This window comes from Halichoeres trimaculatus, unplaced genomic scaffold, assembly GCF_033239565.1.
Source record: "Halichoeres trimaculatus isolate MK-OKI-2021-1 unplaced genomic scaffold, fHalTri1.1 fHalTri1_scaffold_11, whole genome shotgun sequence".
Classification (NCBI taxonomy): domain Eukaryota; kingdom Metazoa; phylum Chordata; class Actinopteri; order Labriformes; family Labridae; genus Halichoeres; species Halichoeres trimaculatus.
This window is the reverse complement of record NW_027437189.1, coordinates 34,855,488-34,999,666: the sequence shown is the minus strand read 5'-3', so window position 1 is coordinate 34,999,666 and position 144,179 is coordinate 34,855,488. Positions and strand designations below refer to the sequence as shown.

At 41.3% G+C, this 144,179-nt stretch overlaps 3 protein-coding genes across 5 annotated transcripts; 2 read left to right on the top strand and 1 right to left on the bottom strand.

Moving 5' to 3' along the window:
• The first annotated feature begins 35,826 nt into the window (after positions 1–35,826).
• Positions 35,827–70,281, top strand: dennd2da (DENN/MADD domain containing 2Da). Of its 2 annotated transcripts, none has more exons than XM_074681563.1 (14): positions 35,827–36,065; positions 43,507–43,554; positions 48,002–48,094; positions 53,452–53,627; positions 56,504–56,616; positions 56,721–56,790; positions 56,903–56,980; positions 60,181–60,321; positions 63,407–63,552; positions 67,278–67,452; positions 67,534–67,584; positions 67,668–67,749; positions 69,637–69,882; positions 69,986–70,281. In XM_074681563.1, exons 1-14 carry the CDS (start codon positions 36,002–36,004, stop codon positions 70,054–70,056), a joined length of 1,554 nt encoding a protein of 517 aa, XP_074537664.1. In that variant the 5' UTR covers positions 35,827–36,001; the 3' UTR covers positions 70,057–70,281. The 2 variants fall into 2 exon arrangements, with proteins under 2 accessions (XP_074537664.1, XP_074537663.1); XM_074681562.1 differs by having other exon boundaries at positions 63,407–63,555; positions 67,281–67,452.
• Positions 70,282–72,058: 1,777 nt separating this feature from the next.
• LOC141799964 (serine/threonine-protein kinase 38) lies at positions 72,059–90,383 on the top strand. The gene is made up of 14 exons (XM_074682393.1): positions 72,059–72,161; positions 76,222–76,359; positions 79,307–79,358; positions 79,638–79,760; positions 80,466–80,549; positions 80,649–80,772; positions 81,810–81,964; positions 83,074–83,185; positions 85,407–85,468; positions 85,580–85,697; positions 85,780–85,903; positions 86,007–86,102; positions 88,083–88,177; positions 88,258–90,383. The coding sequence occupies exons 2-14, from the start codon at positions 76,229–76,231 to the stop codon at positions 88,392–88,394; spliced, it is 1,413 nt and encodes a 470-aa protein (XP_074538494.1). The 5' UTR covers positions 72,059–72,161; positions 76,222–76,228; the 3' UTR covers positions 88,395–90,383.
• Positions 90,384–93,064: 2,681 nt separating this feature from the next.
• Positions 93,065–109,753, bottom strand: LOC141799071 (mitochondrial carrier homolog 1-like). Of its 2 annotated transcripts, none has more exons than XM_074681142.1 (12): positions 109,532–109,753; positions 107,782–107,866; positions 107,599–107,705; positions 105,857–105,916; positions 105,453–105,510; positions 103,266–103,317; positions 101,798–101,857; positions 101,631–101,724; positions 101,498–101,545; positions 101,346–101,413; positions 100,342–100,417; positions 93,065–100,230 (listed from the first exon to the last, which is right to left on the bottom strand). In XM_074681142.1, exons 1-12 carry the CDS (start codon positions 109,715–109,717, stop codon positions 100,156–100,158), a joined length of 969 nt encoding a protein of 322 aa, XP_074537243.1. In that variant the 5' UTR covers positions 109,718–109,753; the 3' UTR covers positions 93,065–100,155. The 2 variants fall into 2 exon arrangements, with proteins under 2 accessions (XP_074537243.1, XP_074537242.1); XM_074681141.1 differs by having other exon boundaries at positions 105,857–105,919; positions 109,532–109,752.
• Positions 109,754–144,179: the final 34,426 nt, after the last annotated feature.

The following is a 144,179-nucleotide window of genomic DNA, read 5'->3' as shown; positions in this document are numbered from 1 at the left end:
AAAAACTGTGAAGCTTATCTGGATGACATTGTGTGTTTTTCCTCCTCTTGGTCTGAGCATGTGGAAATGCTGAGAGAAGTTTTCAGCCGTCTGATGGCTGCCTCTCTGACTCTGAATCTGGCCAAGTGTGAGTTCGGTAAAGCTTTTGTCACCTATCTAGGTAAGCAGGTCGGTCAGGGTCAGGTGAGACCTCTGACGGCTAAAGTTCAGGCCTTTCTTGACTTTCCAGAGCCAAAGACCAGGCGCCAACTCCGCAGGTTTTTTGGGTATGTGCGTTATTACTGTGGGTTTTGTGAAAACTTTGCCAGTGTTGTGTCACCGCTCACCAGTCTGTTAAGTCCAAGTGTTTTGTTTGTGTGGACTCCTGACTACCAGGAGTTATTTGAGTCCGCTAAGGCCCTTCTGTGCAGTGCTCCGGTGCTCACTGCGCCTGATTTTGCGCGTCCTTTAAAGTGGAGGTGGATGCCAGCGCTACTGGTGCGGGCGCTGGCCTCTTACAGTAGGATGAGTGTGGCATCGACCACCTTTCTGCTATTTCTCGAAGCAATTTAACAGACATCAAGTTAGCTACAGCACCATTGAAAAGGAGGCCCTTGCGTTGCTGTGGGCTCTACAGCATTTTGAAGTCTGTGTTGGGTCCAGTTCCGAGTCGGTTGTTGTGTTTTGGGATCACAATCCTCTTGTGTTTTTATCTTGGATGTGCAACAGCAACCAGCGTCTCGTGCGCTGGTCCCTGTTATTGCAGGACTTTAACATCGAGGTCCGTCACATTAAAGGGATAGGAATGTGGTTGGGAACGCTTTGTCAAGAATGGTCTCGTAGTTGATCAATCATTTCTTTTAGGGGAAGAAATGTTTGATCTAGTTTGTTTGTTTCTCTCTCTGTCCTCTGTCTCTCTGTAGTTCTACTTGCCGCTCTCCTGCAGGTGTGACCTGTGATTGGCTGAGGGGTGTGGGGACGCACCGGCTCCTGGTTGGAGGAGGACGTGACATGGTGATGAGCGATTGGCTGGAGTCGGATGACGGGGCTTTCAAAGGGGGTTCCAGTAGGTCGGACGCCGGCCCTTCTGCCTCACCACCGCCTTTCGTGTGAAGTTGTATTCGAGTGTTGCATATCTGTGTGTGTGAGATCAGAAGAGATCTGACTTTTGTCAAGTTTGGAATTTTAAAATTGCAGTCGTGGTAAGTAAAGGAGAACAGTGTTGGAAGGGGGATCATTTTTCTCCTGTTTTTACGTTCAGGGAGTCAGTCCCAGGGTTAGTATGTTTTTTTTTTTTTACTCTAGGGCTAGGTAAGGTATTTTGATTTATCAGTACAATTTTGCCTGTTTCTTTGTTCATTTACTGTTCCTCCCTGAGGTAACCTAAGTGAAAAAAAAAAAAAAACTTTAAAAAGAATTAAATATTGGTTAAGACTGCAAACTTGATTCTGTTTTCCTTTCCCCGTTTCTGTATTGAGACGCTCTGGTGGTGAGACAGGAGAGGTCACTTGTGTTATTTCCCAGTACCCCTAGACTAGGTCATAACAAAGAGAATGCCGCAACTAGAGAAAGCAAGGATTTGACTTTGGAGCTTTGAGATGCAACCCTGGACCAAAAGTACCCTGGGTTCTGTTCATTGACTTTAGCTCAATATTCAATACAACACTCCCTCAGAAGCTGGTCCAAAACTGGGCTTCGGCAGTTCAGCATGCACGTGGGCACTGGACTTTCGAAAATACAGTTCCCAACACATCAGAATGGGAGACCACACCTCATCAACATCCACCCATCAACATTCATCCTGAACACTGGAACCCCTAGGGGTGTGTCCTCAGCCCCCTCCTCTTTCTACTCTTCACCCATGACTGTTCCTCCATCCACTCCTCCAGCACAATCATCATATTTGCTGACAACACCACTGTAGTAGGACTGATATCAGATAATCCAGAGACAGCCTCCAGGGAGGAAGTTCAAGGGGCTTGAACAATAATATCACCAGAACAAAGATGAAAATCATGGACTTCAGATATAAGTGTTGAGAGCCTCCTCCCCTCCTTGTTCAGGGAGAGAAGATGAGGAGAGTGAAGCGCTTCAAGCTCCTTGTGCTTCATATCTGACCAGGCTGACCACGCCTGGTCTGCTCACACTGGTGTTGTGTGAATGATAAACAAATTGTTCAATACCCGAGAATCACTTTACTGACTCGAGAATCATGATTCTTCGCCCCAAATGACTCATTTACTGACTCAGTACAAAGCTCACGGTAGCCCAGCCCCTCACTCACATCACAGGAGAATGGCTGGTACGTAGAATGGCTCAACTCACAGTGTATACGGGTCATTAACTCACCCACAGTACATACAGATCACTAACTCACTCACAGTATGACTCAAAGCACATACGAGTCACTCGCCATCATATACGTCAATTAGGTTAAGACCATTGATTTGTTTTTCAACGGAGGGGGTGGGATCTGGTGGAGCTTCTCTATCTCTGTCTTATACCTGGCTTGTAAACAAACAATAGTACTGTAGGTGGCAGCGGTGCTGTTTTAATGAGAGATCAGCATAGACAGGAGAATAAAATGCGAGATGACAGTGGTATGGCGAGACATTGCAAGTTGGAAAAGTTTGCGAACTCAAGTGTCTGCGCCAGCGGGAGAGGAGTGAGATTATGTGCTGTGAGTCGAGCCAAGCAGTGACTCGTAACTCGCGGGGAGGAAGGGGGTGTGTGAGTGACCTGTCTGTGCTTTGGGTCAATCTGTGAGTAAGTGCGACCCGTATGTGCTAAGAGTCGAGTAATGGTGTGGCCACACCAAACGCGAATTTGCGGCACGATTACATACAAAGTCAATGCAAAGATGCGTTTGGAGCGTCCGCGGGTTTGGAGCATTCACACGTTTGGGCGGTAGACACGAATTCGCTCAAGTTCAAAATGTTGAACTTTTGATGCGAATGAAGCGTGACGCGTGAAGGCTTGCCGTGGCCGCCAATCAGCGTTTACATTCCCTCATGACGTTATCGATTTTATGACGTTGGGGGGCAACCGCCGCCTGCTCTGGCTCCAACTCCGCCAGAGGATGGAGGAGAAAACAATCTGTGTGGTGTGTCATCATCCAGAGTTGACGTGTGTACTCTACAGAGACCGGAAAAAAAGGAGCAGGCTTGGTTGAAAGTCTCTGAGGAGACAGGTTTTGAATGTAAGTTCCGTAAACATTCGTTCCCAGCTGGATTTGCCTGCACGGGTCATCACCGAGTCCAACTGTGTTTTCCTCAGTGGAGTTTTGAGCCTGATAGAGAGGAGGAAGGAGCGGGGCAGGGGCAGAGCCAGGGAAAAGATGGAAGTTCTCTGTGCTCCTCTCTTTCCTCAACCCCTTCATTATCCCCAGGGAGACCTCCAGGAACATGGGTCGGGGGGTCGGAGGTTCGGAGGATGAGATCGTAGAGAACAGCCAAGCGGGGCTGGTGGATTACCAGGAAGAGGCAGCAGGCCTTGATTGTGATCTCCAGAGCTTTCACACACTCTCCTGTCATGCTTTGGAAACCACAGCTCATTGTTTTTCAGCTGCTCTTTTGGACTTTCGGTCTTTAAATGAACGGGCTCTCTACTCCACATGCACAGTACCGCGCTTTGTTTGCCCCTCAGCTTGTCAAAATAGTCAAGTAGCGAGACTCGGGCGTTCACGCAGCGAGACTCGGGCGTTCACGCGGTGCGTGACAGGCGATTTGCGTGAATAAATTCGCGTGTTCACGTTTGGTGTGGTCGTGGCGTAACGCTACGTACGTTCGAGCTGGCCAGTGACTCATATGTGCTTTGAGTCATACTGTGAGTGAGTTAGTGATCCGTATGTACTGTGGGTGAGTTAATGACCCGTATACACTGTGAGTGGAGCCATTCTACATACCAGCCATTCTCCCGTGATGTGAGTGAGGTGCTGGGCTACCGTGAGCTTTGTACTGAGTCAGTAAATGAGTCATTTGGGGCGAAGAATCATGATTCTCGAGTCAGTAAAGGGATTCTTGGGTATTGAACAATTTGTTTATGATTCACACAACACTACACTCTGGCCACAAGCTGTTTCCCCCCTACCCTCTGAAAGCCTTTGTGGTTACACATCAGTTTTCCAATAAAATATCTAAAATGATTCATATTTCTTTTGTTAATCACTAAATTTGGACCAGCACAAAAAAAGGGGAGGTTACAAACTCCACAAGGGCTCATTGAGATGGCATTTCACTGGGCATAAAAAGAGTTACCATAAACAGGAAAAGGCATTTTGAATGTTGATAATATTTCTGCTGTGTCATTGTGGTTGTGTGGTAGAGTCAGACTGTTTTGACCTGAAACCTATCACAGATGAAGAGATATTTTCCAAATGGAACCACGAGACACTTGTTTATTTATCTAACTTGCATTCTTATTTGAACAAGGGTGCTTTTGATAGAATTATTCTTCTTTAAATCTAGTCTTCTTATTCTTCTCTAAATTCATATTAATACTCTTGAACTTCTCAAGTTAGACAGGTTACTTTTATAGCATAACACCAACTAAATAGCACAGTACCCTGTTTTGATCCATCTTGTGTTTTGAAAATGATATTTTCTGCCACTATTGCTGTGAATGCTGCAGAGCATATTATCTTCTGTTACAAAACTTTTTTTTTTTTACTTACCTGTACTCCCAAGGACAACAGCTAAGCTTTGACTTGATGTGATTAAGTCTCTGAGTCTTACTAGAGAAGCACTTGAGTACCATATTTACAAAGACATGTTCTCAAAATAGCTAAAATCAGACCACTTTCAGAATACCTAATAAAGAAAAGGACCTTCTGGAATCAAAACCATATTTATTTTGAATTAATTTATTATCTTAAATTTGGTCAGGAAAAGGAATTAAACAATGTAATATAAAACAATATTATGAACATTAAAAAAAACATTTACAAAAACTGTTGCATACTTAAACATATTTAAATTAATTATAAATTTATATTTGATTTAATATTGAATTACCAAAATCTCTTTCTCGCTCTCTCTCGCTCTCTCTCTGTGATAAAATGTTATATAACTCATTAATTACATTTCTACATCATTCCCCCTCCCCCCCTCACTCTTTCCCTTCGCCTCCACAAAGTCCTCTTCCTCCTCCTCCTCCACCTTGTCTTCCTCCTCCATCTCCTCCTGAGATACTTCCCTCAGACTTTTCAGTCTGCCACCCTCGTACTCTAATCGTAGTCTCGATGGGAGGGGTTTAGGCTCTTCATGGTATGGAGCCTCTCAAAGAGCAGCTGGAACTCTGAGGGGATTCCTCTGTTGTCCAATATCTCCCGCTCCTTGTCATGGGGACACAGATAGACACCCTCCACCTTGATGGTAAATTCACCACTGGCCACCTGAAGTTAATAAATAATCATAATTAAAGAAACTTTAAGTGTATTGAAGTCAGTGTAGTGTATAAAAGTACACAAAAAATATTTACTCACATCAACAAACGTGGCATTGGTGGAATTGAGGGAGTAACCTCCCTTTGGCTCTTTTTTTTTTTTTTTTTTGACCAGATGGCTGAGTCTCACCAACGTCCCAATGCTAAGGTGTGTGAGGTTTGCCTCTCTCCACAGGATGACATCCGTTTCATGCCCGTCCTGGATGAGCAGAAAATATATCATTTCTTTTGTTTAATGTCATCTCATGGTTGGGTCCAATAAATAAATAAACAAATGAATAAAAAGATGTCAAAGTTGGGTCTTACCTGCATAATGGTAAGTGATCGCTTGGGATACATATTCGCACTGCTCTCAAAAGCAGCCTGGAAAGGCTCCAACTGATAGAAAAGTTAAACAGTTCATATTTATTTGAATTGAAAAATAAAACACAGTAATAATGTTTGATATTCAAAAGGTGTATGTGTGTGTGTGTGTGTGTGTGTGTGTGTGTGGGGGGGGGGGGGGGGGGGGGGGGGGTAGGATATGCACAATGCTTAACAGTGCTCAACAAATTTATCAAACCACCAGCTAGTGTAAGGCACTTGCTACCCTGAATGTATCCTATGTTCTGTAATGTTTAATGAAATGCTATGTTCAAGCTCTTAAACCAAAGTTATATCTTTTATGTTTTAAGAAAATTACTGTTTTTACCCATGAATATTCATTTGTGTGTACTGTTTTACAAGAAAGCAGAAGAGTACAGCTAAGTACATTATTGTTTTTGATTACCAAACAGTTATTTTCTGTCATTTCTGAAGAGAGAAAAAACGTGTTTTGGTGGGTGTATGGTATGCTTGATTAATCTGAGACTTTTGAGAGAATTCCAGTGTTCTGGCTCAAGTGTGGGAATGAGAATTGGAATTCAGCTTGAAATTCTTCTCTTCTGTTCAAAATGGTAAAACAAAGAGAACTCACAGAGAAAAAGAGAGTTTGAGGAAAGAACTTCATGATGCAGAGTAGTTTTCTTGTTGTCTCATAAATTGTTAAGCACTGTATGGTGGGATTCTAAAGGTAATAATCAATTTAAGATGTGTGTTAATATCTACCTTACTCAAACCAAGAATCCTTGGACAGTCAAGTACTGGCTCTCCTCTGCTGCCACGTCCTTGACTCTGACCTTTTTGGAGGGGGGCTCCAGGAGGACTGCGCCTTCATTTTCTAACTGCTGGCTTACATTGAACCCATTACAGTCATAAATCTTTGTGTTTCTACTGCTTAACACTGTATCTCTCCTTCCATAATTTCCGAGACCATAATTTTTGATAATGATAAATTTGTCTTTCTTCACATAGTTTTCCAAATGATTAAAAACTATAAATTTAAACACCTTTGCACCATCGGTGACTGCAGCTTCCACATTTACATAATTGTCAATTGGTGTCAGTTGGTTGTTGGCAATCTGCCATTTTGTAACTTTTTCTTTTCTTTTAATAGCTAAAACTTTGACTTTCAACATGTTGGTGTTTAGGTTTGATGATGCCATTCTGAAAAAACAAACAAGAAAAAAAAATCCCATTAACAAAGAAAAAGGAGAACATTTTATCATGGAAAATCTGTATTGCCTCCAGGGGCCAATTCCGTCTGGAATTGAAGTCCCCACATGTATGATGTACTACAAAGACAACACAAAAAACTCAACTGCATAAATATAACTACATAACTACCATAGATAACATCATATGCATGCATGCATGCATGCCATATAGTGGAGTCACAGACTGAGGTTCTGTGACCATCGTCTGGCAAGGATGGTTTGATTTGACCTCTATGGACCCTGTACAAAAGATTTAGCCCCCATGTCCCTCTCAAAAATCACAGGATTTTTTGCTACAGGGCGAAATTCAAAATGGCGTCTGGCACCATCACTAAAAAATAACTTCTGATCTGGATGACCTAGAATCACGTATGAGGACACTTTTTCATACAAGTCAAACATGAGGATTCCAAATCTGACATCAATTTAATCATATGACCTTGATTTGACCCAGAAATTCAAGATGGCCAAGATCCAGTACAGTGAAAACTTAATTTACAGTATTTGTTGCTTATATTTTCAGTCAGTTGTACCAAGGAGGGGTTCTCTGGAGTAGGTTGTTAGTCCACTGCCAGATAGTCAGCTTGGGGGGCCTTAGGGCCTGCTGGCCTGCCCTGAACCATTCTTTGTCAGGTCCCTCTCCAGGAACCAGTTTGTCATGGAAGACCCAACCAGGAGCACAAGGCTCCAGACAGCATAGCTCTCAGGGGTCATAGGGACACACAAACACCTCCACCACAGTAAGGTGATGGTAACTGGAGAGGTTTTTGTTTGTTGTTGGTTTTTTGTGTGTTTTTTTTATTTTTTTTATTTATTTTTTTATTTTTATTTTTTTGTCTGTGTGTTTTTTTTCTGTGTTTTTTTTTTTTTTCTCTGTGTTTTTTTCTCCTTAATGGACATCGGAGCTCCATCACACCTATCAATCTGAATCAGAGCTTTCTGTGTCAATTCTTTCTGAGTTCTCAGATTCAGATGACTCCACCCCCCTCCCCTGTGCATCATCATTCTCCTCCTCATCTTTCTCACTCTCAACATCCTCATCCTCTTCAACTGGCCCTGGTTGGAAGAGCAGGCCGCGTGTGGCGTACAGGACGGCAGTGACCACCCACCAACTCCCAACCATGACCAAATGGTGAGGGGTGGTGCTTTAGTGTGGGGTGGTGCACTAGATACGCTAAGTAGTTGGTGCGGAGGCAGTGTTGGTGTAAACTGTCTGCGTCTGGAGGGAGACTAATAAAAGATTTTCTCTTCATTGTCTTCCACTTGGAAGCACGGGCTTCAGCCATGGTGTCACTCTTCTTGTCTCCATAGATCACTTGTCTTGTGAGTGCAAATAGCTGTTGCTCTACCTCCTCTTCAAGGTGAAGGCTATCGCCACACCGAGTGAGTTGCTGCTGTGCCAAAGAGCCCTTTTCCACCTTGTCATACAGTGATGCTTTTCCTTTGCCATAGAACCCTGAGTTGACATCACAGCCTGTAAAACAGTGTAGCTGGACAATGCAGTCTGCCATCTCTTCTGTCACCAGGCCACGACAGAGGACTGTCTCCTTGTTTCTCTTGATGCATAACATGCCAGGGAGGTTCTGTGAGATGACTTGGGCTGCGACGTCGACGTCAGTATCAGCTGCATCAATAACAACAGGCCCAATATAGCCTGACTTCCGTAGACCTGCATAAACAGTGAAGAGGATGGTGTCAGCTTTGGACTGCTCAATGCTGTAGTCTTCTATTGGTTGTTGTGTTGACAAATTCATGCAATGTGGGCCAACAGAGTAGACAATCTCTGCATTGGCATTCTGTGCCAGGTCGGTGAGGTGGCTGTATATTAATTTTTGCAACCGCTCCTTGTTTCTGACTCTACACAATTGCGTTTTGAAAGCCTTTGCAGATGGGAAGGGGTCATCCAATTTCATGTATGTGTTTGGTACATGTACCTTACCTTGTACCCGCAGGTCTCGCTCATCATCTTTAGTGGAGTAGGCTGCATCATAGGGATCATTCACACAGATGATATAGTGAGCACCACAGTGGCAGGCAAAGATGATGAGTGACACCTTTTGGACATAGCCCAACCACTTGTATGGGCTGCCATCCTGGGTCTGCCGATCTTCCGCTGACGGGGTTGCCATCCTCCAGGTCATGCCCATATCAACAATAGCAACATAGGGTTGTTTGATAGCCATAGTTTGGAGGGAAAGCTTCTGGATGAGCTTGCTTTCTGTGTCTTCCTATATGTGCCACACATTCCTCAACAACACGATGTTCCAGCAGTTCAGGGAGGTTGACAAGTTGACTGTCTTCAACCAGGCTGAACACTGCTTCGAGAGCCCTTCTTTCCATTTCAGCAACTCTTGCCTTGAGTTCCTTGCCGGGTTTCTCTACGCATGCATCCTTGGAAAATGTCAAACGTTTGCTCAAACTGACAGGTTCATGGACAGATTTATTCTTGCTGAACACCCAGTCCTACAAGAAGATGTTCAACTTCTCCTCTCCTGCAGAATGGGCTGATTTAAAGTCCGCAATGAGCTCATCAGAGGCAGGCATGGCTGACTGTAGAGTACAAAGGGTGGGTGAGGCTGGATTGAACTGGGATGAGTCAAACTCCTCCATGCAGGCAAGCAGGTTATGCACACACTGCTCATCCTTTCACATGCACTTCGGGCCACTTTCCACAGAACGATCTCCCACTATTGGAACGGCAGCATACTTTGCTAGCGAGTCCTTCCACGCATATACTCGTCACATCCGGTTGCTTTGCCGGTAGTTTGTTGGTATATATAAAAACATATATTTATACATATTTTCATGTGTATCAAATGCATTTTTTCATATAAATCAGTCTGATCTTATTTTTCATTTATTGTGGACAGTAATGTAATAACTAATACATTTGTATCTTGCCGAGTATAAATAGCCGACCATGGGCAGGACAATACAAGCATGGTTTAGGAGATAGCTGTCAACATTATCAGTCAGACAAGATACACATGAAATGGATCAAATCATTCAGATTGCCTTAATAATCGCTGTCGGGACCCTTTACCTCGCCGCTGAAGAGGAGGCTGCTCAGTTGAGGTGGCAGAGCCGTCTGAGGAGGGCCAGGATGCAGGGTAGGAGGGAGAGAAGACGCACCCTGCTGGCCAGTTTCGCTGCCTTTGTACGCTCATTTCATCTCATTCATCATCATTTCAAATCATTAGTCATACTTTGCGTTACATGGTGAGCTCTATTCTAGTGATAAGCATTAGTGTCTTTCATGGGAACTAATTTCAAGGCTTGATAAATATAGTAAACCTCATTAGAAACATCACATTAGACCAGACCTGGGCAAACTACGGCCCGCGGGCCACATCCGGCCCTTTGTACGTCCCTGTCCGGCCCGCGTGAGGCCAATCGTAAACATAAACATAAAACTCGTGCGGGTGCATATGTCTTAAAACTCCATCTATCACAGGCACTGAACAAGACATTTTGGATTGAATTCTCCCTCTCTTTCACTGGCTCAGTCAGTCTCCTCCACCCTCCTCTGTGTGCTATTACAAACCCGCGAGAGAGTGCCGTTGGTACACGCGCAGTGCATGTACGCGACGGCACTGTCTTCAGTACAACGATACGCGTTTCACTATTTTAGAGTCAGCCTTCTCACTATAAAATTCACGCTGCTCTTTCCTGATTGGAGAGGATGCTGCGTTAGAGCAGAGCTACGTTAGTCTAACTCACGACATGTCATGTCAAAGTTCTCCAAAAAAGAAAGGAAAAAGCTAAGGCTCTGATAAACTCTTCATCAACAAGTGCTGCACCGTTATCTGTCTCTGTCTCTGAGGTCTACTGCAGCGTCTCTGGATCAAACCAACTAAGAGAGGGGGGTGGATGGTTTCTGAGTTTTCGATATAACGCCCAAGTACGGGACTTGATTTGACTTAGTAAAATATTAGAGCTCACAGAAGCATACTTAAATTTTTGGGACTATCAGGAGAAATCACAAGCCAGGAGAACAGCTGGAGAAAGGGTTTAAAAAATGGGAGCTTCCCTCCATATTCAGGAGTGTTGGCAGTCTGCCAGCACTCTCGATCGGTAAAAGTGAGTTCATGTATGACAGATACTGACAAAGACGAAAACTTAAGACATTTTCTCTTTCATTTTAGGATTCAATAATTGTTTTGTTTTTTTCTACTTGACCTATACACCACAATTTTACATCACCTAATATAAACATTTACAGAGTGCTTTATTCTTCTGATAATCAGTTCCGACTATTCAAAATATTTAATTTAGAGCATTTTACGATGGAAGAAAGTTGGTGGCCCTCTGACACAATTCAGGTTCCTCATGTGGCCCCTGGTAAAAATTAATTGCCCACCCCTGCATTAGACAGTATGACAGTGATGGCCACCTACCAGCTTATCAGACGAAAAATGGTCAAAGATTTATTCCTAAACCTGCCACAGTAATCATACAAGATGGTTACCTTTTACGCTCAGGACAAAGATAAGCAGGGCCACCCATTTACTTTCCTGGAGAAAATAAATACACAGTGAGAAGTGGTAATCTTAAACTCGACAAGTGTTGGGATATTTTTTTTTACATCAGGGTACTTACATTAGTCATACATGTCACAATAAAATACCCAAAATAATTAAGTAGTAAATTTTTATATTTATTTTGCTTGAGTAAATAAATACTCAAAAACTGAAGTGGAAATACTTAATAAGTTAAACGAATAAGTTAGAATATGTGAATTTGAATACCAATACATAGAAATAAATAAATAACATTAAAAAAATACACAAGTTGATAATTAAGAAGACTAAGTAAAAATTAATGAACATTAAAAGGACAGTATTTGATGTCATTTTCCCCTCTATTATGACCAGGACAGAGAGCCCCTCAGACGGTACACTCAGCCCAACCAGAGCGTACCCATCCTGTCTGTTTTTTTATCAGGGGCAGACACCACACCAGCCTTCAGGCTCTCCAGGGACAGTATCAGTGGGCTACTCAGGATGCTGCCCATAGAGCAGACCCATGGATGGGGGGGTGTGATGGAGATGCTGGTGACGGTGTACAGGCTGGCCTGTGGGGCATCTTACAGAGCGGCAGGGGACATATTCAGCATCCCACTGGCCACGGTGTGTAGGATGGTCCACCGTACCATCAACAAAATGATGGACATCCTCCACCTGGTTGTCCATTTACCAAAAGAAGAGGAAATGGCAGAGGTGGGTGCCAGCTTTGCCCATCTCGCTGGCCATGAGGCATTTTGCCGTGCTGCTGGTGCCATTGACAGATGCCACATCAGGACCTGGCCACCTGAAGAGCCACAGAAACAAAGCTACATCAATCGGAAGCTCTTCCCCTCCATAATTCTTCAGGCTGTATGTGACTCCAGCTGCGTTTTTCTTGATGTGTACATTGGCAATGCAGGATCTGTTCACGAAGCCCTGGTCTTGAGAAGATCCCCATGTACCAGCGGGCCCTATATCCACCAGCTGGATATTTTCTTTTGGCTGACGGAGGATACCCTTGCCTAGAGTATCTTGTGGCCATTGTCACTCCATACCGTCAGCCTGTAGAAAGTAAGGATATGTTCTTGCTTATAAAAAATACACACACAAAATAATAATAATAAAAAAAACATAAAAAAAAAACATAAACAAAAACTGATAAAATGACGACTTTAAAAACACATTTCTCTTTGAATATTGATTACCAGGTCAGATAGAAGCTCAATTCAACAGGCTCCATGCACAAGGCCGAGACATTATTGAGCAGAGCTTTGGCCTGCTTAAGACCCGCTGGCAGGCGATTTTCCATCGGGCCCTGGAGATCCGGCCCCAGTTTGACCCCAAAGTGGTTAGTGCTTGCTGCATGCTGCACAATATTTTCATGGCAGCAGGGGACATCGTGGAGGAGGAGCAGGAAGACGGCCCAGACCAGGAGGGCATTGAGTGCCCTGAGCCCGTCAGACGTCATGTGTCTGGGAACAACCTACACAGGCGGCTTGCTGCCCAAACATCTGCTCCAGACTTTTTTTCTCCATGTCTGGAGCAGCATGATTATCTGTAGAAGGGAGTGGAGGCTACACATTGTAAATAGTTTAAATAGTTCATGTTAAGGCTACAGTGTAAATAGTTTTTTTTTTTTATATTTCATATGAAAACTACAGAGTGTAAATAGTTTTTTTTAATAGTTAATATCATTTTAAGTGGTAGAAGTATTAGTTTCAGTTGTTCTCATTAAAAATTTACATTTTACTGCATAATTCGATTTTTTTTACATACTTCTCATTTTTTATTAAAAACATGCTGATTAATTTGTTTGTTACGATCTCTTTGAATTTTTTTTAATCCAATAACTAATGTATATATTTACTGAGTTTCAATTTTCACTAAACTATTTTACAATGACAATGAATGTCTTGTATTTCTTCCTCTGACATATTCAATTCATAGGTAGATGAAAAGAAAAAGAATGAGTATAAGTCAAAATGAAACTGGAAAATTGGAAAAACAGCTATGCTTATGTATTTTTCAAACACAGTCTGACACAATTAAAACTACATAAATATCTGAATTATTGTAAAATGTAAGTAGTTTTTAAATGAATCAATGCTCGAGTAAAAAAAAATCATTTCATTTCATATTTTATTTATGAGATTTTCAAACAGCCTCAAATGCCTTTCAGCTCTCTCCTCCTCTCTCTCTCCTCCTCTCTCTCTCTCCTCTCTCTCTGACTGCTCCTTTAAAAACTCGAGCAAACAGTCTTTTCTGGCCCTCTTCTTTCCTGGCTGCCTGGTAGGAGCTTCCTGGGATGGGGTAGAGGCTGCTGTGCTGACTGAGCCACCTGTAGTGGCTGATGCAACTACCAGAGTTGGACTGATTGAGTGCTGCCCCTGGAGTGCTGCTTCCATTTCTGAATACCACTGCCAGGTGGCAGCAGTCACACTTCCAGCCTCTACCCCCTTGCCTGTTGGTGGGTCCCTGAGCTCCTGAGACAAAACACACACTTTCTAGCTGATACTGCATTTATATTCACAGTCATGTTTTACATTGATTTACTATACATGTGTTCTTGTTCTGTTTGTTTTAAAAAACAGCTCCTGCACTTCTTTGAAAGTAAAGAATCTGGTAACCATTACAAACAGAGGCAGGACTTTACCTTATACTTATCTTTTAGGTTGCACCACTTCTTCTTGGCCTGCCTAGCACTAATAAGCAGGCCAGAAGCAAAACAGAAGCATATATACATCAACCATCATAGATATAGCAATAGAACTTCTTCATGATGCCACTAAACTTATGATAAGCTTCTGTACATGAATCATTACTCACTCCCAACCAGTCTGTGCAGACACACGCCTGCATTTAAACAGGTGTTCATTAGCCGCCCGCCACTTTATCAGGGTCCAGGTCTCCTCAGTTGTCCCTGCATACAAAGACGTCCATACCATCATTATAAAAGACGAGCAAAAGCAATTATTTCACATCTACGCTGACACAGAGTACAGGGTTTATGTTGGACTGCAGTTTTAGCCTACACATACAACTTTACGCTGTATAAGCTGTACTGAAAAGTGCACAAGTATGAAGTATGAAAAGAGACCACAGGGTCGGTGCTACGGAAGCTAATGTGCCGTTTTTATCGTTATAAAATCACACAATCTGTCAGTTCATAATTTGCCAAGGATGACTTTTATACAACATTCAGGTTATAAATGCACTCTATCGAAACAAAGCATCTTATTCAACAGTTTACGCTGCAACAACGGTTACTTACAATTGTGCGCCTTGTCTTCCGCCATTTCTTCGAAGTGTGTCTGAGTTTCCGGCGAATTGCATTGTGGGATTGTAGCTGTGAAAAGTCTGCTCAAGTTATGTTTGACAGCAGGCTTGGTAAAAGGGGCGCGGCTGTTAAACCTCTGAGTTACAAACGTGACGATGCCATAGTATGAATTTGACAAAACTGAACTACAGGAGTAAAAATAGCATTTAAAGCGTTTCAGGTTTAGATTAACACAGCTGTCAGAGGAGACAATCAGCTCCCTGTTGCCAACCGTTAGTTTTCTAATTTTACGTTAGCTCACAACTATACTTTACAGATTACTTTTATCGAGGTGTGTTTGTTTTGGAATTAAATGGAGATAGGATGGAAACAAACTTTCTTTATTCAAAACAACTTTTCACTGCCTGGTATCAGCACAGTCACGTAGCGATACAAATAAAAACGTGACATTTAAAAGGTTGTAGTGAAACAACCGCCAATATGTAGCACTTTCGGCAGCCCAGTGTTCTGCTCTACCTGATTGGGAAGCTAAGAAGTATAATTTCAAAATAAAGTGTAACCTGTAAAATTGGTGCTGACAATCTCATTTTAAAGTGTGGATTACAACCAGACACATATCTAGAAGGGAGACTTTTGCAAGATCACTCAGAAATTCCCCATAGCCCCTTTAAATCACCTGGCTGCCAAGAGTGCTACATACGACAGGTGTTGTGCCAAAAGTTGTTTTTGCTAGAAACTGATTTCCGGTCCACGGGAGCACGCACAGCTGTGTGTTGATTGGTTTGGATAATGAGTGAAGGGACATGACAATGTAAAAATCAGCTTTTTTTGCTTTCCAAAAACTGATTCATGCCTCTGGTGTTGTATGTACATGGAAATTTAGCCCCAAAATGACTTAATATAGAACAGCAGGGTGACATCTGCAAGATTTGACTCCAAAGTCCCTTTATTTTTTTTCAAGGGGTAAAAAGCACTGGTTGAAGTCAAATCTTGCAAATGTCACTTTGATGTGTTATATTAAGTCATATCCTTCTATATACAATACCAGAGACATGAATCAGTTTTTTGGCAAGCAAAATAAGCTGATTTTTACATTGTAATGTCCCTTTACTTATTTTTTGTTGGTCTTGGTTGGATTCAATTCTTGCAAATGTAACTGCTGTTTTATATAGAAGTCATTTTAGGGCAAAATATTGATGTACAATCAGTACCAGAGGCATGAATCAGCTTATTTTGCTTGCCAAAAACTGATTCCTTTACACATTTTCCAAACCGTACAAAGCACTGTTTGGAATCAAATTACTCTGTTGAGGGATCTGATGTAATTTTGGTGCAGAAAAAAAGAAGCTCCCTTGGTTACGTGTGTCTTTAATAGCGCAAATACAAACCAGATTAAAATCAGCAACTAGCCCTTTGAACAGCGATATGAGGCACTGGACGTACAGGAGGCTATCAAACGCAAACACAGATAAACATCGTTAGATGATCATAAATAAACTTGTTGTTTTAGCCCGATGAACCCTGCTGTAGAGCCACAGAAGCTGCGCTTTCCAACTAGAACGGCTGTGCGCACTCCCGTGGACCAGAAATCAGTTTCTGGCAAAAATCAACTTTCAGCACAGCACCTGCAACCAAACTAGGGTACAAACTTAGATCATTTTCTCTTTTGTCACGTTTCAAACCATAGCGCTGTGTAACTGCACTGATAAATACCTCACCTCGGCACAATGTATCCAGTAAAAAATTGCCTTAAACAAAGAAAAATTTGTTTTGATCCAATCTCAGTTTGATTCTAAGAGCCTTGAATGTTTGTCATCAGACGTGAACTACACTTTGCTGATAATGAGTTCTGTGTGCATTGCTGTTTCCCTAGACCATCAAGGAAGGTATGGCTTTTATGATCCACACTCTAAATGTCATGATGGCTTACCTCATGGCCCAGGTGGAAGTGGCACTGCTGTCATGTTTATTTTCACACACTTAAGTGAACTGATTGTGAAAATTGTCAAACTGTTGGGCACTGGTCCACACACACAATTTGATCTGATGCCTGTACTTTTTTACGCGACAAATGAACCCTCAACTCCTAATGATTTGGCACGTGGACACTCTAATGTTGCTGAGGCAGATTTTTCCAGAAGGGAGGAAAATCCTAACTTTATCACAGTAACACCAAAAAAATTAACAAACATGAAAAACATTTTTCAAAAAAATCCAAGCAAAAAAAAGAAAAAAGCTAAAAAGGTGTCTTATAGCCTTGAACAAGAAAGACGCTTCAGCTGCTGCAAGCATTACAAGATCTGAAATTAGAACAATCAAAGAAAACATCAAAGAAAGAGAAAAGTATGCACAAGACCCACGTGTTGCAAGACAAAAAAAAGAAAATGCAACCAAACATTAAGCAGAAAATGCTGAAAGAAAGGTGACCAAGAACAAAACCCGCTATCAGGGAGATTTGGAATTTCAGCAGATGAAAAAGTGTTATATAAACAACCGTGACAGAGACGATGCTGTTTTCAAGGAGATGAAGAAATCCTGTGTAAACAACCAGTACAGACCAGATGCTGTTTTTAAGGAGATGATCAACCGCTATCACTTCAATGACAGTGTATGGAATTCAAGGCCATTCTTAGAAAAGAGTATGTCTTGATTATGAGATATAAAATCTAAATTATGGGATAGTTAATGAATGAATGAATTATTTTTGTTACATTATCCAGTTCAGAATATGAATTATGTGTGATGACTACAAAAACAAATGAAATAAAAAACATGTATGCACAAGACAAAAAAATAAAAATAAAAAGAGAGGGCTGATTTTAATTGAAATCATAAAACAAACTGATGAGATTCTAAACAACAATGAGATAAAAATGCCAAATTTAGATTTTACACATCAGCTAAAGATTACAAATTGAACTTCTGAAAAAGTCAGTTGTAGTCTTAAGTCCTGACTCTTTTGGGTTTGCTTTAGGAGTAGCTGTTGACATCAGGCTGTTGAAGCCTCTGAGACTTCATGTTTGATAGGACCTTAAACATAAATAAAGTAGACTTGACCTTTGACCCCACAGCATAAAGAAACAAACCTGCTCATTCAGATCTGGTTTATCTGCTAACTGTCATATGTTTGATTCAAAGCAGAATGTGGACAAACTTGTTCCTGAAGCTAATGCACAGGTTTCACTGTAATAACACACACACACACGCTTGCACACACACACACACTTGCACACACACACATGCAAAGCACAGGCTTTCACACACCCTTGTGTCGTCTGCGTCACTGTACTTTGGTTTAGCAGTGAAAGAGGAAATCCCAGCCTGAGACTGAAGTCCATCAACCGCACACTTCGACAAGCGCACTTCCTGGAACTCGTGCACTTGCTGCTCCGCTGTTACTATAAACAGTGACGCTGAAGACCTGCTGAGGAGGGACTCCAGCAATTCATCATTCATTAAGTCATTGAAAAGATAAATAACCGTGTTGTTTTAAAGTGGTAAATTATTCTTCACCTGCACAGAGGAAGCCATGGACAGGACACCTCAGCCGCCTCAGGTGAGTGTTTCTCTAACCTGATTGTTGTAATTTGTGTTAAAACACCTGTTTTATCACACCACTGTGACTTACCTGCTTTTTTCTTCAACCTGTAAACACAATCAATTCATTTCCGTGTCCCCTGTATGTCAAAAATGAAAGTGCAGAAAACAGAGGGAAAGAAACACAGAAATTAAGAAGCAGAGAGAGCCTGAGAGACTTCCTATGAATGTCACATGACTGGTGAGGAACAGAGAACTTTGATCTTAACTTCACTTTTACTTCCTGTGGTAAGGATTACGCCTTCACATCAGTTTTATGTGTGGAGAAAGGAGGAAACCTCATGGCCTGGTTAAGTTATGAAAACACTGTGTTATCCAAATCTACCAGATATTAAAACTCTGTGAACCTGACAGGTGAGAGAACAAACCTGCTGCAGCCAGACTCACATCGCCTCGCTTCTGTTACACTTCAGTCAAATGAGAGACTTTAGTGGTTGTGAGTGAGTGAGAGTTTAGAAAAAAAAAAGATAGCCATCATCATCAAGCTTTGACTGTACACAAACACTTTTTTTTCCATCAGGGTATTTCTCATGCCACACCTGTAACCAACAGGTACTCACAGAATGATTTAACCTCCACTGCAAATCAGGTTTACAAGCTAAACTCACACTCAGCTGTTTGTGAGAAAATAGTCAAAGAGGAACAATTGGTAGAGCTCAACACAGCTAATATTTTCACGTGTTGTATCAAATGTTGGCAAAAATTCTAGTGACTTCTGCTGTCTCAAAATGATCGAACCCCTTCAGGAGGAGCAGCAACAGTTTGTGCTCCAGCACTGTTTATCTGCAGACGTGATGCACAGACAGACACCAGCTTTCTTTGGAAATCTCAGCTCATTCTCACGTGCAGTGATCTTTCAGCTCACTAATATTCTCAGGTTTTCATCCATCTTCAAATCCCACCACAGATTTTCTCTAACTGTGATGACCTCTGTGACTCCTTCTTAGACCAAGCCTTTGTGGACTTTCAGATCTGCTTTGGATCACTGGCCAAAACTTCTGCCTCCTCACAGATCACACTTCCTCCCAAGATTTCCCCAGACTTTGTCCAGGCCCCTTTTACATAAAAACATTTCACCCCAAAACGTAAAAAGTGCTTTGAAAAAAAGTACATAGAGACACTGGGCTCTAATTTCGTGGCGCAGCGCAGGGGGCGCAAGCCTGGCGCACCCTGCGCAGCGTTAATTTCGTGCTGTGCACCGCCGTGCGCTGCCAATTTGACATTTTGGTAGACCGTCTGTGCAGAGACGGCTGAGACGGCTGAGACGGCTGTGACGGCGTGCCAGGGGGAGTTGACGGCGCACCAGGGGGAGGCGTCGCAGATTTATGTTGGCGCAGTGACAATTTCGTGCCAAAAAAATGCGCTGAAAGCCCGCTCAAAGGACGTTCAAAGGACAGACATCAGACACTTAAATCCAGAATATATGAAATAAATCATAAATCATATGAATAAATCAATGAATATATAGATAAATCATTTGGCATGGCTGCTGTGCGGAGGTACTGTGGACTTCATAAACCAATATTTTGAAATAAAGAGTCTGCACCTTCAGGGGACCAAAATGAGACATCTAAAAATGATGCTGAAAGGGCGTCCTTTAAACATCTCTTTGCTCAGTGGGTTTGCCAAGTCACTCTGTTCTGTGTAGACGTCCACTTGACGCCGAAAAAGCTGAAAAGGCTTTATGGGTATTCTTCATGTAATGTTTATTAGGTAGGTTTGAAAATTAAAATTATTTAAAAAAAAAAGAATGGGAATTTGTTATGTATTTAAATGACATAAATCTTAAAAGTTGGGCAAAAAATTTCTGTGAGTGTAGCTGTATGAATCAGTCATGTCATAACGTCAGCATTAGAGCTGTATTTATTATAGCCAATGGTATAAAAGTAAACAGTCATTGACTTTGGGCGTATTCAGACCTGGACTGTTTGGTCCACTTTAAACGGACCAGGGTTCGTTTCCCACGCTGGTGCGGACTTTTCATGCAGGTGTGAATAGACACAAACAAATCCTGGTGCGGACCAAACAACCAGACCCAGACCCACTTTTTGAGGTGGTCTTGGTCCGCTTCCAAACAAACTCTGGTGCAGTTCGTGGTTCTCCAGTGCAGGTCTGAATACAAACCAAGGTCCATCCGAACTAACTACAGGATACATGCGCCTTTTGGGCCTATAAAGCCACCGTAACCTAACCATCTTTGGTTCATACCTGATCCTCAGTCTTCTGTTTAGCCACGCTGTTGCTGGCATGTTGTGGGTCAGGACACGCAGAGCATAGCGTCTCCTTGCTGCGATCATTCGTCTTTACTGTTCCAAAATTGTAAACGGTGTTGTTAAGCCTGCTTTGAAGGAGCTGCTCTTGAAACTGAAAATGATTTAGCAGCTCTAATAAGAGCACAAACACATGTTTACTTCCATTTCTGGGTCTGTATTCTGTGTGCCCCCCTTTGTCAGTGCTGTCCAATGAGAGCACTGATCGTCACACTCGAGGATGTGTTTACAGAATATAGTCCATGAATGAAGTCCGCTTTTGGTCCGGACCAAACAAGTGGACCAAAGGACTTTTGTAGTCTGAATACAGCCTTACTTTTACAACTTTTCTGTGTCCGTTTGGAAAACTGTCCTCTGTCCTTCTGTTGTGCTGTTGTGGCTGTATTTCTGTTGTGTTGTGGCAAATCAGCCTACAGGCCACGTATTGAACAGATAAAAATGGACAAAAAACACTGAGTGTAACATATCCAATCCAATCTAATCCACTTTATTTATATAGCACATTTAAAAAAACATGTAAGTTCACCAAAGTGCTGCACAGTTAAAATAACATATGAGAATATAAATAAAAGAAATAAAATCAATTTAAATAACACATAGAGACAAATAAGAGTCATCAAAGAAAAAAAAAACAAAGGGTTAAGACCATAAAAGACATAAAAGGACACGGCTCACACAACAGAAATCCAAAAATAAGACAAAAAATACCTAAAAAGACAGAGTCAAGGTGCAGGTTAGAAGTCAAACGGTGCAACGCCACAGAGAGAAACAAAAGAAGAATTAAAAAGTGAATTACAGATTAAAAAAAAAAAAAATAGTAATGTAAAATGGGAGAGGAGAGAAAGCATCATGGTGTTTTATTTTTGAGTTCATTTATTCCATGTGTATTTTCACCTCTTCTATAGAGTTCAGAGGTAAAGAGGCCAACAGGAAACAGAGACGGGGGGTGTATCTCTGACGTGCAGGTCATTGGTTAGCATGGAACTTAATTTGCTGTGGTTATGTGGCATGAACCACATGGCTGTAAGGATGCTGCATCACTGCTTGATGCACTGAGCTCACACATAAGAGGTGAATGAAAGCTTTGATTACAGACAGCATAAAGAGGAGCTCTGTGCTGTGACACGGGCAGAGCCACAGCAGGGCATAAAAAATAGGATTTGATCAAGGATAAAGCGATAAGACAAAGGATCATAAAGTATGTTTCTGATGGGAAATGGTGTGGTCACTGCAGCCGCCTGCAGCCATCTGTTGTTTGAACAGGGAGGTAACCAGCAGACGACAAGTGAGAGTGAGACGAAGCTCAGCCTGAGGCCTGAAGGGTCAGTGGAGCATTTCTGTGTCATTTAGACCTCACAGCCACATGTGTTTAGTTCACATCAGATGAGTGCATCACGTCTGTAGCTGCTTTTTCATTTTTCTACCTGGGTGGTCTAAAGTTGACTCATTTCAAACTTCACACAACTCTCCAACATTTAAAGACATCTCTGCATCAGATTACAAGACTATCTTACACCACCAGCAGCTCTTTCATGACATTACACAACTTCAGTTTGATTCTGAGACAACATTTCATCATGATCCTGATCAGGGGTGTGTCAAGACTTTCTGTCTGGGGTGTCTCTGTCATTTAAGCAAGCTATAAAGCAGCTGTTTAGTTTTCTGCTCTGATTCCAGACTTGTGCACTGACAAAAGAAAAGTTTCCTTTATTGTCTTATCACATCAAAGTTTTTATTATTGTACCATCACTGCTCTCATGGTGCATTACCTTCATCACAGCATTTTGTGCAGCAGTAGCGGGACGGGCCGAGCTGTGGATTCTGACTGAGTACCGACTAATAGCTGGCCTCGGGTGGCCTGCTTTAGTCTGTTGAACATTACATCTGTTGAGCCTTCACAGGAACAAGCTGACAGTTTGTGGTTCGAGTAAAAAGCTCAGCACAGGAACTTCCCCATGACTGATGGCTGCAGGGTGCAGCTACTGTCAAAGAGACAGCTTCTGTTTGACACCTCAGAAAAAAAACATCCAAAACCTGCTGCTCCCTACTGTTTGTGTTAACAGACTAAAACCATACAGTCTGAGAATCAAATAAATGTAAAGAGGGGGTATCATACTTTTTTTGTCTTTATTCTTTCCCTCTGCTGCCCCCGTAGTATCTACATAATGCGCAGCTTAAAAAAAAATCTCTATTTTTCTCTCTCTGGTGTTTTAGAAAACCCTTGTGGGCACTTTTAACAATTTGTTAAGCTGCTGCCCACTCCCCAAGTACCCTTCACTCTCAGTGGACAGCCCTCTTGAGGCCTGTCAGAGGCAGACCTTAATGTTTGAAGCCCACCAGCGTGTCCTAAAGCAGTAAGGAGATCTTCAAGTGATAGCGACATCATTTCAGCAAGTCTGTAGGCTGTTGGCGTAGATCTGTTGTAGATTTGGTGTAGCTCTGGTACAGATTTGGTGTAGCCCTAGTGCAAATCTGGTGCAGATCTGATGAAGATCTGGTTCAGACTTGATTCAGATTTGATGTACATCTGGAGCTCTAATTTCATGGCGCAGCACAGGGGGCGCAAGCCTGGCGCACCCTGCGCAGCACTATCCGTGCGGCGCACCGCCGTGCGCTGCCAATTTGACAATTTGGTAGACTGTCTGTGCAGAGATGGGTGTGACTGTGCGCCAGGGGGAGTTGACGGCGCACCAGGGGGAGGTGTCAGCAGATTCATGTTGGCGCAGTGACAGTTTCGTGCCAAAATCAGTGCAGAAAGTGCGCTGAAAGCTCGCCAGCTCCAACCTGGTCTATCCGCAGCGCAAAGCGGAGCGCACCCCATGCAGCTGTAATTTGGTGACAGGCGCACATGTGCGCACATGTCAACAAAGCCTCAGAGGCAGGTTTCCAGAGTGTCAGGCACATTTTAATACAATAAACAATCACAACAATCACTATTTAATGTAACCGTCTGAACCAGCATATACATTTATATCTATATTAACTGTCCCGTCACATCTGATGTCAGATTAAAGCCGTTTGTCATAATGGAAAGTTAACCTGACGGCAGCTGGAAGTTTGATGCACATCTTACAATTAAACAATAAACAATAAACATATCTGCTTAAGGTCCCAAAATAAAGAATTTGAATTCCAGTACATTAAAATTACATTAAAAGACATTAAAAAAGACATTTAAAAATAAGGTGGGAATATATACAACACATTTTTAGGTACCCTGAGGCATAAGGAACACATGAAAAAAGTTTTATGGTTCTATCTTTACAAAATCTACACAGTCCTGCACCTAAGATAAGCTGATTTGATTTTTAGGACATTTTTGCTTCTGTTCACATTTTTACTCGGTGTGGACTCATTTTTCACTGCAATATGAACTTCTATACTTCTATGAGGTCAGGAGAACCAGGGCTAAAGGCTAAAATCTGTGAGGAACTATGTACAAAACACTGTATTCAAGTCTTGGATCAAAGAAAAGTGAAGTATTCTCAGTTTAACATGCTCTGAACACACAAACTGTTGCTGATTGGTGCAGAGCAGCCCCATGCTGAAACATGACACCAGGAAGATGGAAGCAAATTTTCAAAGAATTCTTTAGATTTAAATACGAGACATTTATCGATCATTCAGGGCTTTTTAATGCAGTAGAGAGTGTAAAATTACCTGTTTTTTTTTTTTTTTTTTTTTTTTTACAGAGTTGAGCTAGAGCAAACGGTTGATTTTCTGTAGATTTTCAAAAAGGACGTGTGAATAAACGAGATGTGGACGGCAGTCCCCTTGACAGCGCTCTCTCAAAGCATGTTGCTAGGTGTGATACATTCAGGAACCGTCGGAAATTTGAAAATCTGATGAGAACACCACTTTTTTCATGTAGGACAAACGGTTTGTAAATGCTAGACATTTGAAAATAAGTGTGTCTTTGAACGCCTCACGGGTTTGGGACCCAGATTAATCTGCGTTAATTTTTATGACGCGTTACTTTGCGGTGTAATTAATAAATCTAATTAACGCGTTAAAATGACAGCCCTACTGAGTATATATCTGGCTTCTCTCATTTCATTTAATTCAAAGAAAAGAGGGAGAAAAAAGACGAAGAAAAAAGAGACAAAATAAATGTATGTCACTCCAGCATTTGCATTTGTCTGTCACCCTCTCTTTCACAGCTCCAGCTGTGGCTCCAGGAGCGACATGACTGTGCCTCGTCTCTCTCTCCCCATTCTAACTCCGTCTGATGAATTTCAGCATCAGTATATTCAGATTCATAAAGATATCCCTTTGGCTCTGTGCTAAATGTAATGTCATCTTCATCAGTCGTAGTCAGACATGTTATCGTTGACTTTTTAAAGTTGTAATGACGGTGACAATGCGCCCCAGTCAGCCGGATGCACCGCGGGGCGCAGTGATACGCACTAGAAAGTAGTGCCAAGTGATAACGGAGTCTGACTTTTTTCTGGTTTGTAGTTTTGTGAAGCAAATTTATCACTCTTTTGAACACAATTTGTTTTGAGAGGAAAAACGCTTTATTTTCGTGACCCCAGCCATGTTGCCAGACTACTTTCATCTGGACCAAAACCGCACCAGATCTCTAAGTCAGCGCTGATGTACATAACTACAGATGAGGATGCCATACAGATTCATGTCAAAAAACTCAAACTATCCCTTTAAAGTAAGTATCCTAATTCAAATGAAGTACAAATTCATTACTCTTACATAAAATTTCATTGAGAGTTCAGAAAAAAAACACCATCATTTGACAGATTTTCCTTAATTATTATGATCAAACACCTTCAGTGAAGTGGCAATGCAAAGAGTTCTGCAGAAAAATACTGTTATTTGACCGCAAAGTAATTTTTGTTGTGATGGTGTTTTGTAACCGTGAGGTCACAGGTAAAACGCTTTATTTTCATGACCCTAGCCATGTTGCCGGACTACTTTCGTCTGGACCAAAACCGCAGCAGATCTCTGGTCACAGGACGCTGACAGGGGTAAGACAGTGCTGATGTACATAACTATAGATGAGGATGCCATACAGGTTCATGTCAAAAAACCCAAACTATCCATTTAATTTAAGGGTTTTTGTTTGGCCAGTGTAACATAGTAAATGCAGTCTTCATCCAAAGGGGGTGCCAGAATCAATATATCATAAAAGTGTCTCACAGTGCATTAATAGTAATCCTTTTTAACCTGGAACCGCTCCTTATGACTACACATTTGATATATTTCACATGCTCCTGCTCCTGATCTCTCTCTAACATTACAAATACACTGGACTTCATGTAGGGGGCATTATTTACTTGTTTTTGCTTCCTCTTAGCTGCTCATGTTCACTTTTAATTGATTCAAAACAAACAAGAAACTTAAAACGCATCACTTCCTGCTGTCAGGAGGAGTACAGGAGGCATTTTTCAGGAAAGACTGGTTAAAAAAAATGACCGGGAAGTGGACTGTATCTGGTTTCCATATTACTTAAGCAGAAAACAGAAAGTCTCTTTGCCTGAGCTGTCATATATGACTTCGTGTTGTCTCCTCTCACCCTGCATCTATGCATTCCTCTCTGCCTCTGGTGGTTTATATAGCCGGGGAGTTTTCCCACAGGGGATCCTCATGTCCTCTAATTTGCTTGGCTATTAATAGGGATTGTGTCTTCCCATGCAGAAGCAATAAGGTTCATCTACACAACATGCAGCAGGAGCTCCAAATCAGCGGTCACACAGGGGTCAGTAGTAGTGAGGCAGCAGTGAAGCAGCTGCAGCAGGAGTGGTGTCTGTAAACTAGGATTAGCTTGTGTTAGATACTCCAGCTCAACACTGGCACAAGTTTTAAAGGTCACACCAGACAAATAAACACACACCAGAGCAGATTGATTCCTCGCTCTTCACTCCAGCCTGAAATAGTCCGAGGGGTTACAGGGGTTAGGTGTTAGTCATGACGCAGTCTTACATAATCTGGACGATTCATCAAGACTTTGAAAAGTGTTTAAAGAAATCAAGTCAGCATATGACCCCCAAACTGACAAATGTAGGCAATCAGATCCCGCTGCAATGATCCACAGTATTTTCAAGAGAAGAAATGAGCTGCAACTGTAAAAAACATTCACTAAAGTTACACACAATGACGGCAAAGTGCTGCATAAGCTGCATCAACTCCAAACCTGCTGCAGATACCATTAAGGGTCTTTAATCTAACAAACCCAGAAAACAACAGCAAAATAAAACGCTGCATGTTTGCATATGTTTCTGACTTTAGTATAAATTCCTCCTTATCCTGGGTGATCATATATCCTGTTGACTGGAACATCCTGTTTTCAGGCTTGTGTACCGAGTTCCCACAAACATCTAAGATCTAAAACATGAAACAGCGCTGGTTTTGAGCGATCCCTGTTCCAAACCAAAACCAGGTAACATGGGTTTGTCTCTGTCAATCAATATTGACAGGCTTTTATGGTCCCACCTGCTAACAGTATAATGGAACCATAGACTTTTAAATAGATAAAGAAATAAAATAGAATGCTATCTCTCTCTGCTTGAAGTGAGGTCACCACAAAAACTGGTGGCTGGGTGCTGCATATGTCGAAAAATCCATCTCCCCAGTCTTCTCAGATGGGCTGAGGTCAAAATTAAAAAAAATACAAACACCAGGTAGAAATGTTTCTCACGTCTGTATGCTGTGGTGATATGTAGATATAATTGGGCTGTGTTGTGTTCAAGTTCTCTTTGTTATTGAAAAGTTTCTTTTTCATTAGTTTTTAGAGGTTAAAAACAAGGCTTTATGTCACGTTTAACAATGATTAAGAGCTGCTGTTTTTGAATAGTTTTTTTGGGGGGTGGTAAAATATGCCAGGAAGGAGAGCTAAGAAGAGATAAGACTTCAGGAAGTAAAAAAAACCAACTTCACTTTATTAGGTAACCTTATTAGAAAACAAACTTTGTTACAAAACAAAATATTTATGAAGTTCCACAATAAATTGTATTCTTATTAAAAGAGGGTAGACAGGTCTGTTAGTGGTGTTCAATGATTAACAATCTGACTCCAAGAGTGCCAACTGTTTACTTTCAGAGCAAAGCATTATTTTGCATTACCTGGACAGTGTACAACCTCTGCCTCAGATACTTCAAAGGTTCAAAGGTTTCTTTATTTATACCTTGCGGTAAATTTGATTTGCAGGCAGGAACTCAGCAGTCCAGACAAGACACACAGATAAACAACAATACAACAATCAAGTACAATACAAAAAATGCCAGTCGTTAAGAGCCATGAAGTCACATAAAATCTCTCCAGAAGACTCCCTCATCTTTTTGCCTTGCTATTGAGCTTTGTAATACTTATGGGCATTTACTTAATTTACTTAATTCATCATTGGTCTTTATTTCACAGCATTTTTCTTCTGTCATTTCCTTTTTCCCTTTAAAAAAGTATGACAAAATCATCACTAGTTTGGAGTGTCAAAAACTGCTCCACCAGATAAATGCAAGCCGATAAAGGACAATTGAAGCTGTATATTTTTCTGTCAGTGTAACCATGACTCATTCAGTAGTGTCATGTGCTGACTCACCTAGCCCTCTGCTGATGTGTGTCTGTAAAAGCTCCTGTGTGGTTGGGGAGGAACACCTGAGAGACACCGTGCTGACAGGGATCGTTGGGTCTCCTGGTTCTTCTTTTTGGCAGCCCCCCCTGTAGCTGTCCTTATAGTCTGTGTCAACCTCCTTAGTCTCATCTTCCTCCAAAGAGGACACAGATTGCATTTCCATGCCAGGATGCCATGTTTCATTGTGTCAGACAGGCCTAGAGACAAATAAACACACTTAGTGAGTACAGCTGACTAGAAAGGTTATTTTTACTGACAAAAACAGAAACTTAAAAAAAGTAAAAAATTATGATCTTTTCAGTTCACACATAAACTCACACTGAATTACGGATATCATTGAAGTCATGTGCATTGATGTCCCCTTCATCCAGCCCCAGTAAGGACATACTGCAAAGAAAAAGCAGACAAAAGATGTATGACATGGCACAAATGAAGAGCAAGAATAAAGAGGGTTGATATTTTTAACATGAGAAACATTTGAACACAGTATGTCAATAAACTTTAAAAACCTTTAATCCAGCTGTGGAACAGCTGCCACTCGAGCACTGCTGCCGTCCAACTCCACTATTCCTGCTGGAGAGAAATCATTATCTCTGTAAAACAGACAAGAAGTATGAGACAGACTTTTTAAATTCCTTTCATGACCACTCCGCAAACAACAGTTTATCTACAACACTCTATGCTGTTATCACACACTAGGTTAATACCTACAGTTATGTGTACTGTACCCTTATTGTAGGTTTATTATTATTATTATTATTATTATTATTATTATTATTATTATTATTATTACATCTTCATTACTATGTCATATCATCTTAGTGACTATGTTATTGATGTCCTTTACTTGTACATCTCATTTGTTCCCCATTGTGATTGATGACACCTGCAATAGTTACTGCCATCTCCTCAAAAGTTGATCACAAATGGCGGCTAAAACATGACTAATATCACGAGGACAGGAAGCATGTCTGGTTGAAAAAAGAGAGCTGATTTCCTAGGTTCTATGTGAATGTGCTCTATCTCCCTTTGGTAAACTTTGCCCACAGATTACCAACAATCTGATACTGCGTTCATGACTCAGTTTACACAGCATTACATTACTGTACCTCACTGCAAACAATGGTCAAGTGGTCAAGGTAATGTTCTTGTTCACTGAGCTCTATCTGAGGCTAAAACTCACCGTCAGGAGGAGACTCCGAGCAAACGTTTGAAACAGCTGGGGGTAGCGGCCTCTCTTCTCCGTGTTTCAGCGGTGTGGAGGTGGATGTATCTTTCTCATAGCTCTAAAAACACAGGAGACAGCGTAAAGGCTTTGTAAAGAATCCCATTCTTGTTAATGAACATCTGATGAGCTATCTGCTAACAGACTGTACAGAAGGTCTACGTAAACATAGTTACAGGCTATTAGATAGCTGCTAGCATTAGCCGTTTGTATCCTCCTTACAATAATGTACTCCATCTTTTTAGATCAGGTTAAAAATAAAGACTAAAACAGAGAAATATGGGAAATCACGGGTAAATCCTGAGTGACATACATTTATTTTGTCTCTTTTTTCTTTGTCTTTTCTCTCCCTCTTTTCTTTGAATTAAATGAAATGAGAGAACCAGATATATACTCAGTATCAGATGTTAAGGCTGTTTATTGTTTAATTGTAAGATGTGCATCAAACTTCCAGCTGTCGTCAGGTTAACTTTCCATTATGACAAACGGCTTTAATCTGACATCAGATGTGACGGGACAGTTAATATAGATATAAATGTATATGCTGGTTCAGACGGTTACATTAAATAGTGATTGCTGTGATTGTTTATTGCATTAAAATGTGCCTGACACTCTGGAAACCTGCCTCTGAGGTTTTGATGACATGTGCGCCTGTCACCAAATTACAGCTGCGGAGGGTGCGCTCCACTTTGCACCGAGGACAGACCAGGTTGGAGCTGGCGAGCTTTCAGCGCACTTTCTGCACTGTTTTTGGCACGAAATTGTCACTGCGCCAACATGAATCTGCTGACACCTTCCCCTGGTGCTCCGTCAATTCCCCCTGGTGCGCCGTCACACCCATCTCTGCGCAGCCGGTCTACCAAATTGTCAAATTGGTAGCGCACGGCGGTGCGCCGCATGAAATCAACACTGCGCAGGGTGCGTCAGGCTTGCGCCCCCTGCGCTGCACCCAAGAAATTAGAGCCCAATATCTCAAAATTGCACTCCACTTTAGGTTGGCCGTTGTTGAAAGAGGGGATGGTGATTTCTCAGCTTTGTTTCTCTAGGAATATTTCAATGTCCAAAATGCCAAATATTTTGTTTAATCAATTGTGTTTTTTCAAGAAGTGTTCATGTTTTTAAAACTAGGCATGCTTCACAAAGTTGTATTACTCTTTTCCCTCTAACTCAAGACAACGTACTGTTTTGTATCAAGAAGTGAGGATATGGAATGATCTCCAATAGATAGTACCAGTCTAACACGGAGAAGTGTTTTTAAAGCAAAATTAAAGAAATATCTAGTGTTACACAGACTTTCATGAACTTTTCAATATGTGGTTGCAGCAGGTTTTGTCATGTACAGCGTGTTTCTGCTGTTGCTCACTTTTGTCTTCATGGGTTTTTTAAAGATGCATCATTTCCACATTTGCAGCTTGTGTCTTGACGGTGGTGGGCTCTTGTTGGCCATACTCATTGAAATATCGACAAACCAACTGAAAGGCTAAACTCAGCTCTTCTTTTGAAAAATAACACATAAAGCCTCATTTTATTCTCTTTATTCTGTTTTCCCATAGAGTCCAGATCAGACTCTGTCTCCAAACTCCAGGAGGAGTTTCAGCTTCTCATCTCTCAGAATTAAAAGTAAGGCAGATTCAAACAATACAAAGGATTTAAAAATGAATCCTAAATACCTTCATCTTGGTTATATTTTCAGTTTTTTAACAACACTTTCATTTACGTTTCTACAGAAGGAAGCAACAGCATAGAGGAGGGAGGATTCACACAGCGGCGAGGGCTGAGGTCCTTCTCATCTGCGAGAGAAGGATCTAGAAAAGGTGAAAGATAAACTTCAGTGAAAGTGATTCAGCTCCTGCTGTCTGAAAAACCCCATGAGAAGAGAAATAACCTCTTACATCATGAGAAACCTGTTTTTGCTTCATGAGGAACAGAAACCCCTCACAGCTGGTATTGCACGCTATGTTGACCTCTGGTTTATTTCTGATTTTTAGAGTCAGGCCTCGATGAAAACAGAGCTGCTCTCACCTTTAAGGGAGACCTCAAGAAGACAGGTATGTGTGATCACAAGGCCTATCCTTCTAAATGAAGCCCTAAAGTCACGCTGTCTTTATCTGATCTGAATCATACACAAATACGCTCCTCAGGGGCGTATTTAGTCATTTGGGGGCCCAAGGCAAACCCAGTCAATGGGGCCCTCCATGTCCTTGTAACTCATCTTCCTCAGAGCTAGACTGGCCTTCCCTGGGTCCACTGTCTCTTTCCCAGAATCAAGGCATGAGACAGTGTTAATCTTGTACATGGTAACTTAACGCAACTAAATACATTTCCTCAAGTTCTGTTCTTTAGTTTGATTTTGAAAAAAGTGAATACATAATTTAATCCACTTTGTCCTAGATTTTAATTCTTTTATGGTCAATTGACAGCTTATTTGTCCCACAGTGGGGAATTTACAGAGTAACAGTAACAAACAAGAAAGTATGAAGTGAAAAACATTACAACAGGTAAATATTGAAAATAATAATTTAGTGAAGAAAAAATATGTAAATATCAAGCACAACATAAAAAAAGATCCAATCCAAAAAAAAGAGATTTTGTACAATAATGTTTATCACCAACTCAAAAAGTTTGATTTTGAGAAAATTATCCTGTTTCCTGGGTTAGAGAAAGTCCTTAAAATCCTAAAAGTCTGATATGTTTATCTCAGATCTCAGAGAAACATTGTTTTTATTTCCCACTTGGTTAAATGTCATTTAAAAAAAAATGGGGAAAAAAGTGTTTGTACCACTTTCTTCCTGAATCAAATTTTCAGATGTGTTGTAACATGGAATAGCCCATTGAATAAGAAGGGAGGGGGAGAACCCAAAACCATCATTAAAGATTAAGCCTTTTGATGTATTTTGAAGCAGATGAAGTAATATTTAGAAAAAAGAAATGCTGTCGATTGAAGAGAACTTCATAAATCAGTTTTTAAGAGATGCTTTGGGGGCCCCTGGGAATATTGGGGCTCCAAGCAACTGCCTGTGTTTGCCTAATTGTAGCTACGCCCCTGATAATAAATCCCTCACTGACCTCTCAGCTGATTGGAAACCAGCGAACAGGTGATGACTGAGCATATTCAACCAGGTGTAGTATGGCTTCAATGACCCACCACTCCTCAGTTTTTAAGTAGTGCTCAAACAAAGAGTGAGCAGAGCAGAGGAAGATAACAGTGTGTCCTCCTGTATGCAGACACCTTTACTCTGTTGGCAGACTCAGTCCATATCTTCAATGACCCTTGGATGGTCACAGTTAACAAGGTGGAGGTCTTTCTTCCTATTTTGGTGTGTTTATGGGCTTTCAAAAACACTCAGGTTTAACATAACCTGACTTTTTAGTCTCTTAACCCCCTCACTTCAGGATTGTAACTGCGCATTTCACCGGGCAACATCTCTTATTTCACATGTCAACTACAATCACTTCATCAGGAGCAGAAATACTTGGCCTGAGAAATCAGTTGCATAATGTCTCCTGTGTCCCTTGAGGACCTTAGGTTACAGTGGGTTCATATATGATTTGCTCCACAGAGACAAGTGCTTCAATCAGTCCCCTATCTCCCAACAAAGTGTAAAAAGTCTTTCTGTAACAGCACTAAAGATACAGCCTCCAGGCTGCACCTCAGTGGAGAAAGTACAATAACTTACAACTAGAGGTCTGTGGGGTGAATTTAATACAGTGCTGTTCATAAAGAGAAAACACGATTCACAGTCCTTCAATAAGCCTGCTCAAGAAATAAGCCATAAATAAAGGCCATTGTGAAGTTTCTTCTAGTACAGAAAACACCATTCAGTGCACTGCAGTGTGGCTTTCCAGTGGAGAAAATGGAAGTTTATTTCAAAGCAGAAATATGACATCCTTAAAGTTCAAAAGTTTTTAAACAGATTTTCACATTGATATTTCATTGGAGAAAACATTCCCTTTGATAGTTAGTATAAATATATTTGTTCTCCAGGGCAATTAGTGGAGAAAATGCAATAGCTTTGCTTTGGACAGAATTTGATTTTTTTTTTTTTAAAAAAAGCCCCTCTGAGTGCCCATCAAGTGGAATCATCTTGATGAGGGTATTTTTTTATCAGAGAAAATGCTCCTAGAAGGGGTTTTCATTCCTCCAATGGGCAAGCTTGAAGAAATGCTCTCAGAGTTATTCCAGTGGAGAAAACATGTCAAGCTGTATGGCTTTTAAGTAAAGATATAGTAGGCCTATATACATATACTGTACTTATGTTTCCTTGGGTGCAAATCTAGTGGCAAAAACACAATCAAGTGCCCTCCGGTGACTTGCTCTGTGGGAGATGATAAAGTTCCTTTTTATATGTCCTTTCAGTGGAGAAAACACGATCAAGTGTCCAAGAAATGTGACAAGCTGTCTCTCTAGCTGAGAAGCCTTGTGAAGTGCTATTCCAGTGGAGAAAACATTCCCTCTGGTATGGTTTTGGCATAAATGTATATGTTCTCTAGCATTAATAGTGGAGAAAATGCGTTAATGTTCACTGAGGTACCTTTTTATTTTTTGATAAAAGTCCCTGTGGGTGTCCTTCAGGTGGAACAATCTTATAAAGGGTGTTTCTATTGGAGGAGATGCTCCCACTAGGGGGTTATAATTCTCCAATAGACAAGCTTGAAGATTTGCACTCAGACTGTTATTTCAGTGGAGAAAACATGTCATGCAGTATAGCTTTCCAGTACAGTTATACTGTATGTATGTTCCCTTGGGATGCCTTTCTAGTAGACAAAAACCAAAGCAAGTGCCCCATAGTGTGGCCTCACCTTGTAACGGAGAAAATGTTCTGAGAATGGGCTTTTATTCAGCAGAGAAATGTGACAAGCTGTCTCTCTAGTTGAAAAGCCTTGTGAAGCGCTTCTCCTGTGGAGGAATTTGCATGTGAGGATATTTTTGCGTGTTCAGCAGAAAAAACTTTCGTCCATCTTATTAGATCTTACGTAGATCTAACGATGGATGGAAGGACAGGTCTATGTCGTCACTTCTTAGCACACACCTGAGAACCAGCACGTCGTCCTCACCCCCTTCTCCTCACCTTGTGGGGAAAACATCAGGCCTTACATGGGTTAGCATTGACCTGCTACATGCTGCTAACAGCTGATTACACATGTAAACAATGCAGCCATGGTTACATGTAGGATCTCCAGACAAACACAGGAGAAAAAGGAGTAAAAATATCACTGAAGCCACAAAAGGTTTGGTGTCCGTGACCAACAATGAACCATACAAAGTAATGATCCTCTCCAAATACAAAGATGATGAAAATGAGACAAAACATTACAAGAAACTGACAAAGAAGAGAGAGCTGCTGCATAAGGCAGCCATATCCAACAGGGCGGCGCCTAGCTATCTATCAGGAAATGCAACCTGTGTCAACATTCCTGTCGAGTTGGAAAAAGTCATTAGAGTTAGTCTGACTCAGATCTCTGACGGTGAACGGGTTCCAAGGAATGTAAGCGTCTCCTGCAGCCTCCAATCTGCAGAAGCCTGAGTCACTGCCTGCCCGCAGGCTGCTGTTTGAAAGCTGACACCGGGCGGGCGTGTACATTTACCTGATGTTGGGTTTCTGTAAACGCTGACCTTTAATACACCTGACTTTTAGTTAAACTCAGCGTAAGCAAATAATACTCAAATCTTTAGCTATCACTTTGGACAAGAACAGGGAGATTTCCCGGTTCAAAAAATGCAAGCTTCATTTCAAAGGGCAGAATTTAACATTTCAGAATCATTTGGAGGGGAATAAATGAAAGCAATGTGATGCAGCAATACTATTTTCTCTAATTTTGCATTCCTTGCACATTTTTGGTTTATCATTTTCCAGATTATCTTTTTGTCAGCTCTCTAGAGCCAGCAGTGACATCTTTCAATCACAACTTTGGTGGAACAAAAAGTAAAAAAAAAAGTTTTCTTTTATTACAAACCAAAAACTAAACAGCGTCAACCAAATTATATTTAATATTTCAGCTTCAGAAATAACCAAAACAAAATATTTTTTAAAATAATTTCTCATTGATTTCCAGATTATTGTTAAAAGCTGCCTTTTTATAACATGATTTGTTTATTAGCAATTTTTTCATTCTTGATCTAAAACTGAAAAAATCTGACAACCACATTAAAGAAATGAATTGAAGTAAAAACTACATCATTTGCCTCCAAAATTAGATAAAACAGCAATAGTCTTAAATTCAAATCTTCACATGACTCACTGCTTTGATTATTTTATCAACAACACTTTTTGAAAAAAATATTTTAACTCCTTTGGTGTATCTGACTGTGGTTCGTTCTTGTTTTGCTGCGTTCAATGGCAGCAGTGAAAGCTCCGTTTTTCAGCGCGTGTCCTGAACGCCTCACAGCAGAGCGTCGCTGTGGGAGAGAGCGAATTCAGTCTGTGCACGAGGACCGGTGGAGGTGAAAGTCAGCAGGAGCAGCAGGATGCTATGTGTTCACAGGAATGGAGCCGATAAAGTTCGGGTTTAGGACTTTTTATCTGGACCGTGTTTGTGGATTTACGCAGAGATGAGTGAAGCGGTAACAAAGAGGCGGAAAGGACACCGACTGGCGGACTTAAAGAACCGATGGAGTGAGTACCGAACCGCTGACACAGCTGCCCCCTCTGTTATTTATTTTTCTCTAAACAACAGATCAACACCTGACAACCACGCTCAAAACACATGACAACACCCTTATTAACTTTTAAACTCACCTTTCTGTTGTTGCTCTGTTTTGTATCGACTCTAGCACACCTGTCGTAGGGTCGCAGCAGGTTGTGCCCTCTTTTATATCCGGGTATCAGCCAGTACACGTTCAGAAAAACACCAGTTTATCTCCTGTCTGCCCTGTGGGCTCCCACAAACCCCCCACATGTTCATGCCTGTGTGACTTCTGTAGGTTAGCACAGCTCAGGCACACAGCTGAAGCTCAGCCAGGTGAATGTTACCACGCCGAATTGATTCATGGACTCCAGAGATTTGTTTGGTAATGCTACCAAGTCGGTACATCAGATAACCAGAGCGTTGACGTCATATTCTCATAGAACACAATGAGCTTTGGCGAATATGGGACTTTAAATGGATATAAATTAAACTATTACTTTTCCACACTTTTCCCTTCTCTTTTTCCTAGCACATATGTCCTCTCTCACTTATTAACTGTAGGTAATTTCATTAACTAGAAAATAATCTTATTCAATAAATTTGAAGGCTCTGGAGCAGATAATCTCACTATTTTTGCAGTAATATCCATGCTGAGTTTAAATGTGGACTCCACTGATCAGTTAAATAACATCAGTAAGTTGGTTAAACAAGCAACTGAGAGAGGAATATGAAATTCACTTAATTTAAAAAGACCTTTGGTGGAGTCAAACATTCCAAATAAAACAGCCTTTTCATCTGTTCGCTCAGTATTTATTTGCCTGTATGCACACAGGATATAGACTTCCTGTCTTCCGTTTTTAATCTTTTAACACCAGACAATTTGTTTGATTTATTTGGATAATTTCCATGATTTAAAATCATTCTCAGCTGAATTATTTGCTATGTCTTAAGTCATAAACATGTAGGATTACACTTTGGGATTCTGATAATTTGTTTCTGGCAGATCATTTAACTGTTCCAACAAAATAATGCATCAGATGTGACATGAATTTTGGCACTTTCTGAGGATTTTAATTGAAGGTACCTGAATAAGCTTTCACAACGTGTTTTGATTCTGCTGCAGTGTTTGGCTAATGCTAGTTTCTGTAGTATCTGATGAATTGAAGAATATAATCTAGATAACTGCATCTTCATGAGCAAAAACAAAAAAAGCTTCTCTCTCTGCAGTCACACACTTATACAAAATAAAAAGTGGATGTTAATGATTCGTTTACAAGTGTTGCGAGGTTGCTAACTGAAGTGACTTAAATGTCGACATTAAATTCACATATTAAATGAAAAAGCTTGCCTGATATTGATTTTTAATCAATGCTTTACCTTGGAGAAATATAATCTAGCTCTGGCTTTAACTGCAGTGTGCTCTTATTTTATCTGTGTTGATTGTATAAAATGATGGGATCTTGGTGTCATATACTTGCCATACTCACTTGTATTCTCCTGTGACGTGCTGGGCTATGAGGCCCATCCCTCTGGCGGCGCCAGTGATGAATTTATTAAGTTGTAAATTAATTTTGGTGGGTGTTGGAATTTAAATTGACGCTGTAATGCCTCACCTTAAATAAAGTGACATTTTAACAATGTGTTTACCTGCTGTGCACTCATCTTACCTTTGTGCCTGAATTTGGACTACTTAGACACCCCAAAAGCCGAATATTTCATAATCTCACTGCTGACAAATATATGCTGCTTTAATTGATAGACTCCAGCAGTTCGTTACTTTTTGAAATTGTTCAGATTTTGTCAGTAAAAGAGATGTTTCTCCCCTTACTTCATTAACCCTGTGCTTTAAAAGGACTGGATTATGGAACTTGTGGAGTTTGATGTCTCTTGAAGCTGAAAAAAAGAAGGTCAGAAATGTGTTTGTGTCGTAAGCTGCTTGAAACACAGGTTTTGTCACAACCTTCCATATTTGAACACCCTGAAACACAGCAAGCCTCAGGTGAGCCTCCACACGGCATATTTTTCTAAGAATGTGTCTGTTTAAATCCAAAGAAACAGAGCTAATACTGAAACCTGCCACAGTGTTTGTCTTATTGGATAAACAGATAAACAGAGGTAGTTTCTAATCTGTAAATTGCAGGTTTTCTGAATAACCCTGAAGTTGTAGTTTGGCTGAAGTGGCTGCTCCATTCCTTTCTTATAGACGTGACAGCATGTTGTCCCGACATGTTGAGCAGCCTCAGGGCACGAGCAGGCTGTTGTACAGGACTGTTATTTACACGCCGACACAGCTGAGCTGCAGAGCCACGACTGAAGAACAGCATGCAGGCGTAAGAAAAGCCGAGCAAAGTAATGGGTCTGGGAGCTCAGATGATGCACATTTTTGTGTGAGTGTTTTCTGCAGCTTTAACCCAGAAGTTGTGCAACTGAAGAGTTTGGGTGGAGAGACTCTGCTGTTGCTTCTTTCAGAGTGCAAACACCTCATCCTGGCAACAGTGTTGTGAGCTTCATTTAAGGTTGTTAGGAACCAGGCAGCAGAGCCAGAATGAAACCTGAACAATGTCCAGCAGGACTCCTTCTTTGTCTGCTCGGGGCTGCTGGATGCACATGGCTTATCTTTGTGTGCTGTGTTTCTGGAAAGAGATCTGAACAGATAAACATCGTAAGATTAATTTAACAGCACACCACTCTGTGCATGGAGCAGTCAGAGTGAAGGTTGGGGTCTCAAAGTGACTCACTGTAGAGGACAGATGTAGTTCCTGTGGCTCGTCTCTCTTTTCAAACATAGTAGAAACAGTAGACACGTTACATCCTGTTAGTGAATGATCTTCCCCTTGTGTCCCTGAGCTGATCTGTGTCGACCTTTTATTACAACTGGTTTGGCTAGTCTTTTCTTTGAGCAAACTATTATGTAACAATAATTGTGGCTTTACACAATTACAGAACTGAAGTTTGAGTTCCTTTATCATAATGATTACCTTTTTCTGTTTCTGTGTGCTGAGGTAAAAACTAAATACAAAAGAAGTTAGGACGTGTACAACAGTAAAATTTAAACAAACAGCTCTGACACTCTTTTTGGAAATCATGGACGCTGCAAATTAATGACAGGTGTTCACCCAAAAACAACCCTTAATGAGCATCTCATAGCAGTTTGGAGTTAAAACTAGTTAAAAATTCAAAGTAACATTAGATGTAAATGTTTAAATGTTTCAAATTTCTGACAGAAGGGCTAAAAGGAAAAGTTTTGCATTGTCGGAGTTTGACTCATTCGACTCTTTGAAGGGAGTTTGATGAGAAGACAGAAAACAGTCTCATGTCGTGAAGTTCTCTGCTGAGAAATAGGTCAGATCATGTCACGACCCTCTTGGAAACCACAGTCTGCAGCTCTACATGGCTGCACTGCAGGTAGATTCTGTTTCCCAGGGTCTCACATCTTTGCAAAGCCAAGCTAACATCTGTTTTGACGTCAGAGAAATCAGTCTTTCAATTCAAGCCCCAAGACTATGAATGCACAAAGTAAATTTTATGTTGGATTATTCTGAGATAGGGAAAACTGTCAACAGGATTCATCAACTGTAAAAAAAATGTTATTTCATGCTCTATCAGATTGGGTGGTATCTAAAATTAGGTTGATCAAAAGAAAGCAGGAGTACTCTTATAAAATCTGGTTCCTATCCCAACTACAAAACAAAACAAAAATAAATAAATAAATAAATAATAAACAGTTACTGTCATTCAAAACTTTGGATGCTGAAGGAACGTAATTCCAAAGCTCAAGGATTATCTCTATTCCAGCAGAGATATGAATCCTGGCTGGACTACAGAAACTAAAATTTTGAACATGTGCCAAAGAACTGGTAACAGAAGAAAAAAACTACAACAAAAACCAATAAGAACAAACAAAAAGCATAAAAGCAAACAGACAAAAAAAAAAAAAAAAAAAAAAAACGAGATATGAATCCAGGCTGGACTACAGGAACTAAAATTTTGGACATTTGTCAAAAAACTGGTAACAGAAGAAAACAAACAAACAAACAAACAAAAAACAATAAAAACAAACAAAAAACAAAAAAGCAAACGGACAAAAAAAAAAAAACATGAAAAAGCAAACAAAACCTGAAATACAAAGCAAACAAAAACAAACTAAAAACAGAAAGTGAACATCAAAACAACAACAAAAAAATACAAAGCAAACAAATAGACAACCAAAAACTAACTGACAACAAGAAAAAACAAACAAAAATGAACAAAGAATAAGAAAGTAAATAACAACCTCCAACCTTTCTTCTTCTGAGAGCTACTTTTACAAAATGAAAATGATTGAGAGCTTTTTTTTTTGTAACATTTATTTTCATACCTTAATTTACGCCAAAAAAACGGAATAAGCTTGTTTTGCCACAAAAAAGCAGCACAATTTAACAAAATGTTGGTATTCACAACTCACATTATGTTTTAAAACATCTAAAACAAACAAACAAAAAAACCCAAAATCATCTGCTTTTTCTAGTTCAACATGCATTTCTTTCTCGTGTTTTTCACATTAATAACTAAAAACCTGAATGCTGTCAACGCAAAACAATGCAATAAAAAATACACTGATATTGTTACTTATTCACATATTTCATTATCTATCCACATTTCACTGTATCACTTCACAAGCTCATTCACTTTCCCAGTTGTATGTGTGACATTAAGTCTTTTTTTAGCTAGTGAGATGACTGGCACTGCATGGAGTCAACAAATGAAGTGTATCGCAGGGTGTAGCCACTAAGGTTCACTTTTATGGAGTCATTTAAATAATCATCTGTCAGGCTTGTTCTGAACATTGATTTAATTACATTCATGTTAGAAAAGGCTGACTCACACAGGTATGTAGACACAAAAAGCAGACATTTTCAGAACTGCCCGGTGGAGATTCTTGTAGTTATCTGGTTCTACTAAGCTCCAGAAATGCTGAGAATGTTGTTGAGACTTAAGTTGCACATTATTTTGAAGGTTTATAATCTCCACTTCCATTTCTACCAGATCAATACAGAAAAGTTTAGCCATCCTTTTGGGATCTTTGTTGTGTGGACACTCCATGTTTTAGTTGTTTTGTTGTAGAATCTTTTGTTCCTGTCACAATGCAGTAAACAAATTTGATCTCATTAGTAATTCATTGTTACAAAGGCAAATAGTGCAGAAGGTTATACATTGATAGTGACAAACTTTCAATATAAATGCATCAACTCACATTATATTGCCATCAGAGTTTTGGGCTGGATTCCAGGTCTGCATCTGACAACAAGGTGGTATCCTCCTCCCTCATTCCCATAAAAGCCTCGATTTCACCCAGCAAGGAAGGAGAGCGCTGCTGTATCTTAGCCCGACTTAGCCACCTGATGTCGGTGTGGAGGAGGAGATCCCCATATTCTGCAGAGCACTCCTCCAGGATCAGCTTTGCTGTTGCTTTGCCTTAGCTCGAATGGAGTTGATGATCTTAAAAACAGTTGCCATGACATGGTCAAATCCCAAAACTTTTGCACATATAGCCTGTTGATGAATGATGCAGTGATAGTTCAGAAACTTGGGGAAAGTCTGGGTCCGCTAGCAATAAATCAATAAATCAATAAAGTGACAAACCATCATAGCAGGTGCTCCATCAGTTGTCACAGAAACCAGCTTTTCAATGAGGATCTTTTTTTCTACAAAGTAGTCCTTGACTGCATTGTAAATATCAACTCCTTTGACTGTCGTTTTCAGTGGGAGTAAGCTCAACAACTCTTCTTTGGTGGAAAAGTCATTAAATCCTACTTGGAAAGGGGTTACGGGCGACTGGTCGCTTGCAAGCAATATGTTGGAGACCCCTGCAATAGATGAACAAAAAAGCAAACAAACATAAAATAACAAACAAAAAAATCCTTTTGTGTCTTTAAGTCAAATTTCCACCAGATCTGTGTCCGGTCCGTCTCCGCTCTGCTGTGGATTGGCTCTGGGTTTCCTCACCTCTCATCACCAACCAGTGGGGTTTTCAGAGCAGGTCCAGCAAAAATGAAGCTTCATGAATCAGTTGTGGAGAGAGTCTGGATTGTCCGACCTGAAACCAAGCCAGAATGCAACAGAGCAAAGCCAGAGGAATTTAAAACCTTGACGGGAACTGAAACTTGTCAGCCGGAGACGGAGTGCAGACGGACTGGACATAGATGGGCCGTTACAATAATCCACCGTCAGCTTCAGATCTAAACATAAAACCTCCAATAAAGCAGCAGATCTGTGTGTGTGTGTGTGTGTGTGTGTGTGTATATGTGTGTGTGGACATTGTTTATAGCAGCCGACCCAGATTCATTCTGAATGTCTGTGTCCTGATTACATTGGTTTTACTTGGTCTTTATTCTAGCTGTATTACCAGATCCTGGATTAAAACGTTTTTATTAAAATCCAGGACTTTTTTTATTTACACTTCAACTTCTACACAGCTCGACCTTGATTTCAAAAAGGGAGTAGTTTGTTTGGCTGAAAGAAGTTTCTGCACATGCTGGCTCATTGTCTGACTATTTTCACTTTCTGTTTCTCTACATGAAAAGTTAAACTGACAGAGGAAACATTTGTCCTGCACAAATATGTTATTTTCATATTTGTTTTTTTAACCACATGAGCCCCAAAGTACAGACCCGTAGATTTTTTTATGTCATCAGTGATAAACTTCATGTAGTTGGAGATTCCTCAGAGCCATGAGCAGCTATAACTCACTTCCACCTCAGAGGTGAGGGAAGAAAGAGTTCAGTAAACTTCCAAACTTTCCGGACAACTCTGGACTGTCCTTTTACTTTCAGTTTCACTTTGAAGAAAACATCCACCACTAAAATTTACTTTATTCAGTTAGAGGTTAAAGTCTGGGGTTTATTAACTTCTCCTGGTGTGTCTTGTGCTTCTTTTTCCCATGTGACCTAAATGCAGCACCAGTTTGAAATCCTCCCCTCAGACTGTGATGAAAATGGATGATTCAGCAGATTATAAGCAGGTGGAGGAGTTTGTTATCAGGCAGCACAGAAGGTGGAAAAAACTTTTTCTAATGTTGCAAAACATGTAGACATCAGATGGTGAAGATAAGATTCCACTTAAATGTTATTTTTTTATTGCAGTGTCTGTGTTCTTTTTTCACAATACCTGGGAGGTCTTTCCAGCTAAAACCTTCTGACTTCATCCTTGCTCGGCAGGGATTTAGTGTTTCTCTTTCTGGATAGTCATTTCTACATGCTGCTCAGTTTACTCAGTAACTGAGCGGGAATTTCAGTACACAGGTGATAAAGGGCTGTGTTTTGATCTGTTAATGTTCTGGGAACATGCTGAGTGACTTCAAGGCAGAATTGCAGATAATAAGTGAAAACATAAAGAAATGTTTGAGCATCTGATGTTAACATTCACTGAATGTCTCTGTGTGTTCTCTAGGTGAGCAGCCCAAAGGTAACTTCATCTCTGATGTCACTGGGAAACACGGTAAGTAAAGCGGCCTGACTGATAATCCCTCTTTTCACCTCTAAACACACAACTCTTTGTGAAGTAGAGATGATCTGTGGCTGTGTCGTTGACGTCACTAAAAGGTTTAAAAACAAGTTTCCACGTCTCTGAAACACAAAAGTCATCACAGCCAGGTATAAAATTTGCTTTTCTAAACAATGTTTATATTTTAAGATGGAGGATCAGGGCCATAGTAAAAAAACCCAAAATTAAATCAAGAAGATTTTGTGATCAGATGTATTCATTCACTGTTGAAAGAATTAAAATGTGATGATGTGTGAAAGAAGTCTTATTTCCAGGCTATGAGTAAAGAAACTGAGAACTGTCTGCTTTAAGTAGACGGCAGCATCAGCTTTGGCCCAGTCTCACACACACTGTCATGATGATGAGACTCTTGACAATATGTTTTTTTTTGTTTTGGAAATAAAAGGAGATCAGATCTTCTTTTTTTGTAAATACAACACCACGCAGTAAGTTTTGAAGTATATTTTCTGGTCCTGGTCTGATACTGGTGTTAAATATTAAAGGTCCCATATTCTGCTCCTTTTCTGCAGTTTAATATGGATCATTGATGTCTTCATGAAATGGTAGCAACATGTTTTGGTCCAAAAAGCCAATAAATCAAGCACAGCAGCATTGTTTCCAGGCTCTCATAGCCCCTCTGTTCAGAACGCTCTGATTTAGTGGGCGTGGCCTTCATATGTAAATGAGACACCGTTGATACCGCCCCGCTCTTCAGTGTCACTGAGAGCGGCGCCACAAGCTCTGAGTGCACAATGTTTAGAAAACAGAGAAGCTCGTTTACCATAAGATAACATGCTAAAACAACAGGCTAACCGCAGCTTAAGTTAGCATCCTGAAGCTAACGTAGAGACAGGGGGGACACTGAGGAAAAGCTCTTCCATCTGCTCCACAGCACACAGCATTTACAATACTCACATTGTCAGGGTCAGAGGTTTGTTGGTGGATGGTTGGTAATGCGCCTGGATTCAGGACCAGTCTATTGGCTAGCCCTCTGCTGTACTGTCCAAAGTTGGAAAAGCAGTCGGCCGTGAAGTGACTAGCACACACATGCACAGTTTTACTGAGTGTAGCTGGAACATTTCCTGATCAATGAACTCTAGCTGCTTAATCTTGTCTTCTTCCGAGATGGGAAGCTTGTGCATGGAACTATGTGGTTGTTTACAGCCAAACACAGCCACACTATTCTCCACGTTGCTGGAGAGATTTCTCTCCAGATTCGAAGAGAGGAGTCGGTGGGGAGGAGGTTCGGGGGTATCTGCTCCAGTGGACCAATCAGGTCAGACCTGTTCCTGATTGGTCAAAAAAGCGACTCACTGATGTTGGCAAACCCCAGAAATTCCAAACAGCTCGTTTTAGGTCAGGATTTTACATTCACAAGCACTACTAAGTGCAGGTTTTGTCATTAAATGTCACATTTTGTGGGCTGGGAGGAAAGCCAAAGACCCACAAGTTTAACTAAAAGACTTAATAAAGTGGTTTTTGCATAATATGGGACCTTTAACCTATGTGCTGTACTGTGGGATAAGACTGGAAATGTTTTGGGTAAAAGGCAAAAATGGAATTACTAAAGTTAATATTTATTTAAACTATAGAATATGTAAATGTTTGCCAGCAATACAAAGCTTAAGTGTACAGAAATTACATTCAGTGTTTTACTTTTATACCCTGTAGACTGGTGATGCAAAAAAAAAAAAAAATTAAAATGCATCAGAGGTAACATTTTGAGTCAGCTAGCCAAGGGCACTGGTAAAAAAAATCACAGAGCTGTTTGCTTGGATCAGCACCATGGATTGGGCCCTGCCCACTGATACTTTGAGGGGCATGGATACACAGATACCTGGTACCAGAAACCGGTATCACTGAGGGGTGGGCGGTATACCAGTTTCATCACTGTCACTGGTATCATATGTTGCCATGAAACGAGTTTTGCAATACTGTAATTACTGCGGTAAAGCCACTTTTCTGCCACAGCTATTCTGTAAATAACCCTTTAAGGCCAGTAGCACCATGTCAGTGACGTGGCTTACTAGGCGGAGTAAACATTTACTGGCTTAAATGCACACCAGATGAAGCATCTGGTGTGCATGATGACGGCTACCCTGTTTTAGACACATGCTAAACATCGCTATAGATAAGTGTCTGTGGTCAAACCTCAAAACCTAAAATGTGATCTAACCAGTTTTTGAACAAAAGTAGTGGCATTAAAATAAATATTTTGACGCAAACGAAATATTGTAATTTGCTGATTATAAGCCCCTACATTTATTACACACTTTGAACCATGCAGCTAAAACAGTGGTGCAGCTACTAGGGATAGACCGAATAACGACCGGGCCGATTATTGGGGCTGATATTGCCATTTTGGGGCATATCGGCATCAGCCTTTTTTTTAAATCTGATGGCCGATATGAAACCAATTCAAAACTGTGTCCGACATAGTTTTAGCCAGAGCACACACCAACTCCACATTAACCTTTGGGACTTCCGACTGGCGACATCGGGAGTCATTAACGCCGACATGTATAACTATCTTACGAAATCTACGTTTATCCATTGCCAGCAGTTTCAAGTTTCCTTCAATGTCGCCTGCTCTGGCTCCTGGGAGGCATTGGACTATGGTGTCTGGCATCGCTAATTTCACATTTCTTACTACCGAGTCACCAATCACCAGAGTGTTAAGTTTCTTAGCAGGTGTGTTGCTAAGAGGGGCATATTTACTAGAAATGTGAACATCCCGGTTATCCGGTGTGCAGTTTTTAAGCTTGCGGCTATGTTTCCCTCTCACGGTCACCCAGCCACTACATCCCGGCTTCTCGGGATCTGCCGGGGGGGAGGCTAAGCTAAGACGGCCTGCACCGGCTACAGGGGGCTGGCTAGCATTAGCTTAATGTGGCCTAGCTTCAGTGCGGAGCTGCGTCTCCAATTCAGTAACCCACGCCTCCAGAGCTACAAATAAGCTGCATTTAATACAGTTACCTTTATCCATAAAGGAGGACGAGGAATGACTAAACATCTGACACATGGGAAAGAAATGAGCCGCAGAGGTAGAGTCAGTGAGAGAGCTGGAGCTAGAGCTACAGTGGAAAGACATCGCTAGTGCTGGGGAGCTAAAGGCTAACAGAGAAAACGGTCATCAGATCACCAAAAGAAGTGTACACCCTTGTGGAAAAAAAGGCAGAGTGCTTGGTGCAAACTACTACAGAATGATAGGATGATGAGTTTGAAAAGAGGGAAAAGTCAGTTAAAGAGAAAACTACAAAGATAGTTGAGAGTTAACAACCAAACTGTGCTGTAGACAGAGTTATAAAAACCAGAAATGACGCCACACACTCACGTGACCGCAGAGATCCAATCCAAACAGTGGAATCACACACCTGGGATGATGTGCTTCCCAAGTCTGTGGGATTAGAAATGAGAGCAGGAGGGCGATCTACAAATGTAGTTAGGAATGAAGCTTACAAGAAAAAAAAAGGGAAAGAATAACATATCACCAGATTGCAGAAAAATGAGGGTTTCTCTTACATTGGGGTGTTTTTTGGCAAAACAGTACAGTTTTTTGGTAAAATTCTCCCTTTGTCAGAAGCAGGAGAAGACAGGAATGTTATTTTTTTATTTTTCTACTGTGAAGATTTTGGAAGTTATGCTGCAATCTGTCATCAGCAGCCTCTTTCACTCTAGCTGTAGAAGTTCCGCACTCTAGGAGCTGAGGTTTCAGGGCAAAAACTGAAAAGTTTATGTAGCTTAAACAGTAAAATCTCAAAAACTGTAAAAGATATCTAAAAGTAAAGTCATAGCCATAGAGCTGAAAGATCAGTGAACATTTTAAAGTAAAAATGGTGGCTGTAGGTGGAAGTATGCTAAAGTCTTAGCATCTTAAAGTTAGTAGAAATTTTAGGAAGAGAGAGACAGAGATTCCTAGGTTGCTATTCATTCCTTATGAGAGATTTTTCACCGTTTTTAGCGAATAAGTCGGCCTAAATTTGGCTAAATGGTGAAAAAAATAACAGCACACCATTCCCGGTCAAGCCGCACCTTTTGATGTATAATTTGTGGGTTTTTTTTCAAAGACCTAGGTGGAGAAGTGAGCCAAAATTTTGTCCGGATGAAGATGAAGAAAAAGCTGAAAAAAGACGCGAACGGGAGAGCATAGCTTGCTATGGAGGAGTCTTGATCTTCCTCTTGATTTCTTGATCCAGGCTTGAAGTTTTTGTGTTGTTGGAGTAGATAAACCCTTAGTAAAAGTGTCTAAACATTCACACAGTGACATATTTCTATGTGTATCAGAGCATCAGGAGTCTAATCTGTCCAAATACAACACGCAGCTGCTCAGTGCCGAGGAGTATTTTATGGTTTTTGTGATGGTTTCAGTGTTCATCGGGATCTCATTTTGCTCCTCCTGCAGGCCTCCCCTCAGGTGAAGATGAAGGCGAACGACCGGGGGCACTCAAGAGGTTCAGCGCCATGTGGTCTTCGTTCCGCAGAGGCAGAAGAGACAGTGAGTGAGACATCCTGAAACCACATCAAACACACTCATTACAGACACTCAGAGTGTGTGTGATGACAGAGCTTCCTCTTTTTGTCACACACAGAAAGTAATCAGAACTACAGGTGAGAAAGATAACACCTTGATTTGGTGACGTGTGATTAGAGGTTATGTCTCCTGTCTTCTCCTGGCTGTCAGGCGGTCTGTAACGTTGACAGTGAATTATGGAAAAGAGGCAGGTACACTCTGGTGTTTTGAAACCAGCTGAAGGCCAACATCTAATGAACAAACGTGCGATTAACAGCTCCATGTATTTGGTCAGACTGGCAGCTTAAAATGTGACCATGTTACTGAAACAGCACCAGGGTGAAATTCATGTGATCAACGGACACGTCTGGAGGAACTGCCAGTGAGCAGAGCTGCCGCTTATGTTTACATAACATTATTGGGCTCACAATAACATTAGTTGTGAGTTACAGAGGACTGGAAGACAGTACAATTTCGGGAGAGTCTGCTGCCTTAACTAACCTTCGAAACATATCTGCTATCCAGAGTTCCTTTTCTTGGCAAAACCTTTTTTTTTTATCTATGGCTGTATTCAGACCAGAAAAGTCCTTTGGTCCACTTGTTTGGTCCGGACCAAAAGTGGACTTTATTTTTTTCGTTTGGTGCGGTTCGTATTCAGATTGTACTTTTTGCAAGTGGACTATATTCTGTAAACACATCCACGTGTGTGACGATCAGTGCTCTCATTGGACAGCACTGACAAAGGGCCGCACACAGAATACAGACCTGGAAATGGAGGTAAACGTGTGTTTGTGCTCTTATTAGAGCTGCTAAATCATTTTCAGTTTCAAGAGCAGCTCCTTCAAAGCAGGCTTAACAACACCGTTTCAAATTTTGGAACAGCGAAGATGAATGCTCGCAGCAAGGAGATGCATGCTCAGCGTGTCCTGACCCACAACATGCTAATAACAGCATGGCTAAACAGAAGATGGAGGATCAGGTATGAGGTTACGGTGGCCTTATAGGCCCAAAAGGCTCATGTATCCTGTAGTTAGTTCAGATGGACCTTGCTTTGTATTCAGACCTGCACCGGAGAACCACGAACCGCACCAGAGTTCGTTTGGAAGCGGACCGAGACCACCTCAAAAAGTGGGTCTAGGTCCGGTTGTTTGGTCCACACCAGGCTTTGTTTGTGTCTATTCACACCTGCATGAAAAGTCCGCACCAGCGTGGGAAACGAACCCTGGTCTGTTTAAAGTGGACCAAACAGTCCAGGTCTGAATACGCCCTATGTTGTGTGTGTGTGTGTGTGTGAGAGAGACAGCGCTGCATGTGCACAGCTTTCACTGCTGATTGGCTGTTACTCAAGCCATGGCTCTGCTTGTAACCAATCAGATGGTACAGTGGGTGGGACAGTGCTGGGACTGAGGAGTGACTGCAGACAGCGGTTCGGCTGCATCAGAGCCGAAAAAACACAGTTTTGAATTGGTTCATATAGGCCGTCGGATTAAAAAAAAGGCCAATATGCCCTAAAATGCTGAATATTGGCCCTGATAATTGGCCCCGCCAATAATTGGGCCATCCCTACCTCAGATATACTTGCTGTCTCTTTGTGTTGATGTTGTGCCTGTCCCTCTGTTCTGACTCTGACTGTAAACAGTGAGTCCCACAAAGGCTTCACTCTGTCCCCCTTCAGCAGTATGAAGCTGAAACACAAACTGATTCTCTTGAAGTTGTCCAGCAGAAAATAAAATCATCTGTGGGGATGTCCAGTGAAAATTGGTCCCAGTCATAAAGACTTCACAATACATGACTGTCATCTCTGTGATGTTAGCCACCTGTTTCGGGAGCAGAGTTTTGAAAGTAGACTCTGCCTCTGTTGGACTTAGTTAAAGAGACAGATCTAATGTGGGTTGTTAGCCTCCTCACTTACAGCCAGAAGGTCCCCACCTGTCAGTTAAATCAGCTCAACCTCTGACTATGTGACCTGTGATCATAATGTTTTTGAAACTGCTGTGTTTATAAATAAATAAATCTCCCCCCGTACAGCGCGCTGACAGAGGAATGATTGATTCAGAGTAAAATGAAACATATTGATTTCTGCTGTAAAGATCAGCTTTTTGAATGGGTGTGTATGCAGTTCCTGCTGTTTCTGCACACAGCCTCCAGTGGACACTTGAAGAACTGCAGTTTGCATTAGGTTCATTCCTCGCAGCTAGAAGTTGCTGATTGGTTTGGATGATGTTTGACGTGTTTTTCCTTTAAATATATGTGAAAAAAAAGAGAGCTAGATCTTCTCCTTCCTCTAGTCATGGTCAGCACTTCACAAGACCATCACATGTTCACCATTGAATGTTCCCAACCGTAACTTCCTGTAAAAGCTACACATTAGAGTTGATTATTGACCCAGCAGCACAGAGAAATGTCAACACCTAAAAGCTGTTGGGCTGTAATGTGAGCTGGATGCAGCGGCATGCACAGACTTTTTGAAGGGCAAGGGTGCAAAGAAAAAAAAAAGGCACCCATAGCACGTGCTTGCCACTGAAAAGGGCCATTGATCTTATTTCAACTAGCAAAGCGGGCAGTTTAGTGCTTATTTTGTCTCCAAGAGTGCACTAGAATAGAATAGAATAGAATAGAATAGAATAGAATAGAATAGAAAATACTTTATTTATCCCCAAAGGGAAATTCAGGAGTCACAGCAGCAATCAAGAGAACAAAAGTAAGGAAGTGTATAGAAAGTGCAAAAAGGTCCACAAGAAAATAGATGACGACAGCCCGTCCACCACTCTCCAGCCCAGCCAGTCTCCACCTCCACAGGGTCCAGGATTCACTAATGTGAAGTTTGGCTTTCAAGGGGGGCTTTAGTGCAGGTTTTGGCTCCCAAGAGGCAGTTTTGCATACATTATTCAACAATTTGGCCACAAGGGTGGGCAGTCCCCCCTCCTGACCCCCTCTGTGCAAACAACTTGCTGGATGTCATGATTCTGGATTGTGTTTAGACTGTCGACACCACCACAACTTGGACTACAAACGGTCTAAAAATTGTCTACAGACAGACACCAGAAAACATCTTTTCCAAAAGGTAGGATCTGCAGGAGTATTCGTTACTTGTTAGTAAACACAACTGGGCTCCTCCTCCTTGGCTCAGTGCCTGCAGCAGCGCACACCCACAGCCTCTGACCGTGACTATGTGAACACACTCACTAGCCCAGCAGCCACCTGTAGCATCGCGTTTCCTGGGAGAGACTTGAGAGCCGTGACCCTGACTTGGCATATTAGTACAAGCTAATCATGGGTATTTGACACATACCTGGTTAGCAGAAAGCTAACTCACGTTGCTCTGCATGCTGCTCTCCAAGTTCCTGAAAGTGAGTGAAAGTCGAGCCACGCTTCACCCTCGTTTAGGAAAAAGCTTAATCTGTTTGGGGTCTCATTTCAGAGGAGAGAGTTGAGACAGACACAGACACTGACCCATATGTATGGAGGCCCAGAGGAGATGATTGAGTAGGATTATTCCTGTAATAGTTATATTTTAATTAGGGCTGTCATTTTAACGTGTTAATTAGATTAATTAATTACACCGCAAATTAATGTGTTGTAAAAATTAACGCAGATTAATCTGGATCCAAACCCGCTGGGCGTTCAAAGACACACTTATTTTCAAATGTTTGGCATTTACAAACTGTTTGTCCTACTTGGAAAAAGTGGTGTTCTCGTCAGATTTTCAAATTTCTGACGGTCCCTGAATGTATCACACGTGATGTCAGCAACATGCTTTAAACCGGGGGGAAGCGAGAGTGATTTTTGGGGGACTGCCGTCCACATCTCATTTATTCACACGTCCTATTTGAAAAACTGCAGAAAATCAACCGTTTGCTCTGGCTCAATTCTGTAAAAAACAGATAATTCTACACTCTTTACTGCATCAAACAAGCCCTGAATGATCGATATTTATCCTGTATTTAAGTCTAAAGAATTCTTTGAAAATTTCCTTCCATCTTCCTGGTGTCATGTTTCAGCTTGGGGCTGCTCTGCACCAATGAGCAACAGTTTGTGTGTTCAGATGAAGTAAAACTGAAAATACCTCACTTTTCTTTGATCCAAGACTTGAATACAGTGTTTTGTACATAGTTCCTCGCAGTTTTTAGCCTTTAGCCCTGGCTCTCCTGACCCCATAGAAGTATAAAGTTCATATTGCAGTGAAAATTGAGTCCACAGTGAGTAAACTGTGACAGAAGCAAAAACTGTCCTAAAATTCAAATCAGCTTTTCTAAGATGCAGGAATGTGAAGATTAAAATGTGATTAATTAGATTAATTAATTACAAATCCTGTAATTAATTACATTAATTTTTTTAATCGCCTGACAGCACTACTTTTAATGTGTTTGGGGAAATTCTGTTGACTGTAGCTTTAAAGCCTCGTCTTGAATTCTATATTTCATACAGATTCTGTGAATAAAGATCTGACATGAAGTGATGTGAACACAGAAAACAGAAACCTGTGCTGGAAGTTTTCTGTGTTTATTGGAAGAATGTCGTCCTGTACTTCTTTCTTTGGTTGAACATCTCTGTGCCACTCTTTCTGTTTGTGTTTCACAGCTCCGTAGTTACTTACTTATTGTTGATGCATTCCCAACACAGCTCACACATTCTCCTGTCAACGTGTAAAACTCTGAAGAACTGTGTTTAACATTTTTAGCTTAGAGCAAAAACAGTCATTCCAGTAAAACAGTGAAGTTTCATGTTTTTACTCAAACTGTCGCTCAGCTGCCAAAAAGAATCAGCTCAGAGAAACCAGTTCTTCAGGCAGGAGCGGATAATCTTTGCATTCTCAGATCTCTTTGTGAAGCAAGTTCAGCTTAATGATTATCATGCTGAACGTGTGCCAGCCCTAGATATTTATCCATGACAGTGAGGAAACAGGTAAACACAGCGAGCTGGAAAGCAGCTGACCTGAGGACAGAAAGCTCCTGTCTGATAATTGTATATTTGAGACAAAGAGGAATCCAGCAGAGACAAGGGAGCTGGCTGAATACTAGACTCTGGACGGAGCAACAGGTCACGACTGTCTGCAAACATAAATCAGGGATACATGATTGAGATAAATGACCAAAAGAGGCACATGCTGAATTTAAGTCTCAGCCTCAGGAATATGGTTCATGTCTTTCCACAAAACCCTGAGATAAATATGAGAATTTATAGATTTAATGTTTTATTTTTTCGCTGTGTCTTTGTGTAAACTTGGTCTGCAGAGCAAAAATCTGCTTGTATGTTGGAGCTCTTGTATAAAACCATTGCCATTATCTGGGATCTGATCCTGACGCCTGTAAACCCGCTTCTCTGTTCATGTTTCTGTGCAGAGGGCAAAGACTTGGAGCCTTCAGAGCCTCCGGGCCCTGCAGTGGAGGACAACACCTCACGACAGCACAAATACGCCAGCGGTCAGTACTTCTTTGAGTATCTGGTGGTGGTCAGCCTCAAGAAGACGAAAGATGGCAGCAACTACGAACCTCAGATCACCTACCAGTTCCCAAAGGTCAGACACAGGAACACAAAGCTACACTTTGTTGATAGCACTTTTTCCTGTGCTTTTATATCAGATACAAACATTTAAAGGGGCATGGAGTGTTCATATTTTAGAATGAGCCCATCTGGTCTTAAAACATCTCATCACTAAGTGACTCTCAGCCTTTACTGCTCAAACTGGATCCTCAAGATAGCGTTGTTTATTCTGATCACTTTGTTGATGGGTGTTGATGCTGAGAGACATGTCACATATCTGAAGAAACAAGAGGCAGAAAGCTCCATGACAACCACATCACCCTCTGATAGCTCATGTTCTGTTTGACAGAGCTAGCCTTCAACAATGAAGCACTAAACCACCTCTGACTGTCAGAGAGGAACGAAAGCTCTCAAGACTTTACCATAAACAATAAACAAAGGTTGCTACGGAAACGTTCTCCAACGGTATGTGTCGCCTTGTCCTGTGGAGCAGAAAACAGTCAACTTCAGCGTCGTCCTTTAGACCCAACTTTGTCATTGATGACTCCCAGCTTGGAAACGCTACACTCATGTTTACTTTCCTTTAAGTTGCTGTCTGTCCCAGTTTCTCTTCATTTCTTCCTGATCTTTTTGGACCAAAATGTGATGATACACTCAAGTGATGCATGTTTGTGATTCTTCATCAGAAAATACCCTCAGTACCAATTCTTTCATGCAAAACAACAAATCTTCTTCTTTCGTCCTCTTTGTCTTATTTTTCTTCATTTCTCTTTCTTCTTCTTCTTCTTCTTCTTCAACAAGCTTTTTTCTGGGGGTGGGGGCGTTGATGTATTGAAGTATCAGGGTTTTTTATGTTTTAAATTTAAATCCATCATTTGGTCTTTGTTTAATCCTGGTTAGAAGAAAACTGAGATTTCTGATCCCTCTTTATTTTTTGTGAAAATATGGCTGCTGAAATAGTCAGTAGACATCACCATCATAATTTTTTTCACATGGCCTGGTGTTAAAAAAAACGCAAATTAAAAATTGCAAAAGTTATGAACATCAAAGAACTGCACTTTAAATTGAATTGGCAGCCCCAAAAAATTGTAAAGCAATCAATCTGGGCGAAGCCCCATTATTCTCTTACAACACCCCCCCCCCCCCCCCCCCCCCCCCCAAAAAAAAAAAAAAAAAGTTTTAGGGGGATTATTGTACAAATGTTTTAAGATATTTTACAGACATTTTATCTAATTTCATTTTCCATTGGGCCATTCGCCTGCTTCTCACTTCTACACACTGCACTGGAAGTGGAAAAAAATTAAGAGCTTGCTTTGGACTCCAAAGCTGGAAAACTGAACACGGTGATCCTTTTGGAGACAGGAGCCAGGCGGCTGTTATGATTGGTTAACAGGAATATTATTATTGCACCAAACATATGCACCAAAAACAGAACCTCCATCAAGATTATTCACACAGAAAATCAAGCTTTTTAAACCTCAGTATTTGTGCACTCTGACTCCAGAGTTGACAATCCTCTCAGCACTCAAAAGAGATTATAAAAATTCTGCCTACCAAGTGTGTCATTTATAATAAAGAACCACTGAGTCAGTGACTCATTTTAGATCTCATTTCAGGACACAAAGGGTAAAAATTATGGATTTATTTGGCTGTCTTGAGTACATATGGCTGTCAATCTTGTTTTGCTCAACATTTTTTACTCATCATTTCATTATCTTTGCTTTTAGATTTCTTAAAAACAGACTAAAATCTGCACATAGACATCACACACATACAGCTGTTGGCTTCATTCTGCAGAAAACACTTGCACATTTCACTCCTGACCTCTATGATTACTCCCTTAACCTCACGCTTGTTACTTGTGCCGCCTCTCGTAATGCAGGCTGTCATTGTTTTTAAGGCGGAACAAAGCTTAATTGGGAAGAGGAACTGGAAAAGCAAATAGTGAAGGAGTTCTGGGAACAGGCCATAGAGAGGATCCGTTCTACCACTTCTTGTGCTCATCTTGGACTTATTTAAGATTTTAAACAGGGTACATTTCTCCAAGTCCAGACTGTCTAAACCATATCTGGAAGTGGAAGACAAATGCGATAAATGTCATGGCTCACTTTGTCACCTTAGCCTCATGTTTCTGGGTGGGTTATTTTACTATCATGTCGACTGTTCTTGGAGTAAATCTCCTACTTTGTCCTCAGATTGCCATGTTTGGGATCCCTGATACTTCACACACACTTAACTCTACACAAAAGGACATTATAGCTGTCACATCCTTAACAGCGAGATGTTCTTTATTGTTGCATTGGAAGTCTGCTATATATCCTTCTATCCCCCGATGGCTCAAAGACGTAATATTTTAATTAAAACTTGAAATAATTGAATAAACATTGAGAGGATGCACACTGAAATTTTTCCAAAAATGGGGGGGGGGGGTATGTGTGTGTGTGGGCGGTGTGTCATTGTTCTTTATTACAGTCTACTCTGTAATTTTGATTTAATATTATTATTTTATCGTTTTTTTTGTTCTGTATGTGTATACGTGCATATGAATACATGTTTAAAAAAAGGAAAAGGTAATTCATATTTCCATGGATGGAGATGTTGTATTGTATTACCTTTTTCATGAAAAATATTTTGGACAAAAAAAAAAAAAAAAGGCGGAACAAAGTGGGCGGCATCAATGAGGGAACTAGTGAGCCAGAAAATACATGATGTGAAAATTAAACAAGTTGGAAACGTTTTTATTAAAAACCTATTCTCAGTTAAAGTCACGGTGAAACCGTGACCAGCAGTGACTTTGTCCTGATTAAAACCAGTATAGAGGTTTACAAACCACACACCTGTGGAGTGATCTTTCCTTTAAGACCATGTCAGAAAACAGGTTTGGTTATTTTAATGTTTGTTTCCTTTCAGAGAGATGGGATGGCGAGATATCAGAAAGAGGAAGAGGAGAAGACGCTGAAGGCGATCACTCTCTTCTGTTTCCCTGAAGGCATCAACTGGGCTCCTCTAACGGAGTACCACAGGTACGCCTGCTCCTCCATACCTGTTAGATCACTTTAATAACCTTTCCTCCTGTTTTCCTCTTTCCATTCGGGGAAATGTAAGTCTTTTCATTTCATGTTTTCAGCGAGACGTTCTCTTTTGTTCTGACGGAGATCGACGGCAGCAGGAGAAACGGATACTGCAGGAGGTTACTGGTCAGTGAGCAGATGAACGGGTCTGAACAGTTCTGAACAGGTTGTCGGGTTTGGGGACTGTTTTCTAAAATGTTCTGATTTCTTCTCTTTCCTTTTCTTGTCTCACCTTCAGCCTGGAGGGAGAGGAGCTCGACCTCCGGAGGCTTACTGCATCATCAGCTCGCTCGCCTGTTTTGGCCTCTTCTCCAAGGTGAGTGCATCATGAAGTTTATGCTCATGGATGTGTACTTCTTCCTGTCTGTGTATGCGTACCTTTTCTGTGCAGACAGTGGCAACAGGACATTAAAGTGATACTCCGGGATGGAACAAGTTTGGTCTTATCACAAGGTTTAGGGCAGAAATGACCCCTACAGCAGTGATTTTGTGCAGCAGAAGCCCAGAGCACACACACCAAACACCCCCTCCCTGCTCCTCTGCTGGTTTCCTCTGCACTCAGACGGGGCCATATTTTACTTGACCAAAAACACAAATAAACGGACTCCCACCAAAAAAATCTGATATCTGTCTGCATTCACGCTTTATTTAGAGAATTTTCAGCACGTTACTTTCACACGAAAACACCGCTAAATAAGGCTCTAGTTCTCATCGTGTCTCTTGGTCCTGGCTGACTACCTGCATTTGATTATATCTGGCACGCTGCGCGCGGACTGATACACTAAGCGGCGAGCGCCTCGTAGCCAGCTGTGGCTCTGCAGCGGAGGTAGCGCCATTTTACGACACGATGAGAACTAGAGCCTTATTTAGCGGTGTTTTTGTGTGAAAGTAACGCGCTGAAAATTCTCTAAATAAAGCGTGAATGCAGACCAATATCAGATTTTTTCGGTGGGAGTCCGTTTATTTGTGTTTTTGGTCAAGTAAAATATGGCCCCGTCTGAGTGCAGAGGAGCAGGGAGGGGGTGTTTGGTGCGAGCGCTCTGGGCTTCTGCTGCACAAAAACACTGCTGTAGGGGTCATTTCTGCCCTAAACCTTGTGAAAGGACCCAACTTGTTCCATCCTGGAATATCACTTTAAGGATCTATCTACCTACCTACCGACTTACGCATGTATGTATGACACCCCTATCTGATGACACGTTGGAGGGGCGGGCCTCAAACACCAATGTCTGCACAACCATGCAACAACCATTCATCAACACTCACCTGGCAGAGTGTGTTTCCAAATATAGAGTCACACCTCGGATTCACACCTCACTGACTCTTCATCTGGTCGACCTGGCTTCCATAACGGTGACTCGCCAAATTAAAAGCACATTTATAGATGTGTTTGTTTATGAGACAGCTCTATGGTAACATCAGAAGGACAATAAGTATGTTAGAGTGTTCCACCCGTCATTGTTTCCTATCAGGGGAAAGCACCCGTGTCGAGTGTGTGCTGTGTCATTGGGATAGATAAAAAGTAAGAGTCTGAATTAGACAAAAGGAGGTGAAAGGCTCACACATCCCGAAACAGATCACTTACACTCATTCAGACATCTCCACAGTTAAACACATTATGTTTCACTCTCACAGATCTTCATCAGGAGTGTTCAAGCTTTAGCTCAACGTGCAGATCTTTATTTTTCACTCCTGTCTCCAATCACACCTGTGCAGCACTAACAGATGGACAGAGCTCACTTCCTCTGGAGTTTTTGAGCAGTTCAGGGGTTTTCCTGACCTGGTCACAGCAAAAACTGAAATCTTAGCAAGAAATAGACAGAAAAATGTCTCACTTCAAGATATTAAAAGTAGTACTGTCAGGTGATTAAAAAAATGAATCTAATTAATTACAGGATTTGTAATTAATTAATCTAATTAATCGCATTTTAATCTCTTATCTGCTTAAGGTCCCAAAATAAAGAATTTGAATTCCAGTACATTAAAATTACATTACAAGACATTTAAAAAACCTTTAAAAATAAGGTGGGAATATATACAACACATTTTAAGGTACCCTAAAGCATAAGGAACACATGTAAAAAGTGTTATGGTTCAGTCTTTACAAAATCTACACAGTCCTGCACCTAAGATAAGCTGATTTGATTTTTAGGACGGTTTTTGCTTCTGTCACATTTTTACTCGGTGTGGACTCAATTTTCACTGCAATATGAACTTCTATACTTCTATGAGGTCAGGAGAACCAGGGCTAAAGGCTAAAAACTGTGAGGAACTATGTACAAAACACTTAATTCAAGTCTTGGATCAAAGAACAGTGAAGTATTCTCAGTTTTACATGCTCTGAACACACAAACTGTTGCTCATTGGTGCAGAGCAGCCCCAAGCTGAAACATGACACCAGGAAGATGGAAGCAAATTTTCAAAGAATTCTTTAGATTTAAATACAAGACATTTATCGATCATTCAGGGCTTGTTTGATGCAGTAGAGTGTAGAATTATCTGTTTTTTACAGAATTAAGCTAGAGCAAACGGTTGATTTTCTGTAGATTTTCAAAAAGGACGTGTGAATAAACGAGATGTGGACGGCAGTCCCCTTAACAGCGCTCTCTTCCCCCCCAGTTCAAAGCATGTTGCTGACTTCAGGTGTGATACATTCAGGGACCGTCGGAAATTTGAAAATCTGACGAGGACACCACTTTTCCCATGTAGGACAAACGGTTTTTAAATGCTAGACATTTGAAAATAAGTGCGTCTTTGAACGCCTCGCAGGTTTGGGATCAAGATTAATCTGTTAATTTTTATAACGCGTTAATTTGCGGTGTAATTAATTAATCTAATTAACGCGTTAAAATGACAGCCCTAATTCAAAGTTAAAAAAAAGACACCAGAAGCTATCTTTAGAGATGTACAAAGTCTGCTGATGGAGACAGAAAAATGTAATCATTAAGTTTTGTGAAAAAAAAAAAGTTATAGTAACTACTTCAACTTTTCTTTCACCATTGGCATATTTGTACTTTGTATGAGCGATTCAAGCCTAATTTTTGTCTGGTAATATCTGGAAATTCATCATTTTTTCTGGACCTGTCAGGTTAACATAGCTCATATTGGGTCAAAAGCCACTTTTTAGTCAAATGAAGACAAAAACTTGTTAAGGTTTCACTTTTTGCACTGCTGCAGCCTTAAATTCTTCATTAAGCGTTTAAAATCTGCACAAGATAATTAAACTGTACATTTAAGTTAAATTATCTTGTGTGCAAATGATAAAAATGATGACAACATTTGTTGAAATCTTCAGTAGAGATATAATTCTGGTTAAACTGGTGTTTCTTTTTTACAAATTTTAAGAACATATTTTGTACTTTTATGAAGCTTTACCCTTTTTTGTGAATTTTAACAAGTTCTGAGCATAAATGTGTGTGTTTATTTCTTTATCTAATAATTTGGAGCCTGGACAGCGTGCTCTCCTGACGGTGTGCTTTCCTGACGGCGTGTTCTCCCGTATGCGTGTGTTGGCAGATATTCGATGAGGTGGAGAAGCGGCGGCAGATCTCCATGGCTATGATCTACCCATTCATGCAGAAGCTGAGGGAGGCTTCATTCCCGGCTCCGGGGAACACAGTGGAGATTAAGAGCTTCATTCCTGAGTCGGGCACTGAGGTCAGAGCCGCTTTACTTTCACATCCTGAACCGCTGAGATCACATCGTCCTTACAAAGTCATCACTGAAATCTTTGAATCAGACTCTGTCACACACACACACACACACAAACACACACATGCAGATGTTTTCCCAGATCTAAAAATTCCTGAGAAGTTTCCCTTTCTGATCGTCTGTGTTTGTTAAAGTTATCAGCCAGTCTGAAACAATGGGAGTAGGAGGAATCCCCCTCCGCTGTAATCAGGAGGATTTGCCAGCATGGTCAGTCAGCTGGACTTGAGCCAGGCTGCTTCAAGGAAGCATGAGCAGGTTCAGTGACACGAGAGGGAGTCATTAAGGACATATCCTGGAAGTTGTTGCTGAGGAGGGGAAAACGAATCATCATGAGGGGAGAGAAAGTCCCAGCTCTGAAGAAGTGATAAGGATTTATTCAGAGGAACTGTGTCATCAGTCAGACAAAAAAATAGAGCTTACGCTGTAGGAGCCAGTGCAATAAATGCTGTTATTTCCTGCATGTGTCAGGCCACTTTTTAAAAGCTGTAAGAGGGATTCCCTTAAAAAGAAAAATATATTGTAGCATATTGGAAAATATCGTGTCATATATTAGGTAATATATTCCTATAGATGAGATTTAGTATTTATATTTTCCAATATATTGTAATATATGGAAAGCGGCAATCATTTGTATATTTTGCAATATATTGCAATATATTTCATGAATATATAATATATTGTATATGTGCCCTCTATATTATTCCATGTATATCATAATATATCAATAATATATTACAGTACATTTAAAAAAATATATTGGTACATATATTTTTCTTTCGTAAGGGTTTCTAGTAATCAAGATGGTGAATCTACCTCCAGAGGACCTAAAATCTGTGAAAATAATGAGTGAGAGCTTTAAAGCTCATGACCTTCCTCACTTACCCGGGATAGATGGCACAACACATCACGTCATCCAGCACAGACATTCAGTCCCTGTGAGGAGTTTCAAAGTGATCTTGAAAAAGTTTCCCTTCTAGGTATATTCCTGATACTAATCCACACTTTAAAATGAGATAATCAGCACCAATGTTACAGGCTACAGGTTATTCCTAATTGCTATATCTCAGCTTCCTGATTGAGCAGGACCAGATTGATTTACGGCACGTCTAAGTCTCTATGACAACACCACGTCAGTTGATGAAGTTTAGTAGAGAGAATAAAGATCTGTGTTTTTTCTCTGCTGAAAATGATTTCTGTGATTGATTTTGTAGTGATGGTGGACACAGGAGCCTAACTGTCAGACAGAAAAAGGACAGAAGAAAGATAAACAGAAGAAAGACAGAGTATGAGCTAAAGGCTAAAACATGAGCTAAATGCTAAAACATGAGCTAAAGAATAAAACACAACAAAGCTCAAAAACTGGGTTAGAGGCAAACCCCCTGGTTAAAGGTTAAAGACAAGCTAAAGGCTGAAACACTGAGTAAAGGCTAAAACATTAGCCAATTTCTAATACACAAGCTAAAACCTTAAGCATGGGCTAAGGGCTAACACACAAGCTAAATGCTAAAAAATGATCTAGAGGCTTAGATACAAGCTATGCGCTCAAACCCAGGATAAAGACTAAACATAAGGTAAAGGCTAAACATGGGCTAGAGGCAAAAGAAACCAAACTCTAAAGCATGGGCTAAAGAAACCAAACTCTAAAACAGGGGCTAAAGAAACCAAACTCTAAAGCAGGGGCTAAAGAAACCAAACTCTAAAGCAGGGGCTAAAGGCTAAAACCCAGGCTAAAGTTTAAAACACAGGCTGAACTGTGCTAATGATGATTCCAACCCACAGTTAGAGCTAAATACAGCGGGCTACTAAACTACGGTACAAGCTGACAAAGTTTGCTCGTTGTTATGTTTCAAAGCGTAGCTCTACCTAACTGTTGATAAATAGTACCTCGTGGCGTTGGATCTGGGAAACGGCAAAGAAAAGTAGAGTTAAAAAGAAGATCTGATCTCCTTTTATTTCCAAACACATACATGCCTTGTTCAGAGTCACTTCTTTGCTTAGAGAGACATGGTCCCTGGTTTCTGTGGCTTCTCTGGGCCAAAATAAAATGCACATTCAACCTGTCTAGCCTGAGAAGTTAAGATTGAAGACCAGAAAGAGTCAAACAATGGAGTGTTATCAAACACACAGATACAATAAGTGACAGCAAACTGAACTCTGAGGCAAACTGTGAAGATGTGTATAAAAATAGTAAACCATCAGTTCTTCTGTTTGAGGAATGAATGTTTGACTCATTTTCCACAACAAAAACTGGGCTGAAAGGATTCACTGATGATAAGAGCTCTTGCAAAGGTTAACTTTGTTTTCAATAACCAGACGATAACGAGAGGAAAATGCTGGTGGTGGACCCTCTGATACTTTAAATCCATGATATTTCCTCCAGTGTGTGTCTAATCTGTGAAAATACAATCAGTGCATACCTGTTACCTGCCTGTAACAGGTGTACTGTGGGTACACACACTTACCTCCCCTGTGCATCGTTCTCATGTTAGTTAATAATTTCAATCCCCGCTAGAGACAAATCCACAGCCAGCTGCTGGGAGGATGTCTGTTTTATGACCTGAAGGTGCAACATTTAATCAACATTGAAATAATTTCTATTCAGGATTTTAAATGTAGGAGGCAGCAGCAGCTAGATGAGTAACTTTACAGAAGAACAGGCTCAAACGTAGGCTGTGAAAGCCTTGAGTTAAATCCAGGCCCTTATGCAGAGACATCCTGCAGGTGGGTGTGTGAGGCTGTGTCTGAGCTTGTCCTGCATTACTTCACCTGTACCTGAGAGCAGCGATATGTCTCTTACAGGCTGACCGCCGTGTTTCAACAGCTCTCTGTTATACAACGCTTTATCTTTACTGTAGACAAAAGCACAGAGTTATCTGGAAACTTCTTCAAATGAGCATTAAAAACAAAGTAGACAGAGAGAATGAAGCACCCTCCTCCTCCTCCTCCTTCAGTAAACACAGCCTCTCAGCCAAACTCTGCTGATTGATGACTCTGGATTTGTTGTTGACATGTTTGTTCGTCTCTCCGTCAGATCATCAGTCTGACTCGGCCGCTGGACTCCTGGCTGGAACACGTGAACTTCGGCAAGCTCTTTGGCTGTCTGACGGATGAAGAGGTGCTGCTGGTGTTTGCTGCCGCCGTGCTGGAGAGGAGGATCATCTTCATCGCAGATGAACTAGGGTATGCAACTTTTTTTAAACCATAGATACATTAGAAAGGAAGCTACAGATAAAAACCAACTCTTCACTTCTGTACCTCCTGAACAAAACACTTGAAAACAGAAAAAAAGCTTTTATTTTAATGTGTCAGCTCCACCTGATGGAGGCAGAGGAGCCTCACAGGACTGAGACAGAGGATTACTGAGATAAAAACTCTGATACTTCTTTAAAGATGAGTATTGTTTGTATTCTTCCCGAAATCACATGAAAAAAATATTCAAAATCCAGATTAATATTTTGTTACCTATAGACAGTGTCTAAAGGATGAAATGATTCAGTAATTCAACAAGCTTTTAGGGTCCTCAATTTGCTGCATTACTCCTGTTTAAATCCTCAAAGACCTTAAACAGGGTTCCCACGCATCCTGGAAAACCTGGAAAACCTGGAAAATGATCAACCAGTTTTCCAGTCATGGAAAACGTATGGAAAATGAGAAAAAAACGTAAAAGGTCCGGGAAAAGCTTGAAAGGTCCTGGAAAATTATTTAGCTTTCCCCTGTCCCTCTGCGCATAGCCTAAATGTCTTTTCTCATCTGGCAAAATTGAGCTGCAGTGTTTCTCTGCCTCCAGCCGTCAAGCCGGCACAGCACCCCACGTGACGCTGCCAGCCAATCATATTTGCATGTTTCCTTAGCGCAGTCCTAAAAACAGGACTTTACATTACTGACTAAATCAAATGCATTTCGGAGAAGTGTGACTGAGAAAAAGGAAGAGCTGCAAATTCTAGCAAAAACATTGGAAAACCTGCAGGAGAGTCTGAAACAGATTCAACAACTGAACTATTTTTGGAGGAACATTTTTTTAATTGCATTGGCTTGTTTTATGTTAACATTTTTACATCGCAAGTTTATATTAAATTTTGAAGTATTTTGGCCATAATTTTTTGAAGGCAATTTGGCAATGATTTTTTTTATGCTTGGAAATGCAGGTATAAGATGTTCAAAGCAACTGCATTGAACAGAGATGAAAAAAAGGAAAAAGTTTTTGGTGATTATTAAAAAACAAACATATTCTGTAGAGAAAGTACAGGAAAGGAGGGGGGAGAAAATGAAAAGCTGAGTTGAGAATTGCTTAAACCAAAATTGTAACTTAAGTTGTTTATGTGTCACTGGAAGCTGTGGGTGTGATTGTCCTATTCTACTATAAATTTGTCATAATTTCTATGAATGTAAGAGATTATTTGAAATGTATGATAGCAGCCATAGACTGCACATCTTGTAAACAAACATCTTGTATAAAATGTATGGTCCAACCTTAGAAAAGGACACTGCAAAGTGTGCGTGTGTCTTGGGGAGGGGGGTTAAAAATGTCCTGGAAAAGTATAGGAAATGTCCTGGAAATGTCCTGGAAAATAATCTCTAGAAAAGAGCGGGAACCCTGTTAAAAAACAATGTTTGATCTCTCATAATCCTCAGGGGTAATCAGGGCCTTTTTTTCCTCTCAGGCACTCTTTTGCTCATCTTTTGGGGGCAAATTTACCACCCTTTGAGGTAAACAGAGCACATTTTTGCCCTCTTATATCCTCAAAGAGTAGTAAATTAAGAATCTGACACTGCAGAAAAAAACAAATAAAAAACAAAGCATCAAAATCAATTTTATTAGTATATTTAAGTCTGATCTCAAAATAAAAAACTCAGTTCTTATTATCTGGGGAAAAAAAACATTTAATATTTTTATTTTTCCAAAATAAGAATAGTGTCATTGTGTATTCAAATTGGCATTTGAATGGTCAAATAATTAAAAAAATGCATTTTTATTTTTTTTAATAAGGACTGAAGTTAATTGAAAGATTTGGGCCTAAAGGAAAACAAATAAAATAACCTGCTGTGTTTTTATTAGTGATGAGTAAGTACCGATACTAGGTATGGGTATCAGGCCAATACTGGCCTTATTTTTAAGTATCATTACTTATGAAGGCTACCGATACTATCAGCAACAGATACTTATGTGGAGTAAGTCCTTCTTGCCAGTGGTTGATGCTATACTGCTGTGGTTTAACACCACAGTAAATAGGTGTGGGAGACGAAAATGTTATACAGGACTTTTTGTTTAACAAAATCAAAATCGGGACTTTGTCAAAAAAAAAGGTTAATTCCTTTTTTTTTCAAATTCAAATTCTTCAATTCAATTCTTTGTTTATAAACTGGTTTGGAAAAAAGTTACCACTTTTCTCCAACAGAGGCTGAAAATGTTTCTCTCCGACTCACGTGATGTGCATTTTGTGGGATACAGTCTGTAGACGTTATCATCATCATCATCATTTAACTTTTTCACATGGTGTGGTGTTGGAAAAAGCAAACTTAAAATTGTAAATATCAAAGATTCATAGTTTAAATCAAACCAGAACCCCAAAAGTCGTAATATAATTGAATTGTGAGAATAACTGATCGTTCCAGCAAATGTGCATCAGGTCCTGCTCAGACAATATGAATGAACAAGGGAGAGTTAACAGTTCAACTGTTTTATTTTGAGTTAACAGTTGAACTGTTATATTTTGACTGAACAGTTCAACTGTTTTATTTTGCACTTTTGTGAAATTATTAAAAACTAATCAAAAACACAAAAATATAACAAGCTTCCATCCTTAGTTATGTCTTATTTTAAGATATTAAAAGACAAACATTTTAACTTAATTGTTTGTAAAGAGTAAGAAAATCTGTGAATAGGGTAAGAAAAGTGTTTTCAGTCTGTGGCTTGTCAAAAGTGTTAAAAATAGATGTTTTTGATCCTTCACTCTCTGCAGCTTTTAAACACACAAAATGATCTGAACCCAATGGTCTCCGACTATTACAACCACAGCTCTTAAAGAGATGAGGGAAGTAACTTCAATCAATCAATCAATCAATCTTTATTTATATAGCGCCAAATCATAACAAACGTTATCTCAAGACACTTTACAAAAACATTCGCAGGTCTAGACCTGTGAAGATAAGGAGACTTATCTTATCTTATCTTATCTTAATCCACCATGAGTACAGGACTTTGCAGCATTTAGCAAGTTACAATGGCAAAGAAAAACTTCCCTTTAACAGGCAGAAACCTCGGACAGAACCAGACTCATGTTAGACAGACATCTGAGGAGACTGTGTTGGGGTTAGAGAGACAGATAGAGGAGAGAGAGAAGTATGGGGGGTGACAGAGGGAGAACACACACACACACACACACACACACACACACACACACACACACACACACACACACACACACACACACACACACACACACACACACACACACAAAGGGAGCTTAAGGGAACTTATGACCAGACATTGAAGGTAGATAGGAGTGTTTTAAGTGTTGAAATAAATAACACAATGATATGTACAACAAAGGATCTTTTACCAAATTAAGTTTTCAAAAATTTCACAAAAGAAATCACACTAGCTAACAAAGCCCAATCTATATCTAACAAAGAGCCGAACACAGACGAGGTTTCAGGCAACAGGCCACAGCAGGTCAGCTGAATCTCCAGCCAACCTTTTGAGAATTTCCCACCGCCCAATCTGCGCTCCTGATTAGTGGATGTTGGAAAGCCCAATCACCTGCACCACCTGGCAGCCTGAGGAAAAGAACACCCATGCATCTAGCACGCACACACACAAACTCACAGGCACGCACAGACACACTCAACAGCCAAATACTGCCGGGGCTGTAACGCTGACATTAGCTCCGTTTGTGTTTCCTCAGCACGTTATCTCAGACCATCCACGCCGTGGCGGCACTGCTTTACCCGTTCACCTGGCAGCATACGCTTATCTCCATCGTACCTGAGATCCTGATCGATGTGGTGATGGCGCCAACGCCCTACCTGCTGGGAGTCCAGAAACGCCTGTTGGACCTGGTTACTGACCAGGGAGACGTGAGTCACCCTGAAAAAAAAAGTAGAAACCATTTTTTTTCATTTGGATGTTTCATGGTTTATCTTTTCCCTCTGAAACAGCTGCTGGTGGTTGACCTGTCCGAGGATAAGACGGAGACCTTCATCGTTTCTGTAAGTGTTCAATGAACTCATCTGTTTATGGGAGTCATCCTTTAACAGCTTACACGTCATTGGTGTTAAATGTTCTGTTTCAGATCGGCGATGAGAGCTCCATCCTGCCCCCGAAGCTTCAGGCAGAGATTCTGGAGGCGCTTAGTCTCAGACAGAAAGCCTCAAGTGAGTGACTGACGCTCAGAAATGTTTCCAGCATTTCACTTTTCTTCTGCCAATCGGTAAAATACATCATTTATGAAGGAGCGGTGTGAACTGTCAGCTAATTTCTCCATACAAAAATACTTGTTTCCTCTGTCAATTAACCTAAAAAATTAGAGAGGCAGTCATCAGTAGGGATGCTCAACATTTGCTTTCCTGTCAGTATCTGATACTCTGATACTGTCCAACTTCTAATTTCTGATACTGATATATGCAAGCTTTTTACACCAGAGCTGTAAGTTAACCACAATCTGCCATTGTGGAATGAACACATTATTCCCAATCTTATTGTGATGTCCCACTGAATGCATACATCAATACAACACAGCTTTTCGTGTGTACACACTTTCTGTGCAAAATTAGAGAACAACTTCAACTTAAGTTATGGAAAATAATACCTATGTGACACTGCCACATGTATAATTTCTATAAAGTTTTTAGAGAGAAACATTTTACAGACAATATCAAAACAAGGAAGATGCACATCTTTAGTTCAGAGAAGTAAAAAGACATAGTCCTCTTTTATTTGAATTTCAGTGAATGAGTAACTGGCCTCAACTTGGCAAATAATACAGTCGTCAAATTGTTAACTGGGCTAAATCCGCCCTCCTGTTTTATATGAGTCACAAGATAGTGCAATTAAAAACAGGAAAGACACAACAATGTACAAAAAATGTAACATAGTGACAGGGAACATCTTGGGATCCCCCGAGAAGAGCTGGACGAAGTAGCTAGGGAGAGGGAAGTCTGGGATTCCCTGCTTAGGCTGCAGCCCCTGCGACCTGACCTGGATAAGCAGCAGAAGATGGATGGATGGATAGTATCGGAGCTGATATTATCCGACATTCCTAGTTATCAGTGATTCGTAATGCTCCCATGTCCACAGTAAAGTATGTGAAGAAAACAATCAGAGGATGTTGGAAAGAAACTTTTAGCCTGTGTGTTTTTGTTTTTATAAGGAAGATTTACCATGAAGATGATTATTTCACTCCCAAAACATTATCAAATTCATAACAAATATCATCATCAAAATTACAACAAAATATGGTCATTTACTTGAGATCAGAACTGATTGGTTGTTTTCCTGGTAGAAATTACCATAAAACCCTGGTCTATCTAGGTCAGGTACCAAAACAGCTACAAATTGAGTTAATGAAGTGAGTTTGTAGGTTATTAAATGTCTTTCTCCGTCAGTTATACCTGAAACTGACACAGAACTCCACTCCCTCCTAAGTCTGTGACAGGTTCTCTGCAGCTTCTCTCAGAGCTGATGTTCACATCTTTACACGTTTCTGGACCTGAAGGGAAATAGTTAAGAATATTTTGGCATCGTATGGTTAAATATCACAGATTAATTAATCAAGGTTTAAATGAAGGATGTGTAGATTAAATGTCGTAGATCAGTTTGTCAGATCCACGCTGCTGACAGCTGCAGTGATTTCATTGCAGACATGGTTTTCTGACTATTTAACACCACTCCTGGCTGCCAAACAACATTTCTCTTGACCTCTGTTGCTATGGTGTTGTTGATCTCCAGTACAGAGAAGTCTCCTTTTTTCCATGATACATCTCTCTATGTCTTAAACCCTGTGTGTTCGGCCAGCTGAACCTTGAGTATTTGTGGGCACGTTACTTAAAGTATGACTGTTTTCAGCTGCCACATTCATCAACACCTTATCAGGCGGACACTGTGATTGGCCCTAGTACGCACGTCTCATAAACTACACATGAATGTCGCCCCAAACTAATTTCTAAACCCAGATCTGCACCAATTCCCATACTGGATTGATAGGTGAGGGCCATGTCGTGCCTGGTGTCCTGATGGTAAATGTTTTCTGTCCCCTCTCTCAGCGGTGGAGGAGCTGAACCGGGTGGTGTCAGAAGCCTTCCTGCACTTCTTTGTGCAAACAGTTGGCCATTACTCCTCTTATGTTAAATACAGTCGCAAAGGAGAGCCGGGCTTGTTCGAGAAGAGGAGTTTCTACAAGGCCATCGAGTCCAAAACCACCCGACACTTTGTGAAGAAGTTCATCCAGACGCAGATGTTCGATCTTTTTGTCCAGGAACTGGAGCAGCAGCAGCCTGGACCGCAGCAAGGTAACACAATAACCCCAGTCAAAGACGGGACGCAGCTTATTATTCTGCACCACCTTCATGTTTTCTTCATCAGGCTGACTCCCTCCTGTTCTTCATTCCTCAGGAGTTTTTTATCAAAAGATCCTCGAGTACCAGGAGAAGAAGAAGAAGAAGGAGAAGGCGAGGAAACACTAGCTGTGAGCATGGAGCCTGTGTGTGTAAATAGAGGAGAAGATGTGAATGTTGCACTGTGTGTGTGTTTTTATGTTCTGTGTTGGTTTTAAATAATTAATGTGTGAATTACTGTATGGCTACGTTGCTGCTACTCTGTGAAACACTGGCAGAACGAGAGACTTCAGCTCCACGTGTTGGCCGCGGCCTGCTGCTGACAAGCAGGAAATCATTTCAAATAAAGACTAGTTTTTTAAAATCCAACCACCTGCAGTCTCATTTTTATTTCTGATTAATACATACAGAAGATCTATCAGAAGGTCTCTGTGATGAATTGGAACTCTTCACCTGCACACTTCAAATAAACTCAAGCAGCTTCAAATCCATCAGGTCCCAGCACTCAACTCGTTTTTAGTTTGTGAATCTACTTTCTATTCCCCTCACGTCACAGTGCATCTGCACAAAAATCTGATGCAAGAATTTCATTTTTTTAGGCTCATGCACAATTGTTGAGAAAACAAACAAAAACAAAAACTACACTGTCAAAGGTAAGAACCAGTTTCTGATCTTCAACAGTAGTTCCCAGCATCCTGACTCTTCTTAAACCTGCAAAAAATCACCTCAGTCCATCTTCCCTCACTGTCAAGTATTTGTCCCTTCAGATAATGTTAAGATGACTGAAAAAAGAGTTTTATTTTTACTTTCTTTTAATTGTTTCTCTTTTTTTTCCCAAAAAAAGAAGGATAATAAAATGAACACAGCTCATAAGGTCCTGGTTGGTATTTACTAAGTATTTCTCTCTTAAATGTGACATTAAGTGCTCTCATCCTTCCATTGTGAGGGTTTATTATGATAATGATTATTATCATCATTATTATTTTTCTTTATGGCTCATTCATTTTCTGTTCAGGGTCACAGGTGGCTGGAGCCTATCCCAGCTGTCATTGGGTGAGAGGTGGGGTTCACCTTAGACTGGTCGCCAGTCAATCACAGGGCTGACACAGAGACAGACAACCATTCACTCATACACTCACACTTACGGACAAATTACATTGGCTAATTAACCTGATGAGCATGTTTGTGGGAGGAAGCCGGAGTACCTGGAGAACCCACGCATGCATGGGGAGAACATGCAAACTCCACACAGAAAATTTAAAAATAAAATGCCTTTATTATCATTTTCACAGCAACATTAAAGATATAAAAGCAAGTATTGAAAATGAAAAGACAATAAAACTAGAAATTAATCCATGCTTTGCACAGTATATTAGACAGAAGTGGATTATATTTGCATGAGTTCTTGCAGTCTAATGTAAACTAGTTTTTAATTGGAAAGGGGGAATGTGTATGAGCAATTTTTGAAGACCTGGAATGAGTCTTAGGCTGTATTTTGCCCTTCACAAGCACAGGGTCCAGTAGATGTTTTATTTACAGGTCATAAACAGATGTAAACACATTTAAATCCTAAAGGATTCAACATAGATAACGGACATAAAAAGATAAGATTAGGTCTACACATCAGAAGCAACTCCTCAGTCACCTGATAGTTAATACGATCATAATGAATGAAATCAAATATATGACACAGGCTAAGTAAATCAAGCAATCAGTCTGTATTTACATACCACCAAATCACATCAATTGTTATCTGTAGACGCTTAACAAACAGAGCAGGTCCAAATCTGTTTAAGATGTATTATTGGCAGACAATTAATAATGCTGATAATTTAATCTAATCCCCACAGTCCTTCTTAAAGGGCCTGGTAAAAACGGTAATGCCTGCCCAACTTAGAATTTTTTTCCCCATGTATAAAGTATTGTCAATAAGAATCCAAAGTATTTGTGTAACAAAATATTAAGCATAAACATGATAATTTTCCTGTCAAAGACAGGAGATGATCTCTTTGCTACATTTTCATTAAAGTGGTGTGAGATGAAAACGTGGATCCTAAGTTCACTGGATAAATGTGAATATCTAACACGTTGAAGGAGTCGGGGGGATGTTGGAGGGTAGAGGGTAGAGCACAGAGCACTTTGCCCACTAGATGTCGTGTTGAGTTAAGATGCATAGTGACGCAACCTTCTGCAAAGCAGAGGAAGAGACAGAAGACGCCGCACCTTCGACCAAGGTAAGCGAACAAAGACCAGCTGTTTGTAAATACGGGAAAAAAGCTGGGGACTAAAACGGGTTGGGTGGTTTCCGAAGTTTCTCCTCCTTTCAAAGAGGTTTCAAACACTCTTTGCCTGATATTATCTAAATTAAAGACAAACGGCTGAAGCAGGGTTAGCATTTAAGTGGCTAACGTCTGCAGCTAACTTTCCCTTAGCTTCGGTTAACTTCTGGCTGTCAAGCTCCAGACCATAGAGACAAGTGATTTCCGGTTATGGCCATAAAGATAAAACTCAAAGAACGTCAACAACGACCAATGCGGCACTTACCTAACTTTCTTGTCTTATTTTGAAGGGAGAACCCGGTAATATGTATGCGTAGTGTTCCGGACTTTATGCACATCTGAACTTTAATTGCTAACTAGCCAGCTAACTAATGTTAGCAGGTTAATGCATTTCTAATTAGGATTCATGTCAAAGTGAGTGAACCGCGACCTACATTTCCTCACGGACTTGGATTGAAAGTTGGTTAAATTGTGTTGAGTGTTGAGTTGAAAGACTACAAACCCCCTGACTGGCTGAATTGCCTTCGAAACTAACAACTTTGGTGTCTACGTGTTGTTGACACTGTCTGGGACAGCTGGACAAAAATAGCTCAACTGGAGCGCTGACGTTTCTTTGATACCACCTCCGCTTCTGGGTTTTTGTTGGAAGGAAATCACTTTGAAGTCATCTCTAAAGTGTGGTTCAGGGAAATATTCACTACAGACGCATTACTCGTCGGTTGGTGCTAGAAATACATAAGTTATCCTCTGCGTCTGGTTCCTGTGCTCGTCTTTAGCAACATCCCGGGGACATGTGGTTAGTTCACCTCAGACCTTGTGTTTTTACGACCAGCAAAGTCTGCCTTTATGAGAAAAAACTAGATACATACTTCTTTAGCTAAGGGTTAAAGAATTGTTAATTTGTTTGATATCAATAACATGATTTTCCATACATAATGCCATTAATCACGAATTACAGCTTTTAATCTCCTTTAAAATATATTTAAACGCATGTTTTTATTGTTTTGTTATACTTTTATAAACTTAACAGTGAACAGATATGTCTGGTTTATGTAAACTTTACAGTAGTATGCTGGCTTAGTACCTAAAAATGGGGTCATGTCTAGGGGTGCACCCATCACAATTTTCTGGCTGATCACTGATCTTTAAAAAGCCTGACCTGCTGATACCGATTTGGGTCGACACCAATTTTTACTTTGTATTTTTTATAACTGACAGTGTATACCTTCAGTGTTCCAATTTTATTGTATTGGAAATCATTGAACAATAACTTTGAAACAATAAAATCTTTACGCTTTAGTTTAAACAACCAATAAAGTGCCCTGAGTTTTAGGTCTCAGAGCAAAAAAGCAACAAAGGCTGACTGTCAGACCTTTGAGGAGGAATATAAGATCAGTTTCATATGTAGAGATCAGTGATCAGCGATCTCTGATCACCGATCACTGATCCCCCCAAATTAAAGGGGACATAGCATGCTGATCCCTGATTTAATACATATATATAAAATAATAAATAATAATAAAAAATAATAAAAAACAAGACCTTACACCCCCTGAATCTTCAAAAAATGAGATATTGTATATTTTCTGACATCCTAGAACAAGATTTGATGCCTCTGAAAATAGGTCATTGCCATTTGGCCGCGAGATTTCGACCGTCGTGACGACACGAGGATCCTTTCTTTTTATTGGAGTAATCTGATAAAGCAGCTCCTCCTCTGTGATGTTAGTCACACAACCACCACCGAGGGATACACCCACCAAGAGCAGACTGACTGAGTGCTGGATGCATGGAATGTGCTCTGCTGAGCAGCTCGGCTTTACATGGTGAATTAGCAGTTAAAACACTGTAGTTTTAGCAGACGTCGTAATACTTGTGAGACTGTGATATTTGCATGCTTGTTCTGACATGCACTGTGAACCTGGACCACAATAATGCTGCAGTAATAACATAGTGAGGAACTGACGGTAGAGGCGATCTTTAGAATACACTTTCAGCATGATGGATAAAACAGACAGAGAAAAGTGAAGGAGCAGGATGGAGCCCTGTTATAGAAATAGTTTATTGGTGAAGTCTGCCTATATTTCCACGTATAAACCATACATGTTACAGTACTGGTTTGACTCACCACACTGAAGCATCCTGAGACGATCAGTGTCCAGGTGGATTTTCTTCCTCCTGAGCTGCAGAACCGTCCGGGTCTGACTCAGGGTTCAATACAGAAGGACGTATCCTACACTCTGACATTTTATTAGTGCTATCAATGCCTTACGGTGAAGTTTTGGCAAACAGCAAACTCGCTCGGTCTGCTCCATTCAATGTGGTGATTTTGTAAATACTGCCATGCTGCAAAAACCACCCCCTGGCTCTACCCCCTCCGCCCCTCTGATAGAACTGACCAATCAGAGCACAAAGGGCTGTGACGTTGCGAGGTTACTGGAGGTCATTCTCCAAACGGAGCGTTTCAACGAGATCTTCAGAATGGCCTAAACTGAGGATATTGAGAACGCTATTGTGGGGCAATGAAGGAACTAAATGACTTGTACTGAGGGCAGAAATGCTTTACAGGCATCCTAGTCTGGCACAGTAAAAAAGAGAAACAAGCATGATATGTCCACTTTAAAATGACATCTCTGTGTTTACTGGATTATCATCTACACTGTTTATCTCGACATGATAGAAAACTGTGTGCTCTTGCACATTCTTAATAAGTTACCTGATTAATTGTTGAACTCTTTAGTATGTCTTTTAGTATCCCAGTTTTCTAAAACAGCAACAAAAACTGTCCAGGAAAAATCCCCAGTGACTCAGCAGGCATTACAGGCTTAGAAAGTATGCTGAAAGCGTTGCATGACAGACTTAAACACAGGAGGATCTACAGACAGGCAGATTTGCATGAATGTGACAATTGTCATACTAACAGAATGCAGAGTCAAAGTTCACACCTGGAAAGGTTAACTAAACAGACACTGTTTGTTTAAGCAGCTCAGCAGAAAATGATGGACCTTCATGGCAACAGACATTGTACAACAAGTTCATGAGTCACTTGAAGACCAGTCCCTGGAGAATAATCTCTTACAGTGTTTTAGTTTCCAAACTCACAAATAGAGGGAAGAAGGTGCAACGCTGGTTAGTTTACACCTGGAAAACTTTGAACAGGAGATGTGCTCGGCAGCCACAGTTATTTGAGACTGGACACACTCCGGTGGTAACTCAGATTGCACTGACTGTAAATGCAAATAACTCTGGTGGTGCGGTCGTGGTTTGAAGCTGAACTTACCATTAAAGGGACTTTATTCATTTCAGCTCAAAGAGGTTAGATTCTCATTGTTCCCTGACTTCCTTCAAGTCATCGTCACAGAATGAGTGTGTTTACCTTTGGTTAGGTTTGACAGGCCTGGAAGAGGAAAGCTGAGGAATGATGAACAGGAACATTGAAAATGTGACATTTACTGGGAGAGAGTCCAAACAGACTTTTTGTCTTTTAACTGGAAAATGAAGTTTTCTGTAAAGGAAATGTGGTTTTCTTCACTGTCATTCTGTCTTGTGACGTGTATTACCTTTGAACCATCTGTACATCCTCCTTTATGCTGTGAGCTCCTTTCTAACCCGGGTCTTACTCACTCACACTCCTCTGTCGGTGCTTGCACAAACCAGATTTCTTCATCATTTCTTCATAACGGCCTGTCACAATGTGATCAAATTGTTTTGTTCTGTAGGGAGCGTTGCTTCCTCTTTCGCCACACTAACAGCCGTCTCATTTCATACTTCCAATTTTAAACACAGCTCAGTGGCTTAATCTGACCGAGGCTCCTCAGTAAGTTTCATGTTTTTGTGACAGAGAAGCTTTTTCAGGCAGCTCTTCTGCTTCGTCCCACCTCGTGGTGAAGCTGTGTGTGTTCCTGAGGCATGTGCCAGCAGCACAAGGAACGTGTTTCTGGCAGCCTGGAGCGACAGGAGATGTTTTATTCTGTGAAGAAGCTGTCTGCTCACGTCATTGTCGTCTTTTCTCCAGGTAAAGCATGGCAATGACGGGCCAGAGCTCCTGCTCCTCAATGAGTAACCACACCAAGGAGCGGGTCACCATGGCCAAAGTGACCCTGGAGAACTTCTACAGCAACCTCATCGCCCAGCACGAGGAAAGAGAGATGCGGTAAAGCCCCAGACTCTTAGATGGGACCTGTAACTTTTCATGGCTGCATCTAGTATTGTTGGTGTAAATCAATGTTTGCAGTAGGGCTGGGCGATATGGTCTAAAAATAAAATCTCTGATTTTTTCACAAAAAATTCGATTTACGATTTTTTGATGATTTTTTTTTATCTTTTAAAGAAAACAATATGTACTAATGAAAGAGATAACTCAAAACCAGTTTTAATTTTGTCAAAAATGTTATAAAAGTAACCTCTTTTTGACTCTTGGAATTGAATTTTCAGCTTTTCTTCTGTTTCAGTAACTTCACTTTGTAGTTTCAAAGGAGGCAGACTTATTTACATTCACAGTGAAAGCTGCACCATTTTTTACATTTTGAATTTAAAAATACTGCTAGGAAAAGTGTGTACAATACTGTTTCAGTGCACTGCAGCACTGTTCAGTGATATTCTACTTTTAAATAATTTTAAAAATCCCCACTTTGTTTCTGTCTAGATTTTTTTTTAAGGCTGTAGCCTGTTTATCCTTTAATTTAAATACAAACAAATAAGTAAAAAGAAATGCTATGTATCAAGTGTAGACTCATAAAATTCATGCCTCCCTGCATAAGTCGGTGCCCTGGTCAGGGCACCCCAGTCTAAAAAGTCAGGTCCGCCCCTGCTTATCAGAGTGTACCTGGTTGCGGGCTCGTTATGTTGCTCTGCTAGTCAGCGGATGGATTTATGCTGAATGGAGGGTTCAGTTGGTGGAATAGAGAGAGTTGCAGGGAAAGACAGGACTCAGCTTTCCTCAGGTAAAAGTCAAACACCTTCTCAGTCATGTCTGTCCGAACAGCGTCGCTCTGTTTGATCACCCATCGCCGTCCCGTCTCCCTCCCTGCAGTCTACTGTCACAAATCATGATCCGTCCAAATCACCATAAGAGGGAATTTTCTTCGGTACAGTGGGGATGTTCTGAGAAAAACGAATGTTTATTTCTTTACTGTCTAAATCTCAATTAATCAGAGTATTACCTTTGAAGAGCAGCAGGTTTTACGCGCGTCAATCACATCATTAATAATCTGCAGGAGAACCTAAAAGGGTCCCAGCTTTGTAAATGTTTCAGTCAAAGATCTAAACAAAATCCTGAAAAGTGATAGAATAGAAAACAGAGGATTGAAGAAAAGGGATTTGAACGTTTACTGACCAGAGGACTAGTTTATATCAACCTCTTTGGGCTGTTGATATGGACCATAAGGGACACGTCTCCGTCAAGGTGCTGGGTGTCAACGCCGCACACAAACATTTTTATGACCTTTAGGTTTCTGTTGTTTTGTAAGTGAACTGTTAAATCACGTTGCACACACGCGGAGTCAGTGCTTGCTGCGTTATTAAAGGTGCGCAATAGCAGGGAGAAAAAAATTCAAATTTTTCATTTTTTAAATTGTCCACAAGGAAAAATTCGGATTAAACAATATAATCGATATATCGCCCAGGCCTAGTTTGCAGTGTTGGAAAGCAGAACCCACAGGTTCAGGGGAGCTCTGACTCTGTCTCTGTAGTCAGCAGCACATTTACATGCTGTGTCAACTCTCTCTGTCTCTCCACCACACATGAGGAGTGACACCTGACTCCTGTGGCCATGTGCTTTGACTCTGCTTCATGGAGCACACAATATCTGCTCTCCAACCGAGTATTGGTAACACTTTAAAAAAATGAACTCAACATCACAGCAGCGGTGGAGTAATATAATCGTCTGACACGGAGTTACATGGTATCACCAACCACCGTGTCAGGTCAGCGTGTTTGATTTCACCCTCTGATTGAGGTGATGCTCTGTGCTGTCAGGGAGGTTATACATAATTCAGGTGTTGATGAGGGTGAAGCTGACACTGGATTTGACATCTTATTACAGCTGAAAAGATTCCTCCAATAACTTGAGGTACTCGATTACAAAAAATGATCAAGGAATTTTTTCTGCATCAAGGAATCATTTAATTTAAAAAAAGATCAAAGAGAAGTATTTCAAAACTCTCTAAATAGAGCTGATGCTATATTTAGAGAGTTTTCAGACCCCTCGACCCACCTCTTTTTCAAAATAGCATCTGGCAACAAATCTAGCTTCTTTTCTGGAGTGTGGAGACTTTGATATGAAAGCATGTTTTGATCTAACTCTCTTTGATGAGCAGCAGGTGCTACTGCTGGCCCTTCCCCTATCCACAACACAGACAGACAAGTTGCCCTCCTTGTCCTCCTGATTCGCGCAACTGTGTATTTCTTTGGGTCACTTTTGCTGGTGCCCAGCCTGGATAAAGGAGGAGGAAAGCAGTTTAGACACTATAAAACAAGGATCAACGGATTACAGTTCATTTGTAGTTTTAAAAACATTCACAGTGTTTCTACCTGCTTGCTGTCTCTCCTGTGATGCTATTCCTCTCTCCTACAGCGCCCAGAACAATAACATGCAAATGACTTGTTATACAAATTAGGTGATGGTGCCTTTTAGCCACTTCTGGGACAGCCAATAGCTACTGTCCCTACTGAGGAGTTGGCATGTTGAAACTAGCGATGTTTCACTCAACTTTGATGATGTTTGAAATGGGAAGCAGCCTCATTCTCTCAGGTTTTCATGACTATACATGACAAAATTGATTTAAAAAAAAACTGTTAACCGTGGATTAAGTGGATGCATGCTTTTGGGGTGTACACTAAACAAAAACTGGCTACAAAACCCCATTGAGATCCGAACCATTCCATCACTGGTTTACCACCACACCACCCTCTGCTCCACACTTCAATCATATTTTACCCAAAGACTCATGTATTAACGCTGAGTGCTGCTGGATTTTTGCTCTGACTTACCTGGTTCCTGATACTTCAGACCTGTAAAAGTTGACGTGTTTGTATGATGATGAACATGTTTTTGTTTTTGCCTCTAAATTGATGCGAGCACACATGTTTTTGGTTGCCAGGCAGCAGAAGCTGGAGAAGGTGATGGATCAGGAGGGCCTGGCTGATGAAGAGGTGAGTGACAAACGCCTGCAGTGTTTACCCAGCATGCCCTGTGGCAGTTTGTGAGAGCATTCAGTCAGCTGAGGGTCAGGTTTTCTGGTTGAGAGACTATGCCGGACAGAAGTTTTTATTTCTTTACTTGAAGTTAAGAGAGGTAAGCCCCAGCAGCAGACATTTCCTTCAGCACCCATCACAGAATCTTCCAGCAGTGAAAGTGCTCAGGTATGACTGATCGGTAAAGTGTGTGTCCCACATCGTCATGTCTATAACCATGGGGTTTGTGCCCTGCAGAAACGTATCCGGCGTTCTCAGCATGCAAGGAAAGAGACGGAGTTCCTGCGTCTGAAACGCACTCGGCTTGGTCTGGAGGACTTTGAATCCCTGAAGGTGATTGGACGAGGAGCTTTTGGAGAGGTGAGAACCTGTTAGTATGTTTGAACATCTGTCCCACACACAGACCTAGGGCTCACGCTTCTTAGAGTTCGGTCTGTCTCTCTGTTTGTGTCTTTGTCATTGACTTCCTTCATCACATCCTTTCTACATTTTCTGTTCCATAAAGTGTGGAACTGTCAGAGCATTTAGACGTCTCGTCACTGAACCTTTGTGTTTCGCTGTGCTGAATGCATTTTTATATTAATTTTAACACTTTGATTTCTTTGATCAGTCATTCTAGTTTATTTATACCACACAAGCTTTGAGCTGCAGATTCAAAGATTCAAAGACACGAAGCCTGAGAAGGTTGTCCAGGAAGTGAGCTCAAAATAAGCCAAGATTCAGGTTCCAGAGAACCCTACTGTCTCTAAATTCTGACACGAGAGCTTTAATAGTTTGGTGTGTGTGTATCACTGGTTGAAAGTTAGTCATGATGATCCCTGAACAGCAGAGACACACAGCCTCACAGAGAGAGTGTGAGAGAGGACCATCACGGTTTTAATCAGTGACTCATCACTGAGTCTCTGTCTGCTGTTCCAAACATCCTCAGGCTGAAGTTCAACAAGCATCAGCTGAACAACTCATGCACTTCTTCCCTCGCAGTTGTCACACTAATATCTGTCAGAAAGAGTTCAACAAGTTTTGTTTCACCCACTGATTGGGCACCTTGGTTTTCACTGCCCTCAGGTCCGTCTGGTGCAGAAGAAAGACACGGGTCACGTCTATGCCATGAAGATCCTCCGCAAAGCTGATATGCTGGAGAAGGAACAGGTAAGGCACAAAACACACACACAGACACACACAGGCAGGGTTGTTTAATCTTTAGTCTTTCATCCTTAAACCTGCGTGAACCTGTTTTCTGTGGGTAAGGTGGGACATATCCGCGCTGAGCGGGACATCTTGGTGGAGGCCGACAGTCTGTGGGTGGTGAAGATGTTCTACAGCTTCCAGGACAAGATGAACCTCTACCTCATCATGGAGTTTCTGCCCGGAGGTAAGACCTGAGGCATGAACCAGTCACAGAGACAGATGATGAAAGGCGCTCAGGCCTCCAGTGGACTGGCCAATCAGAGTGAAAAGAGCAGTGTTGGGAAGTAACGATTATTTTTCGTTACGTTACCTAACAAAATTACTTTTCTCTGTAACTTCTAACGTAACGTTACTTCTGTCATTCTGTAGTGCCGTTATAGTTCTTTTGAATTAAATAGGTGCGTTAGTCGCGTTAGTCGCGTTATAATGAAGCACTCCTGGTTCCTCCTCCTTCTCTCACAAACACATGGACGAGGAGCGGTGAGCTCTCACACTAACATGAATCTTGCTGCTGAGAAAGCAAGTGATAGTGATGATTGGTTAACACAGGGGAACTGCTGACGGTAAGCCAATCAGAAACAGAGTTTGGCGGGCCCATGCTGCTGTACACACACAGTAAACAAACACGACAAGATGACCAGCAGACGAGTACCTCACAACCATCTACAATGGAAGGCAGCGGTGCCAGCTTTGCAGGATGGAAGAACAACCATTATGTTGAATTCGTGGAGGTAAAGGCAGACGACAAAAACATTGTTGTGAAATGCAAACTCTGCCCAGGGCAGAAACGTTTATCCACGTCGAAATCCAGCAATGCTAATCTTTTAAAGAACCTGACCACGAAACACACGACAACGAAACTAGTCACTAATGATAAAGTTGACCTTTCTGTTACTGTACCACCGAAGTTTTTTTTTAAAGTAAAGTAACTAGTTACTAGCTACTTTTATAATCTAGGAACTAGTAAAGAAACTAATTACATTTTCTCAGCACTAACTATAACCAGTTACTTTTAAAAGTAACTTTCCCAACACTGGAAAAGAGGAACCTTAAAGAGACAGCAGCTAAAGCAAAGTGTGTCAGATGCTGGAATCAGGATTTTCTCAATCAGCAGGGGGATAATGATAGAGTTTTCTTGAGCTGTAAATAATGTAAAGCTACTACAGGTGCCCCAGAGGGGCAGAATAGCTCCTCTTTAACCTCTGGTGTGTTGGGCTTCAGGAGACATGATGACCCTGCTGATGAAGAAGGACACTCTGACAGAAGAAGCCACTCAGTTCTACATCGCAGAGACGGTTCTGGCCATCGACTCTATCCACCAGCTCGGCTTCATCCACAGAGACATCAAACCTGACAACCTGCTGCTGGACTCCAGGGTCAGTAACACTTTCAAACTTTTCCTTCATTAGAAACCCCTGACATCAATGTTTTTTCCCTCTCAGTCTCATTATTCACATCAGCGTCATGCCAATGAATACCCGTGGATCGTCAAAGGCCCCGTTTACACAACAACGTTTCATCAGAAAACGTTAAAATGCTGTGAAAAAAAATTGAGTTTCCACAGAAACGCAGAGGGACTGAAAGCGCTGTAGTAAGCATGCCAGGCCTGTAGGTGGTGCCATAACAGCCTTGTCCAGAAGCCGCTTTTGGGAGAAGTAGAGTTGAGCTGGTCATCTGGTGTATTGGTGAATACTAAGTGCAATAGTGGAGAAACAGATGCACATTTTGTTAAAGACAGTCTGCAGATTCAGCAGATTGAGCAGCACAAGCTCAAAACGGTACTTCGCGACGATCCTAACAACGGTACTGTTGTCCTGTTGTATGCGTGAAGTGTGAAGTGGAGTGTGACGTCATCGCTCCCACTGAAAGCGCCGGCTTACTGTTTACACGGCAACTGTGTCAGCAGCGTTACAGAAAAATCCCACTCTGGAGGCCGTTTTCAAAGTTTGCTTTTTAGGTCGGCTGAAACGCAGTTACCGTGTAAACCTGAAGCTGAAACGCAACAAAACTTTTGCGTTTCACCCTAAAACCATTGTTGTGTAAACTGCCCCTAAAAGTGTAAACATGCATACAAGACATACTTCTCTTCTCAGCTCTCAACGAATATATACTCCTTTGATTATTAACATCACTGCCAGGAACTATGGTGCCTTTTTTTTTGGTCCATTCTTGGTTCATCAAACTTCATCTTTCACATGTAGAACATGATCTGTATCTGAAAAGTCACCCTGCATGATATGAAACCCCTCCCTGACTGCCTCTCTGTCTAAAACCCGTCATGTATGACCTCAGTCAAATCACACGGTGTTACAGGAAGTCTGTTTATCTCCCTTTGTCTCTGCCTCCCTTTTACTCTGCACCTGAGTGTAAATAAGATCAATCTATGAATCTGTCACATGGTTTCTCTAAAGTCTGAAAGAAGTCCAGAGTGTTCCCTGAAGAATGCAGACTTCCCTTATTCTAACAGTGGACGTTGTGTTTGCAGGGTCATGTGAAGCTGTCAGATTTCGGTCTGTGCACGGGGCTGAAGAGAGCTCACAGAACCGAGTTCTACAAGAACCTGAACCACAGTCTGCCCAGTGACCTCAGCAAGCAAAGTAAGAGAGCCCTGCTTTTTAGTTTCACATCAGGCACCAAATTTTGACCATATAATACTAGGGATGCACAGTAATATTGGTAAGTTTTCGGTATTGGCCAATATTGGCTTAAAAATAAAATATCGGCAAACACTCTGCTGAAACACGCTGTAGATATTTTTAGCACTTTTTGTAATTTTGTTTGCACCCTGCAGATTGAGTAGTTCCATGTTTTGCTCCTGTTATAAACCTATGGTTGACAATTTGGAAGCTTGGTAATTATTAATACCACCGTTTATGAGGCTGTTATGGTCCAATGGGCCGATCTACACAATATAAAAAGCAAAATGAATGAAAAAACAAAGCAAACAAGCAAAACAGCATAATAATTGACCAACTCAACTCAACTTTATTTATAAAGCACTTTAAAACAACCTCAATTGAAACAGAGTGCTGTACATAAAATTAGTACAGGAATAAATAGTAAATAAAACAAATAAATCATTAAAACAAAGGTGCACATAGTAAAATAAATTGTGACATTTTTCTAAAAATAATTTAAAACAATGAAACAATTAATAAAAAACTAAAACAGACCGCTCATGTTTTAGTGTAAAAACACTAAAACATGAGCAGAGTCTCAAGCTGGGTTAAAAGCCAAAGAATAAAAATGTTTTTTAAGACTTGTTTTAAAAGCGTACAGTGAGGGGGCTCGTCTTATGTGGAGGGGGAGCTCGTTCCACAATTTGGGTGCCGCAACTGAGAGAGCGCTGTCCCCTCTGAGCTTACACTTTGACCTCGGTACCTCAAGGAGCAGCAGATCAGCTGACCTGAGGCACCGGGAAGGAGCATGGGGATGGAGGAGCTCAGAGAGGTACACAGGGGCCAGACCATTTAAAGATTTAACCAATCCAAACCACTGTTGCCCTCATTTTGGGTTTGTGCGTGAGCCCATCCAATCCCCTGCCTCCCCTGCTCTGCACTAGGACAGTGGGCCCATGGTCCCACCTCGTCCTTCCCCACTACCCCCCCTCACGTCAGCTAGCTGCTCAGCTACTGAAGCGTCATGGAGCCAGGGAAGACTGAAACCAGGAAGCTGTTACTGTTACCCTTCCACAGGGAAGGGAAGAAAATGAAAAAGTTTTGAGGTAAAGGCTGAAGCAAGGAAGAATTACGAGTGATACAGGTGCCAACAGAGACTGAACATTGGAGAAATGTATGACTGGTGGAAAAAGCTGAAGAGTGACGCTGAGACAGTCTAATTTCTGTTGAACAAGTAATGACTTTGTTTACCACAGTGGGAGATGTCAGCTGAATAACTCTGGTTAGTCTGTGCCTGTACTGGCTGATGACTGAATGTTGCTGGTCGGAACGGGTAGGCTCTGTCAATAGATTTTAGCATAAGATAGCCACACATCTTTAGTAGGGATGGGCGAGTACCAATACCAGGTATCAATATTGGGCTGATACAAGCATTTTTTTAAAGGTATTGGTACTTGTGAAGGCTGCAGATACCAGCAGCAAATACCCTAGGCAAGAAAATCTTTTGTCAAGCAAGTCCTCCTTGCCACTACTTCTGCTAATTGCGGAAAGGGCAGGCTCCTTTTTCAAATGTGTCTCATCAGCCACACTGGGTTAGACCATAGCGTTGAGTTAAACTTGAAATAAAGCAGCAGTCTGTGAGGTACGTGTAGCCGACTAATTAAAGCACATTTATCATTTTCTAAAGTAAAGCATTTTATTCAATTTGGGTTTAATTGCTGAACAGTAGAACTTGTCATATGTTCCCTGTGAGCAGAGGTTATGTGTACTGACTGTAGGCTTAGCCAAATTTGCCCTGGTTGGGAAAAGTGTTTTGATTTTCTTAGGAAGAGCTTCATCCAGCTTTCAAATAACTTTTATCTTTGGATTTTATTGTTTCATTGTTAAAAATAAATTTACAGTTTAAGGACATATTTTTCTTATTTTGCACTAGAAATGAATATTACATAACAATTGTGATAAGAGATAAGATACACAACTTCCAATACAGAGGAGTGTTAATGATCGTTGCAATTAAGTGCGCAGAAAAAAATACCAGTATCAGCTAAAAGAGTTGTTTAATATTTGCATATCGGATATGGGCAAAAAAATCCACCATCATGCGTCCCTATAAATAACCCCCTGAACTGACAATGGAAGTGGTTCCTGTGTGAAATGTGGAGTGCTTGATTTGCACACTGAGCCGTCTGTTTCTCCACAGCCTTTCAGAATATGAACTCCAAGAGGAAAGCAGAGACCTGGAAGAGGAACAGAAGGCAGCTGGTACGTCTGAGCAGAGATGGGATCAGACTTTAGCTTCAAGGCTGATTAAATCACAGATTTCTCCCTAACTTAGTCCCAAAATAATCCTCCTCTCCTCTCCTCTCCTCTCAGGCTTTCTCCACTGTGGGAACTCCAGACTACATCGCTCCAGAGGTCTTCATGCAGAATGGATACAACAAGCTCTGTGATTGGTGGAGCCTGGGAGTCATCATGTATGAGATGCTGATTGGTAAGAGTGCAGACTGCACCTTTATTCACTTTACAGGGTTTGAAGCTGCACACGGCCTGACTGATGGCTCCTCTGTGTGCAGGTTATCCTCCGTTCTGCTCAGAGACGCCTCAGGAGACGTACAGAAAGGTGATGAACTGGAGAGAGACGCTCACCTTCCCTCCAGAAGTGCCTATATCAGAGAAGGCCAAAGACCTCATCCTCAGGTACAGGGGCGCTCTGTGGCGGCTGCATCAGGATTTGCGCTGAAATTGTTTGTGTTTGGTTTTTTAAAAGTGCATGACATGAAGTTTGTTGTGTGGTTCTCAGGTTCTGCTGTGAGGAGGAGCACAGGATCGGTGCTGCCGGCGTGGAGGAGATAAAGTCCAATCCATTCTTTGAGGGAGTAGACTACGACCATATCAGGTGAGACTTGGGCATGTTTCAGAGAGAGAGCTCATGGAAGGCGCTCAGAGCTTCAGATTACTGATCAAACACCTCTGTGTCAAAGCAAGAAGTGGTTCCTCGCTGCTGTGGGCGTGCATGTGTCGTGGTTTTCTTCACCAAAAAACATCCTGTTCTGTGCAGCCAGAGCGCACCACGCCCTCAGACAGAAACGGGGTGTTGTTGTATGCTGCACATGCCGAGCTTTGAGTTCACTCTGAAGGCTTTGAGTGTGGTTGAGAAAAACCTCCTTCTCTCAGGCCATTGTTTCCTTTGATGCCCAGGTGGGCCAATTCAAACAAGACTCTGCAGTAGCCAAATTATTAGGGCTGTCATTTTAACGCGTTAAAAGATTAATAAATTACACCGCAGATAAAACTTAATGCAGATTAATCTGGATCCCAAACCCGCGGGGCATTCAAAGACACCCTTATTTTCAAATGTCTGGCATTTACAAACCGTTTGTCCTACTTGGAAAAAGTGGTGTTCTCGTCAGATTTTCAAATTTCCGACAGTCCCTGAATTTATCACTTGTGACTTCAGCAACATGCTTTAAACTGGGGGTGGAAGCGAGTGATTTTTGCTGTCCACATCTTGTTTATTCACACGTCCTTTTTGAAAATCTGCAGAAAATCAACCGTTTGCTTTAGCTCAATTCTGTAAAAAACAGATAATGCTACTCTCTTTACTGCATTAAACAAGCCCTGAATGATCCATCTTCTTTGTGTCATGTTTTAGCTTGGGGCTGCTCTGCACCAATCAGCAACAGTTTGTGTGTTCAGAGCTTGTAAAACTGAAAATACTTAACTTTTCTTTGATCCAAGACTTGAAAAAAGTGTTATGTACATAGTTCCTCACAGTTTTTAGCCTTTAGCCCTGGTTCTCCTGACCTCATAGAAGTATAGAAGTTCATATTGCAGTGAAAATTGAGTCCACATCGAGTAAAAATGTGACAGAAGCAAAAACCATCCTAAAAATCAAATCAGCTTATCTTAGGTGCAGGACTGTGTAGATTTTGTAAAGATAGAACCATAAAACTTTTTTCATGTGTTCCTTATGCCTCAGGGTACCTAACAATGTGTTGTATATATTCCCACCTTATTTTTAAACGTTTTTTATGTAATTTTAATGTCCTGGTATTCAAATTCTTTATTTTGGGACCTTAAGCAGATATGAGATTAAAATGCTATTAATTAGATTAATTAATTACAAATCCTGTAATTAATTAATCTAATTTTTTTTTTTTAATCGCCTGACAGCACTACAAATTATACATTTTTAAATGTCAGCATTTGGTTCAAAATCCATCTCAAAGCTGTGGAACCAGATTTTTGAAAAGAAAAATCCCAAACTTCAAATCAAAGAAAAGGTAGGTCAAGTTGTGTTGCAGCTTTGAAGGTTGTCAGGGCAACATGTGTGACAGTGTGAAGGAAACGGCAGAATCAGATCGTGAAGTGAGACCAAATGGTCTCTTTTGGTTCTGCTAGTAGTCTTCACAGGTTTCAAAGTCCTCCAGTGTCCCTTTGACTGGGACACAGTTATAGAGATGAAAACGGTTGTCATGACAGCTCCTAAGAGTGAAACTAAATCATTTGGAGCTCCCTCTACTGACCAGCTGCAGTATAGGTCATAGAACCTACCTCCTCTATTTTAACGGATGCAACTTTCAAATTGAAATGCACATCACTTTTTCATTTTCTGAAAAATGAAAATGACCTTGAAGGAGTTATTTAATGCTTAGAAAAGAGAAGAGAAGGAACAGTGAGAGGAAATGTGTCTTTCTACAGTGAGCGGTTCAAACTTAGAAACCACAGAGAGAAACATCCCTGGTGTTTCTGGGTCTAACCTGCATATGGCTGTCAGGGGTCAGGCTCACCACCAACACCAGCTCTCTGTGGATCTGTCTGAGCTCCAGATTTCCCTCTGGACTCGTTCCTCTAACCTCTGTGCTGTGTTTTACAGAGAGAGACCTGCCGCCATCCCCATCGAGATCAAGAGCATTGACGACACCTCAAACTTTGACGAGTTCCCTGATTCAGACATCCTCACGCCCTCAGGTCTGCAGCAGGTTTCTGTGAACTCTTTGTCATCTTCCTCTGAAGTGATGACTAAAACTTTTCTCCTCCTCCTCCTCCAGTTGCTCCTGTTTCCAACCAGGTGGAAGCCGACCTGAAGAACAAAGACTGGGTCTTTATTAACTACACCTACAAACGCTTCGAGGGCCTGACTGCCCGGGGAGCCATTCCGTCCTACATGAAGTCTGGGAAGAGATGAAAACTGTGAGACAGGATTTTAAACCAACAGCACCGTGACACCTGAACGAGTCGTCCAAACCCGTGAGGAGAACTCAGCGTGTTCTGTGACCTGAGCGCCAACTCAGGACCAATAATAACGGGGCTCACTTTCATCTGCTGCTTCCAACCGTATGAACTGCTGCCTTCATTTCTGCAGCCTTCACTTCTCTGATGCTTCCGAGGGTACCTTTCTTCTTCCTGTGAGGACTGACGGGATCCAGCCGGATGTCTTCATTCCTGATACCAGCATCATGTACATTCCCTCTCTGCAAACCAGCACAGGATCCAAGGGCTCCTCTCTTTTTTCACTCCATGTCTCGGTGACTTCTCCACTCAAACATTTGGAAGTCGCCTCTTGAAGGTTATCAGGTGCTCTCCAGGGATTCTGTCCAAATGTTCCTTGTGGGTTTCTTTCGGCTCACTTTGAGGCTCCTTCAGACGCTGAACCAAAGACTGTGAGCTGCACCACACTTCTGCTTCCTCTCTCTCATGCCACCTCTTAAGACTTAGACTGTTTTAGATTGAGATTTGCAACTTCAGCTTGTTGAGTTGAATATATGAGAATGATCTATTTTACCAAGTCTTGTTACATTGATCCCCCCCCCGCCCCCCATTCCCCTCCCCCCTGTCCTGTTTGGAAACCTTTAGCACCTTAAAAACCGTCTTCAAACTGAGGCCTGCAGCTCAGTAACTGTGTGCTTGTGTTGGGTGTTTTCATTGAGCTGGAGGAGTTAAAGTGTGGCTGTGTTCATCTGACGGCAGAGTTAAAGCACAGGCTCTGATCTGAAGTCACTATTTCCCCACACACAGTTTAACTTGACTCCAACAGCTGATTCTTTGTCGAGCTGATTCTGAACAGATTTACTCACCCTGAAACTGCACAGAGCTAACTGTCAGGTGAACTAGTACACCACGGGACAATTTATATCATGCAACCAGAGTGATACTCGACAAGACGATGAAAAACATTTGGTTTGTTGTTGTAGTCAAATGAAATATGAGTTAATCTCAATAAGGTTTGTTTTATTTTGAAAGTCACCAGGTTTTAATGTGGTTTCAGTGCACAACTCCCTGTCCCTCTTGATCACCTCTGTAAAAACAGACGAGACGTTGCTCGAGCATCCAGCAGAAATTGTACAAGTGTTCATATCTGAACTGGTCTGACTTTAGGACCCTTAAACCTCTGAACATGTTGAAAGTTTTATACAGACTGGATATCAGCGACTCTGAATTCCTGACAAACACAGAAAGGTTTGCTCAAAGCTGAACATAAATAGTTTGTAAATATTGATCAGAACTTCACATGGGGGATTATTTCATCTCTTAATTTGATGTATGTGTGTGTTGCAGACTTCAGCTCAAGGCCAAACACTCCTCCTGTGAAATAACTCAGTGTAAACTTCCCTGAAGTGCAGATTTAAGCTCACTGCAGTGTCTCAGTGCATTAATGCATTAAGCTTTCAGTCCAGTCTTTTTGATTCTTTTATCCCTCATCCATCAGGCCCGTAGCTAGGGATGGGTACCTAATTAGGTACTTTTATCGACAGAATTCTTACAAAAGTACCGAGTACCGATTAACTTAAAATCAAAAGGTACCATGTTTAGGTACCTAAGTGCATCCTTGTTACTGTGAGGGAGCAGAAGAGTAGGTGGTTTTCCATGCAGGACATGAACACAGCATTGCAAGGTTGTATTTATGAAGAATAAATATGTTAAATTGTAAAAAAAACAACAACTATTATTAAACAAATCAATTATTTTTACCACATAAACACAAAAAAGTACCGATTGAGTACCGGTACCGATTGCCAGGTACCGGGCATTAGTACTATATTGTTTATGTGAAAGGTACCCATCCCTACCGCACACTTTCTGACTGGTGTGATGTTTGCTTTGTCTGTGCTGCAGATATTTAGAAAATAGTTTCAGGGGTAATTTAAAGGGTAAGTTTGGTTTATACAGCTTTTACATTGTTTATAGAATGAAGTAGAACGGAATACTCACCCAGAAGGCTTTCCTGATCCAAGCAGTGCTTCAGGAGATATTTAGATCCAAAATCGTGCAGCGGACGTCCGTATAATGGGATCCATCAGGGCATAGACAGCGCCGCTCCTAAAACTGAATTAATCGTCCAAAAACTCATAATTTTCACCAATACTCCATCATGGTCCGCTCCGGGTTAGTCCTCTGCTGCAGTCTGTGTCACTCCAGACAGCGCTGTGTGGCTGTAATGACCTCTGAACTGACGAAGACTTTGTTTACATTTGCCCCTCCGCGCATGCGCAGTACTCTCTGGAGAGCTGACTCCACTTCCTCCTTTCTTTGAGGGTCAAATGTAAACAAAGTCTTTGTCAGTTCAGAGGTCATTACAGCCACACAGCGCTGTCTGGAGTGACACAGACTGCAGCAGAGGACTAACCCGGAGCGGACCATGATGGAATATTGGTGAAAACACAAGTTTTTGGACGATTAATGCAGTTTTAGGAGCGGCGCTGTCTATGCCCCGATGGATCCCATCATACGGACGTCTGCTGCACGGTTTTGGATCTAAATATCTCCCGAAGCACTGCTTGGATCAGGAAAGCCTTCTGGGTGAGTATTTTGTTCTACTTCATTCTATAAACAATGTAAAAGCTGTATAAACCGAACTTATCCTTTAAAGTAAATCAAAAAGTCCTTTTTCATTCTTGGTCATACATTTTTCACCTTAACCATCATAATAGGTTTCAGTCTCTGCTCTGTCTTCAGGTCTTTCTGTTTCAGTTCTGCTGCAGGTTTTTGATCCACATTCCTCTTCACTGAACATTGGACTGTCTGGTTAATGAACAGTTGGAGGTTTCCTCAGTGTGTGTGTGTGTGTGTGTATATATTTTAATCTGTAACAGGATGTTTGATACCAGGAGGAGGCTCACAGCATTACTCACCTCACCCTGAATGTTTTAAAGACACTCAGCATCTCACAGAAGAAGACGTCACACACCACCTGCCGTGTTTGTCGGCTGAGGAGTATCCGTGCATTTAGGAGCACAGGGCTCACTCAGCTCTTTCCACTGAACACAAGATCCAAATGCTGTCCTTTAAAATGAATGTAAATGAAGTTTGATGGAGAACATTTTCTGTTTTTTTTTGCCGCAGTAATTCCAAAATGCTGTCTATGTGAATGTGGCCGGGAGCACACACACCCCTTCCTTTGGTTTGTCTTAAAACCGGCACACGATGTGGAAGCCCATTTCACAGAGAAAAGAGAGGAAGAGAAGGAACTTTAATAATAAGAGCTTTATTAATAAGAAAAAAACATTTCATATTTAAAAAATGTATAAAAGAATCAAACTTGGTAGAAAATGTTCCTTGGTGAGTTTGGTTAAGATTCAAAGTTTGAGCTGAAGTTTAGTTTCATAAAAACATATTTTGACCCAGTTTGATTTGTTTAATTTAAAAACGATTTGTCATGGGTGAATTTTTTTTTTAGCTTTATCTTTATTTGGCTGATTTGTTACGTCAGAAATGTAAAAAGCGTCAACAGTGTATTTATATTTTTTAAGCCTGAGGTGATTAAAGTTTTATCACTCACAGGGACAAATCTGCCGTAAGCCAGAAAACAAACACAAGTTTGTGCACAATATAATTTTCTTAAATTCATATGTTTTTTACCATTTGGGTAAAATCTTTATTGATTCACAAGCAAAGGGAAATCCTGTTATGAGGGAACAAGTTTATCATGTTTGTACAGAGAGCCTGATTTCACTAAAAAGTGTATCTCATGTGCACAAAATAACATCTATGTACAAACTGTGAACTGATTTCAGAAATACTTTGTTGAGTTTAACTGGCTGATGACTATTGGAGATCATTGTTACGTCAAGAATGGTTTTAAAGTTTAAATCATGATCAGAGCTCTGCCACTCAGCTCCTTCACCCACAATCTGTCCGTTTTTTTAATGAGTGGACAAATCTTTTATGAAACCATTATTTTTAAGGTTTAAAAAAAGAAATCTGAGTGTTACTCCTCCCTGAACCTTGACCTCTCCTTCAAACTGGCTCAAACATTTTGTTGTTGAATCTGGCAGGAATGGGCTTCCATAAGGTCCAGCTTAGTCTGAAGGTTGTTTCTCCTCTTGTATAAAGCTTTTGGTATATTCAGGTAGTTTAGATGAAGCTCAGCACATTGTAACACATTTAGAGGCACGCAGAGGAGCTTTTTTCCATGGGGCGGGGTCAGGGGTCACATTGTGAAAACAGTGTGTCCATGGGAAGTTTCTGCTCGGCATGTTTTTTACCAAATTGCAGGATAGTCTCCTAAAACAAAAGAGCACATGGAACCACTTGTTTTATTGATGATGCCACTGTGTGTGTGTGTGTTTGAGTGTGTGTGTGAACGTGTCAGCCGGTCAGCAGGTGAAGATGCGAGCATGCTAAGTAGAGACATGAGATGATATGTGTGATGTTTTCTACGCTGGGCTTGTGTTTGTGCGTGGGTGGTGTCGGGGTGGTGTAATGAAGGTGGGTGTACATTATTTAAACCACTGTTCTCTGTGTAGCGTGTGGCTGATGTTTGTTTTCTGCTATTTGACAATGAATTACTCTGCACTTAGCTCCTGTCCGCTCCTTCTTTCCAACAGCTTCACAGAACACTCAGAGACAGGCACTGTGTCTGGTAGCAAAGGTTTTTATTGCCATCCAAACTGAGACGAACCACACCACGCAGAGTCATGGATTGAAACAAAATCAGACATGGGGACAGTTTGGGCTTTAACATGAACATCACAACGTTATGTTTTCATCAAAAGGCCTTTAAATCAAATCAATCAGACATCATCCAGTCTTATCCACATATCCCCAACAAATTCAGAGGAAACAGTTTAAGAATGATAAAAAGTGCTGGGTAAAAAAAATCAAACCAGGATGAAAACTGCTGTGTTCATTCTCTTATTTAAGCTTTAGTTACTTATTTAGACTCTTATGGGAGTCTCCATGCCTTTCTTTTACATAAATCACATTTTTATTTAATTATTATTCCACTTTGCTACTTTTAAAAGTCTTCACTTAAAAAAATATGTTTGCTTAGTGTCACCCATTGCTCTCCTGACAGTTCTGGTTTTAAAGGAGCAGTGAGTGACTCCTGAACAGCATAGGCTTCTTATGATTCACATCTTTAAGAGTTAATCAGAGCACATGATGATCCTGAATCTCAGCTCATTTAAAGCTCCTTTTTTTTAGCACTCTTTTAAAAACTGCCTGTTAACATTTCCTACAACCAAAATCCTCAACAAGTCACTCATTGGACGGTTCATTCAAATTCAGCAGTAAAAAGAAAAGACACACCATGTCTTCCACATGAGGCGCCAAATTCAACACGGACCAAAAGTAGCTTCGACTGATTATTTCTGCATCTTCAGAGACTGGCTGTGCTGAAATGAAGGGTTTCCAAAGCACCAAAAAGAGAAAAATAAGGGTTTATGTAAGAGACTACGGGGGCACCAGAGGGACAAAATAAAGATTTAAAAGAAACACAATCCCTCCCTCTTTTAAGTGTGAAACTCTTCAAAGAAATCACGGCTAACCCTTTCTGTCAGGTGACAAACTCCAGATTAAAGCCCGCTGAGCTCTGGACTTAAATTTATTTAGAGATGCACTAATCCTGACCCCGGTACCCTCAAAGCTGGATCAGGTATAGGTGGGAAGGGACCAACCCAAACTTGACACCAAGGCTAAATAATGATTTTATAACAAAAATAGAATAGAATAAACATGATAACTAGAGAAGTTGTATTTCCTTGCAGCAAATGCTTTGAAATGCTAAAGCTGAACACGTGAAAACTAGTGGAAAAAAGCTGAATACGTGAAATAAAATTGCTAAAGGAGGAATGAGGAAGGAAACACAGAGTGAAAACAGAGTAAAGTAGCAGTTAAACAGGGAAGAAGAGGTGAGGCGGCGTAAAGAAGAAAAGGTGAGGTAGAAGCGAAGAAGAAATGTAGAAGAGAAGTAAAGAAGTGAAGAGTGCAGAAGACAAAAAGTTAGAAGGAAGTAAAGAAAAAGTTGAGAAGAAGTGAAAAAAAAGACAAAGAGTGGATAAAGAGAGTGGACACAAAATGAATATGTAAATCAGTCTATAAATGTTAAATATAATAAATAGAAATAAAAGAAAATTCAAACAGTAAAAAAATGGTAAAAGAGAGCAGAAATCTATGACTTATGTGTTAATAGGATAAAAGACTATTGGACTGGTTCAGAGTTTTAAGTCAAAGTCTGTAGAAAGTAGAAGCAGTTAAAGTTAAAGGAGTTTAAGTGGATCAGCAGATTATTTCAGTCTCTGTTTACATTGGGAAAATGTTTTAAATAAAGTTTTGTCATTTAAAAGTAAAGAGGCTATAAGCACCCTTCAGCTGAGAGTAAAATGAGTGAAATGTGATATAAGTAGAAGAAGATGTAGTAAAGAGGAGCTGGGGATCCATGGAGGCTTTCAAAGATGGATGGAGGACCTTGGAGATGGTGCCAAAGTCTTTAAAATGCCCAACCACTGTGAACATGTGTGTCCTGTGTGTGTTACACTGTATCTGCATGTCCTGTGACACCCAGCTGAGACCATTACTTAAATCATAACAAGTTACAGCCGTTGGAATCCTGCTCCAGCAGCTGAAGGCTTTGGGATTTCTGCTGAGACACCCTCTGAATCCTCTGTCACAGATTAGTAACAGTTACTTTCTTTCTCACTTTTTCTCTTCTACCTTTCTTCTTCACTTTTACCTCACCTTTTTTCTTTACTCCTTCTTTACTCCGTCTTCACTCTTTGTTCCCTTCCTCTTTACTCCTTCGACACTCCAAATTTTCAATTCATACTTTGTTCAACTATTTAGCTGTTTTCTTTTACATTTTCAGCTTTTTCCACTAGTATTTTCACTTCTTCAGCTTCAGCATTTCATTGTTTTAGTTGCAAGGAAATGCAACTTCTCTAGTTCTACATATTTTTTTCCTGATTCTGCAGGTTATAAACACTTTACAGTTTAAATAAATATCAACTTCAGTCATTCCATATGGACTCATTTTTTGCCTTTTAATTAACAACATTACCAGACTGATCCCATAGTAAGGCATGCAGGTTATTATTCAACCCTGGAATCAGATCAGTATTGGGATCTGTTGATACCCAAGCTCTGGTATCAGTATTGATACCAGGGCCAGAAAGTTGGATCAGTGCATCCCTAAAATTGATTCTGTTGTTGTAACGGCTCAGGTCTGTTATGCTTTAAACCTGGTTCTTAACCACAGTGTTATTATTACACGTGTGTTGTGTCTGCCTCACTTCGTACGTTTACATGCAGCTTCAGAAATCAGAGTAATGAGCTCAGTCAGCAGGTGATGGGACTGCTACCCCTTCAGGTGAACTGAAACTAGTTTGTTACTTACACAGCTCAGCTTATCAAAAAGAACACAGCGCCACTTGTCGAAGTGGAGTGAGATGTTCTTGACCAGAAGTCTGATTCTCTTTTCTGCATGTTTACACAGACGAGACTAGACCACTGCTATGGCTTTACAGTCGAGCTATGACCTTAGTTGGGACGCTACGTGCAGGTAAATGCACCGACTCCAATACTCCACCTGAACAGCTGAGGGCAGTGCAGTTTCTATGTTTGTCAGATCAGCTGTTTCCTGTCAGAGTGGATAAATATTGAGACACTGGAGGGGATGAAAGGTACAGTGATTTCAGAAATGCTGTAAATGCAGGAAGTATGATGCTGTGGATCAATCACAGGACTTGTGGTCTGCGCTGTTGGCTACATGTGTGGGCTTCTGCTCCGATAACAGGACTTAGGATCCTACAGCATGAGCTACAGGGCTGATCTGATGCATGAGTATAAACCAGGCAATAAATGTCCACTCAGTGTCAAGCTAAAACATCTTAAAAATTTTGAAAATGATCAATTTCCAATAGTATCTGCTTCATCAAACCAAAATCATCCCCATGTTTCCTGTAGACGGGCTGTTAAGTTCAGATTATTTACTGTCATTAAACTCGACGTGTCCTCACACACAGACAGTAAATGTACAGTGGCTTACAAAAGTATTATTACCTTTGAACTTTTCCTCATTTTTGTCGCATAAAAACCACAGCCAATAGAATTTAATGGGATCTTACGTGAAAGACAAGCACAAAGTGGCACACAATCCTGAAGGGGAAAGAAAATTATGCATGATTATTTTTTTTTTTTAAGTTAAAAACTGAAAAGTGTGGTGTGCAAAAGTATTTAACCCTTGTTTTTTTGAGTGCAACCTATTGCTTTCAGAAGTTGTCTGATTGCCGAATGATTGAATGTTAACCTAATGACCAGAGTCCACCTGTGTGTGATCTCATCTCAGTTTAAATACATCTGCTCTGTGACAGCCTCAGGGGTGTGTTAGGAGAACATTGGGGAGAAAAAAGCATGCAACCTCCTCAAGTTGTGGAAAAGTTCCAAGCAGGGTCAGGCTAAAAAAAAAAAATCGGAGCATCCCATAGAGCACTGTTCAATCCATCCATCCATCCATCCATTTTCTGCCACTTATCCGGGGTCAGGTCATGGGGGAAGCAGCCTAAGCAGGGAAGCCCAGACTTCCCCCTCCCTGACTACTCCATCCAGCTCTTCCAGGGGGATCCCAAGACGTTCCCATGCCAGCTGAGAGATGTTGTCTCTCCAGCGTGTCCTGGGTCTGCCTCGGGGTCTCCTCCCAGAGGGACGTGCCGTGAACACCTCACCAGGGAGGCGTCTGGGAGGCATCCTCATCAGATGCCCGAGCCACTTCATCTGGCTCCTCTCAGCGCGGAGGAGCAGCGGCTCTACTCCGAGCTTCTCCTGGATAGCCGAGTTTCTCACCCTATCTCTAAGGGAGAGCCCAGCCACCCTACGGAGGAAGCTCATTTCGGCCGCTTGTTCTCATGATCTTGTTCTTTCGGTCACTACCCAAAAATCATGACCATAGGTGAGAGTGGGAACGAAGATCGACCGGTAAACAGAGAGCTTTGCCTTCCTCAGCTCCCTCTTCACCACAGCAGACCTGTGCAGAGTCCGCATTACTGCGGACGCCACACCAATCCGCCTGCCGATCTCTCACTCCATCCTTCCCTCACTTGCGAACAAGACCCCGAGATACTTAAACTCCTCCACTTGGGGCAGGATCTCCTCCTCGACCCGGAGAGGGCACTCCACCCTTTTCCGGCTGAGGACCATGGACTCGAAGTTGGAGGTGCTGATTCTCATCCCAGCCGCTTCACACTGGGCTGCGAACCGATCCAGAGAGAGTTGAAGGTCATGGCTTGATGAAGCCAACAGGACCACATCATCTGCAAAAAGCAGTGATCTAATCCTGAGGTCAACAAACTGAACCCCCTCGACACCCTGGCTGCACCTAGAAATTCTGTCCATAAAAGTTATGAACAGAATCGGTGACAAAGGGCAGCCCTGGCGGAGTCCAACCCTCACTGGAAACAAGTCCGACTTACTGCCAGCAAGCGGACCAAGCTCTGGCACCGGTCGTACAAGGAACGGACGACTCGTAACAAGCAGCCTGACACCCCATACTCCCGGAGGACCGCCCACAGCACTCGAGGGACACGGTCGAATGCCTTCTCTAAGTCCACAAAACACATGTGGACAGGTTGGGCAAACTCCCATACACCCTCAAGGACCCTGCTGAGGGTATAGAGCTGGTCCACAGTTCCACGGCCAGGATGAAAACCACATTGCTCCTCCTGTTCAATCCATCATCTGGTAATAGAAATTGTTCAGCATGACTGCAAACCTACCAAGACACAGCTGTCTGCCTAAACTTACAGGCCAAACACAGAAAGCACTAATCAGAGAAGCAGCCCAAAGGCCCATGGTGACTCTGGATGAACTGCAGAGATCCACAGCTGAGGCAGGGGAATCTGTCCACAGGACAACTATTAGTCATTTACAGCACAAATCTGGCCTTTATGGAAGAGTGGCAAGAAGAAAGATATTGTTAAAAGAAAACCACAAGAAGTCTTGTTTGCCGTTTGATAGAATCCATGTGGGTGGGGTGCTGTTCTTCAGCAGGAACAGGGAGGATGGTCAGAGTTGATGCATTATAAAAAGTGATTTTGCACGTTTGTTGTTCTAAAATATTATTTTAAGTCAAAGATTACTGAAGTTGGGGTGATAACGCATAACACTAAGTCGGCATCATCTCAACTACAAAATCTGTTTCAACTTAAAGATCTATGTCCTCATCCTCGTCTTTTTTTTGTGATGGTGTTTTGTAACCATGAGTGAGGAAGAAACATTGAGGACATAAGACCCTGCTATACATTGACATGATACACTATGGGTGACACTGTCTGTCATCTGCACAGACCGGCCATCCTTGCTCCACTGCACAGACGGGCTATCTGTGCTCCACATGGCATGGGACTATGTACTCAATGATTTTACAGTGCGTGTAGTGTTTATGCCAATAAATGGGACGTGTGGAATGGGTTAGGATTAGGACAAACAAGACAGCAGATCGTTGCCATGGAGCATAGACAGGACACAGACTGTCTGTGCCATTTTTAGCACAGACAGTCTGAGTCCTCTGTGCAACATCTCATATTCTTATTCTTAATATTCTTATATCATCATTCTTATGTCATCACAAACAAAATAACTTTGCTGTAAAAACTTGATGAGTTGAGTTCAACCAACGTCTTTTGGAGTTCTCCTGACCTTTTTTTCTAGTTCAAATTATTTGACACTTCATGTTGAATCAACTTAACTCAGTCTTAGCAACAAGATGACTTGAGTGAGTTGAGGCAACAGTTTTTTTTTTACAGTGTGGGAAGATGGGTGGAGCCAAATACATGGTGATCTTTGAAGAAAAACTGTTGGAGTCTGCAAAAGACTTGAGTCCAGTGCGGAGGTTCCCCTTCCAGCAGGACGAAGGCCCTAAACATAAAGCCACAGCCAATATGGAAATCCAACTGAGAATCTGTGGCAAGATCTGAAAACTGATGCTCACAAACGCTCTCCATCTAATCTGACTGAGCAGTTTTGCAAAGAAAAATGGGCAAGTGTTTCAGCCTCTAGATGAGCAGAGTTGGTAAAGATGTACCCCAAAAGACTTTTAGCTGTAACTACAGCAAAGTGTGGTTCCACAAAGTACTGACTCAAGATGCTGAATACTTTTACACTCCAACTTATTTTATTTATTTTTTTTAGTAAAAATAAAAATAAATCAATTATAATTTTTGCTCTAGATCACATTAAGTGACACTTTGTTCTGATCTTTCAGATGAAGTTCCATTAAAATCTGTTTGTGCTCGTAATGAGACAAAACATGGCAAAGTTTACGGGGTATGAATACTTTTGCAAGCCACTATAGATCTGTCTCCTTCTCTGCAGCGTGCAGCTTCGTTTTGTGTATCCTGTGATTCTGTGACTATGATAAAGGGTAAACCTGGCCAGCAGTAAGAAACGTCTCTGCTCTGAGATCAGATCTTTCCTCATGCAAAACACTGCATGAGGTTACCCACAATCCTCACAGTGATTGGTCAACACTTTGTTTCTGAACTGATGCAAACTTCTGAATAAATCCAGCCCATAGAGAGGCGACGCGTCTCGGTCCCTCCTCACTGAACTGAAATCAAACTCCAGTAACTTAAAGATCTGTTGGCACCTCACAAGCTGCTCTCTGCAGGACAAGTCTTTGGAACAAGTTTGAGAGCAGGAGCAGGAAAACATCCTGGCAGGAGATGAAGACGAAGACGTCAGTCCTCACTAGGGGGCAGGGAGCTCACAGGAACTCTGCGGAAAAAGAAGCTGGATCCCCTGAAGAGGTAACCCTGAGAGGAGGAGACAGACACAGAGCTTGTTGACAGCAGAAGATTACAACCAAGCGATTTGGTTTCTGTTTCACTCAGACTGTTTTAGTGACAGGTTCACACAGACTTTACCTTCTGGCTCAGGTGATTCCAGCAGTGGAGCCAGGACTTAAAGATGGGAGAGTGAGGAGGGAGACCTGCAGCCAAACTGGAAAAAGAAAACCACCAACGTTACATTCTGGTAACTTCAGTCTTGCTGTTTTTAATCCAGGTCTATTTATTGAAATTTTACAATATACAAAACAAACAGGAAAAACAGTTTATATAAAACCATATATACAGACTATCAAAAAAAAAAAGAAAAAAAAAGGGAAAAGCCCCACCCATTAACCCACCCACTGGAAAAGTATTGTGCTTTAACAATCAGTCATCCGACACTAGCACCAGCTAACACAGAAAGAAGTATAATAAATTATGGAATCACGCTCTCTGCTCTGATAACTTCAGTCTGAAGTGATGAAGAGTCCTGGGGCTTTGATTATGAACATCACATATGCCCAAAACAGAGACCTAAACTTTCCTTCGCAAAGTTTGTGGTCTATAAAAACAAACCTGACAGTAAAACGAGCCAAATGTTATGTCAACTCTGACCCTGGGGTACGTACATTTTGGAGACACAGGGAATGAATTGAAGCCTGCAGATACATATTAATGTCTGTCACACTTTACAGACAAATCCACCTCATCATCATCATCATTCAAACCAACGGGTTTATTTATGTTGTAATTGATAACGCACATGAAGTTAGCCGTTTCCAGTGAGTCACTTTCATTATGACAGTAAGTGTAGAAGAAGTGTAGAGAGAAGGAGATAAATGTTGACAGGGGTTGTCACGAGTTGCTTTGTAATGAGCATTTATAACCATAAATGGTTATGGGTGTGCCAGAGGCTTCTCCACATGCACACTTTTCAAAGTAGATCCTTATTAATATAAAGGGAACACCGCATGCAGGTGTGCGTACAAACAGTTTTATGAATAAGAATTATTTTGCATGCACACCATTTCCTACATTTTGACATTTTGCCTACGTACTCTTTATAAATGAGGCTCCTGGTTCTTTAAGGTCTGACTCACCCACAGTTGTTGACAGCCATGAGATCGGCCACCAGCATGAACGGATACGTCAGAACACTGACTGCGATCTGATCAAGAGAAACTCCACGTTAACAAAAACACAGCAGCAGCAGGTGAGTCATTTAAAGTAAAGATCTGAACCCTGAACTTACTCCCATCACAAACTTGGTGTAGCTCCTCACAGCTGAGGCCTGACTGAACTGAAACACAAACAGAAACAAACATAGCAACATGTAAATAAACTGAAGGAACCTCAAAATTTGCATGACTGGTTTCTGTACTCACGCTCTCGTCCACAGTGTAGGTGTTGATGAAGTGAGCAAGCAGGTTACAGCACCACAGGAAGAGGACTTCTCCCAACACGTGAGGGACTATTCCTCTGCAGACACAGAGCACAGCTCAAACCACGGTTCAGGTCAGAGGTCATGGTTGGTATCATCACGTTTACTTACACATAGAACCCAGCAACACCCTCCTCTTTAAAGATCTTGACGATACAGCTCAACATGCCTCTGAGAGAAGAACACAGACGGTGTTAATGTGTGCAGGGAGTCCACAGAGAGGCTGTAAAATTTGAATCTGAAGTCTGTATCACATCTGTTTGTCCCAGACCAATTTCAGCTTCATTTTGGGACATCTTACTTTAAACATCAGTTTAGAATCAAAGTAATATTTTGTTTGTTGCCATTTCCTGTTTCCATTCTAAAATGCTGATGTGTTTTCCTGTTGAGGTTAATTTTTCTGTAGCTCCATTTGGCTCAGCGGCAGCTTTGAAGTGGAAATGTAAACCGCCTTTGTCTGTATTTACAGTAACCATCTGCTGCTGAGAAAATCAAATGAGGCAACAGGAAAATGAACAGGAGCAGTCTGACACCTTCAGAAACTGCACTACACACTGTGAACCAGGATAAGATGAGTTTACTCGAAAAATGCTTGTAAACAGGTTATCTTAAAAAAAAAACTAAGTAATGAAATTTGGAACTTAATGTGGTTTGGATCAACATCTTAGGTAGTTATGATCATTATGGAAAATCATAATAATCATCAATGTCTTAAATCAAATAAACTGGATGCTTTTTTGTTACAAACTAAAATATTACGTAATGTCAAAAATGTTGCGTATCACGGTAAAACATAACAAGTTGACCTTAGTTGACCTTGTAAAGGTAAAAAAAGTTGAAGCGAATCAAACAACTAAATTACATAACATTTTAAAGTACAGCTCCTCCTCATGGCTACAAACGCCATCACAACAAAAATCAGCTCTAATTTCATAACTTTAGAAACCGTGAGGTGAGGAGGGAGGGAGTAGATATCAGACCCTGCTGTACATTGAAATATTGTTCCCCAGGGTGCACAAGTTGTTGGAGCACCACGGCACTGACTGGTGGTCTGTGCTCCATGGCACAGGGACTTGTACCCATTGACTTTTGCAGTGTGCCTAATGGTTTATATATTAATAAATGAAATGTTTGACAGGACTATCATGCTATTAAGGGCAGTTTTGAAAATGTAAAAATGTATATTTACTTATTTTTGACACAGACAGCCAGTCCACACCACGTGGAGCATGGACAGCTGTGCCATGTGGAGCACAGAGAACCTGTATTAAGTTGTGCTTACTTAAACAGTAATAAAAGTTAAATCTACTCAGAAATCATCAGTTTCACCACTGAAAACTCAGACATTTGAGCAAATTGAATTTACCAATAAATTTTCAGTTTTCATAGCTTAAACCAGTTCAGTAATTTGAACTTTGGGGTTTGCAGTGGAGCTAGAAAGAGGATCACAACAATACGAATGACTAAAAAACAACGTAGTGGCAGCAGAAGCAACAGAAACTCAGTTCACAGGTACACATGGACAAAGACTTTGAATGTCTCTTTGCTCAGTGGGTTAAGTCTTAAACTGCTTTCTTACCCATATTTGACTTCTCTACCCACAAACTGGGCCATACATCTCACCGACATGACTGTAGACAGAAGCAAACAGGTGAAGAGGTGAACAGGTGATGGAGACAGAGACCGCTCAGGCGGAAGGCTGAGGTAAATGAGTGTTGCGTTAAAATGTCAGAGCCATGAATTAATGTCAAACCTTTAATTCAACTCCAACTTTGTGAAACACTTTAAAACAGACTCTGCTGACCAAAGTTCTGTCCAGAAGAATAAATAAAATACATAGCAGCTAACATGAGATACTACATGTAAAATACAAAAACAATTTAAAACATAAAACATTATTAAAAGGCACAAAGAAGAGCAATCAAATAAATAAAACTGGCGGCTGCTATGTGTTAAAGGCCAGGGAAACGAGATGGGTCTTAAGAAGATATTTGAAAACTGGCAGAGAAAAGGCCTGTTTAACGTACTGTGGTAACTTGTTCCAAAGTTTTGGAGCCGCAACAGCAAACGCACGGTCCCCTTTGACCACCAGCACCTACAGGAGCTGATCAGCTGACCTGAGATACCAAGTGGGTGTTTTCACTTCTTTGAACGAAGGTTTAATCCGCTCACCTTGCTTTCGTGTCTGTTTTTGACGTTAAAATTTGAGGCTTGTAGTGTAAACACAGAAAAACACCTGGAGGAATTACAGGTCATGTTTTAAAGAAGGAACTTGTTTCAGTCTCTGTTTTTGCTACATCAGAAGCTACTGACACTATTCATGGAACAGCTGGTGACTGAGATTTTACTCATGTTTGCTCAACAGGGACTCTTTTATTTTCTATTTCTGAGCCTTTGCTTTTTTTGGATTACTCAACAGAAGAGAGAGGGTAAATATGAGAAGCAGAAAGAGGAGGAAAACATGCATCAAACGAGCACTGCGATGTGGATGATAGACTCCAAACACGAGGCACAAACCTAAACCATTAGACAAACTGAGCCCCAGCAGGGACTTTAAAGCCTCTACTCCAGAGCTGGTTCTGCACATAAGAGGAACCTTTAGGGGGCCGACAGTACTTCACGAGAACACAGACAAACTGCCAGTGTTTACATCTTATTTGAAGTAAAGTCTTCTCATTAGACCAGGGATCAGCATTTACAATCCTAAAAAGTGTGGTCTAATACATTTTTAAGCACTTCATGTATTTGATATATTTATGGTCACCAACATTTAATTTAACAGAAACATTTACAGTAGATAAGTAAAACATTATTATCTTATTAAGCAGAGGAAGGGCTGTATTTTTAAAAAAGAGGAACTTAAAATAGTTTTGAATAACTGCACTCTGAGTCTCTTAGCATCAGACAGCAGTTCTGTTCTCTTGGGGGGAAGAATGAACATGAAAGAGTCAATCCATTCGTCTTTTCTCAGACAGCACCATGTGTGAATGTTATTCTCTCCCTCTTCGCAGGCTCACTTGTCTCTTTGTCTTTCCCCTCTACATCAGTTAGTTTCTTTTTCTTTCTCTTCTATCGTCCTTTTGTTTGTCCTTTGCTTCTGAACTTTTTTCTTCATGCAGAGCTGCACTGACTGAAAAGCGTCATGTGGGATTGCTGAACTCGAATGAAAATGATCTGTGTGTTTCCAGCGCAGCTCAGTCAATAACATTAACACTTTAAAAGCTGTGCTGGTGAAACAGGTTGGTGAGGAGAAATAAAATACCTCATGCTGACTTTCCATGCAAACTCTCTCCAGTATTTAGATTGTAGGGTCTTCAAGTTTCTTCTTAAACTGTCTCTCCACTCATCAGCTGGGATATTAATATCTCATTCTTTTGCCCACTTTTCTCTTATTTTATTATCTACAGTATTAGTCTTCTGCGATTATTGGCATATGTATGAAAGATTTCCTTTGTCTTGACTTTTGTTTTGAAATAGTTGTACAAACTCATTTGTTAGTTTATCCTCCTCCTGATGTTGCATAAGATAGTTTCTCACCTGCAAATACTTCTAAAAATATTGTTGAGTTCATATTTAGAGGTTAAAGTCTCAATTGAGATTATCATATTACCTGTTAGTAACTGAGAGTACATGTGTAACCCCTTGTTGGCCCAGTGAGATAGTATATTATCTACCAGAAACATCTGGAGTGACGACACAACAAAGAAAAAGATGCCTACACGGTCACTCCCCATTGGAATCAGAAAGCCTCTTAGTGAGGACCCACCGTGAAAAGGATGAGTAGCTACTCTGGACAGGCACTGGATGATCATCTCCTGAGAGGTCTGGAGAAGAAAACAAAGACAAGAGACATTTAGACACTTTGGAAAAGACCTTTTCTTTTTCCAGAGCTTATGCAAGTATATCAAATAATTATCCGAGCCAAACAATATCTGTCAAGGTGGATTAATATGAACAGAGTTTTTAACAACAAACAGAGGCTCAGCATCTTAAACCCAGAGGTAGAAAATATCAGGGGCATACACAGAAAATGCACTACGTGTTATAAGATTAAAAAATATAAAGTGTAGACATGATGAAGTTTAGATTTATAACTTAGTAAAAGTTTAGAGTTGTGCTGATTCATCAGAAGTCCAGATGTTTGCACAGATACAGCTGCTGACCTCTCACCTCCTGAAACACCTTCCTGAGCGAATTCTGCATGTCCTCTTTCTTTGACAGACGCTCCACCTGCTGCAGAGAAACAACTTTACTTAAACACCTCCCACAACGTCTTAACTACGTCTTTCATTGCTTCAAACAAACAACTGTCACTTCTATACTCTACATATGAGAAGACGTGTGAATGCACGAGGGCTGAAGTTCAACACATGGGTTACTTTGAGAAGTTCTCACTTTTAGGGCTCTAATTTCCTAGACCAGGCGCAAGCGCAGGCGCACCTGCCCTGCGCCCGCCTTCGCCGCGCGGACAGGGTTTGACCAGCGCACTTTGCAAGTTTCCTGCAGTGCCAAGAGAGGCGCAGTCAAGGCGCAGAGGAGCGCAGACGAGTTTTTTCAGTAAATGTTAACTTTTTATCCACAATAATTGCTGTCTTTGACTGGAATATACTCATATGTGTTGTCAGAGGAGTGTCCACGCCTCCCTCCGTGAAAATGACAGAGAGGGAGGAGAAAAGCCGTGAGTGGGTTTAACACAGCTGAGCGCTGTTTTCACCAATCAAATGAGCGCCTCTCCTCGCCTTAAATTGCGCTGCGGCTGAGGTGCAGTGTCTGATTGGTCTGAGTGATCCCCAGCACCGCGGAAACAGTGTGCTGGAAAGACCCAGTAGCGGAGACGGTCAGAGTCGCTGTCCCTGCAGCAGGAGAATGGACAGTGGGGCGCATCAGAGGACACGAAGCGCGTCACCGTGTGGGCCAGCTCCCGGAGAGATGTAATCTGTTCCTTTGTCATTAATAGGAGTACAAAATGAAGAGGCAGTTACACAGCTGACTTATCCATTCAGAATACTTTTGATCCACCTGCACTCCTGGTTTGTCATCGCCAAATAGCAGAACCTTTGGTGATATACTGTATACTCTCCCGGTGTCTCCACCTCATCCTCCTTACAATAATGTACTCCATCTTTTTAGGCCACTTTAAAAATAAAGACTAGAACAGAGAAATATGGGAAATCACAGGTAAATCCTGAGTGACACACATTTATTTTGTCTCTTTTTTCTTCCTCTTTTCTCTCCTTCTTTTCTTTGAATTAAATGAAATGAGAGAACCAGATATTTACTCAGTATCAGACGTTAAGGCTGTTTATTGTTTAATTGTAAGATGTGCATCAAACTTCCAGCTGACGTCAGGTTAACTTTCCATTATGACAAACGGCTTCAATCTGACATCAGATGTGACGGGACAGTTAATATAGATATAAATGTATATGCTGGTTCAGACAGTTACATTAAATAGTGATTGCTGTGATTGTTTATTGCATTAAAATGTGCCTGACACTCTGGAAACCTGCCTCTGAGGCTTTGATGACATGTGCGCCTGTCACCAAATTACAGCTGCGGAGGGTGCACTCTGCTTTGCGCCGAGAATAGACCAGGCTGGAGCTGGCGAGCTTTCAGTGCACTTTCTGCACTGTTTTTGACACGAAATTGTCACTGCGCCAACATGAATCTGCTGACACCTCCCCCTGGTGCACCGTCACACCCATCTCTACGCAGACGGTCTACCAAATTGTCAGCGGTGCGTCGCACCAAATTAGCACTGCGCAGGGTGCGCCAGGCTTGCGCCCCCTGTGCTGGGCCACGAAATTAGAGCCCTTAGTCATCTTAAACATAAAGAACAAAGTTTAATTTGTAGTCAACACTTCCTGATAGGGGAAGAACGATCCAGTCCTAAGACTCGTCCTAAGCCTGACCTGTTTCACTTTGCTCCTGACCACGGTAGAGATGGTGCTAGACACGATGCGAGGAGAGAGGCCGCGGAAGAGTCCCGTCTTTCCATCCACCTTCACAATGTGATGTGCTGGAAACAGAAGCATCTCTCATCATCTGATGGCGTCCAGAGAGAGGACAGAATATGACCTAATCAACTGTCTTACCATAGGAGAAGAAGCCAGGCAGGTACAGGACTCTGCGTCCAAACATTGTTGTGCCCACAGTTGGAGGGAGAGGTTCATGACCCACCTGAGAAGACAGAAACCAAACACAGACTCAGGGTTCACTAATAACAGCAACATCTTCTGTCACATAGACCAGTCCGTGCATGAGGATGTTGTGATGCTGTACAGATGCTGAATGTGTTTATTTTCCACTGTGAGAGCTTCTTAACACATCAAATAACCACACACTGCTCACATGAAGTGTGGGGAAAGTCTAATATGGTCTGGTCTGGGTCTGACTTTTCTCTCACACTGATCACTTGGATCACAATGTTTTGTTTGTGTGTTCACAGGAGTTCTTATCCATGATCAAAGTTTAGACTCCAGTGTGAGCAGATGTCCAAACTGGTGATCCCAGTTGTTATAAGGTAAGCTGACAGGATTAAAGCTGCCGGATCAGATCCAATCTGGTAAGCAAGTTGGATTCTGAAATTGGATTTGGAGGTAAACCTTAGTTATAACAGGATTCAAACCTCCTGTTTGAGTAGCAGAAAACTTTTGTGGTTTGGGATGACTTTGATCTGAAACCCAGGATCACCCTGATCCCAGCAGAGGGCTGGACTCAGGCTGGACCAGAGAAACTTTTATAAAAGCCCAACAAAACAACATTTTCACACTGTCATTGAAAGGTTAGGTCCAGATTCAACAGTGAAAGGGTTAAGACAATCATGATTTGCAGTAAAAAAAAGTCTGATTCTCTGTCTTTGCCCCTCTTATTGTTCAGGCAGTGAGTTAGTCATTACAGCTAAGCCTTAGTTCTGTCTTACATCCACTTTAAACTTTGTAAAACTTTTATTCTCTTTATGAAAACACACAAAAAGACCATTTCAGTGCAGCTGTTCCCCTTTATTAGACTAGGACTCGATCTAGAACCACTGTGCACTGACTCTTTCAGACTTTCTGATCACTGAACTGTATCTGTCCACCTCAACCTGCAAAGAACGCTCACATTTCTGGCAGATTTGTAACAGAGAGTTTTGAATTTTAGGTTTAATACTTCAGACTTTTAAGAAACAAGCCGAGTTTAATTCCTAAATATATTTCATTTTATTTTATTCCTCTATAATTCTCAGTGTGATATTCTTCTGCTGCACCATAATTTCCAGTTTTAGGATAAATAAGGTACATTTAGAGTCAGGCCGAGTCTTATCTAGTCTAACGTGGACAACATTATTCAAGAGGGACCACAGACTTTTTAAACCGTGGCAGATTGTGAAGATAACTTCAGCAGGGTCGTGTTATTATAAACACAGTAGATAAACATATTTAACATACTGCTGCACTGTTATTTTGGCTCCATGTTGCTTTTATTTTGGTACATTTTCTATGATAACATCCGACTTTTAGTGAACGTTTTCAGGTTATAATGCTGTTTCACACTGTGAATTGTACTTTAGACAGTTCTCTAAGGAAAAGGTGCTTTAAATATGACACTGCCTGCCTGAATGAGCCTGCACACTGCTCTCCTCGCCTAACCAAAACAACAAACACTGCAGAGGGGAGGCATGAAGTGTCTGGTAGCAAACTGAGAAGTTACAGCCCCTCCATAAAGACACTGCTGTTTCTTAGACTAACTGAGAACTGAAAGCATCAAAAGATGCTTTACAGACTCCTGTGAATAAAGAAACGGCAGCTCTTTAAAGGCCTAAACATTAATGCTGTTAGCTCGTTGGCCACATTAGCCGGTTACCTGTATCAGCAGCTTGACGTAGAGCAGCGGGTGAGTGATGGCTGTCACCCCGGCTCCAAGCACAAATACAGCCGTGTCCACATCCACGGAGGGCGGTAGGGAATCCTGCTCCGCACCGGCTACCGGACCAGGCCGGTTTTCTGTCGGTTCCATCTTCAGTCGCCGTGGAGGAGATCCACAATTCATCACGGTCAGTGTCAAACTAACCGAACTGCAACCGGCTATTACAAGCACAGCTTCCTGTTACACTTTCAAAGTAAAGGTCTGTACGTCACAGAAGATAAACACAGTTATAGGCTCTTTAAAAATCCCTCTGTACCTTTTGAGACAGCGATAGAGCCATGAGACGTTAAATATACAAGTCTGGACAGTCATCATGTCAGAAAACAAACAAATAAATGAATAATTAAATAAAAATAAACAATACCTCTTTATCAGTCATGCGACAGCAACAAGGGGCGTGGCAAGCGGAAGCGGGAAGCGTGAAATCAAGATTTGAGGGTAAAATTCAAATCACAAAATACGTTAAAAGTATATATATATATATATATATATATATATATATATATATATATATATATATATATATATATATATATATATATATATATATATATATTCAAATGCCTTATCATTTTTTTTATTTTTCCAAATAGTATTTATGTCGAAAACAAAATGTTGAAATGCACATTTAATTTTTTTGAACAAGGTTTTATCATCTTATTTGGAACAACTTTTGGCCCAAGAGAATAATGCATGTCTCCATTTTTTACTCCATTAAAAGGCTCTGTATCATCTACATAAATCTACAGATGAAGAACATTTTATTTTTAATGGCACAAAAACGTACTACAGTTTTATCCAAACAGTAAACTTGACATGAAGTGCTATTTTTTTCTCCTCCAAATGCAATTAAAAAGTGCAAAAAGCAAAAGAAATCAAATTTAACCCTCTTCAAGATCAAAACTATCTTAAAACTTTGACAACAAAAAGGCAACAAACATAAACAAAATCTCACAGAAAGCTATCTGTCAAAAGCACGTATAAAGAAGAACATAGGGGATTTTAAAGATTGAACAAAAAATATAGTTCAGGGCATGGTCATATCAAAAGTACAACATTGTTCAAAAGCTAATATTGCAAAGGAATCTTGCATTATAAATACTTAATTCCACATAAAACGCATTGTATCACTTTCTGTCTGAAACACTTTATGATATTTTCATTCATAAGAGGAAAAAAAATAAGACTGTAAACCAGAGCTAATATTTCTGTATTCCTGAATAAAATAAAGCAATTACCTCTTTAGCTCCAGCAGGTGGTGCTGTTGGACTGTAAACAGCCCTGGGTGTCGCCTGTTGTCCCAATAAGCGGCAGTTTCCTCTGAACCAGACCAGTGTGCAACAACTCTGGAAGAAAAACTGCAGAGACATATTCACAGCCCAGGGATTCTGCTTTTAAGGTTGTTATTATTATTATTTATATGTTGTGTTTATTATTTCTAGATTTTATTTTCATATTGTTAAAACTTTCTTATCTTTTGAGTTCTCTGCACCCTCAGCCTGGAATCAGTTGCAGGATGACTGAAAGTTGAAGGACCTGATGTCCTTAAATGATCTGAAATCTGTTTGTTTGTTTTCTATTTTAGCTGTTTGAACAACTGATTCTCAGTCATGCATTATTGGTGGTTTATACTTTACTCCATAATGCTGTGTTTTCTGCAGTGAACTTTGTCTCTTTTTGAGTTTTTTGTCTTTAACTTATAAATTTTATTTATTTATTTATTTATTTATTTATTTATTTGCAGCTGCCTGTCTTAGCCAGGTCTTCCTTGAAAAAAGAGGTTTTTAGTCTCAGTGGGACCAGCCTGGTTAAATTAAGAAAATGATTAATAAAAATGTAAATAAAGCTTCTGTGAGGAACTTTTGGTTTAGTCCGAAATGTCAGTTTGATGTGAATAAAAAGCAGTAGAGTCAAATATTTTGCTCAAATATGCTTCCTAATAATTATGAAAGACCAGAAAATGATGTGAAAGCAGCCATAGAGTCCAGTAATCCAAATGATCTCTAAAAACACATTTGTCTCAGCGAGAGGTGGGTGGACAGAGCTCCAGCCTATCACAGAGCTCTCTCTCTCACTCACACACACACACACAGACAAACACCCAGACCCTCAGACTGACTCATTATAGAAACACATTCAGAGTGTAGTCCTGATTCACAGATTAAAATAGACCATTGATTTCCTCATGGACTAAAGAAAAACTCTTGAATAGAGGAAATGTCAAGGAGACTCTTCCATCAACACATGATCTGGTCTCATTGTCTGTTCATCAATAAGTCATTCATGACTGAGGGTTAAAGATATCTGTACCTATATGAACTTACATCACAGAGACGTCAGCGCTGTGTGTGTGTGTGTGTGTGTGTGTGTGTGTGTGTGTGTGTGTGTGTGTGTGTGTGTGTGTGTATGTATGTGTATGTGTGTGTGTGTGTGTGTGTGTGTGTGTGTGTGTGTGTGTGTGTGTGTATGTGTGTGTGTGTGTGTGTGTGTGTGTGTGTGTGTGTGAGGAGTGCACTCTCTGATTGGACTGCACACCCACTTAGCTCAGGCCTGATTTATGTGCAGACGCTGTGGGTCATTTGATTTGCTGAGGCTGGTTTCAGCTCACTGACGGTCTGTGCTCACACTGACAGACTGAAGCCTCAGACTGCAGTGGATTCATCACTCTCCTCTAACACAGATAAAGTGGTTGTAAAAATAAGGCTTTAAGAAGAAATCCTTTCTTCCAAAACAACATAACACCCTCTCCTCCAGTCTCTGGACCCGGTCTGACAATTTTATGGTACTTTAGTGTCACGTCCTCATGACAGAGAGCTTGCAACAAAAGAGACCATGAGGTTCTGAAGATAGGATTTAATCATATTTTAATATCTGCAATTTAATGTCATTTGGTGGCAAGTAGGTGTCAGATGATTTTCAAAGGCCAAAAAACATACAATACTTGCAAACGCCACAACATAATGAAAAGGCCAAAACATTCTTGTTGTGGCATTTGTATTCATGTCAAGGCATTTGCATTAAAGAGGACATATCATACTTGTTTCTCCTTTTCACTATGCCAGACTAGGATGCCTGTAAAGCATTTCTGCCCTCAGTACAAGTCATTTAGTTCCTTCATTGCCCCACAATAGCGTTCTCAATATCCTCATTTTAGACCATTCTGAAGATCTCGTTGAAACGCTCCGTTTGGAGAATGACCTCCAGTAACCTCGCAACGTCGCAGCCCTTTGTGCTCTGATTGGTCAGTTCTATCAGAGGGGTGGAGGGGGTAGAGCCAGGGGGTGGTTTTTGCAGCATGGCAATATTTACAAAATTGCCATATTGGTTGGGGCAGAACAAGTGACTTTGCTGTTTGCCAAAACTTCACCATAAGGCATTGATAGCACTAATAAAACGGCAGAGTGTAGGATACGTCCTTTTGTATTGGACCCCGAGTCAGACCCGGACGGTTCTGCAGCTCAGGAGGAAGAAAATCCACCTGGACACAGATCATCTCAGGACGCTTCAGTGTGGTGAGTCAAAGCAGTACTGTAACATGTATAGTTTATACGTGGAAATATAGGCAGACTTCACCAATAAACTATTTCTATAACAGGGCTCCATCCTGCTCCTTCACTTTTCTCTGTCTGTTTTATCCATCATGCTGAAAGTGTAGTCTAAAGATCGCCTCTACCGTCAGTTCATCACTATGTTATTACTGCAGCATTATTGTGGTCCAGGTTCACAGTGCATGTCAGAACAAGCATGCAAATATCACAGTCTCACAAGTATTATGACGTCTGCTAAAACTACAGTGTTTTAACTGCTAATTCACCATGTAAAGCCGAGCTGCTCAGCAGAGCAGAGTCCCTGCATCCAGCACTCAGTCAAGTTAGCCAGAGCTGGTAGGGAGCTTTATTTATACTCGGCTCTTGGTGGGTGTATCCCTCGGTGGTGGTTGTGTGACTAACTGACATCACAGAGGAGGAGCTGCTTTATCAGATTACTCCAATAAAAAGAAAGGTATCTTGTGTCGTCACGAAGGTCAAAATCTCGCAGTCATCTCGCAATGACCTATTTTCAGAGGCATCAAATCTCTGCAAAAAGGTAGCAGGAATAAGACAAAGTAAAGACATGATTTATAGTATGCCGCCTTGTCGTTAGACACACGCTGTGATTGGTTGAGAGGGGTTAGAGATTGAACATCAGCCTGTCAGCTGATCACAGCTGGGTATATGACTTCCGTGTCCTGCATGAACTCATGCTGACTCCATTTTCTTTAGCTTACACACAGTTAAACCATCATCAATGATCCTGCTTGTGTGTTTTTTTTTCAATGAGGTAGACATGCTGCATACCTACAGGAACAACCAGTGCTCACTAAATGATGGAAGAAAAATATTTTGAAAACGTCCATACAACTCAAAGCTAAGGAGTAGCATGCAGATTTAACACAGTTTCACTCCTGGGTTGTTTATCTAGTGACCAAAGAACCTGCTGGTAATAAATGAAAGCTTTGGCCTCTTCTTTTAGTGTGTTGACTGTGGACTCTGGTTTAAATGTTTTTTTTTTCTTTCTGGCTGCTGTGAAACCTGAAACCTTCAGACTGACTGTAAATCTCACCGATCTGAATCTGTGAGAACAGTACACAGTACCTGCGAGTACACAGAGGTGTGGACTTGATGCTGTAATATAATTATTGAATCAAGGTCTATCCATAAATCTGAATGATGGAGTGTCTTTGTGCTGCTCCATGGAGAGGTCTAGATTTCCCTGAGTCAGTTCAATCAAAGCTCCATCTCTTAACTTCTTCTATTGATTGTATGATGTTTTATTAGCTGCTGGTTGGATGGGCTGTGAATGGATTTGTGCTTTATTTTTATCAGGGGTCAGCGCTCAGGTCAGGCTCTAACAGCAGGTCAACAGACTGTAGATTAGGTCATTCCCCTTTCTGTTCAGGTCCGCTCACGGTTTAGAGCACAGATCTGAGAGCAGACAGAGGTGAGGTGGAAGGATTTGTTACCAGGAATAAAGAAAACTTGTGATTTTGTTGAAATTTGTTGGCCAGCTTTAGAGTAAACATTTTCTCATGTAAACAAAGTCATTCATGAATGAGTCCACTCTCAGTGCCCCCTGCAGGCCTGGAGCCTCTCTGCCATGATGTCTCACAGGCAGCATGCTTTTGGATTGCACCTTTGATGAATATTTTTGGGGCTTTTTGCAGCATAGTCTTCACCTGCAGCTTGCTACTGTGGTTGCATTTGCTCTGTGACTTGTGTGAGTGTTCTTTATTAACAGTGATGGATCTTTCAGGTGGCTGCAGATTGGTTACCCTTACTAAATATAAGTTTAAGTATTCTGTAAGGGCTGCACGGTGGTGCAACGGTTAGCGCTGCAGCCTCACAGCAAGAAGGTCACCGGTTCAAATCCCCACCTCGGCCGGTGGGTCTTTCTGTGTGGAGTTTGCATGTTCTCCCCGTGCATGCGTGGGTTCTCTCCGGGTACTCCGGCTTCCTCCCACATTCCAAAAACATGCTTACCAGGTTAATTGGTCACACCAAAATTGTCCCTAGGTGTGAGTGTGTGCGTGCATGGTTGTCTGTCTATATGTCAGCCCTGCGATTGACTGGCGACCAGTCCAGGGTGTACCCCGCCTCTCGCCCAATGATTGCTGGGATAGGCTCCAGCCACCCACGACCCTAAACAGGATAAGCGGTATAGAAAATGGATGGATGGATGGAGTATTCTGTAAGTATACTTCTTTTGAAGCAATAGTACATGGGTGGAACTGAGCTTTATTTTTTTATGTAACATAAATTACACAGGAACAGGTTAACTATTTTTTTTCTGATGTGAGCTGAAATCAGTAGGCTCAGTGTTCTTCATGATTAAACTTTCAATGTTTCTACCTCTCCATTTTCTCTCGTTTTGTTGCATTTATTTTCTTTTTCTTGCGTCAGTTTGGCCACTCAGCTCACAATTTTTTAACACACACACAACTTAGAGCAGTGAGTGAACAGGACCACAGCCAATCAGACGCAAAGACACGCCCAAGCTCAATCTCTCACCAGTTTAGACCACTGTATGATCCTACCATGAGTGTGAGTTCAGTGACAGGAGTACATTAAGAGATGATACTTGTGAAAGAAATCATTGTTTACTCTCTGGCAGTGTCAGGTGCATCAGTGAGACCTGATAAACATGTTACTCACACTCCCAAAAATATTGTTAGGCTAAAGAGCTCTTACATCTCCAGTCTCTGTAAGTTGATGTATGGAAGTACTATGTGTATAGTATAATATAGTATAGTATATAATAATATATAGTATAGTATGGTATAGTATAATATAGTATACTACAATATAGTATAGTATAGTAAAGTATAGTATCAAGTGTGTTTGCAGTACAAAATAACTTGAAAACAAACTAGTAGTGAACTCAAATCAAAGCTTACTTTTCTTAACCTCAAAAATGAACTTAAAGTTTACTCTATAAAAACTAAAATGAGCCAGTCCTAAGAAGTATTGAAAAAGTACACATGTAAGTAAACTACTAGTACATTGGTATTAGTATACCTGCTGCAAAAAGTGCACTCAAAAATATACTTGACTTTTACTTAAAGGGACTGTGAGGCGTTTCTAAGTGATCTTGAAAAGGTCTCCCTTCTAGATATATGCCCAATCGTTAATCCACACTTTAAAATGAGATTATGAGCACCAACGTAGGTGTTGTGTCAAAACCACTCAGAACTCAGGAAAGTAAAAAACACTCCAGAGCTATATAGGGCAATGTTGCACACCAGGAAGGTGTGGGGAACCAAATCTCACAGGAAGTGCTCCAGGAGGGACCCTTTTTAACAGCACACCTTGCAGGAGAGCATGCTTCAAATGTTTGGGTGCGTCTCAATGGGTGCGTGTCAAGCATAGACTGTTTATAGAGTGGACAGTGTGGCTCTGCCATTTATCATTGCACAGTTTTGAAGTCAAAATACCCCCGTCACAACCCCAACCATTGTAGCAGTTGTGCAGCCAGAGTCTGCGCAGTAGGGACTATGTGCTCTAATTTTGTGGCGCAGCACAGGGGGCGCAAGCCTGGCGCAGTACGCGCAGTGTTAATTTCGGGCGGCGCAGTGCCGTGCGCTGCCAATTTGACAATTTGGTAGACCGTCTGCACAGGGATGGGTGTGATGGCGCGCCAGGGGGAGTTGACGGCAGATTCTTGTTGGCGCAGTGACAATTTTGTGCCAAAAACAGCGCAGAAAGTGTGCTGAAAGCTCGCCAGCTCCAACCTGGTCTATTCTCGGCGCAAAGCAAAGTGCACCCTTCCCAGCTGTAATTTGTTGACAGGCGCACATGTGCGCACATGTCAACAAAGCCTCAGAGGCAGGTTTCCAGAGTGTCAGACACATTTTAATGCAGTAAATAATCACAGCAATCACTATTTAATGTAACTGTCTGAACCAGCATATACATTTATATCTATATTAACTGTCCCGTCACATCTGATATCAGATTAAAGCCGTTTGTCATAATGGAAAGTTAACCTGACGGCAGCTGGAAGTTTGATGCACATCTTACAATTAAACAATAAACAGCCTTAACATCTGATACTGAGTATATATCTGGTTCTCTCATTTCATTTAATTCAAAGAAAAGAGGGAGAGAAAAGATGAAGAAAAAAGAGACAAAATAAATGTGTGTCACTCAGGATTTACCCGTGATTTTCCATATTTCTCTGTTTTAGTCTTTATTTTTAACGTGATCTAAAAAGATGGAGTACATTATTGTAAGGAGGATGAGGTGGAGACACTGGGAGAGTATACAGTATATCACCAAAGGTTCTGCTATTTGGTGATGACAAACCAGGAGTGCAAGTGGATCAAAAGTATTCTGAATGGATAAGCCAGCTGTGTAACTGTACTGGGTCTTTCTAGCACACTGTCAGTGGTGACAGGGATCAGTCAGACCAATCAGACGCTGCGCCTCGGCCGCAGCACATTTAAAGGCGAGGGGAGGCGCTCATTTGATTGGTGAAAACAGCACTCGGCTGTGTCAAACCCACTCACGACTTTTCTCCTCCCTCTCTGCCATTAGTGGATGTGTTCCTCTGTGCCTTCAGTGCGCCTCTCTTGGCACTGCAGAAAACTTGCAAAGTGCGCTGGTCACACCCTGTCTGCGCGGCCGTCACAGGGCAGGTGCGCCTGCGCTTGCGCTTGTGCCTGGTCTATAAAATTAGAGCCCTGTGAGGGATTCTGGGGGAATCTAAGTGGAATTGGGTACCAGACCTTTTTAGTAAATAGAGTTGGAAAGATCCAGAAGTCCACATCCTGTTGAAGAGTTGCCGACAAAGTCAGCCAGGGACATGGCTGTGTATGCCAAAGGAGGTATAACCAAGCTTCAAAGGAAATGTTTCATGGCAATACTAACCCAAGCACAAGTGAAAAGGGCCCCATCTGCCTCCGTAAATTCTGAGTCCCCAACCCCAGCTCCGGCCAAAACAGACCAAAGCAAAGACCTGGAAAGCAGTTCAAGTGGAGGGGAACTGCAAATCTAAGTTCAGAGACCACCAGCTGCTTCTGCAGTGGAAAAAATCCTTGACCCCAGCAAGTTCATCAGTTTAACCAGACTAAACAGAGTCATCACCAGGGTGTGGAGAGCTGCCACAAAGTGGAGGGAAGTGCTGGCTGGAACCTTAGCCACAAACAAGCCAAAGTGGGAGGGTGTTTCTTTAGCCCAAAATGTCAAGTCCAAAGTCAAAAAAGCTACACTTACAGCCAGAGAGTGTGAAGATGCACTCAGGAACCTCTTCCTTTAAGCTCAGGAGAAGATAACATTTCCAGACACCACACTCAACAGGCTCGCTGAGGTCAGAGATAAAGACACTGGACTTTTGCTCTGTGGAGGAAGATTCCAAATCTTTAATGAAGAAAAAACTGCAGTCCCAATCTTACCTTTCACATCACAGATACCCACTCTTCTAGCTCAAGAAGCCCACAATGCAAATCGTGAAGAAGTTATAGGAACACTTCTCCAAATAAGAAAGAAAGCTTGGGTGGAAAGAGGCCGAAGATTAGCTCTAAAGATTGTCGACAACTGTAACATGCAGAAAAGTCAAAGCCAAAGGATCCCAGCAAATCATGAGTGACCTTCCACCTTAGCGGATAACACCCGCCAATCCATTCGAGTACACATCAGTGGACTTGTTTGGACCTTATGAAGTGAAGGATGAGGTGAGGAAGAAGGTGAAGCTCAAAGTGTGGGGAATTGTCTTCTGCTGCATGGCATCCAGAGCTATACACACAGACCTGGTCAATGACCAATCAGCCAAATGGTTCCTGTTGGCCCACCAGCAATTTACAGCACTCAGGGGGCATCCCAAGAAACTGTGTTCAGGGAAGAATTTTGTTGGAGCTAGACCTGCTCTGAAAGAGCTCTACATGTTTCTGGACCAGCTAGAGAAGTCAAAGCTTGAAAATGAAGCCTCCAAACCCGGCTCACAGTGGAGTTGGAAAATCCATCCAGCAGACTCACCACAGGAATGGAGCTGCTGAAGCTGCTGTCCGCATCGTGAAGAGGGCTTTGCAAAATCTGGGAGATGATGGAGTCTTTACACAGAGTGAGTTTCAGACATTCCTTTATATGGCCTCCAACCTTGCCAACAAAAGGCCTATGGATGCCAGGACTCAGAGCCGAGAGGACTGTGTAGAATACATCAGCCCAAATTCACTTCTACTTGGAAGAATTGGACCCAGAGGAGATCCAGGGACTTTTGACTTCAAAGACTACTCTTACAGGAGATCAAGCACTATCCAAACAGAAGTAGACCAGTTTTGGAGGAAATGGAACCAGTTAGCAGGACCCAACCTGTTCATCAGGATCAAGTGGCACACAGCACGGTTCAGAAACCAAAAACTCCATCAGCTGATTTCGCTGATTAGTCCCTGCTTTCTGCTTGAAGGTGAGGTAATCAATGAAATCAACTGGTGGAGTTCTTGGTTAAAAAGAAAACCTGCAGCCTCTTGGCCCTCCATGGCATGGGTTTGAGATCCCTGGTTTAGCGGCTAATGTCTGTGTTGTTTGTTTAGCTCAAAGTTGTGAGACGGGCTTGTCCGAAAGTTAAACAGAGAGCTAAGTGTTATTCTCTGACAGTTTTTAATGTTGTTTCATGTTATCAGTAATCACTAATCATGTAATCATCCATTTCTTCTGTTTGAACTGCAATGCATGATGGTATATATTGCTCATATAGTGAGCATCGCTAATACACTACTTTTCAAAATGCATTGTGGGATACATTGATATATAGTATTACTAGTAGTATAAAGTATCACTATATAGTGAATGGCCATGCTCATTCAGATTTAGGACAGCACTACAAAATGGCCTATGCACTATATTGTGCACTATGTTGTGAATAGGGAGTGATTTCAGACACAGCCTAAGTGAATGGACCAATGAGCAAGCACTGTGCTCAGGTGGTGCTCATGGGAGTTGGAGTGTCGTAGTCTCATATTGCAATCGTTTAGTATTTCAGATGCTGTTTCAGAAAACTACAATTCAATAATTCAATCGCCAAAGTGGCTGGTAGGAGTGGCAGTGTTACCTGCCCCCCCTGAAATCCACCTGCATTTGGCGGGTTGTCGGGTGTTAATGTCAAGCCCTGGATATGACTCTCAAAAGAGAAAAAAAAAAATGTGCCACTCATATTCTCCCACAATCCCTCACAGTCTCTACTGCGCAGGCTCTGGCTGCACAACTGCTACCAATGGCTGCGCCTGTGACAGGGGTATTTTGGCTTCAAAACCGTTCAATGGTAAATGGCAGAGCCACGCTGTCAACCCTATATACAGTCTCTGGTCTGTCCTACTCTGTGTGTGTCTGTGCAGCTCTTTAACTCTCAGTGGACTTTTCAATCAAAGAGCAGAGCTCTGCTCCTGCTACATGAATTAACATCATTCAGAGTTAGAGATTCTCCAATGTGTTTGTGATGTTGTTTCGCTGGCGTATCTGATCCCTACATGAAAAACTCCACAGGAAAGACAATCAGCTCCAAACACTCTTGACTTGGTCCCCCGTTAGCGTGCGCAGCTCTCAGACCACACCTCAGCCTCTGCTGTTAATGAGTCTGTCACATCTCAATCACAGGGGCATCTTTTACTCATTAGTTTCACCCTCCAGTCAGAGCGTCTTGGGCCTCTCAGTCTGCAGGGTCACGCTCTCATCATCCCCTTCACTCCGCTCCTTAAAGGAACATCTGAGCAGACCAAGAGCAGAGCAGCAGAACAAAGGCATGCTGGGATTGCAGCTCAGGGGACAAAGAAGCTGATGGATCAAGCCACAGCTGATTGCTGCTGCTGATTGAGACTGATATGAATCCTCTGATGATTTGACTGAAGAGGACAAACATCATTTCGATCACAGGGATGGTGTGCGTAGAGAAGGTGAAATGTCAGAGTTAACGTGTGTCATAGAGGAGGCTGACGCTGAAAAACAGGACATGCTGGTCTTCTGCAGCAGTTTACTCAGAAATAAATGAGATGGAGATTTGAATGCAAACAAAACTAGTCAAATAAAAGTAACGACACTCAACTGCTTATAGAAAACCTGCACCATGTCCCTAACGTTGCGTACCCACCGAAAGCGTTGAGAGCGAATGTATTTGAACGTCAAGTGAAATCGCGCCGCGCTAGACGCTCGAGTTTTGACGCTGGTACAAATATACAAAAAACGCTCACTGCTCGCCGTGGCTTCGTTGCACGAAAAGTCCACCATCATCATTTCATCGTTGAACATGGCTCCGATCACCACCATCACTGCTCTGTACCTGCTGTCGAGAAGTCAGCTGACATCGGTACTGGATGCATGCTACCCTACGGAGACGGTGTGAGCTCGGTGAGTTCCACCGTCTCTTGCCGGAGCTGCGCCTGGACGATGGCCGGTTCCAGCGGTACTTCAGGCCCAGTACTGTTACCCAGTTTGAAGACCTGCTATCCAGGGTTGGCGCCAGGATCTTCTGCCTGGATACCAACTACATGCGCTCCATTCCAGCTGCGGAGCGCCTGTCCATCAGTGACGATCTCCACACTGATAGGCTGACCCGGCATGTCAAGACGCTCGCTCGCATGAAAAGTTCAATTATTTCAACTCGAGCGTCAAGCGTTGAGTGGTGAGCAGTGAGCGTTTTTCGCTGGAAACGCTTGCCGCTCAACCGCTCAACCGCTCAACGCTTGACGCAGCATCAATTTGGGGTTTTAAATTGACTTTGTATGTAATATCAACACGGGAAAAATCCATGACGCTTTTGGTGGGTACACACTGTAAAGTGACCAACAGTCCCTTATGGTCCTGGTGAGCTCCCTGTCCTCTTAAAGTGACGGCGCTCTTACAGTTTGTGAGAGGTAAGGTGGTTGAACTTCAGCTTTGTTTTCTCCATAATAAACTGTTTTTCGTAATTTCATGGCCCCTTGAGCATAATTACACCAGTTGTGGTGCCTCATCCTCATCTTCATCTTCTCCACAAGTCATCTACCCTCTGCAGACAGTATTATTACCTCTTCATTAGGAGAGGCGAGGCCTGGGAGTCATTTCTCCTGCAGCTCTGTGGGGAATCTCTGTTTGCAGGGACGGAGATAAATCAGCTGGACAAAGAAACACCCATTTGCAGAAACCCCTGAGACCCCAGTGGCTTAGGGGGTGAATGAAGGCGCACTGAGAAAGTGTTAAAATTGGAATCAATAGGAAATATTTTTTCATTTATGCAGGGGAAATTAATGCAGGTTGGTTTGATTTAAAGACTTAGTTAATCTCACGGTGTGCTGGGTTACCTTTATATGAATAAATATATATACACTTCAGCTCAAAATTATTCATACACTTGTCAGATATGAGATTTTTTTTTTTGCTTACACATCAGTTTCCACCTCAGATTTGATATAAATAAGAGAAAGAGGAAGACATTTTGAAGCCATAATGGCCTTCAGCAGAGTGAAAACAAGAAATCACACTGTTCAGAATGATTTATTGGTGGGCAGCATGCAAGCCAGATGCTGGTAGCCGCACCAGCTACATAGTAGCATGACAGCATAGCATCGCGCCGCAGTGTACCCTGCTGATAAATACAATGAGGAATTGCAATGGCTGGAGTTGGTGGGACTTGACAGGTTTCAGTACACCTCAGCGTTTAGCTGGAAAAGGAGGTAGATGATCATGATAAATAGGGTCACTGCCCTCATACAGTCTATGGCTCAAACACAACAAACACCACAACACTTACATACATAAATTCATAAAGAGCTACAGCTGCATCTATCTCCATTGCCATCTCCATCATTGCAGTCTGAAGCACATCGGCTTGAGTCCTCTCACCTAACATTGAACATTAAAAAAACTGTCTCAATATGTTTCGCTATGCGCAAACAACACAATGGAGAATCATTCCGGGTTCAGATCAAAAATGAGTCTATTAATGTGGTTAATGATGTAAAGTACTTAGGAATCATCCTTGACTCACACCTATGGTTTGAAAAACAAGTGAACTATTTTTGCAAAAAAGTTAAATCTAATATCAATTGTTTCAGGATCATCAAAATGTATCTTTCTTTAAACACAGCCAAACTCTACATGCACGCTATAATATTCTCACATCTGTCATACTGCCTCACTTCCTGGTCCCAAGCCTCCCTAACAACTTTAAAACCAATCATATCCTTATACAACCAGACAATAAAAATCATGGACAAAAAACCTGCTAGATGGCATCACTGTCTCATATTAGAGAAACACAGTATGCTTAGCTTTAAAAGTTTCATTACCTACTGTGATCTTAAAATGTTTTACAAATGCCTACATAACCTAGTTTCATCCATGCTTGGTGAATTTGCTTGCAGGAATCAGAACTCCAGTCGAAAGAACACACAGGCTTCTGTTAACGGTTACTGTCAAATTCCAATGTGCAAAACATCCTTTGGTCAATCCGCCTTCTCTGTCACAGCAGCTAAACTCTGGAATAATCTCCCTATCGAGATGAAAATGCTAAATAACTTTAAAAGTTTCAACAAAGGTATTAAATCATGGCTGAAAGAGCAACAGTACTGTTCCCACATATAGATTATTTGCTTGTATACATGTTTACCAGATGAAACCTTCTCGTTCATCTATTTAGAACTTATTTTCATTAATCTATTTTCTGGATATTTTCATTCTTATGCATTTTTTAATGAATTGTGTCTTAGGTATCTCTTTTTTTTAATTAACTTTTGTTCCATAAAAGCCTCCCATGGACTGGTGTTAAAAATTAGCACTGTGCTATAAACACTTACAGCAGTGCATCTGGGACCTGTGTATATTTGAATATCATAGCATCAATGTTACTGTGTGTCCATGTCAAATAAACAATAAATAAATAAATAAAAAATAAGCCACAACAACATCTCGTCCTTCCTCATCTTTCTGCATCAGCGCTGCTCCCAGGCCGAGGTCACAAGCATTAGCATGAATGAAGAAAGGGCTTTTGAAGACAGGAAATCTTCAGACGAGTGCTGATGTGACACATTTTTTCAAAACCTCCATAGATTCCTGGCATTTGTTGTTCCAGTGGAAATCTGCATCCTTTCCGGTTAGCACATGGAGGGGCTCAGCGATGTAAGCATAGTTCCGGACAAATCAACAATAGTATCCTGTCAATCCGAGGAACTGTCTGACATGTTTCACTGTGGATGGGGTTTTGAACTCCATCACTGCTTTGATTTTGTCCATATCTGGCTTAACGCCTGAGGGTGTGATATAGTAGCCCAGGAAGGTGAGTTCACTTAAACAAAACTGACATTTCTTGAGTTTTAGGGTCACTCCAAAAGCTTTGAGTCTTTTGAGCACTTCCTCCAGATCTGTTATGTGCTGTTAAAAGGTGGGAGATGCAACAACAATATCATCTAGATACACAGCACACGTTTTATAGATGAGACCAGCAAGAACACTGTTCATTAGTCTCTGAAAGGTGGCTGGTGCATTGCAAAGTCTGAAGGGAAGCACACAAAACTGGAAGAGACCATAGTGTGATACGAGGGCTGTTTTCATTTTGGATTCCTCAGCAACTGACACCTGCCAATATCCACGAGCTAAATCCAATGTTGTGACAAACTGTCCTCTTGCCAGAAAGTCAAGTGACTCATCAACACGAGGTGAGTATGAGTGAGTATGAGTTTTTCTGTGTGACCTGATTTAAACCTCTAAAGTCCACACAAAACCTCAGGTCAGTCTCACAACAGGGGCAGCCCAAGGGCTTGTGGAAGGCTCAATGATGTTGTCTTGTAACATTTGTTGTATCTGTTCTTCAATGATACGTTTTTTTGCAGGCGAGGTGCGATATGGAGGGAGATTTATAGGTTTTGCATCACCTGTTTCAATTACATGGTCAGGGAGGACCGTCCAAGATGACCATCCAACATGATACCAAACTGTGTGAGAAGATTGAACATGGCTTCCTTCTGGTCCTCCTCGAGGTCTGCCTCTGAGAGCTTTTCCATGAGGCTGGGTTGTACGGTGCCAAGGGACATGATGTTTTCCTTTCCAAGAGGAGGTTCAACAGCACAGTCCTCCTCTTCATCCACCACAGGGCAGGGGGCTTCATCTCAAAACACAGACCTTGAGGGGATGTGGATAGTTACTGAGGCTCTGATCATAAAATCCATTCCTAGGATAAGAGGGGTAGACAGGTTATGGATTATGGCAAAGTGTTGGTAGTAGCGTTTGTTCATGAAGCTGATCGATAGCCATGGTACACCTTCAGGGCTGCAAGGGGCGTTGTCTGCGAGGCTCAAAGGCGGGCCTTCCCACTGCTGTGTTTTGCTTGGATACTTGTTGTCAACTCTTATGATATCCGTTCTGACAGCAGAGAGAGAGGCTCCCGTATCTAAAGTAGCTTCTACAGAAACAGAGTCAAAGTTGACTTTTGTTCTTAAATGATGAATTACTCATGGTGTAACGGTTGCTAGGCGCTACCCAAGTAGCTGCCTGTTGCAGCAGCTCTCTCGTCTTTGTCCGTTTCTTGTAATATTTTTGTCTCTTTCACGTCATCTTTGTATTTGGAGTGGATCATCACTTTGTGTGGTTCATTGTCGGTCACGGACACCAAACTTTTTGTGGCTTCGGCGATATTTTTACTACTTTTCTCCTGTGTTTGTCTGGAGATCCTACATGTAACCATGGCTGCATTGTTTACATGCGAAATTAGCTGTTAGCAGCCTGTAGCTTGTCAATGCTAACTAGTGTAGGGCTTGATGATTTCCCTCGAGCTGAGGAGAAGGAGGTGAGGACGACGTGCTGGTTCTCGGATGTGAGCTGGGAGGTGATGACGTGGACCTGTTCTTCCATCCATCGTTGTTGGGAACGTGGGATCTAGCTCCGGGGGATGGACGAGCTAGCTGTGCTAATCCAGCGGCATCGTGCTGTTCACAGACGTGGCTGACGGAGCAGACATCGGACGCCGCGACACATCGGAGGAGCTTCGCCTGCTGTGAGCAGACAGGATTCAGGAGACAGAGACTGAACAGACTGCTGGGGAGGCTCAGTCCTGGACCCTGTGGAGGTGGAGACTGGCTGGGTTGGAGAGTGGTGGACGAGTGGTGGACAGGATGTCGTCATCTAATTTCTTATGGACATTTTTGCACTTTCTATACTCTTTCTTACTTTTGTTTTCTTAAATGCTGCGGTGACTCCTGAATTTCCCCTCGGGGATAAATAAATAAATAAAGTATTTTCTATTCTAAAGGTGTGTTCCAGGGGACCTGGGAAACAGTGTCCTCAACATGACCTAAGACGTGCTGTTCTTGTGGGTTTGTGTCATTTTGGAGAGGCTCATTTAGCTTCTGGAGGGAGGATTGCCTCGATGAAATGTCCTCCCTTCCCTGAAGTTTCCCGACTGTTTGTTGGAAGGTGGGATGTCAGCTGGGTGAAAGTCTGAGTTTAGTTTTGGCTCACCTTGGTCAGGAGTCACAGATATCAGGGCAATGGGAGCTTGCCAAGCTTGGGGTTAGGGTTGAGTGAGAGGTGAAGGCATGTGAGGCTTAGGGTTGCAGTTTGGGCAGGTGCGGGACATAAACCTAGGCAGAGAACATTTGAAACTATGAGGTTCAGTTATCTGGTTTCCTCTTTCATGTGAATGGGCATTTTGGTGGACATTAGGGCCAAGGACTGAATGGAGCTCATGAGCTTGTAGCAACAAGTTCATCACTGAAGCAATATGAGTACCATACAGTGCAACTCTGTATTTTTCCAGAGAATGTTTGCATATCAGATCAATCTGTTCTTGTTCAGGGGGGTGGGTTTTGTAGCTTTTTAAATTCACTCAGCATATGAGCAATAAAGGTAGGAAGGGGCTCCTCGCGTCCTTGAAGGGTCAAACATGCCTCTCAGGACCCGTTCTTGGTTGTCAGATGGCAGAAAAACGGTTCTAAAGAGCTGGCAGAATTGCTTTGATGTAACAACATGAGAACAAAGGGCTTTAAACCATGTGCTTGGCTCTTTTGCCAGAAAATGTGGCAGTTCATTCAATATTTGAATGTCAGGTTTGGTGAGGATCTGTATGTGTTGACGGTCTGTAACCATTCCTCAGGATGTACCTTGCCATCCCCAGAATACACAGAGGGCTTTAACTTAGCATGATGCAAATCTGTAGCAATCATCCTTTAAGTATTGACAAGGTCAAGTGGCTGAGGTTGCTAGAGAGAGTCTATGCGTCCACCCTGAGCACAGAAGTATCCACCTGTGTCGGACCCTCCTTGGTCACAGTGGGACAGTATGGGGTTGAAGTTGCCATGGGGTGTGGGTTTGGTGTGTTGGATGCAGGAACATCACAGACTTTTTTGCTTGTCAGGTCAAAGTTTTTGAGCATGTTTTGCTGTAGGTTCAATGAGTTATGTAGACATTCACGTAGTCTTTCAACTTCAGTCTGTGAGTCCTGAACTTTCTGGTCAATGTATGAATTTGAACAATAGGGGCCTGCAAGGGATTCAATATCAGTGTCAGCGTCATAGTCAAATTCATCAGCCTCAAAGTCTGGGAGGGATGCTATTGCCAGTTATCAATGTGAGCAGAAAAACACACACCTAAAATAGTATCAGTGTTGAGAATAAATAAAGGGCGGGTATGTATCCACAATGACTTCAACTGAAAAAAGTAGCTCCCACAAGATGCCCTTTTTCTTTTTCTTGTACCAGTATAATTGGCTTTAAGAAAATCAATCAATCAACAGAAAATACCACCAAAAAGCCAAAAGCCAAATAAGCATTATTAAGCCTGCTAAAGGTTACCACTCGAAGAAACATGGTAGTATTCAACAGATACAATTTTTTCCTTTTTCTTTCACAATCACTGTCTTTTACTTCGTCAAGTCAAACTTTCAGAGGAATATAGTACACTACTTGAGGCTCAAAGTTACGGAATCCCACGGGGGAGAAGTATTCCAAAAAGTCTGTTTGAGAAAGAACTCCTTCTGGCAGTCTGATGTGCTCCACTGCAGTTTTTCAGCCACACCAAAGGCTGGGTGAACACACAAAATCCATGTGGTGTAGTCTAGTTATGCTAACATGCACAGTCATGGTTAACGTAGCTCCAAGAGATGTTACCTTCAGATGTAGCACAAACCAGGGCCAGCAAATCTGGCAAAAATCCACTCACATGGACTCCCACTGTGTCGAGATGCTGAAGCTGTCTAGTCCGGTCCGATCTGGAGGCTGGGGTGAAGAGCGAAGGTCCATGTTCGGGCGCCACTTGTAACGTAGTTGGTGCAGGTGTGTGGAGCTGAATGCTTGTCCAGGATAGCAGCTCAGCATGAGGCAGAAAACAGCTGAGAGGGACTTTCCCAGCCTCAGTTTTATTTTACGAAAAACTAAACATGTAAACAGGTCTCCACTGTAACAAGTTAAGTCTTCATACATGAAGAATTGAACTGCACGTTCAAACCTCCACCAACATGTCACGGCTGAAAACTCAGTCGGTCAGGAACATAGGCCGTCTCTGATCATACATGTAGAACACAACAAAACAAAAGAGTAGAGGCCCCTCCTAGTGGTCGCTCTCGGCACTGCCACAGTGCATTCATAATACAATAGGACTGTTACAAACTTAAGCTTCATTTTAAAGAATGACGTAATATTAGGATAATGTATTTTCCTTTTCAGAGGTTTGAGGTGAAGCGCTCTTTCTGTTTCATGCCATCACTGCGTCGATGTGTTTGATCATCCATCTCCCACGAGGGAGGTGAAGCCATGAGTGTTTTTAGTACCTGTACATCAATTTACACTTCTGTATTTCATGCTGACACACGTTAGACAGGCTGAACAGCGAAACAGATGAAAACAGTCTAATATATAAAACGTGTGTTTACCTCTGTCCCTGTGCTCTGTGTTAAAGCAGCCGCAGCTGTGGGAACACTAACAGCTCTGTGGACATCAGCCTTGTCCTAAATCAGAGCGACCCATCGTCTCTCTTGGTGAACGTGAAGCTGTTTTTTTATGAGCTGAGCAGATTAAGACCTGCATGCAGGATTAGAGCAGGAAGACAAAGCTCTGTCTGTTTTATATCCGTCTGTAAATTCTGCTTTTCCAGTCCCATCTCCTGATCTGCTCTCCATAAATAACAGACATAAAGGTGTAACAGCTCTGATACTCAGCTCATTTCCTGTTTGGCTTGCTGTTTGTGTTCAGAGTAGTACAACTTTACAAATAAACTCATTAATAACTTTTAGATGATCATATTTAGACATTTAGAAATATTATATTTGTTTTTTTTATCACTTCTTAGCTGTTTTTTTTAAATTGAATTTGATCATTCAAGCTGTCCTGATCCAAACTTTAAAGGTCCCATATTATGCAAAATTCACTTTAGACTGGTTTTGTAACAGTAATATAGCCTGTCTACAAAGACCCCTGAAATGAGAAAATTCTATTGTCTCCAGACAAAGTTTGCTTTCAGAGCATATGTGCTCAAACACGCGGATTTGAGATCTGCCCTGCATGACGTCACGCACAGCAGAAGTTAAATAAAAGTAACTCCTCCAGGCCTGCCCCTTGTACTGCCCTTTCTGTGCAGCACGTTTTTCACTTTGGCTGCTCTGCTGTTTCAATAAAATAAACATGGTACTAGCGAAGCATGACGGTTGCTCTGTTGTTGGGTGCACAAAAGAGCACAGAAGTCTTTTTTTCACTCCATCCAGCACCCAGCTACATACATGAGAACTGTAAGTTTTACTAATTTATGTTGCTTTACTATATGCTCTATCTAGCGCGATAGCCTGATGAATGTGGTTTTAGCATGGCAGCTAACGTAAGTTACGGTTTGTAACTTAGTTTCCTTACACAACATTAACACACATGAGTAAATAATAACAGAGGACATTGAAGAGAAGATATATGGACATATATTTCACGTGAAGCTAGCTTTATATACACAATGTTATCTTTTGTTCGGACGGATATGACTACTTGTCACGGTAGCCCTCGGCGGAGCTAATGTTGTGCTGCAGGGTAGCCAAAGCAGCTGTTATTATGGACGCTAAGACCACAGTCACCTCTAATGTGTGTGTTACTGCTGCAGTTTAGTTTGCTTGATAGATGTCCCTCATGGTACTGTCTCGAAAAACTAACAGTGCAGGCTGCACACAGTTCTTTCTGCTCCGTATGGCCATATAACTCTGGTTAGCACCAAGTTGCTAATGTTAGCTTTATTTACCTGACGGTAACTACACCGTCAAGACACATAATGTTTGTTACAAACCACTCAGAAACGTCCTGCTAAAGCCGTAGAGTTTGGATTTCTTCAGGCGCCTCTCCTTCTGGGTCAGACTCTGGATCAAACTGGTCTGACTGAACCATGACACTTCCATGAGTTTTATCTACGCACTCTGTGTAAACACTGCAGCCATGCTACCGGAGCAAAAGCCACACCCTCGTCCAAAGAAGTTGTGAAGGAGGTGTGGACAGGGCAGCTCATTATCATGCAGAGCTACACCCACAGAAACAGCTTGTTCTCAGGAGTCAAGTCCAGAAAATAACTGGACTTGAGGCAAAAGACGTTAAATTGACTGTCCTGGGACCTCTGAAACCGATTTGAACTTGTTGAAAAGTTGCATTATATGAGACCTTTAACACAGACTGCATGAAGGGGTTAAATGTTGGGCAGTGAACAAACCAGAGGTGGGGGACTCAAGTCGCATGACTTGACTCGAGTCAGACTTAGCTCTTGAATTTGAGGACTTGAGACTTAACTTGACTTTGACTTGTTTGTTATGACTTGAGGCCCCATTTATATGACAACATATCGTCTGAAAACGCTGAAAAGCAGTAAAAAAAAAATCTGCGTTTACATGGAAACACAGAGGGACTGAAAACACTGTGGTAAGCATTCCAGGCCTGTAGATGGTGCTATAACTGTCTTGTCCAGAAGCAGCTTTTGGGAGATCTGCAACGAAGTAGAGCTGGGCTAATCATCTTGTGTACTGGGGAATACTAAGTGTAAAAGTGGAGCAACAGATGCACATTTTGTATGTAGACAGCAGATACAGCAGATTTAGCAGCACAAGCGCAACATGGTAGTTCGCGATGATGGTAACAACAGTTCTGTTGTCCTGTTGTATGCGCTTGCGTGAAGCGGAGTGTGACGTCATTGTTTCCACTGAAAACACTGGCTTACTGTTTACATGGCAAGGGTGTCGGTAGCATTTCAGAAAAATCCCACTCTGGAGGCCGTTTTCAAAAGTTTGTGTTTTAGGTCGGCTGAATCCGTGTATGGTTCGTTCTTTTGTTATTCTGTTTCAAAACAAAATCAAAAAAATGAAAAAAACTGACTTGTTTTTTTGTTTTTCTGTTTTAAAACCAAAACAGAATAACAGAAAAACTGAAAAAACATGTTTTTTCTGTCCTGGTTTTAATCCAGCAGACTGTGCACTGACTGTGAGCCAATATTGAAGTAATTAAAGTCTATATTTTATTTCTTATGATCCTATAGGCAGCTCCTTTACCAATAAGAGATCGCTGCGGAAGAGAAATTAAGGCGCAAAGCCGTTACGCATTAAATGAGTCATAGCTCGCGGAACAGGTGAAAAAGAGGGAAGAGAAAAAAACTTTATCATCTTCTCTGATGTTTCTTGGTTTATCTGAGAGCAGATCAGACAGCAGCAGACTGTGCACTGACTGTCTCATTGAAACACATGGGAGTGTGCATATGCGGGCGGATAAGACAGGTGGATCGCCAGCGACCTGTTACTTACCTATGAAAAATAAATAAATAAAGCTCAGGAACATGTCTGTATAAACCTTCAATGTGAGTTATTTGTCTAATTTTTATATAGAGATGTTCACATTTAATATCAAGATATTACACAAACAATTTTGACACAATCTTTTATTTATTTTTTTTTCTCGTTTTTTTCCATTTTTTTCCAGCACAGAAAAACATGGTTTTTCATTTTTTTCTGTTATTCCGTTTTTCCGTTTTGGTTTTAAAAGAGAAAAACCAAAAAAACAAGTCAGTTTTTTCGTTTTTTTTTTCATTTTGTTTTGAAACAGAATAACGAAAGAACAAACCATACACGGATTCGGCTGAAACGCCGTTTCCATGTAAACGCAAGGCTGAAACGCAACAAAACTTTTGCGTTTTACCCTTAAACCCTTGTCGTGTAAACGGCCCCTGAGACTTGACAAGACCACCACAGCCTCCAACTTCATCCATCACTACAAAACCCACAAAGAAAGGTAGGCTATGTGCCTTTTAGCTAGTTGTAATAGCTGTTAGAAAGCTAATGTTTGTTAGCACTAACATAGCTTAAACAGGCTACCTAATGTACACTTAATGGCCACTTTATTGAGTACACCTTGCTAGTACCGGGCAGGACCCCCCTTTTCCTTCAGAACTCCCTTAATCCAGGTACTAGAAACATTCCTCAGAGAGTTTGGTCCATATTGACATGATAGCATCATGCAATGTTGCAGCAGATTTGTCGGCTGCACATCCATGATGCCAATCTCACGTTCCACTGCATCTCCAAGGTGCTCTATAGGATTGAGATCTGGGAACTGTGGAGGCCATTTGAGTACAATGAACTCATTGTCATGTTCAAGAAACCAGTCTAAGATTATTGACATGGCGCGTTATCCTGCTGGAAGTAGCCATCAGAAGATGGGTACACTGTGCTCATAAAGGGATGGACATGGTCAGCAACAATACTCAGGTAGGCTGTGGACTTTAAACCATGCTCAGTTGGTACTAAGGGGCCCAAAGTGAGCCAAGAAAATCTCCCCCACACCATTACACCAGCAGCAGCAGCCTGAACCGTTGATACAAGGCAGGATGGATCCATGCTTTCATGTTGTTGAGGCCAAATTCTGACTCTACCATCTGAATGTGGAGCAGAAATCCAGACTCATCAGACCAGGCAACGTTTTTCAATCTTCTATTGTCCAGTGTTGGTGTTGCTGTGTGAATTGTAGCCTCAGTTTCCTGTTCTTAGCTGACAGGAGGGTCACCCGGTGTGGTCTTCTGCTGCTGTAGCCCATCTGCCTCAAGGTTGGACGTGTTGTGTGTTCAGAGATGCGCTTCTGCAGACCTCGGTTGTAACCAGTGGTTATTTGAGTTACTGTTGCCTTTCTATCAGCTCCAACCAGTCTGTCCACTCTCCTCTAACCTCACACATCAACAAGGCATTTTGGCCCACTGAACTGCTGCTCACTGGATGTTTTTTTCTTTTTGGGACTGTTCTCTGTCAACCCCAGAGATGGTTGTGGGTTAAAATCCCAGTAGATCAGCAGTTTCTGAAATACTCAGATCAGCCTGTCTGGCACCAACAACCATGACACATTCAAAGTCTCTTAAATCACCTTTCTTCCCCCGTTCTGATGCTCACTTTGAACTGCAGCAGATCTTCTTTACCATGTCTACATGCCTAAATGGATTGAGTTGCTGCCATGTAATTGGCTGATTAGAAACTTGAGTTAACGAGCAGTTGGACAGATGTGCCTAAAAAAGGGGCTGGTGAGTGTATATGTCTTATAGAATGTGCAGTAAAAGTGTCTTTAGGTAACTTATTGGTTTGTCACATGGGTCAAAGGTTAAATAGAAAGGCAATGTTTGCTGATATGCTTATTGAACATTAAATTTAAGACACACATAGATACACTTAGACAGTTGAGTTGACAGGCCATAGAGAAATGGCGTGACCCTCCTGAAAAGAGGATGCAAGCTGTTAAGTAAGGCAGGTAGTTGTAAGCAAGCTGTAATAATTAGAGTTTTTAATGTTGAAGTAAACTTCCCCCATGGCAGTGACTTGTACTCCGGCTTTCCACAAAACTTATTGGGAGCATATCTCCAGTTAGCATTTTGGTTATTAGCAGGCTAATCTTCTCCACTCTGGTTTCATCACAGCAACATGTGCTAACAGGACTAGCAATTGATGTGATGTGAGACGACCTGTTTTCTGTCTGCGCTATTTTCTCCTAGTGCTTTGAGCTCATGTTGCCACATCAAACTAGTTTTTTTATGGCATGGTTGAGTGTAAAGCCACATATCTGTCACTGCACGTTATCTTCATTGTTTTTGTGGAAGTTCTTCCAGACATCACATTTCTTCTCCAGATAGTTGCAGTAGCTTACGTAAAACAGTTGTTTTTTTGCTGATATCTGGCTCGGTGTGCTGAAGCTGTAGCTGGAGAAGTCATACATTTGAATCCTGACAATAATTTTCCTGCCCTTATATCTTCAGTTATGGCTGTATGTGTTCAAATTATGTCGCCAAAAGCAGTGCTTGCACTGGGAGCTAATAAAAAAATGTCACTCAAATAATGAGGTCAGTGGTGAGTATACAGTTACTTGTAGCCATGGAATCAGGTCGAAGGATCTTAAAGCTAATTTTTAACATTTTTACCAGCAGGAATAACTTTTATGACATTAATATGTCAGAAAAAATGATCTGGATGCATTTTATTTTAATGAAATTAATTTTTCATAAACAGAGAGGTGGGCCTCTGTTTCAGATTGATCTCCAGTGCTTGGTGTTATTGTTTCTACAGAAAGATGTTTCAATTCATGTTAAACTTCAAATCCCATGAGTACCACTGTGTGCTGAGGGATGGAGCACAGCTGCACAACAGTAAAAGAGTCCTTATTGTAAACTCAGGGACAAAAGCTGCTCTGTGTTTCTGACTTCATGTCTTTTAAACATGTAATAAAGGCAGTGTTGTTGTGCAGGAATGACCTCCTCTTCCTCCTTTCCTCCTCCCCCTCTCCTTCTTTCCTCCTCCTCCTCTCCTTCTTTCCTCCTCCTCTCCTTCATCAAACAGACTTTGATTGTTCCATAACTCAAACATGATTTTTATTATCAATTAATGATCAAATCAATTGGTCAGGTAATCCCACAGACTGAAGAAAAACTGATCAGGGGTCAGAAGATTTATGTCATCAAACACTGATCCATCAAATGTTAGTGAATGAGCCCTGAGCTGTGGGTTTGGTGAGTTCTGCTGATCTTCCAGCAGGGGACACTGTGTACCTGCATTTCCTCTACTTCAGTTGCTCAAAAGGACCTGAACCCCTGATCCTGTGCGAGAACAGGTCCACTCCAGACACCTCGGATCAGATATATGTAGAATCTACGCTGGGCACCAAATCATACCTCGATGTTGACGCCATTTTGGATGTGGCAAGAGCGAACAGAGAAGGTGCCTCATTCAAGTGCTGCAAGGAATTGTACTAATTGGTTTACAGTCCAAACCAGATTTCATGGGATAACATTTCACAGGTAAGACTAAATAAATACTTTTGATTGTCTCAGCCACTATGATATGATATGATTTCACAAACAGAATTTTCTGACTTTGTGGCTCATACTATGAAGTCAGCAGGAAGAAAATCAAAATGATTAACCAAAATCAATTAAATGTAATTCAGCCAGGATCACTTTGTCAAACATTTATTACAACTGTTTTTTTTAATTTTCTTTTATTTATTTATTTCGTTCTTTTATAAATAAAAATCAATACAATACAAAAATAAATAAATATATAAAAGATCCCTAAACTGAATGAAAAGGAACAGAAAGAAGAAAAACTCTTACTGTATCTGCCCCTTCTTTCACAGGATACAAATCAAACAATCACATTACAATAATATAAGAAAATAACAAAACAACTGCAGGCAAACATGCCTTTTAACATTTCATTCTTTTCAAACAAAAAGAAAAAGAGCCAACAAAAGAACACATCTTTTTTTTCCACTTTATGCCACTCAACAAGACCATTTCACTGTATTTACAAAAAAATCTGGATTTAATAATTATTTTTAAAGATACTGATTGATTTAGTTTCTTTATTTTCTCTGTTAAGATCATTCCATAAACTGACACCTTTAACTGGTTGGTACTGCTCTTTTCATTTTGTTCTGAACCTTGGTTTTTTTTTTGAGTACTTCGAATCCTCTTAAATTATAACATCTTTGTCTTTTTTGAAACCTATCCTGAAGGTTGGTTGGTAATTAAGTAAAAGCATAACCATTTGTAATTACAATTACTTGTTTAACAATAAGAACATCAAGATTAATTACAACTGCTTGCATAAAATAACACGACAATTACATTGTCCTGGGTAAATGATGACCAATGGAATTACAAAGCTTAACATAACAAATTGAACTTTGGCAGTGTGGCTCTGTTCTGGGACTTCCCTCCCCTTCCCTGCACCTGAGGGGAAAGCCTGAGGCAGGGAGAGCACTACGCAGTGGCGATTTTAGGGAGTGGCCTGGGGTGCCATTGGCCACCCCTTTGGCCACTCCAGATCTGATAGGTAGTTGGCCAAGTTCGTCAACACAAGAAACAAGAGAAATGCTGTCAGTCAGTGGTGATGGCTGACTGACTGATCTAGAGTCAGTTTTACACTTTTAACTACCACAATATGGGACTGAGGCTGCAGAGAGCTGATTTCTGATCAGCGGAGCTTTTTCCAGTGACCATGCAGGTCTGGGATTAGTAGAGCCATGAGATGAGCACGCTGCATCTCCGTATCACCTGCAGTTCCGGCGAAACAGGACAGTGACAACATTCATTGTAACTTGATAAAAACGGATTCAGACAATTGAGAGGTATGGTAATTTACAGTGTTGGGCAGTAACGTCAAATATAGTATAGTATAGTTTAGTAGTTTCACTACATTTTTCAGTAATGACGTGGTAGCGTTGTTGTTTACAAAAAGAGAGAACGTCTCAATAGCTTCACTGATTTTTTGATCATGTAGCGCGGTAGCAAACGAAAAGGTTGCATTAAATATTTTAAAATGATTCATGTTGATGTGCTTGAAGTGGAGCTTTCTCCTGCAGTCTCATCTCACACTTGTAAGGATCAGACTGTGACGCCATCTCCAAACGCTGCTATGTCTGTGTCAACCAATAGAAGCAGAGGAGCTGTTGATGTCATCACTCAACAATCCCTGTCTGCGACTTCACTGCATATATATACACGCCTGCTTCAGTTCACTGAGAGATGGCAGAAGAGGAAGGAGAAGAGGAGCAGCCGGAGCAGTCACCTTCCTAAATCAATGAGTTTTTGTAAAAAAAATAAAATAAAATAAAGGGGAAAAGTTATGTGTTGAGATGCCTACTGTGTCAACCCAAGGAGAAGTTTCTGTCAACTTCAGTGACTTCAAACACAAATCTGAGAACCCATATACAGGGGACTACCAAATATACACAACCAGCAATTAAGCTAACAACCACATGTCAACCACAGAATAAGACGTCAACACAAACAAGCTACTTTTCAACTGCCAACAATTCATGTGGCAGTAAATTAATTAAATTAAGCGTGAGGATGGAGTGGCAGTGTGTGAGTGTGTGTAAGGTGGGGGATTAAATAATGAAATTGATAAATATAGGAGGGAAGAGGTAGAAAACTAGAACTAACAGTAAAACAAAAATCTGTATTCAGTATTATTATAAACACTAACGAGAAAATGGCTGAAAAAATAACACAAAGGGAAACAAAAGTGATGGCATAAACAATCAAATGTCTTAATCTTACACTGAAGACCAAGATAGAGTTAAGTAGAGGATAAAGCAGTTTCGGAGAGGATTAAATGATTTCACAGAGATGTTAGACTTAATAAAAAAACTTGATTTAAGTAAACACTGATAGTTACTGATAGTAAATAGACAATTTACGGAATTTTACATTACACACACACACACACACACACACACACACACAAATATATGTATGTATATATATATATATATATATATATATATATATATATATATATATATATATATATATATATATATATATATGTGTGTGTGTGTGTGTGTGTGTGTGTGTGTGTGTGTGTTTGTAAGAGAGAGAGAGTATAATACCGTGATACCAAGCCCACTCTAGACTAACTTTGTGTCCCATCCTGGCCACCCTGGAAAAAATGTCCTGGATACGCCACTGGCACTACGCCCTGCCGTTCCAAGTGCCGACTTAGAGGAGCATGAGGGAGGGAGAGCAATCAGCAAGTGCCCCCACAACGACCACACCAGGCACTTGTACGTATGTCCGAGTAACTGCAACAGATAAAAATAGCATACCTGCATAGAAGGCCTGAGGCAGGGGGAGCACCCCCCTTCTGCGCTTCCTAGTGCCATCTGAAGAACCTCCCTCCACTTCCCTGAGCCACGGGGAAAGCCTGAGGCAGGGAGCGCATCCTCCCAGAGAGCAGCAGCAGAATCCCCCAAAAGAACACACCAGGCATTCATACTCGAGCACCAGTACACATTTTTCTGCAAATTAGCAGTAGCTACCGGAAGAATCTAGAACTTAAGCAGAATAGCCAATCACATTTAATAATTTGCAGATAGGATTCACGCACTGGATAAAAAATCAGAGTTTATAGCATGATTTCACACCTACATTTCAAATTTAAGGAGCACTCATAGCTTTTAGCCTCCCGCCGAAGGTAGCGTTCATAAGCAGATGATGACCATCTACTAATGGCCTTAAGTGTTGCAACAGAGTAGAGAAGCTGCTGTTGTCGCTGCATGGATGCGCAGAGAGTGAGTGGTGTAGTGGTTTGCAGGTAAACTGCAGGACTGGCAGAGGAGGTGGAGGTGGAAGGCAAACCAAGACTTTGACATGGGCTTCTTTTTTCTGTCATGAACAGCGGCTTTAGCTGAGAAGCATGAGGGCGGCTCCTCAGGAAACGGGACATGGAGGACAGAGACAGACTTAGCATCCGACTGTGTTAAAGCGCCGAGACGTTGCGGGGATGAATGAGAAGGAGGTGGAGCCAGTTAACTGTGATAGGAGCTGATTCTGAACAGAAGATGAAGGAATTATAGCTCATATTATTTCAATGAAATGTACACACAGCAGAACATATCACCACTTTGTTTAGGGACACTTTAGGGGAAGCTGAACTTCCCTTGCATTCTTAGAGCAATCACCACTGATTCTATTCTATTCTATTCTATTCTATTCTATTCTATTCTATTCTATTCTAACTGGTCTACCACCTAAGACTTCTTGAAAGTAGATTGCAGATGATTAGAAACAAAAGACACCTTAGGAAGCCAAAGCAATCCAGTTAAAAAACTGTGAACCAGACCCGTAATCAAATAATTGAAAAAGCAGTGGTTTGGATGCTTTTCCAATGCTTCCCCCAGCTCAGGGATGTTGACAGGCGTTGACGGCTTTATTTTTTGTCTTTTTTCCTGAAGTGGATTCGACTCAGGCACAAGGACTTGGGGTGCACTTCTCTGCAGTAGCTTGGGGTCCTCCTTATGGGGGCTTGAAACCGGCTTGGACGGATAGTCATTAATAGTAGTTTTGGGGCACAGATTAGGGTAATGAGAAAAAGAGCCACAGATGGAACACGAGAGGGCCTGATGTCCCATGAAATGCCCACTGATGAGGCTCAGATCAACTACTGACCAGTCCAGCCTTTGATTAAAGCGGTGAATGTACATTGGAGCTTTGGCAGAAAATAACTTGTGGTATTCGTAAAAAAAAGCTCCTCCATTGGTCATGGCCGGATCTGAAATAATGGCTAGATACGTGTCGAGCTCTTCTCTATGGGGTGGGTAGACTTCCTAAATAACATCGCGGAAAACACCTAATGCAATGTTAAATTCGGCCAACGTCAGATTTTTTAACAAGCGAGGATCAGTATCTTTAAGCAGCACTGACATATCTCCACATTCCACAATATGTCTGTCCGAGCAGCAGGATTTTAACAAGATTATTGTCATTACCTGCAAGAATCTGGCTTCTCAGACTGGGAGAAATCGCAGCAACTGGAGGAAAGAATGGAGCGCCGGTGGAAACGGGAACTGCACTTCCCAGAGTCCTTCGCGGGAGAGTGATAACGTCAATGGTCACCAGGGTGACATCACCTACCTGCGCCGGAGTCGGACCTGTGGACAGAGTGGAAGCCGGGACCTGTCCCTGAGCCGAAGAGGAGGACGGACCAGCCAAACTCGGAGAACAGGCATCTGTCGCTAGGGTGAAGGTGGATTCCAGAGCCTGGATCCTGGAGTTCATGCTTTCAATCGAAGCCTGGATGTTTGACAGAGTAAACAGGATGAGGCTGGCTTCTGGATTAACGGAGGTGGAAGGAGGGACTTGTGCCTGTTTAGCCGCCAGGGCAGGAGTCACAGCGGAGTCATGAGAGGTGTTTTTCCTCTTCCTCGCACATTCCCTGGGGAGAGAGGATGACAGGACTGCAGGTGGTGGTTCAGAATGGACTTATCTATGAATAATTCAAACATTTCTTGATGAGAAGCGCTGAGTGGAGCGGTAATTTAATTTTTTAATGAGGCCTCTAAAAGCCTTTGCGCCGGCCAGTCATTGATGCTGGGAATCAAAGGATTCTTGCCTGCTAGACGGGTGCTGCGCTGGATAATGATGGGGCTTCCACCCCAACAGGCATCCTCCGTGATTGACATCACGGCCAGGAGTGGACTTGCCGAGCAGCAAGGCAAGATGCAGCACAAACAGCAAAGCAGACAATATCATAGAGAGCAATGAAGTAAGCAGCGTGCAGACAAGCAGCCAGACACTCGGGTAGACTGGGGCAGTTTAAATAACGCAGCAAATAGATCAGTTGATCTGGCTGGGAGGGGGGGGCCGATCAGCTGGCATGAGACCGCCGGATAAGGCCACTCCCATAAGCAAATGAGCGAGAGCTCTGCCAAGCAGATTGACTCCATGCCTGTCTGAACTAACACTTTGTTAAATATGTCCGTGCTCCTTGTTCAGAAAATCCACCTGGTTCATATTCAGACAACCTTATTCATCCTTTGTAGGGCAACTAGTGTGGAGCAGCTTGCACACATAAAACACGAACAAAGACATGATGACACGCAAGCAACTAATAACCTACATAAGGAGTTAAAAAGTTAAAAACATAAATAAGACCTAAAGGAGGCCAAGATACTGGACATGATCAAAAAACAGCCAGACTGAATACAAAATTTAAAGGTACCTACATTATTTTCCATGCCTGTTTCTTTCCCATATGTATTAATTTGTGTGAAGCTATGCCACCTCCAATATGGTCATCACGCTGACGTATCACAGCAATGGGCCCACCTGCTCAATGAGATGTGCATGGCTTAGTCCCAAACCGCCCCCTACACACTCCCTACACACTGACCCTCCGTTTGAGCATTCTCGTGGAGGGTCCGCCACATTGAGGGCCGTCCCAAACCACGTAGTGCAGAGAGGGAGTACTTCGTTCACCCCTTCAATAGCAAGCCTGCATCGATGCACACTTTGGACGACTTTGACAGAAAGTGCAACGGCAAAATGGAGGAGGAAACAGCATATGAATATAAGTGCCACTGCCGTATATGTCAGATATGTTCCTCACACTGACAGTAAATCTCAAGAGGTGGGATTCTATGCCCCTGATGCTGTGATGACATTTCAAACAACAGGAAGTGATTTTTTGGAGTAGAACTGGTGTCCGGTCAGTCAGTGCTGTGGATCAGTGTTTCTCAACCCTGGTCCTGGGGACCCCCTACCCTGCATGTTTTTTATGTTCCTCGTCATCAAGCTCTGCTGGAGCCTGATAACAAGCCATTCATTTGAATCAGGTGTGCTGGAGTAGGGTATCATCTAAAACATGCAGGGTAGGGGGTCCCCAGGACCAGGATTGAGAAACACTGCTGTGGAGGAATCACTGACTTCATTTAACCCTTGAATTATTCCCTTCAAAGAAATGTATTCTATTGATAATATTGACTAAAAATGAACAGATATTTAAACTTACAATCAAAAATAAGATGAAATGCAACTAGGTATTATACTCAAGGATTTTTTATGAGAGAGTCAATCATTTGGAAGCCCTAACAATAATTATAATACAGATAATAGTTATAATGTAGACATTTCAATGTAGGTTTTTTTTTCCTCCTTTTCTTTTCTTTACACATGCTCACAATTAGCGAAGACTGAAGGTATCGTTATGTCCACAGGGGGTGCCAAAAACCCCATCAACCAAAAACTCTTTATAGCAGCTTTTAAAGTCTTTGGTCATACATAGTTTGTTTTTATTACTCATGAGTTTAGTAATCAATCAATCAATCAATCAATCAATCAATCAATCAATCAATCAATCAATCAATCAATCAATCTTTATTTGTATAGCGCCAAATCATAACAAATGTTATTTCAAGGCACTTCACAAAAATATTTACAGGTCTAGACCCGTAAATGTTAATACAATTTTATTAGCAGTAATCAAAATGAACTCAGTAAACACCTGTCTTTACATTAAACAAATTTATATTTCACTCATATTTATGGCTCTACTCTTAGTTCTATACTAAATCTAAGTGTATCTTGCACACACACACACACACACACACACACACACACACACACACACACACACACACACACACACACACACACACACACACACACACACACACACACACACACACACACACACACACACACCTGAGGTGTCACAGATGAGGTGTAGTTTTTGTCTGTCACATTAAAACCTCTCCTCTGTCACTGAAACAGGAGACAAAGAAAGAGAATAAAAAGATGAGCAGAATCTCTTCATAGACAGGATCTGATCTTTCACAAAACCTCCACAGAATCCTCACAGCGGACTGTCACAGGTGTGTGACTCAGTTGTGTGTAAGGCTTTTCTGGAGGGATGAAGAGCGACAGGTGTTCCCTCACCTGGTGTTTCAGTAAAAATGAAGCTGAGAGAAATATGTCTGACAGAGGTGTTCAAACATGATGAGGTTCAGGCTTTTGGGGACTTGATGAACCATGCAGGAGACTAAAGTCGTGAGTAGAGGGAGCAGTAGGATGGATTTCTTACAGCACAAATCCTTTTTCTATACAAGGAGTATAGATATATACCATATTTATATAATTAAATATGGTGCAACAACTTCACATCAACAAGTTAGGTTAGAGAACATTTTATTTCTGAATATTTAAAAAAATATTTATTTACTTGTTGTGATTTCTTCCCTATTTCTTATTCTCTGAGAAAAGTCATAGAAACTGTGCTCTGCATCTTTAGAGACATTAGACAGTGAGGGAGTCTTTCACTATTTTGTCTTTCTGGTTTTCTATAGGATCAAATGATTTAGAGGAATCAAGAGATCAAGAAACTTTTCAAACCAAGGGATTTCTCTCACAAAAGGCTTTAAGAGTTTTTAACTTATATTCTGTGTTTATAGATAAATACAATGAAATAAAAAAAATTAAAATAAATACACATTTTTTCTGAAATGTTATTTTGTTAAATATATTTTGTGTAGATTATACAGACTGAATTATTCATAATGTGCTGGAATATCTGCTTGTGGCTTCAAAAAGATGAGTTTATTATCTTGTTTCTCTTAACTGAGCAGATAAATGTTCGTGTCAGCAGTGACAGGTGTGAACTGTAGGACAGAAGAATGTGGAGAATGCGTTGTAGTTCCCACACTGACTGATAGGGGGCAGCACTGTCCACCTGCTGCTGCATGAGCTGAGCAGTTCACAGGCTGAGGACACAGAGCTGTGAATGTGCTGGGACATTATGTACGGAACAATGTGTGCTACTGCTGCTACTGGTTCTGTATACACACACACACACACACACACACACACACACACACACACACACACACACACACACACACACACACACACACACACACACACACACACACACACACTAATGTTTTCATGCATTATGTCGGATTGAAATGATTTTTTTTTGTATATTTTTTAGGTGATGTTAATTATTTCAGTAATGATTTGTTTGTTTATTTGTCTTTTTTTTGTTTTATCTAATCCCAGTGTTGGTCTTCTTTTCTGTTTTTTATTTATTTATTTTTTTATTATTATTATTGTTTTTTTTGTTGTTGTTGTTTTTCCCCCTCAATAACAGGCTGATTTTTGGCCCCTTCACTAAATGAAACCTAAAAATCTAAACTTTATCTAAGTTTCTACCACCACAACAGTTTGATGTTGAAGCTCTTAAATACGATGCTGATTTGTCATACAAATCCAAAACTGGGCTCTTTTATTTCTAACTTGACCCTGCATTTCTTTTTATTCTAATTCTATATTTTTTATTT

Coding starts and splice junctions, on each gene's coding strand:
- dennd2da (XM_074681563.1), top strand. CDS start 36,002: ATGAGTGAAGCGGTAACAAAGAGGCGGAAAGGACACCGACTGGCGGAC. Junction 56,791..56,902: donor GATACTGCAGGAGGTTACTG/GTCAGTGAGCAG, acceptor TCTCACCTTCAG/CCTGGAGGGAGAGGAGCTCG. Junction 63,553..67,277: donor ATCTTCATCGCAGATGAACT/AGGGTATGCAAC, acceptor TTTGTGTTTCCT/CAGCACGTTATCTCAGACCA.
- LOC141799964 (XM_074682393.1), top strand. CDS start 76,229: ATGGCAATGACGGGCCAGAGCTCCTGCTCCTCAATGAGTAACCACACC. Junction 79,761..80,465: donor GACGAGGAGCTTTTGGAGAG/GTGAGAACCTGT, acceptor CACTGCCCTCAG/GTCCGTCTGGTGCAGAAGAA. Junction 85,469..85,579: donor AGAGGAACAGAAGGCAGCTG/GTACGTCTGAGC, acceptor CTCTCCTCTCAG/GCTTTCTCCACTGTGGGAAC.
- LOC141799071 (XM_074681141.1), bottom strand. CDS start 109,717: ATGAATTGTGGATCTCCTCCACGGCGACTGAAGATGGAACCGACAGAA. Junction 107,706..107,781: donor GCCTGGCTTCTTCTCCTATG/GTAAGACAGTTG, acceptor TTCTGTTTCCAG/CACATCACATTGTGAAGGTG. Junction 105,511..105,856: donor TCAGGAAGGTGTTTCAGGAG/GTGAGAGGTCAG, acceptor TTTCTTCTCCAG/ACCTCTCAGGAGATGATCAT.